The sequence below is a fragment of the Theobroma cacao genome, chromosome 9, assembly GCF_000208745.1.
Source record: "Theobroma cacao cultivar B97-61/B2 chromosome 9, Criollo_cocoa_genome_V2, whole genome shotgun sequence".
NCBI classification, from domain to species: Eukaryota; Viridiplantae; Streptophyta; class Magnoliopsida; order Malvales; family Malvaceae; genus Theobroma; species Theobroma cacao.
In genome coordinates, this window is record NC_030858.1 from 877,592 (window position 1) to 980,894 (window position 103,303).

Consider the following 103,303-nt stretch of genomic DNA (forward strand, 5'->3'; position numbering starts at 1 on the left):
GGGGGGGGGCGGGTGGTGGTGTGGTTGGGGGCTGGCAGCGGTAGAGAAGGGGTGAGGGAGGGGCAGGAGAAAACTGAAAAGGTCACCAAGACAACAGTTGCCATAGTCATCATCATAAGCGAAGCTATCAAGTGTGGAATTGAACTTCTGTGCATAACACGCATTAATTGTGGATCTATCATGGATTCTAATAGCTAGCTTATTTAGACACCAAAACTTCAACAGGATAGATCTATAGGTTAAGAAGAAAATGAGAATATGATTTAATAAAGTTCATAAAAAATAACTCTGTTTGTTAAGCTTTATTCCTCTAAGGAAACAAGATATTTACAACAAAGAATAAATTGATTAACATGTTTGTTTTATGCAATAAAAACATAATCTCACGTGCCCGACAAAATCCTCCCTTATTAGGAATGGTTTTATACAATATCTACACATGCTTTCCATATTAACTTTCGATGCTTTCAATGCGATCACAAGTCGGTCATTAAAAATTTTACTTTGCCCGTTAGAAATTGATCGCCAAACATAGCTCGTGCTTAATTAACTAAACAAAAATCAAGGATATTTATTATACCAGTTCCTCAGATTTCACAAACTTAAAGCCTGATATGGGATCCTCTTTAAGAAGAATCAAAACCGTTATGCCGCATATAGACAACAAACACGCACACGTGTACATACACACTCACTTGACTCCCGCTCGCGCGCAATTTTAAAATAAAGATATTCAAAACTTCAAACTAACAGTCAAAATAACGTTAACAGTCTAGGAAAGCAAACCCATGGTACATATCAGACATTTAGCAAATTCAAAAACATACATTTACTGATATATCTAACAGAGAGATAGATAGATAGCAAATTCAAAAACATACATGTACTGATATATCTAAGAGAGATAGAAAGATAGATAGATATAGAGAGAGATAAGAGATATAACAATAGTTAGAGTGTTAAACAATATCCATGAGCACTGATTCAAGGTTATAACAGTAATGGCAGAAGCCGAATTGAACACGTGAACAACATGCAAAACAAGAAAACTTTAGAAACAAAGGCAAAAGCAGATCAGGATGGGGGAGAAATGGAACTAACTTTAATAGCAGAAAAATAAAAAAATCACACACTCAAAGAAATGAAACCGCATGCATAATAAAAGCACATAAATCAAAAATAAAAAACTAGAGACAGAACGACTGAAGAGTAAAACGAAATTAAGGGAAAAGAATGCAAGGAGGGAAAGTAGGGCATACGTCGAGGAGATGGATAAGCTCATCAACTGACGAAGGAGGATCAACAAGCCTGTTCCCAGCCTCCATTAACTGCAGCTCCAGCTCTTTATCAGATGCCGCCATAGTTTCTCTTTCTCTGTTATGAACAAAAAATGTTTTATGTACCTAAATATACAGAAACAGATCCTTTAATATCTGAGCCTAATGCCTCGATTTCACACCATTGAAACCCTAGAAACTCACGCGAAAACCACAAATCGTGAAGACGACAAGCAGATTCAGCGAGAGAAGAAGGGGATTTACTCGATAGAGAGAAACTTAGGGTTTTCGGTTTTTTTTTTTTCTCAGAGAGAGAAAGAGAGAAAGTGATGACTGAGGTTTTTTTTTTTTGCTTTTTTCTTTTTTGTGAATAAAACTTTAGCAGAGGGAAGACTGTAAAAAATAATATTTATATAAAAAACTCATTTTTTTAGTTTTTCTTTTCTTTTCTTTTTTTTCTTTTCTCCTCACTCCTCCCCGATCAGACTCTCTTTTTTCTTTTTGTGTGTATTTAAAAGAGAATCCAGCGAGGCTGTGCTCGGATTCCCCCGTGCTTATGAATTGGAGTTAAATTGCACTCTTCAAATCCACCTTTGGATTTTCATGATGTGGGGACCACGTGGGGTATTTTGGACCGCTTGATTCAATTTTGCTGACTCACTGCCCTTTTTTTACTGGGTTGAAATTACTTTTTTGTCAAAGTCCAAATTTCTTAAAAAGAGGTTTTTTCGATAATGAAAAATTATTTTCCTTTTTCCTTTTTATGGAAAACTAATTACCACTGTACAACCAAGCCTGACACCATGTACCAAAAAATGCTTTTGCATGCTGATAAGGATTTGTAACTCCTTTTCCTTTTTAAGACTGGCCAGAGAAATTAACCAAATTTTGACACCTCCATAATAAATAAATATAGACTAAAAACTGTCAAAAATATTTACTCGTAATTTTTAAAATTATATTTTTTGAATAAATTTTTAATTTTTAGTTTACATATTTATAAGATAATAATTTTGATTAAATGATATAATAATATAGTAATTTTTAATTCTCTTCAATAACTTACATATGTAACAACTCGAATTTAAATAACGATAATTACGTAAAAAAAACAATTTTGTTCGTTAAATGTGTAACATAACTTGATATAACATGAAGAGAAATAAAAGGGGTTAATTAATGCTAATCTGACTTGTGCTAGTCAAATCAATATTTAATAATATTATTATATTTCAAATACTAAATATATAATTAATCATATTAATTATTTTAAATTATTCACTTTTTTGTAATATCTAAATTATATTACGTGATTTAATTTGTATGATAATTAAATGATCAATATTTAAAATTACATGTCACTTGAGTAATGAATAGATATGATTTTAGATTTGACTATTAGTACTGTTTTTTATAAAATTACTTTATCTCTTTTTAGGGAAAAAATATATTTGGCAATAAAAAAGGTTTGTTTCCATTTTAATTTCAAGTTAAAAAGATAATTTTGGATTTATTGTGAATTTTGGTTGATTGGATGTACATGAATGAAATCCGTGAGGTTCTCATGAATTGTATAATGTGGTTCCACGCATCAGATTATACCTCCAAAGGAAAAACAGCCCACCATATTTTTATTTTCCTTATCGATTTGCTTTTACTTTTTATTCTTTAATTTAATTTAATGACAATTTATTTATTTTATTTTTTAGAATAATTTAAAACTGATTATTCATATATTAAATCGCTTTGACACGAGATGGTATAACTTATTATTAAATTAACTTCAAATGATAATTTATTATTACTCAAATTTTTTTGCATTGGTTGAAAATAATTTAATGAGGTGCTATTTGCTTTAAATATTAATTAATTCAAAACAAGCAATTTGCCATATGTAAACACGTATCTATCTGTTACTTAAAAAATCAGATTTGAATATATGTACGTATATATCTAATTTAAAAAATCAATTTGAATTTTTTATAAAATAAATTTAAAAAACTTAATTAAATCGACTCTATAGTTTCAAAAAATCATCTTACTAGGCGCAAAAAATACACCTTTCTGTCCTTTTTTTTCTTTGTCTTATAAATTTAATACTTTATTTTTTCTATATCATAAATTAATTTTTCATAATTTTTTTTACTTATTCATATTATATATTATAAAAATTTACAATTTATCTTAATCTTCGTTTAAAGTCAAAGACGGAGAAGTAATAATTATTTCATAAATGGTGTTGTTTGGATTCTTTAATAGCTTTGCCTTTGGCCCAAGGCATTGAAGTAACCTGGGAGTTGGCAGCGATTCAACGCGACAAAACATTTGTAACGGCACATCCAGGGTGAAATGGTACGTTACTTAGCACAAGAACCGAAGCTAAAGAGTGGACCTCTTGGCTTGCTACACTGCTACACGACAAAACGTCCCCTTTCTGTTTGGGTTTTTTGTCCCCATTGGTGATAATGATCACAGGAAGAAGAAGAAGAAGAAGAAGATCTTCATCATCTATTACATTCCTACAGCTTAGAGAAGATTCGTTACAACTTTATGCAAGTTGACCAACACTCATTGCACTGCTTTTTCTTCTTTTTTTTATTACAGATAACCAGACAAAAGCATGAGAACTCTCTTATTGCTTAGCTAACATAAATGGGAACAGAGTATCAATGGTTTTATTCCAATTTTCACATCAACCCATCGTGTAGGAAGGTGTCGGTAAGTTAATCACTGTTGTCTTGATCTTCGTCATCATGTTGATGCTGTTGGTGATTCCTTGGGAACCAATGCCGCTGTCCTTCAGACCCTGCCACAATTCGATAATTGCAGTTAATGATGAAGAGTAGAGGAGGAAGTATTGTTTGCTAGCCTTGATTAACATGGAAAGCTAGCAGCAAGTAATGATATTGGATGATGGTTTATGGGGCTTTGAAAAAGATATGGTTGCTTATTATCTTCATTCAGATGATAATAACCTGGAATTTTGCACCCAATGAAAAAAGTTGATGTTTTATCTCATAAGTCTTGATATAGAAACTTCAATTGATATCCCCATGATGCAGGAAACAATCAGGAATGGTACGTGCTTTGCATCGGTTTATAAGGAATATGGAAGAAAGATCACCTGGAAAGGAAAATGATCTGGTCCCCGAGCTGGAGCCGAATTAATCTGAACTGTTCCAGTCTCCATTGCATCACTGATCAGAATTGCTTTGTTTATATCTCTAGTAAAGACACAACCCTGCAATGACACATCATCTTGAGAGACGAATTTAAAGAAGTATATATATCGATTCTCCACGAACTTGAATTGAAAGTAAATGTGTTAACGAAACGGATTAAGAATAATTAATTGTTGTACCTGCAGGCCAAAATTGCTAGCATTACAATGATGAATTCCTTCTTCAACCGAGTTTATCCGTATAACAGGCAAAACGGGACCAAATGGCTCCTCCCATGCTATTCTCATGTCAGGACGAACATTATCTAATAATAGTGGCCATATAAGGTTGCCTGCCCTCTTGTACTCTTGGCAGAATGTAGCCCCTTTCTGCTTGGCATCCATGACTAATCCTTCAATGAAGTTAGCAGATGATTCTGTAACAACTGGAGTGATGTCACAATCGTCTTCTGGTGGGCCAACGGTCAGTTTCACAACTTTAGCTTTAACTTTCTCAACAAGAGCATCAGCCACAGAATCCATGACCAACACAACCTTCACAGCTGTGCATCTTTGACCACTGAGAAATGGCAAAGGATTGTCAAATTTCCAAAACATCCATGCTAACTGTAGCTATAGCTGTTAGAGAGAAGGCAGTTGGTACAGTGAATCTGCGATTCATCCTCACCAGAAGAAACATTATATCATTGCAGGGGATGTAAAGTGTGTTGATGCATTTCTTACTGAAATTTGGAAGAATATAACAGACCACCAAAACTTTCTTAATTTGGGTGATTGTTCAGAAACCATGTCCAGAATATAGAAACAAGTACTAGGTAACACGATATGTCAGTAGATTAATCATACTCAACATAAAATCAAAATGAAAAGACTCATTGACAACCTTGCCATATTGACACAATTAGAAGTGCTAGCATTATTGAATGATTTTTCTCACCTGTAAGAAAAGCCTCCTTTCACAATGTTAGCGGCTGCCAAATCCAAATCAGCATCTTCAAGTATGATACAGGCATCCTTTCCACCCAATTCCATCTGAAGAGGGATCATGCCTGCTTTCTTTGAAATTGCGATTCCAGTGTCTCCACCAGTGAAGCTGTGTAATCATGCTTTGTTAGTGGACAAATTGACATGCAAAATAAAAGAAACTTGGATCTGTATCTTCTTTTAGCTTCCAATTTGAAAGGATGCTTAACTCTGCATAACGCAGTATCCTACCATTTAACCCAAGAATCGGAACAATGAAACAATGTAAATATGCTTATTTTGGCTTACCGTGGTTCGATGAGATCCTTACTCTAATCCCTATCAAACATGCAGTATACTATAGTTGGCAAACATTTAACCTTCAATCAGATGAAAGGCAATCAATGATATTCATGGAGGATATTATCTCAAGGGAATTAAGGTATTACCTAATACAGTTGATCCCGGGATGCATTGTAAGGAAGTCGCCAATCTCAGACCCTTTTCCAGTAACACAGCTAATTAGACCTTTTGGGAAACCAGCTAAGTGAAAGCAGTGCACCATGTGAAGTGCAGCTACAGCACCCTGCAAGAGCACTTAATTTTAAGAATCACTTGGCCTGTAAAAGCAGTTAAATGTGGGAGAAGTACGCTTGACCATTTTTTGTGCAACGAAAAGCTGATTAATTACATGAATCATCAACAGTTAAATCCGTACCTGGGTAGGAGGCTTGAGTACAAGAGAATTCCCAGCAATAAGTGCAGGACCAATTTTTGAAACAGCGAGATTGACAGGATAGTTGAAGGGTGGAATGGCTAAAATAACCCCTAGAGGTATCTGCATGTCCAAATATCCCTCTATCATTTATCGGGTACAAATCAGAAAGAAAACTGGTTTAAATTTAGGGTCCTGAAAATCAAGAGATAAACAGTGCTTCTCGCAAATGAGCTATAAGGGAGCATGAGACGAACACCGAATGATTCTCATTTTATGTCTGATGAATTTAGATTCATACAAAATCAGGCAGTCACCTTCTCAATAAATAGACCAACAAGCAACTGAAAGGTAACTGAAGCACCTTTAACGAAACAACACTTGGCCGAGATGTGGAACTTGAAAACAATGGAAGGAGATTCCAAATTATATGAACAACTATATACATTTTTTTTTTCAAAGTAAATTACCTTTGAAGTGAGGCAGTATTTGGTCCTTTCATTTCCTGGAAAACTGTCAGATACCAGAAATTTCCCTTCACCAAGTATCCTGACCCCTTCTTCAGCACAGTATGACACCAAATCCCCAGACCTTACAACCTACAAAAATAAAATATCAAGACATAATGTTTGCCCTGGAATCATGCAAATAGATGAATTTTTTTTCTTTGTACTGACTTCAGTTACTGCATCCTTTGCTGGTTTTGCAATCTCTTTGACAAGGCACTCTGCAATGGGATTCCTGTGCTCTTTCAAGATTGCAGCTGCTTTGTGAAGTAACTCTGCTCTTTTCCAGAGTGGAGTCTTTGCCCATGACTTTTGAGCTGTTTTAGCTGCATCTATCACCTTGTTTACTTCTTCTTTAGTACAAGCTGCTCCAGATCATGGGAAAAACAAATCAAGATCACTCCAAAAAAATCCCAATTGAAGATTGTAAAGATCATGCCACAACTTTAAACAAAACCAGAAGCATAGTTTAAAAAAAGTAAGAAGTGAAAGAAAAAGAACCTTGGACTTTGAATTGAGTCTCTCTAGTGGTGGGGTTGATGATAGGCACTGACTTCCCTGAACACGACTTTTTCCACTCTCCATCTGAGTAATACTTGAACTCTCCATCTCCCCCGACTAGCTCAGCAAACACCCCAGTTCCTGCCATCTTTCTTAATTAAAATTTAAGCGCTCTTCTGGTCTTGGAGCGGAATTCAGATATAAAAACAAAAGCTTTGTAAACAACGAGATGACTTTGTACCTGGGTAAATGCAACGTTAGGTGGCTTGAAATGTGCCATTCGATCGATTCTCGTTCAGTTGGCACTGTAGACAGTTTGGTCAGAAATTCAATAAAAATTCGCCATTTTTAACAGAATATGCCATAATTGATTCTTTAGTACAAATTCTGGTACACTTTGCTAGAGATGAGTAAAAGCAATCCACATCAATTATTTACTCAAACTATATACGATTTAAGTAAAATAGTTCAATCTAATTAGTCTATTTAATCAATTAGTCTAAAATATTTGGTCTAATTAATTTTTTGATCGGTTCTTAATTTTAAAATTTTTAGATTAATTCATCCAAAAAACTAAACTAATTTTTTATATAGTTATATATATAGTAATATATATAATATTTTTTATATATTAAGAAGAATTGATAGTAAAATTAATTAATAATATATTTAAAATATATTAGAGTATTATACATACGTATACAAATCATAATCATAGTAATTTAATATTAATTATATATATTTATTTATAAATCTATAGAAATATGAAATTACAAATTATATCTTTTAAATTATATAAGTTATATGTTAATATTATAATATATAATAGTAAATATCCTACATATTAATATGTTATAATTATTACACCTTAATAATGTTTCGTAATATAAAATATTATGAATATATATAATTGTATAAACATATTATATATACATGTATTTAATTTATACATAAACATTATTATAATTTATAATCAACTTTATTTATACGATTATACTTAATAACTTTATTAGTTATCATCTTAGATTTTATAACATATTCTCTATAATTAGTTATTATTTTTTTTGAAAGTCAATTAGTTATTATTTATACAAATTTTGATATAAAACATTATAACATATAAGTTATATCATTAATTTCATATATATATATATATATAATTATGGATAAAGTTTATAAGTTTTAATATTATAATTTGTAATAAAATAGTGATAAAATTTGGCCTATTGATCCAAAACCGGATCAATCAAACCAATTCCATCTATGGTCGATTTGGTCTTCTTTTATATTTGATTGATTTTAGTCGGTTTTTTAAAAATGATTAGTCCATTTGATCTTTAGGTATCGTAAACTAAACCACTCAATCCATCAATTTGTTCACCCCTACACATACCCAACTTTGCATGCTCCTTTAATTTTCTTTACTTTTTGTTTGATAATTGATTTTCCAATCCACAAGTGAGAACAATAAAGAAAAATATGTACAAAATAGTATACATTAAATTTTTTATTAAAAATGAATTTATCAAATTATTTTAATTGAATTTTTGCGATTGAAATAGTTCAATTAATTCGATTAATTTAAAAATAAACTCAACTAAATTAAAATCAAATTATATAATTAATTTTTATATTCTATAAAAAATATAAATTTAGTTCTTATATAATAATTAATATAAATTAAATCCTTTATCATTAAATATGTTAAGGTGACATTTTGATAAAAAAATATAAATTTAGCTCTTATATAATAATTTGTCACTCTAACATGCTGACATGACAATGCTGCATCAACAAGTTGAGCCATCTTCACTTGCCATGTCATTATTGTGTGTCATGTCAATGCCACATCAACATTAACGACATCACCATCCCAACATGCTGACATAGTAATGCTACGTCAATAATTCGTATCCAATGTAGCACTGCCATGTCACCCTAACATGTTGACCTGGTAATGCCGTATAAGCAAGTTGAGCCATCATCACTTGCCACGTCATCATTGTATGTCATGTTAATATCACATCAATTAGACTTGACAATTTTAGACACAATACGAGAAAATACGAGTTAAACAGGTTTTGGGTTTACCCTTAACGTGTTTCGTGTTATCGTGTTTAAACATGTATACATGACACGTTTATTAACCTATTAAACATTAATAGTTAAAGACTATTTTAACCTTATATAAATAATTGTTAATAATTATTTTATGTGTATTTTAACCTTATATATGATAATGAATTTTATGTATGTTATTTATATTAAATTTTATTATATTTGATGTTATTATTATTATTATTATTATTTTGTTATAATTATTTTTATAATTATAGATTTTAAATTTAAATAATAAATTTATATTTAATTATAAATATTTTTATTTAATCGTGCTAAACGTGTTAATCGTGTTAAACGTTTTAAACGTATTATTAATTGTGTCGTGTCGTATATTGACACGTTTAATAAACGTGTAAAACGTGTTAATCGTGTCGTTTCGTGTTACACATGTATTAAACGTATATGTGTACGTGTTTTAATTTAAGACACGAATATTAAACGTGTCGTGTTCGTGTTTAGCCTTAACGTGTTTCGTGTCTAAACGTGTCTGACACATTTAAGACACAAAAACATAAATTGCTAGGTTTAACATCAATACTGACGTTATCATCTTTAATAGTCAAATTGGATGGTGTTATGTGGAGGGACTAAATTTGAGCAACTTACACCCAATGTGGCATTACCATGTCACCTTAACATGCTGACGTGGCGGTGCTACATCAACAAGTTGAGTCATCCTTACTGGCCATGTCATCATTATGTGTCATGTCAATGTTACTTCAACACTAACATCATCATCATATTGACATGTTGACATGGTAATGCTACTTCAGCAACTTTTACCCTACATGGCACAATCATGTCACCTTAATATGCTGACGTGGCAATGCCACATTGGCAAGCTAAGCCATCCTTACTTGCCACGTCATCATTATGTGCCATGTTAACATCATATCAATATTGACGTCATCATATTTAATACTTAAATTAGATGGCGTCATGGAGAATGATTAAATTGAGATAATTCTTAAAATTAAATGATTAAATTGTTTCAATTTTGAGTATAGATATTAAATTGCACAAAATGCGTGAGTATAAGAACTTAAGTGGGTATTTTGACTATTTACCATTTATGTACTTAACATTCTTATATTATGAAAAATATTATTACCAAAATTTGTACGAAAACAATTCGAACTGATCTTAATTTTTTTCTCACCTAAAAGGATTAATTTTATTATGTATAAAAAAATTCATACAAAACCAGATGTATGTCAAAACTAGAAAGATTGTAAGCAAGACTATTAGTTTTCAATATATTTATATGTATGTGTGTTTACTTAACGTATAAGAATTTAAAATGTTATTATTGTATATATAAATCCTTTTACAAATGAATAAGAGGTGACTATATCTTAAAAAAAAAAGTGACTATATTATTGTATATAATTAAAATATTATATCATTATATGAATTATATATATATGTACACTTATTAAATATGTATTAAGTATAATAACTATATATACATATTATATATATTTTTTAATTTACTTATAAACATTTCTATAACTTATAATAAGTTTACTATATGATTATACACACTTAATGAGTTCATTAATTATTATCTTTGTTTTTATATCTATACTATATATAAAGTAGTAGGATGTTTCAATTTATTTCAATTTTTTTCAATTGAGTATTCAAATGAATGACAAGTGTCATTCAATTAGAACTCTTTTTTATTTTTTTGACCTTTCGTTTTCTATTGAAATAATTTTTTTTACACCTTATGTAAAAAATAAGTTGTTTTTGAAATTTGAAGGGTTTTTTTTTGTTTTTTTACTTTTTTTATTTGAATAAAAAATACTTAAAAACAATCATTTATAAATTTTAATGCTTAGAAGATAGATTCATTTAATATTTATCAATTATAATTTAATATTAATTTTTGTTTAATTCTCTTATTCTGCATGAACCTGAATCTATAGTATATAAATATCTCTTTTATACTTAAATATTTAAATTTAAATAAATATTCATCCAATTCATTATATAAAAGTAGGATAATTGATTAGGTCAATTAATTGATATTTGTCATTCTTAATTAAATTAATTTTTTTACACCTTATGTCAAAACTACATTGCTTTGGACATTTGAAGGTTTTTTTTTCTTTTTTACTTTTATTTATTTTAGTGAAAAATATTTGAAAACAATAATTTCTAACTTTTAATACTTATAAGATAGATTCATTTAATATTTATCAATTACAATTTAATATTATTTTTTATCTATATTCTCTTACTCTGCATCAACCTAAATTTATAGTATATAGATATTTTTTTTGTACATGAATGTTTAAATTATAATAGACATCCATCTAATTCATTGAACAAAATAAAAAGGTCAAAAAGATCTACTCATTTCTCAATATACATGGCACACAGTCATCATTGAATAAATAAATCAATTGAATTTAATAACTTTTAGCCATTCATTTTATATATAAAAAATATATAATACTAGCAATTATTAACTATTTTATATTGATATGATATTTACATTATACTGTTACCGTATATTCTACAATTGTTTATTTTAATCTATTAATAGTATAGGTTATATACATTCTCATTTCTTAATAGTTTATTATACATCTAATAAATTTTGATAGAATTATCGTCTTTTTTGGATAAATTATGTTTTAAATAAGATAACTAATTGGGTCAATTGGTTGTCATTCTCAATTGAATTAATTTTTTTTTACACCTTATGTCAAAGTTGCGTTGTTTTTTTACATTTGAAGGGTTTTTTTATTTTTATTTATTTCAGTAAAAAAAATACATGAAAACAATAATTTTTAATTTTTAATATTTAGAATATAGATTCATTTAATATTTATCATTGCAATTTAATATTATTTTTGTTTATATCCTTTTATTTTGTATGAACTTGAATACATAGTATTTAGACATATCTTTTATACATGAATGTTTAAATTCTAATAAATATTCATCAAATTAATTGAATAAAATAAAAAAGTCAAAAATATTTATTCATTTCTTAATATACATAGCACATAGTCATCATTAAACAAATAAATCAATTAAATTTGACAATCTTAGCCATTCATTTTATATATAAAAGATATATTATTATAAATTAGTAACTATTTTATATTTATAGGATTTTTATATTATATGGTTACCTTATATTGTACAATTGTTTATCTTAATCTGTTAGTAGTACATGTTATATACTCTCTCATTTCTTAATATTCTACTATTTTATAATCGTATATGTAGGTGCAAATTTTCGGTAATTGAAACCAAACCAAATAATTATTTTTAATTAATACTAGTTTATTTTTTTCTCCATGAGTAAAAACCGAACATTCATGCAGTTTACTAATACAATACTGCTTTCTCTACAAACTCTTTTAAAGGTACCAAACTGAAATCAACTCTAACATAATCAATATTTTCTGTAATCTTTTTCGTAGCATAGCTACAGGCACCATCCTAGTAATAATAATAATAATAATAATAATCATATTATGAAAATTTTTATTATTAATTGAATTAACCGATGTAATATTGTTAATCGATTAAAACTTGATGTTGAATCAATTCGATTAATTTTTCACAACATATTTGATTACTGTGGTTAAATTTTTTTTTTAATTGAATTGATCATTTTCACGTATTAATTATTTTAATATTAATAATTTAATAAAATATTCTGCAATATTTTACTAACTTGTATATATATTTCCTATAAATATGAAATTACTACTACTATTTTTTTGGTATAATTTAAGATTTGGGTTGGACAGAGCTTCATTGGGTTAGAATTTGTCACTTAAATGAACGGGAATCTTTAGCCCAAAATTTGACTAGATCCAAACCCAAATCTAGCCCAAACTTTGACTGGACCTAAAGCCAACTACATCCCTGAAAGACCCGATTTAACCCGAAGGAAACGTCGCGACTCGAGACGAAAAATTCTCAAGTCAAGACCCGATTCCACCCAACAAAAACCCTCCACATCACCATAAGTCCACGTGTCATTATTATATTGGATAATTTCATGTCACTCCAACGTGTCAAAGAAAGCTTCCCGGTCCTCTTCCCTCCCCTCCAAAAACACGATCCCCGCTACCCCAGATCCATTGAAAACCCTTCGCTAAAACCGTTAATTTTCCGTTAGATCTGAAAAAAAAAAAAAATTCCTCCACCGTGGCGCCGTCGGGGCCGCAAGCCGTCTCTCGCAGAAAACCTTCTTCGTCGTCAGAACCACCGTCGTCGTCCAGTCCAGGTGCGAGCAGAGTAGAGCAAAGACAACATTCTAGAAAGAATCTGAACGTCTATTATCCATTTTGGCAACAGAATTGGTTCATCGGATTACTTTTTGTGATGGCGATAGGATTCTTCGGTCTCGCCCTCTTCCTCTTCCTCACACTCGATTTCGATCAAGGTTCTCCTTCCACCGCCTCCGCCGCCTCCTCCTCTCAAAACGTCGAGGTTTTAATAATCTTTTTCACTTATATCTTAGATTCCTCTCTCTCTCTTTTTCTTTATATCATCTATTTTTTCTTAAATTAATTAAATAAAATGTATGGAACAGATTACCTATGGGACGATTTTAAAGCTGATGCACGAGAAAACAAAATTTAGGCTGCATTCACACGATGTGCCGTACGGGTCTGGAAGTGGACAGCAATCCGTTACCAGTTTTCCTAACGTCGATGACTCCAACAGCTACTGGGTACTCTATCTCTCTATTACCAGCTGTTTTATATTGCCTCTGATCTTTTGAAGTAGTTTCCGAGCTGAATTTGATATGCTATTGCAATCAAACTACTTGTTAACGGTTAATCTAGTGGACCAATGAACTTTTTCCAGTTAGTCGACATTTTTGGTTTGTTTCAGTCACGAGTTTAACCTGTAATAATATTGTGTCCTTCAATAAGAAGACGTATTGATATGGTTCTAGAACATGAAATTCTGCCTTTGTTTTGTTTCTACGTTTCTTCTCTTGATGGAGTCTTACAATTTTCAAAATAATTCTTGAAAGTTGAAATTGATTTTGGGAAAGTTTGTTTAATTTTTACTACTTTTTGCTGTCAAATTTTCATTTTATAGTGTTGTAAGACTATGTTTCATTATACAATTAAAATATGGGATTATGCTTTGCAGATTGTTAGGCCTATGCCGGATACATCTACTAAACAAGGAGAAACCATTCCAAGTGGGACTATAATTAGGTTGCAACACATGAGGACTAGAAAATGGCTGCATAGCCACTTGCATGCATCCCCAATATCAGGCAACCTAGAGGTTAGTATATTTTTTCCATTTGTGTCAATAGCCAGTCTTAACTTCAATTCTCAATATTTGTCAATTGCTAAGCTAATGTTCATTGATGTTTGAGGACCATGATGCTCATTTAAATCTGTCTAATGGATAGAAATAGGTTTTGAAAGCAGAGCCTGTCCTTTCTTTTCTTAAGCATATAAAGTTACTGATACAGTATTATGACCTATATGGTGTTGGGTGTAGGTTAGCTGCTTTGGAGGAGAATCAGAATCCGATACTGGCGATTATTGGAGGTGAGACCTAAATGTTCCCTTTTTTTTTTTCAAGTTTATGTTAATCTTTCTTGGCTTTCTGTTCTGCTGGTGCTTCATTATCGGATGATCATCTCCAGGCTCATTATTGAGGGAAGTGGGAAGACTTGGAAGCAAGATCAAAGGATTCGGCTTCAGCATGTTGACACTGGTGGCTACCTGCATAGTCATGACAAGAAATACGCCAGAATAGCTGGTGGACAGCAAGAGGTGAGAATGGAAATTTACAATCTCATTTATCTGAATATTAATATATGAAATACTCGCCAAGTCTACCATAATTCCATAACTAATGCTTTGTTGCTTCTCTTCTTCTAACTTTCATTCTATGGAATATATTTGTCTTTCATCATATTTTACAATACTAAGATTTGATGTTTGCCAGCTCATCATGGAATGTGAGAGCTTATTTTGATCACTTTCTAACATAACCCTCTGATTAATACACTGTTAATGGTGAAGGCGGTTAGCCAATATGTGTACTTTTCAAGTTTTGCTGGCTATGTTCAGTAAGTTAAAGCCATTTCTGCATATTTGTGTAGGTTTGTGGTGTTCGAGAAAAGCGTGCTGATAACGTATGGTTGGCAGCAGAGGGTGTGTATCTCCCCATTACTGAAAGCAAGTAATATTGATATGTTTAACTGATCGCTACTTTGTAGAAGCAGGTGCATGGGTTTTGGATTTGTAGGTGGCTGGTTCCTGTTACCATAGTAACTGTAGCTATTTTACGAAATCAAATAGTATATTTTTGCAGAACAACTTTTGTCTGCTGAATACTATATTATGCATGCTTGTGTACCTTGAGACAATACTGATTAGATGTAGCCCTTCTAATGATTAATGAGTTCTATTTTTTTCACTATAAAGCAACGTAATTACTTATGTTTGCGAGTTTTGATGAAGTGCTCACACTGAAATCATCCTCTGTCTCCTCTTTCTCTCTCTGTTGGCCGGTTGGTGAAGAGGGTGGGCGATCTTCGTGCACATTTCCTGAACACTCTCCTGAAGTTCTCATCCCTTCTTTCTGACCTCTTCTTTCTGTTTTTGCGTTGTCCGAATTGAGTCATCCCTGTCGATGATGCCAACCCCTTGGAATTGCAGATTTCACTGTACCAAGTGAATCCTGCTGTCTATAGCCTGGAATTTACAATGTTGGACGCGAATGGAAAAGGATTGATGATTGCTGTCAATCAGCATCAGGTGCGCAGCTAACCTTGGCTGCGTCATTTCAAGGTCTAGGTTGCACCACGGCAGAGAATTGCCGGGCCAATCGTTTAGACTGAAATCCTAGTTTTTATGGATTCTTTCCATAGTTTGTAGTTGTGGGCTTTGTATGATTGCCCTGTTATCACCAAAATTCACGATAAACCTACAAAATATTGTGCAAGAAATGGCATGATAATGGTCTAAGGAGCTTTGAGCTTGGTCCCCAGCAGGCTAGCTTTGAAATTGGGCCTGCCTCCAAGACTCGAACCCATGACTGAACAAAATTTTAGTTTGGAGTAGACAATGACACATCTTCACAGTTCGAGCCTACACTGCCTTGGTTCATATTAAACTTGTAAGTTGCTACTATGGTCTTGTCAGTTTCACGTCAGGTTTGATAAATGAAAACTTCGTCACATCTTTTATTGATACAAGATCCGTGATACATCTTAATTTTTTATTTTTTCTCTTTCTCGTAATCCAATTGCACATAAATTGTAACCAAATGTTTACTTTTCGGGGGGAAAAGGAAAATTGGCCCTACGAATATGTAAATCAGTCCCCATCCCATGTGTATAAAGTCTCATTTACTATAAAGTTTGTCTCCACAGATGAAATGAATATAAAAAATATTCCTTCCATCTCTCTTTTTTTTTTAAAAAAAATTTTATCATATTAAAAATATTAAATATTTATATCATATTTTTAAAAAAATTTTAATATAAAATACATCAAAATTAAAATTTTTATGAAAACAAAACCGGACAAACATAAAAGAAAAAAACATAAAAAAGGGGGAAATATGTTTTGATGGTACTATGATATTTGCTTGGTTAAGGATCAGTCCTATTGGCTATTTGGCATATGCAATAGGATCAATTCTTTTTACTTTGTCATAAATAAATAAAAAGAATATTTTGATACTACTTTTTAAAAATGTGTGCATCACTAATTACTAATGGAGCTGAGAGATGTGGTCCTCTTGGGAATAAGAAAAAGGGGGCATTGGGTATCTTCATCTGTGCCTCTTTAGTCTCTTAATTTTTGCTTTGTGGAAAAAAAATAAATTTTAGATTTTTTTTTTTCTCTCTTCTTTTTCCCCCCTCCAAAACGAACCCATGCTGAAGCTTGAAGTAAGAACATGTCATGCCCAAACAAGTTCTAGTATCATTTTCTCTTCCCTATTGTTTTGAATGCATACAAAAGAACCAAACTCCATTATTAAAAGAAAATAAGATGGAATTTTTCAAAGGAAGGATTGGAATTTTGCTAAGGGAAAAAAAGATTGTACAAAAATGAATAATTGGGGTGATAAAGTGTCCCACAAAAGGGCCAATCGCCCTCTTTTGTTTTCCACGGGCCATCAAACCAAAACATGACCCCAAAATCCCCAATAGCTAAATTACTTTTTGAGCTTTTGATTTAGCTTTGCCATTGATTAACTGTGAAAGAAAATGACCCCATTCCCTTTTGCCAACCCCCAGCTTTTTATCAAGATTCAAGGTCATGTCCATGTGATATTTCTTGGTGGAAAAATGTATACCATGAATTCCAACTAATCATTGGCTACCAAACTTGTTTTTTTTTTTTTTTGGCCTTTTGGGGTCTTATAATTAAACATCAACTTCTTTGTAATGATTTAAAGCTAAACCATCAAAGCAGACAAAACCCAGAGTTCAAATTATGTATCAAAATGTCCCATGAGTTTAGGCTTAAGAATTGGTTCCCCATGGGGACCCCTTTCATTGTTCATTCAAAATCCTTGATTCTGAACCAGTAACCATACTTAGGTGAGGTACCCAAAAAAGAAATTGATGTCCCATCCCATTTAATGCAATTCCACCCCCATAAATTTATGTTTACCAAACAATCAAGGCATTCAATCCTAGCTTCCCAATCCAGTCCACTCCCCCCAGCCACCCTGTTTAGATTTAGATATTCTGATAAACGAAACAAAAATCAGAAACAAAAACACAAAAGAAAATTGACCATGGCCACAGTTTGATGCCAAAGATTGGCCACCGACATCATGCTTCACATTGGGATGCACATGCTTGTCATGTAAATGAAAAGTTCCATAACTTTTTTCTCTTTATTTTTTTTTTTGTTTTTGTAAAGTTTTTCTTCCTTCACTAGCCCATACATGCCTGTCTGAAGTTCTAAACATTAGATTTTGTTTCTTCCACAAAGTGGTGGGGATGAATATGAATAAACAAATCAGCATGATCTACAGCTTCTTGCTAATCAGCTATAATAATGCTGTAATGACTAATTAGCAAGAGAGGAAACCAAAGGCGACCATTCATTACTTTTTAAGCAAAAAAAAAAAAAAAACATTATTTTTACCGAATGAGAGCTGTATGTCCACTTTCTAGGAAACTTATGATTCCAAAGATAAACATTAGCTAAATATGAGAATTTTTATGTTGACTCTCGTTAGAACTATGTCACTTGCCAATAGCACAGACATGTTTACGGCGGGCAAGCTGAAACCATGGCTGGAAACGTCCTGAACCTTTTCCAGACATGGGGGGTTACCGAGCTACCGGCCCCTGAATTGACCTATCAGGGTACAGTCTATACGCAACAAAATATGGTCCCTAACTCCCTATGGTTACTTCAAGCAAGAATTCATTTCAAATCCATTCCGTTCCAAGCTTGAGAGAAAGAAGCAACACAAGAATTGAGATTCTTTCTTGCTTCGAGGAGCAAAGGGCAAGGAAATTGGAAAAGAGTCCGTATTGCTTAGCAGATCATCCTTACAAATTATAAGTGGCGAGTGGAGAGCTGTAATAATAGTCTACAATCTAGCCCTGTAGGTGGGGTTCATCCTGGTGGGAAATCAAAGATTTATTTCAACATAGTTGGCTGCTTTGATCATAGCTGCCAAAGTCCCCAAGGCACAAGGGTTGACAAAAATACCAGGCCCCATGGCTCACCTCCTTCCTACTCTCTCTCTCTCTCTCTCTCTCTCAACAAAGAATCAATTATTATTTCTTACCGTTATGTATATGGGAAAGAAAAGAAAGCTGTCAGTGGTTGCTTCAAGAAGGAGAGCAAAAATAATCATTTATGTGTTTGGCTCTTTCTACTGCCTGCTTTTACTGCAACCTGACAGGTTCTTTCTTTCATTTTTCATTCTCGATAGACTTTGGACCAGTTTTGCTCATTTCATTGTTGTTTTCATGATAAACCCAACTTTGCTTGGCAATTTTGCTTTCGATCGAATAATGTTTTTACCTCCTACCTAACACTCCATGGTCCTGAAAAATTCCCCATCTCAACCTCATGTCTATCTGTTTTGAAAGGAACTAGCATGACAGTGTGGGTACTTGTGATCAATCATTGCTAATCCTATGAAACCCCTCAGCAGTGAGATATATGTTGCTCGTTTGCTGGCTATATAGATCTAAACTAGAGCTACTACCAGAGTTTTAGACCCTCGTCCTAAGGATATCAGAATTATGCTGTGCTATATTAACGATCCAACTCTTCAATGTTTAGATAAGAATGTGTATGAATATTTAATTTAATGATTGATATATATTTTTTTATTTAAAAAGCAGAATTAAAATTTCCTTTTAAGGTTTTATATATTTATTAAATAAGAGATCGAAATTATACTTTGTTATATTAACAATCTAATATTTTAAGATTTAGATTGAGATACACTCAAATATTTAATTAAATGGTTGATTCATGATTTTTTCTCTTAAAAATAAGTTCGAAATCTCTTCTTCCGTTAGATAAAAATTGGGGTATTTAGCTTCTGAAGCTAGTATTCAATTCAATCTCCTCAGCACGGGTGGAATTTTAATGAAGTACTCAGTTTCTCTCTTAACTAGTGTTACCTTACAGCTGCAATTCTCATTGACAACCATAAGAGTACAGTTGGATCAAATACTGGTTACTTCACCATTAATGATTCAATTGAACCACTCTGATTTTAGAAGATATGGGAGAAAAACTTTTACTTGGAACCCGACGGCAGTACCAAACTTCATAAATTCAAAAGCTCTTTCTCTTCTTTTGTAAAGTTTTGCTGTCAATGGACCATGAATGTTGGTGCAGATACTTTGATGTAGCTAAGTGCACCCTGAACAGTAAGCTTTGATGTTTGGAGCCAATAAATTGTCCATGTGAGAAAAGGAAAATGAACTCATAAAAATGACAGAAAAAAAAAAGGACAGAAATTGATCTGCAGTCTGCCATGAAAGATAACAGCTCTAAATTTATCATTAGCCACGTGAAAAATCACATTTTTCCATAGGATATAAATACACCAAAGCCAGACGAACAAAACTCAAAGTACAACACAACACAGGAGATGACAGGAGGTGAGTGAAGTTTACATTAGATTAAGATTGCCTCAGAAAGAAGAAAGAAGACTGTCGTACCGGGATATTTTATCTCATATCCAATGTGAATGTGGTAGTTACTGTTTAGAGATGTTTAAATTGAGTCGTGATGAACATAGGGAATAAATACACCTGGAGGGTAGAAAATGTAGATAATTTTTTAATGGCGGCCAGCAACTCAGATTCTTCTTTCCTTCTGTCACCATTTGCTTGTTAATCCTCCCTACTGATCTGTAAATAGACTAGTAGTTAAAATAATGTAATAATAGCTCAGTAAACAAGGTCAATGGCAGAGGATAATTTATACAATTGTTTAAACTAATGGAAGAAAGCAGGGTTTAACAAGTCCATGTTCCCACTAACATATGCAAAAATAGCTTGAATTTCAACTCTGTAAATCCAGAGATTCCGGGTGAAATGATCAGAGTTAGAATTTAAAAGGAGGGGATAGAGAGATTCCCAGATGGAAATTATACTGGACGGTCCTTGCTTCTGAGCCAGAAGAAAATGACCGACACCACTTTCCTAAACAGGTGAGTGTAAATAAATAAATAAATAAATGGGAATTAAAGAGTGGGGCCAAGGCTTTGGACAAAACTGTACCAGTGGTGAAAGTGACTCCTTGATTGTAGGGGAGGTAGGGACCTGAGAAGCCAAGAACAGTAATCTAAGTTACCAAAATCAACCCTGGGAATTTTCGTGTTTTGCATGCCATGCCACTGACAACCAGGCATCTCTTGGCAAAAAGATTTCGTCATTCAGACAAGTTCATGACTCTATGGTTCTTCACAGCTCAGATCGTCAAAGGTTGTTTTCTTTTTCTTTTTTAAGTTTAGTAGTACATTTTCATACCAAAGCAGATCAGAGGAGGAGGATGGGTTTGAAGTTTTTGACGGGAGCCAATAGAAGAGAGGCAAAATGGGGGTACTCAGTCATACACCAAATGAAGAAACAGTTGCTACAAAAGCTTATGATAGGACAATGATGGAATATTGACAATGGCTATATCATACATTGACAGAAGCTACAAAAATCAAAAAGCACATATGAGACTGAAAAAGAAGATTTAACTACAGACTCTCTCCTCATTCTCCATGCATGCCAATGGCAGAGGGTGTAATCCATTTTTGGGTCAAAAGGGTAAGCTCTTTGAAGTTGAGCTTGATGTGAGGGACTTGAAATGTTCTGATGGAACAAAATCTTGCGGCAAATTGGCCCTATTGACAATTCTCCTCATGTTGTTCTGCAAACTCTGTTGGACCAATTGTTTAACAGCTTTCTTCTCCTCGCTCATCATGCCTTCTTCTTCCACCAAGCACTCCTTTCCATTTGGATTTGTTGAAGAGGATGAAGACCCGCAAATAGGAGCAGACACTGCTGCACTCATGTTCCCACCAAAGTTCTCTGAAACTTGCTTCCCTTTGTCCACCCTCAAGACCTCAAGAATTCTAGAAGCTCTCTTCTGAGACAATGTACTACCCAAAAGCGTTAGTTCAAGCAATGATGAAACGATGCCAGCTTCAATCATGGCCTGTCTGTCTCCATACGATTTATGTGCCATTACCATCAAAATGTATGATGCCTTTTCCTGGCACCCTGGCGAGTCGGTCCAATTCAACACATCAACCAAAATTGGGAATGCTTCAGCGGCAATGCTAATGCCTTTTCTACCTTCCGGAGTGGATACTAGATTGCTCAAAATTGAAAGAATTCTCTCACTAACTTCCATGTCTCCCAAGCCATTCAGCAGAAAGGGTATCAAATCCGCTTCTAGAATGAAGGGAATGTTCGATGGGGAGATCGACAGATTATAAAGGGCTCGAAGAGCATCCTGTCTTGGTTGAGAACTACTTTTGTCCAAAATCTTGAGGGCGTTTACCAAGAAAGAAATAGCCCCAGAAGATCCAATGATAGGCTTATTCGAATCCAAGGCGCTCAAGCCAAGGAAATTTGCTACTATGGCATCTGAAACTGCCTGGCTTGGAGCATTTGGGGATTCAATAAGCTTTAACATCTTATGCACAGCCCCTGCTTTTACAATGGCTGCTTTGTTCCTGCAAAAGGGTTTCACAAAGAGTTAAAGAAATTAAATGTTCAGCAACCAAAAGAAGAAATTTCATGATAACAAACAAAGCTATGGCCAGAAAATGTCAGTTAAAAAGACGAAGGTGAAAAAGGGAATGAACTGGATTAACGACAAATTAAATGCATTATTCTACATATCAAGAACTGTTTGAAGAAAACAACAGGACCTGAAAACACAGAAAACGACTTGTCCAAGCAACTTCCCTTCAATCATTTCAGACAATTTTATTTTCTCTTGAAACAAACAAAACCCAACATTGGCAAGAAGCACCTCAATGGGAAAAAAAAAAAACATAATGGAGCAACAAAACAGAGCAACAACAACAATTTTACACAAGAAAAAGACTTTATACTTAACAGAAAAAGGGGGGCAAATTCAGGAAACTCACGCGTCATTTCCGATTCCTAGATTAAGCAACGCATAGAGAGCAGCGATCTGCGAATCAGAGTCTTCAAAATCAAGCATTGCAACCAACGGCGGAATCGTCCCGAGCATCGCTAAAGTCACTCTGGCTTCCGAGTCTTCTTTAGTAAGCAGCCTCACTCTACTCGCAGCTTTGGTCTTCTTTCCTTCTTCTTCCACTTGCAATTCCTTAACCACGCGCTTTAACTCCTCCAAAGCTTCCACTTTCTTCTTAGTCTCAGCATCAGTTTCCGCTTCCGCTAAGTTCAAGAGATCCGCCAGCTTCTCTGACTTACCATTGTTGTTGGGTCTTTTCAGCACCCTGTCTGGTTTTTTCGGTTCGTTGGACTCTTTTAAGACGGACTTTATTGTGGTGGTTGGAGGAGGAGGCTGAGGAGGGACGGTGTCGTTGAGCACCTCTTGCATGAGCTGGTGGCGGTGGCGGGAGCTGGCCCCGCAGCTCACCGCATCGAAGATTTTTCTTCGGAATGCAGCGCCGGAGAAGGCTGTCCATAGTCGGAAGTGATTACCGGTGGCGGTGGTAGTGGAAGGGCGGTCGAGGAAGATGGATCCGATGTCGTTTCTGTGACACTTGGCCATCCTTGTATGACAAAAAAAATCGAAATTTACATTTGCAAAAGGAAACAGAATGTAGCTTTGGGAGAAGAGGAAGAGAAAAAGAAGAGCTCCAAACCCATTTCCCTCTGTTTTATTAGCTTACTTAACCAATAATTTATTCACTCTTTTTTTTGTTGATTATTTATGGGTTCAGAGCTCAAAGATAGAGATGAAGTAGGAAGTGGGCAGAGAGAGAGAGAGAGAGAGAGAGAGAGAGAGGCGTTGAGTGAATGAATTTTAACCTTTTTTTTTCGGTTTGTTTTGATTGTTTATTTATTTATATCTACATCGGCCTGTCAGAAAGAAAATTGTTAGAAAGAAGAGAGAGAATTAAAATTAAAAGTAAAAAAAATATTCTGTAGAATTTTTGTATTAGTATTATTTTTATTCTTAAGATTTAAGATTTCTATATTCAATTTTTTTAATTTAATTGATAGTATAAGAATAAATATGTGACGTATAAAAAAATTAAATAAAATATTTTTTCATTTAATTAAAATATCTTAATTATTTAAATAACATATTTATTCAAATTTCATATCAGTAAAAAATAAAATAAAATTTTAACTTATATGTAATTTTTTTTTCATTTAATAATCAGGACTTTTTTATATTTAGTAATTATATTTTTATTTAAAAATACAAATTTTTGATAAATAATATTAAAATTTACACCATATGATCCGAATTATGGTAAATTTCTTTCTTTTGTGAGTAAAATGTCACAACATCGTACATCCATGAGAAATGTGACAAATCTTAAATTTATAAATGATATTTTTTTTTCAACAGCCTCGTGACACATTGAATGAACCACCTTTCTGTTGAATCAATTTTTCCTTTTATAACAAAAACAACAAGAACGAAGATTTTAAAGTTAAATTTTAACTTTTACTCCTAAAGTCTTTTGTGAAATACGTTTTTACTTTTTTTTTTTTAAAAAAAATTTAACCAAACATATCCTTGAAACACTTGTCCTTATATTTTTATCCATAAATAAATAAATAAATAAAAACCCATTTTAAGGACAACGATAAAGGAAAAGAATGAGGGAGAGAGAGGCTTATAAAAGAAGCCATATCTTGGTTTTCGTAGCATGGGAAAGAAGGCATGCTTCCCCCTTTTTGTACACGGGGAAACGTGCAAAGGACAATTGATAGTGTATAACGATGGTACCAACGGGCCATACCCTCTCGTTGCTGTCCTCTCATCGGTGCCGCCCAGCTCATCTCCAAGGCTCATCAAAGAAGCTTCCTGCGGGCTCCACTTTTAAAATTACCCCTGTAGAAGGGACCCACTCCCTGCGGGTAAACAGAGTCAACAGGATTTTGATGGATAGGCGGATGTAAGTTAATATAACAAGTTCGGGAACAGACAATTCTTTCAGTTGACTGCATGATTCATGCTGTGTATGGTGCATTTACATGGACATGTTCCTTTACATAATTGACATGGAAGAAAGCAAAAACCTGCCATTGAAGGTTTAAAACTCAGGTAGGTAAGCAGTTCAAACAAAATGTCTAACCGAAACCTGGAGATGACTAAAGTGAAGTTCTTTATTCCTTGTATTTACACCTGCAAAAGGCAACACTTTAGTCATTTGCAACCATGACATCTATTGGAGAATTGCTCTCCAATTTCTTAATGCATAGTCTATCTTGGGGAGGAAGGTCCTTTGCTGATGGGGAGGTGTTGGCGTCGATGATGATCGAGTCTTCCTCCTTGAAATCTCCTCTCAAGACTCCCATTGCAACTTCATTCTCTACCAGTTGCTGTATCACCCTCTTAACTGGCCTTGCTCCAAAGTTAGGGTCAAAGCCCAATGTCCCCAGAAGTTCAACAGCCTCTTTGGTGTAGTGCAAATCAATTTTCTTATGTCTGAGTCTCTCTTTTAACCGCCTCATCTGGTAAACATAGAATAATTGTAACTCAGATTATTATGAGAATAAAAGCTACCATGAATCTTCTTATGCAAATCTCTTAATTGATAAGAGTATCTATCTTAACTAAATAACTTACAACAGCACTAAAGCAAAGTTATAGTCCATTGATATTACTTTCTCTCTCTTAATTAGGGGAGAAAGACTTTTGCACTAACCGATTTCTACAGAAATAAGTTAGAGCTAAAACCAAGCCTCCAAGAAGGCTAGGCAACTTGACCTGAAGATGATTATGTACAAAACTTATGATTCATGCTAAAACATGGTGCAAAAAAATCCTCCTGCAGGGATAACTACTATGCAATGTAACTCATATGCTCTGTCTGAGGGAGATGCCCACACCCTAAAAATAAAGATCTAATCTAGTGTTCAGTCAACAAAATATAGAATCAATTTCAGATCCTAAAATAAAGATCTTCTTTAGTGTTCAATCAATAAAAATATTGAGTGCATGTTTGACTTAGCTTTTTTTTCAGCTTATCTACTTCTTAAAAGCAAAAGTCAGACCAAATATGATTTTTTGAGAAGCTCTGAAAAAAACGAGCTTTTTTTTTAAGAACAAAATTTTTAAAAAAAGAGCTTAGCTTTTTCTTCTCTTCTTTTAAAAATATAAGAAAATTTTTATTTTTGTTCCAAAAATATCCTCATTTATTAAAAATAATTACAATATTATTTTCTCAAAAAAAAGAAATACCTTCTATGATAATTTTAACAAAAAATATAACTTATAAAAAAAACTTATAAAAAAAAATTTACCAAATAACTTTAACTTAATTTTAAAAACTATTATTTTTCATAAGAGTTTCATAATAGCTTTTAAATTAGAAAAAAGCCAGGCCAAACAGGCTCTGAATCAATTTCCTATTCCAAGACTTCCACTAGTACTACATCAAGTTAACTAATAATATTGTACACTATATCAAATCAACTACTAATATTTTACCCTTAGCAGATTCCTCACTAAGAAAACATTAGGAAAAGGAAAATACCAAACACCCAGAAAAGGTATTCTATGAAGATTAATCACCTGTATCTCAGCTATTTTACTGATTTCTTTGGAGTCAAGAGGCTGGAAAACTATATACTCATCAATCCGGTTCATGAATTCCGGGCGGAAAGTCTGTCTGGCCAACTCAACAACCTGTTTTTTCATCACATCATAAACAGCATCCTTGCCACCATGTGTACTCTGAAGAGTCTCCAGAATGTAGTGAGAACCAATATTTGAAGTCATTATTACTACACAATTTGTAAAACTAACAGTCCTTCCTTGTGAATCAGTTATCCTTCCATCGTCCAACAACTGTAACAAAATATTGAATACGTCATGATGAGCTTTCTCAATTTCATCAAAGAGAACTACAGAATAGGGCCTTCGACGAACAACTTCAGTGAGTTGTCCACCCTCTTCATAACCAACATAGCCTGGCGGAGCCCCAACCAAGCGTGAGACCGCATGCTTTTCCATGTACTCACTCATGTCAATCCTGACAAGAGCATTCTCTGTATTAAAGAGGAAACCAGCCAAAGCCTTTGCAAGCTCAGTTTTGCCAACACCAGTAGGGCCCATGAACATGAAACTAGCTATTGGCCGATTTGGGTCAGACAATCCTGCCCTTGAGCGTCGGATTGCATCAGCCACTGATTTTACAGCAATATCTTGACCAACTACTCTCTTATGAAGTTCCTTTTCCAGCAAGACTAGTTTGTCCCTTTCTGACTGTTGGAGGTTTGATAACGGTATGCCAGTCCATTTACTAACAATTTCAGCAATATCAAGATCAGTAACCTCTTCACGCAGCAAGGATTTCCCAGACTTTTGGAACTCAGCAAGATTCTTTTCAGCCTCTTCTAACTGGCGTTGAAGGGACATCAAAGTTCCATATTTGAGCTCAGCAGCACGGTTTAGGTCATACTCACGCTCAGCAGCTTCCATTTCTTGGTTAACTCTATCAATCTATAAACATCAACAAGGTGAATCAGAAGATTAAGAAATATGCAGGTTATTTAACAGTGCAACGACAACATCAAGTGAAAATTACCTCTTCTTTTATTGATCGAATTCGAGTCATGAGAGCCTTCTCATGATCCCACTGTTCAGTTAATTCTTTCTGTTTCTGTTTGAGTGAGCTCAAATCACTTTCCAGCTTGCTTAACCTTTCTTTGGATGCTTTATCAGTGTCATTTTTAAGGGATAGCTTCTCCATCTCCAACTTCAGAACCGCTCTGTCTATCTCATCCAACTCTGTGGGCTTGGAAGTGATCTCCATCTTAAGCTTTGCAGCAGCTTCATCAACAAGGTCAATGGCTGAAAAGAAGTTAAATTGCAGCTGTTAAAAAGCATATTTACCCAAAACTTTTAAGGGTAATAAATAATTAACATAAAATCTATCATTGTAACAGTTATGAATTTCCCCTTTCGCTCGTTGCTTTACCTTTGTCAGGCAGAAAACGTTCTGTTATATAGCGGTCTGCAAGAACTGCTGCCGAAACAAGAGCACTGTCAGATATTTTAACACCATGATGTAGCTCATAGCGCTCACGCAAACCTCGAAGTATAGATATTGTATCTTCAACGGACGGTTGGCCACAAAAGACTTGTTGAAATCTACGCTCAAGTGCAGGATCCTTCTCAATGTATTTCCTGTACTCATTCAATGTAGTTGCTCCTATGCATCGCAGCTCACCCCTCCCAAGCATTGGCTTTAACAAATTCCCAGCATCCATTGCACCACTTGTAGCCCCTAAACAATTTAGACATAACTATCTTCAACATGTAGTTCAATGCATTAAAAACCAAACCTTGCTCAAATCAACATAAAACCTATCAAGAGGCAAAGTTCTTAAGTTTTACTACAGCACTAATCTACAATGTATTAGTTACACACTTCCACTCCATGTAGCACACATGAATTCTGAAAGGAAAACTGTGGTAAATTTACAACTACAAAATTACATATTTTATGCAAACAAAAGCTAGGTACAAACCTGCACCCACAACGGTGTGAATCTCATCAATGAATAAAATAATCTGCCCATTTGAAGCAGTAACCTCCTTCAGCACAGCTTTCAACCTTTCCTCAAAATCTCCACGAAACTTGGCACCAGCCAGTAAGGAACCCATGTCTAGGGAGATCAACTGAAGAAAACAAGGAATAATACCTTTTTAAATGAGCATTAACCATTGAACCTATTCCAATCAGAAAAGTACTACTTTAATTGAAACAGGCTCATCAGTGAAGTCCATAAATAGCTGACACAAATATAGGCCCTGTACACTCCAAGAACCGCCTGTTAAGATTCTTCCTACTACTATATCTTTACCATTTTAAAATTTGCTCTGAAGTCTCTATCTATGTCAAATGAAAAACTTCTTAGTTTCAATTCATACCTTTCGATTCAACAATGGTTCTGGAACATCTCCCCGTACAATCCTTTGAGCCAATCTGCAATAAAATTATAAAATTTTCATTATCAAAATGGTCATGCACAAAGTCTTCATGCATACCCATATAACTAAGCAATAAATGTGACTCAAAGGAAACTTACAAATTGATGCTTATTAGTACTGGCATATAAGACCAGCTCAGTAAATGCATCATTAGAATTAACAGGAAAATAGTACAGTTCTGGTTCATGCAATGCTTTATTCTTCAGCTTGCAAAACAAATGACAGGGACTAATTTTTTTTCCCATGCCTTCTGTGTTAAGTGCATTTTTTGTCAACAGGTGGTGCAAACCAGAAAAGTAGAATTCACAAAATGAACTATATGACCACTGTATATCCAAATTTTCTGTAAAAGGGGATCCGGCTGAAGCTTGAAGTAGCTATTTCGGAAATCCAATTTTAATTTAATACATGTGGTCCTCTGTCAGAAAATGCTAAATTTATGCCAAAGATGGAAAATAGCAAATCACCAAACAAGTTCCTTACTACGAAACAAAACTTTCTACTTTTCAGATTACCAAGAGAACCCAAAAAATTTGAAAAACATACCCTTCAGCAATTGCTGTTTTCCCCACACCAGGCTCACCAATTATAACAGGGTTATTTTTTGTTCGCCTTGATAATATTTGGATACAACGTCGGATTTCATCATCACGGCCAATTACAGGATCAAGTTTACCACGCCTAGCAAGCTCAGTCAAGTCATTCCCATATTTGTCAAGTGCCTCATATTTTCCTTCAGGATCTACATACATTATGGAAGTGGACAGCTAAGAAAGTGTAACCCAAGGATATAGTATGATAAGTGAATAAAAATGTAAGTTGAGTCAGCACACCAAATATGTTTCATCACTGTCTCAAATAAACTTCATAATTAAAGAATAACTTCAACATTAAAGATTTTTAAGTCTCAACTTGTATGTATAATTTGATGTATTTGTAGTTTGGGTACTGGTTTATAATTTTTCATTCCTTTAACTGCAAGCTCTAAACCAATCTAATCATAACATTCGGTTTAACCATATCTGTGAGAACTACTATGTAATTTTCCATTATACAGAATTACTTTCTTAGTCGCAGCTTATTTTTGCCATAAGATAAAGCTATAACTCAATGGCTGGTTAAACTCATACTTTGATCAGTTACTCGCTGATTTCCACGAACAGCTTTAATGGCATCCTTCAAAGCCTGCTCACTGAGCTGGAGGTTCTTGTATAACTGCTGCCCAAACCTCTTATCTGACATAAATGCCAGGACAAAATGTTCCACTGAAACAAAATTATCCCCCATTTCCTTCTTATGCTTTCTAGAATTGTCTAAAAGGGAGCTAAGATGTGATCCCATTACAGGGTTACTTGTGTCCATAACCTGCCACAAGAAAATAAATGCTCCTGGTCAAATGAATCATACACGGAGAATAAAGCATCAAAATAAATTCATGAACAAACATAACCCATGGAAATACATACTTTAGGCTGCTTCGATATAAAGTTGTCCGTAGCCTGCAGAACTGATGTATTGTCAAGCCCTGCTTTTGTGAAGATTCTTCTAGCTAACCCATCCTTTTGTTCTAAAAGGGCTTTCATTAAGTGTTCGGATTCCACCATTTGCTGTTTGCTATCCCTTGCCGCCTCAACAGCTCCAACAAGGCCCTCCCAGGCCATATCAGTGTACTCTGATTGATTGATCTGATGAGAAAATATCCAAGAACAATGATACGAGGAAATAAGTTGGCAGAATTTCATCAAATTTGGAGACTCAACACAGGATACACAAACAATCAATTAAGCCAAAGTACGATGGGGATCACTAATGCTATGATATGAGCAATTGTTAATTAAACTAAGCGCTTATTTTAAGCCAAATTATGCAGGTATTTTTTACGCATACTTTGTATACAAAACCAAACAGTTCAATTCAGTAAAGCGAAAAGCAAAACATAAACATTGATACTTAGCAATGAAAAGTTTTGACAAATGTAATATAAACCTGGGCAGGGCTAGTGGCAGAGTAGTAACGTGGTGTGGAAGAGTGGAAGCTGCGAGTGAGAGAGAAGAAGCCGCCATTGTTCTCTGCTACTCTGTCGAAATTCGGTGGCTGAAAAGGTGAAGTGAGGGAAGTGCACAAAGTAGATGCAGAGTCGGCGATGGCGCGAGCTCGAGATAGGCAGGGAGCCGACGCTTTCGCTGCTTTAATGGCTGAGAAAGCAGACCTCGTGAGCCTTCTTGAGGCCATTTTGAGTATTATAGCAGCGATGGTTGCAAATCTGTTTGGTTCTTTTTAGGGGTTTAAGAATTGAGTAGATGGACAGAGTTGGAGGGTTTTGGACGTGACTGAAGGGGAAAATAGGAAGCTTGTGGAAGAGCCGGGTGCTTTCCTTGGTACCTTCCACATTTTCAGACTGCATTTCTTAAAAAATATATATTTCTATTACATAATATCTAAAAATACTTTCAAATTATTTAAAAAATTTTAAATTAAATTTTATTTTTTATTACATCCAATTAAAGCTTTTTTATTTTGAATTAAATAAAATTTAATATTTTTATTTTAAATCAAATAAACTTAATAATTGATAATTGACTTAATTAAAATATTAAATGTCATTTTATATCAAATTAATCTAATATGATATGTTAATATATTATTATAGATGACGATGTGATATATTGACATAATAAAAACACGTGATCTTTTATACAATCCACATTAACATCAGGTGAACATAAAATAATGAATGATATGTTAATTAATGATAATTAGCTAATCAATTAGTTATAAAAATTTATTTGATTCAAAATAAAAATATATTTAAATTTTCTTTAATAATTCATAAGCTTTGTCGATCATTATATCTATGTATATATGATAAAAATGACCATCCAAATTTCCTAATTTTCAACCATACCCTCAACATAATTAATACCAATTTCTTTTCTAAGGAACAAAATTGCATCTTTCATCTTCTATAAATATAATTTAAAATTTCTTACGCATAATTTTTAGATTTAATATATTATCTAAATAATTAAATTCTTTTTTTGGTTCCGCTTTATTTACTGTGCAATTTAATTGGATTTTGAGGGCTTTATTTTTGTTGAATATCTTTGATTATTGATGAATTTAGCCATTTACTAAATGTCTTTGATTTGTCATGATAGTATAGTAGTATGTCCAATCTATGATTACCCTTTAATCATGGAAATAATCTACTAATGGACCCAAAACAAATATCATGGGAATATTTTCAAATTTGATTATTGGCAGGGCAAATGTTTGAAAATGGTTGTAATCTATAATACTATTGGCAAGTCCTGGCACCATCTTGGCTGGCCCGCATGTGGCATTGAGATTCCCGTGCCATTTTGGACAGGGTCTTAAGGAATTGAAATTAATGAGGAGAGCCGTTACTTCTTTACTTAAGGAATTGAAATTAATGAGGAGAGCCGTTACTCTTTTACTAAGTTTCAGTTTCTAATTTTCATGTACACATTTTTATTTCTCTAAAATAATGTAAGTCTTCCTAAATGAATCATATTTGAAAGTAATTGGCATGATATCAATATGCTTTGGATCAAACAAGGACAAAAGGTATAATACACGAACAAGCTCATAAATTATTTTAAAATTTTAAAATATTTTTTATTTTATTTAATTAAAATTTTATATTTTTATTTTAAATTAAATAAGTTTTTATAATTAATATTAACTAATTACAGTTACTCAAAAGATTTCCGATGGCAATAAAAATTTTGATTAAATAATAAATCACAATGCAATTATTTTGGACGTTACTTAAAAAATAAAAATGCAACACCTTTGTACCTTTGAATCACTGTTCAAAACAAAATCACTTTCCCTCATTACCATCAAACATTCACCTTTGAGGCCCCCGAACTTATCGACACAATTTAAGGTGGCTCACAAAACTTGTACAAAAGCTATTCCAAAACACTCTTTTGACGCATTGGATACCCTTGCTCAAGTAACCAATTGGTAAATGTCATATCAGTATAAACTATTGCCAGTCCAATTAAATTCTATGTTAGCATAATAAATGTCATGTCAACACATAATCATATCAAATCAACAAGGAAATGCCACATCATCTCAATCAATCTCATATAAACTTGGTTAAATGCTTGTCAACGTACTTAATAGTAAAAATTTAATGATGTTAAGATTTGAATTGAAATTAACAAATTAGAAAATTACAACTACTAAATTTACACAAATTATTATACATTGATTAAATTCACATTTTTATAAAATATAAGGACTAATTATATAATTTGACCATCAAAATAACACTTCACCCTCAAACTAGTCAGCCTATATACCTTACAAATTCTTTTCATTCTCGTCGATCTTCTTATTCAAAAACGTGTTACCCTTGCTCATCTCATCGATACCATTGACGTCATTCCCAAAGTTTGCTTCTCTACTCCTTCGCCCCGTCCGTTAATCAACCTAATTACTTGCCATGCTTTCAACATCTATTCCAAAACAAAAGATACCTTTGCTCTTGATTCAATGAGTTGTTGCGCGGGTATGGATTAATTTTTAGAATAACAATGAGATTGGTATTGATGTGAAGCGATTTGGTGAGCTTATGATGTCCTCAGAGATTGTGTTGAATTAAGGTGTGCATTAGGTATGTATGCCATTTATACTAGGCAATTTGTATTTGTAATAGGCTATAAGGAGCGATATAGTACTACATCTTTACTAACAATTCTCTTTTTATTGAAAAAAAATGTTTGGCATAACACAAAAAAAAAAAAAACATACATATGATGTTTTTGTACTATGTTATGTTTTGATATATCTTTTCTTAGTATTTGTTATTGTGAATGTTTAGATGTTCTCTCAACATGCTTGTTGCTCATTCTTGGAACAAAAGAAAGATTGGCTATTGATTTTTGTATTGCGGTCAAAGACATTGTCAAATTGAGATATAAATCTTTTCAAATATGGAAATATAATTAATCTTAAACGTATAAGATTATTTATACCATTAGCTATATTTGGAATGCCAGATTGAGAAATAAATCTGTCTTATTGGCTTAAAAAGGCATATAATCTCTTATACCATTCATATATGGAAATCCAACTCATCATAAATAAATATAATTAATTACAATTAACTATATTTCCATAATTCATTTTATTCATATAAATGGTTTGTTGTCAATGTATTAATTTTACCCAGGTCTACCTCTATTAATCTCTTTCCTATTTAGAGTATTTACCCATGTCCACCTTTATTAATCTTTTTTCTATTTAGATACCATATCTATTTCTGTTAGGAAAGAGATTAATGGAGTGGACCTCGGTAGATACTATAAATAAGAAAAATATTAATAGAGGTGGACCTGCATAAAATTAATACATAGACAACAAACCGTCTACATGAATAAAATGAATTATGAAAATATAGTTAATTATAATTAATTATATTTATTTGTGATGAGCTAGGTTTCCATTTTATGAATGATATAGGAGATTATTCACCTTTTTAAGCCAATAAGACATATTTATATCTCAATTTGTTATTCCAAATATAACTAATGCTATGAATAATTTTATCTATTTATGATCAATTAGATTTTCATCTTTAAAGAGATTTATATCTCAATTTGACAATGCATTTAACCGCAATACAAAAATCAATAGCCAATCCTTTTTTTATTCCAAGGATGAGCATCAAGCTTGTTGAAACATCTAAAAACATTCACAATAACAAATACTAAGAAAAGAAATATTAGAACATAACATAATAAAATAGCATCATATGCATGTTTTTTTTAGGTGGTGTTAAGCTAAGCATTTATTTAATAAAAAAATAATGGTTAGTAAAGATGCAGTACTATGTTGCTGCTTACAACTTATTACAAATACAATTTGCATAGTATACATGGCATACATATCTGATGCACATTTTCATTCAACATAATCCCAAAAGACATCAAAGCTCATCAAACCGTTTCACATTCAATTGTGTCAGTATGTGATTGATTTTAAGAAGAACAGTGAGAAAAGTATTTATGTGCAACGCTTTGGTGAGCTTTTGATACCTCAAAGGATTGTGTTGAAGGTGTGCATTGGATATGCCTTATATACTAGGCAATTTGTATTTGTAATAAGTTATACAGAGTAACATAGAACTGCAGCCTTACTAACCATTATCTTCTTATTAATGAAATGCTTAGCTTAACAAAAAAAAAAACATATAGTTTTATTATACTATGTTATGTTTTGATAATTTTTTCTTAGTATTTGTTAATGTGAATGTTTTTAGATGTTCTTTCAGTAAGCTTGATGCTCATCCTTGGAATACAAGAAGGATTGGCTTTTGATTTTTTATATTGGAGTCAAATGCATATCCTAACACACTGTCAACTTGAAATATAAATCTCTTCAAAAATGAAAATCTAATTAATTATAAATAAATAAGATTATTTGTAGCATTAACTATATCTTGAATGCCAAATTGAGATACCAATCTATCCTACTGGCTTAAAAAGGTAAATAATCTCTTATATCATCCATAGATAGAAACCCAACTCATCAGAAATAAACATGATTAATTATAATTAGCTATATTTCCATAATTCATTTTAATCATGTAAATTGTTTGTTGTCCATGTATTCATAGGAAAACTATTAATAGAGGTGGATATGGGTAATTATAATTAATCATATTTATTTATGATGAGCCGGGTTTCCATTTATGAATGATATAGGAGATTATTTACCTTTTTAAGCCAATAAGACAGATTTGTATCTCAATTGACATTCCAAATATAGCTAATATTATGAATAATCTTATATATTTATGATTAACTAGATTTCCATATTTAAAGAGATTTACATCTCAATTTGACAATTCCTTTAATCGCAATACAAAAATTAATCACAAATCTTTCTTTCATTCAAAGGATGAGCAACAAACATGGTGAGAGAACATCTAAACATTCACATTAACAAATACTAAGAAAAGAAATATTAGAACATAAAGCAGTATAATAACATCATATGTATGTTTTTTATTTTTTTGTGGTGTTAAGCCAAGCATTTCTTTAATAAAAAGAGAATTGTTAGTAAATATGCAGTGCTATGTTGCTCCTTACAACCTATTGCAAATACAAATTGCCTAGTATAAATGACATACATACCTAATGCACACCTTCATTGAACATAATCCTTGAGGACATCAGAAGCTCACCAAACCGCTTCACATTGGCACCCTTTCATTGTTCTTCTTAAAATCAGTCCCATACCGACGCAACAACGCATGGGATCACTAGCAAAGATATATTCGATTTGGGAAGAGATGTTGAAAGGGTGGTAAGTGATTAGGTTGAATGGCATAAGGGGTGGAAGAGTTAAGGAGTAGACTTTGGCAATGATGTTAATGGTGTTGACAAGATGAGTAAGGGTAACATGTTTTTGAAGAAGAAGAATGACGAGGATCAAAAGAATCTGTGGGTTATATAGGCAGACTAGCTCGAGGGTGTAGTGTTATTATGATGGTTAAATTAAGTAATTAGTTCCTATATTTTATAAAAAATGTGAATTTAGTCCATATATAATAATTTATGTAAATTTAGTCTTTGTAATTTTTTAGTTTATTAATTTCAATCCAAACCTTAATATCATTAAATTTTCACCATTAAATATGTTGACACACGTTTTGACCAAGCTGACATAAAATTGATTGAGATGATGTGGCATTTTCTTATTGATGTGCTGTTGATTATATGCTAACATGGCATTTATCGTGTTGACATTGCATTTATCATGTTAATGTGACATTTATTAGATTGACAACAGTTTATGTTGAAGTGACTCCTGTTGATGTGGCGAGGATATGCTAACGTGACGTGTATTACAAGTTTTATCTATTGGTAGTCATGTTAGCAAATGCCATGTCAATCTAATCAAATTCTAAGTTAGCATGATAAATGCCATGTCAGCACATAATTGACACCACATGAGTCAAAAAATGCCACATCATTTCAATCAAAGTCATTTCAGTTTAGTCAAAATACATATCAGCATACTTAACGGTGAAAATTTAATAATATTAGAGTTTGGATTGAAATTAACAAAATAGAAAATTACAAAAACTAAATTTACACAAATTATTATACATGGACTAAATTCACATTTTTTTATAAAATATAGAGATTAATTACATAATTTGACTATCATAATAACACTACACCATCGGCTAATCAATTTATTTAACGCTCAAATTATTTTCATTATCATCATTCTTCTTCTTTAAAAACATGTCACCCTTGTTCATTTTGTTGACATCATTGCCTAAGTTTGCTCACCGGCTTCTCCATGTTGTCCACCCGTTCAACCCAATCCCTTTCAGCATCTCCTTCCAAACCAATGTTATCTTTGCTAGTGATTCCATGTTTTATTGGGTCGATATGAGATTGATTTTAAGAAGAACAATGAGACTTGTATTGATGTGAAGTGGTTTGGTGAGTTTTTGATGTTCTTAGGGGATTGTGTTAAATGAAGGTGTGCATTGAAAATGCCTTGTATATTATGCAATTTGTACTTGTAATAGTTTGTAAAAAGTAACATGGTATTGTATCTTTACTAACAATTCTCATTTTATTACTAAAATGCTTGGCTTAACACACACAAAAAACAAAAATAAAAAATCATGCATATGGTGTTATTGTATTATGTTATGTTATGTTTTGATGGTTCTTTTCTTAGTATTTGTTAATATGAATTTTTTTAGATGTTAAACTTGATACTCATTCTTGGAATAAGAAAAGGATTGGCTCTTGAGCTTTTGTATTGCAATCAAACGCATATCCTAATTCATTGTCAAATTAAAATATAAATCAATTCAAAAATGAAAATCTAATTAATCATTAACCGATAAGATTATTCATAACGTTAGCTATATTTGGAATGTTAAATTAAGATACAAATCTGTTAGTGGCTTAAAAAGGTAAATAATCTCTTATATTATTCATAAATGGAAACCCAACTCATCACAAATAAATATGATTAATTATAATTAATTATATTTCCATAATTCATTTTATTCATGTATATAATTTGTTATCCATGTATTAGTTTTAACCAGGTCCACTTCTATTAATCTCTTTCCTATTTAGATACTATTCAATATTATTTAAAAATAAAAAATATTATTCAAAATTTAAATTTAAACGTGTATTTACATATATATGTTCGCGCTTATTTTTCTTTATATACGTTAGATATTTGTTCGCGCGCTTTTTGAAATTATTATAGAAAGAAATAGTTTAATAGATAAAATTTGAAACGTTTAAGTAGATAGTATATATTTGAAAATTAAAAATGATAAATTGACTTTAACTTTTTATTTATAATATATATAAAGAAAAAAAAAGGGCTTACTATCATTATAAAAAAAATTAAAGGTGCATGCTCTCTATTTTTTTTCCATATATTACTGTACAAGGGAAAAGACCATAATACCCAAATTAATCTTTTTGCCCTTAATTACCAAAAAAATCAATCAATTAATAAACCAAACCCCAACCCCACCTATTTTAGGCCCCCATACATCCAACCAGAGTGTCATTGAATCATTTACAGTCTGTAAATTTCAACTGAAAGGACAATAGTACCCTCACCAATAATCCATATTATCTTGCACTTGATGGTAATTAAGTCACTTCAGATCCCCTATAAATACCGGCGGTCCATATTTTTGCACCTGCACGGTGATTCTTGTCACTATTCTTCCTTCCCCCCCCCCAACCCAGGTCCACCGTTTTTCCACCATATCGCTGAAACTCCGGCCCTCGGCTCTCGGCTCCGGCACAATCTCAACGTACTGGAGGGGGCCTCAGATCGCATAATTCTCGGTAATTCTCTTTTGTCTACGTTGTCTCCTTGTACATTTGTTTTTGACATGTCAGTTTCTTTAGATTGAAGTACATAGGAATGTTGGAAATGAGGTTCTAACTTTAATTTCCACGAGGCTCTGACAAGTGGAGATTACGTTTTTTGCATGAATTTTTGTGTGTTTAGGAAGAATTCTTCACTCGGATATGGTTTGTTTTGTTTTGTTGGTGTATTGTTTACGTGTCTGCTTGGAAGTTCAGTTTTAGGGTTGATAATTAGGTCATTTCTTGTATGAGTTATCATTTAATTGTTAGATATAGGCATATATGTGAGTGTATGTCTTTTTTTTGGTTCTCGGAGCGAAATTTGATTGAAAATTATGAATCAGTTTAAAAAACAGGCATGAAAACCTTTAGTTTATAGTTGTTTAATGGTAGATATGTGAGTCTTTTGCTTTAACTTTAAGCGCTCAGGGTAAATTTTAACCATATTTTTTTTTTGTTGATTTTGTATGTTATCGTGATGGGATATGTTTATCAAAATTTTCAAGATTTATGTACATCTATTTCAGGATTCTGAATTAATCTATTCATTTATCTGTGTAGTTGGATGTTGTCATGATGCATGTTTTCCTTCCCTCTCCTGCCATGCTGGGTTAATTTACTGAGTCATTATCTGATTAGGTCGTTTGGAATGTCATATCACTTTCAGATTAAACGACAAGATGGTTTCATTAACTCCATTGCTTTTTTTCCATGACCTGAATGACTTTTTCTTTTTCAACAGTTTCCTTTGTCTTCCTGTAGTGCTTGCTGCAGAAAGCTCCGTCTGTTAGATTATTTTCATTTACTGTTTACTGTGCTAGCTGAAGGTGGCCGTGATGATTGAACAAGTTTGTGCAATCATGATCCATTTAGGGATATTATATATCTGTATGGTCCCTGCATTTTTGGTCCACGTGCATGCCGGTTCTATGCACTGCTTTGTTAAAAGACTTTTAATTTAACGAACAATGAGACAAGCAACGTCCACAACTGTTTTATGTTAATTTGTGGTTGTCTTTTTCCTTTTGCGCGTGAGCGTGTGTGGTCGGGGGGGGGGGGGTTGGTTATTCTTTTTATCAATTTTATCTCACTCACGTGTTTCATGTTTTAAATTTTGTGTGTGGTCAAAAATTTTTTTTTTCTAGCTGGAAGTTTTCCTATATATGGAAGCTACTTAGAGCATGCTGCTTGGATCGTGAATTGTTTATAGAAGTAGTTAAAGAAACAATGTGCTGGTCAAATCTGTGTTGGTTGAATTTATTACCAAAATTGCGTATCTTCATTATTTCACCCCACTCTGATAAAAGTTGCACTTGTGCCCCTGTGGATTTTTAACTATGTTGAAATAATTTTATCGTGTAACGTGTGGCAGGGTCTTCATATGGTTTTTCATGTTGCATGAGGACCCATTAATTTTCATCCCTGATAGCGCCACTGTGGGGGTGGCAGTCGCTAAGAGTGAAAACATCTCTCATGCATTGAAGAAGATATACAAGTTATATGTAGTTAGTTGCAGAACATCCTGTGGATATTAACACCTTCACATTGCATACATATCATAATTAAGGGGACTAGTTGTTTAGCCTTTTCTTGGCATTTCAGAGATAAATCTGAAACACCATTTTATTTTGTCAACACCATGTCTAATGGGGCCTGGTGGAATAAGGATTATCTTTTGTTTGGCAGTAGGGTCGAATGTCCATTTTTTTCCTTATGTATTTTAGTGATTGTTATTTTTATTTGTTAATCTACCTTGATGTCCTTCGGTATATACCTTGTGTAAGTGGGCTCTAATTTTGGTACTGCAAGGTTTAAAAAGTAAACTCAATAATTAATTGGTCTAGATGATTCTTTGAGTTAGTTGATATTGTAACGTATCAATAATATAAAGAGGTGAAAAGACTGCAATCTCTTCTGTAATGTTGTAATAAGGTCTAAATTGATTTTAGTGTTGCACTGATTTGTTTTCTTCTCATGAATTTTTAGTAATTCCTGTTTTTATTGTTAATTCATTTCTTAAGTTCACAAGTTATATAAGTGAACACTAGTCTTGGTACTTTAAAGTCTTTAAAATACAGATATTTTCACTTTCTTGCAGAAGATGAGTAGCTTGGTTGAGAGGCTTCGGGTTAGATCGGATCGGAAGCCAATTTATAATATGGATGAATCAGATGATGATGCTGATTTTATATCTGGAAAATCTGGTAAAACTGAGGAGAAGTTAGAAAGGATAGTCAGGACTGATGCGGTCAGTTTTCTCTTTTTCTTATGCAATAGTTGTTTTATGTTTCTGGTAAAAAATATTTCCTCTAATTAAGATGCCTATTCTTCCTTCTTGCATCACATTTAATCTTTATATAAACTTTGTGTCATGAAAAATGTTGAAGGTCAACTGCAGAGAACAATGTTGGCATTTGGTTACATTATTTAGTTTTATGTTTTTCTCTTCTTAGTTTTAGATATGGGATGTTCAAATGGTTCTTGGTAATTTAGTTATACTTTCCATTTACCATTTTTTAATGATTATAATCACAGAAAGAAAACTCATGTCAAGCCTGTGGAGAGAGTGAAAATCTCTTGAGTTGCGCAACATGTACCTATGCATACCACCTAAAGTGTTTACTTCCTCCATTAAAAGCTCCTCCACATCCTGACAACTGGAGATGCCCTGAATGTGTACGATTCAATAGTACTTTTTAATATTGTGAATGCCTCTATTGGGTAACTGTGATAGTTTACAGCTGCTGAGAATTACATTTTTGCTCTTGCAGGTTAGCCCCCTTAATGACATTGAAAAGATATTGGATTGTGAAATGCGTCCTACTGTGGCTGATAATAATGATGCTTCCAAGCTGGGTTCGAAGCAAATATTTGTGAAACAGTATCTTGTAAAGTGGAAAGGGTTATCGTATTTGCATTGCACTTGGTAATTTTCTGGTTAATCATGTTTGTGATATTTGTTTTAGAAAACATTGGCTATATACGTACTTGGCTGTGTTAGGGTACCTGAGAAGGAGTTCCAAAAAGCTTTCAAGTCCAATCCTCGTTTAAGGACTAAGGTGAACAACTTTAATCGACAAATGGGACCAAACAATAGCTCTGAAGATGATTTTGTTGCCATTAGACCTGAGTGGACTACAGTTGATCGAATCCTTGCTCGCAGGTTTTCTGTCTCTCTGTCTCTATTTTTATTTTATTATTTTTTGTTAGGGGGGTTTTAAATGACAAAACCATTAAACGAACAATACTAGGAGCTTGCACAAAAAAAAAAAAGGGTGTGATTTTATCATCTAGTAAAAGTTGGAACATGCAGACATTCAGTAATCATTTCTCACTTATGATATCTGAGTTCTTGATAGTGATATACTTTACTGTTTGTAAATCTGGAGCTGTTTGAGCTTTGATGCTGGTTCAGTAGCTGATGTATAATTGTGATATGCATACTGAATTCTTCAGGGGAGACTCCAACAATATAGAGTACCTTGTAAAGTATAAAGAACTTCCTTATGATGAATGTTATTGGGAGTTTGAATCAGACATATCTGCATTTCAACCTGAAATTGAGAGATTTAAGAACATTCAGTCCAGATCTCATAAATCTTCTGCTAGCAAGCAGAAAAGCAGCCATCGAGATGCTGTTGAGTCCAAGAAAAAATCAAAGGAATTTCAACCCTTTGAACATACTCCTGAATTTCTTTCTGGAGGTACATTCTGATTTTTTCCCCTGCAATCTGGCACTTGTCTGAGTACGCTCACGCATAATTTGGTCATTATTAATAGCTTGCAGCATTTTGTTGGAATTCCAGGCTCACTGCATCCTTACCAGCTTGAAGGGTTGAACTTCTTGCGTTATTCTTGGTCCAAACAAACACATGTAATTCTTGCTGATGAGATGGGCCTTGGTAAGTCCTGTTTGACGAGAGGGTGCTTTCTGAAGGAGTTTGAGCAGGGTTGCTAATGCTTTTTCTTTGTTTGGTTGCAGGTAAAACCATCCAGAGTATTGCAATTTTAGCATCTCTGTTTGAAGAGAACCATACTCCTCATTTGGTAGTAGCACCACTTTCAACATTACGGAACTGGGAACGGGAGTTTGCAACATGGGCTCCGAAATTGAATGTTGTATGTGCATTAAAAGTATCAAATTACTAAATTTGTTTACCAATATATGTTATTTTTATTGAGGATACACATGGTGCAGGTTATGTATGTTGGCTCTGCCCAAGCTCGTGCAATTATAAGGGAATATGAATTTTATCTTCCTAAAAGTCATAAGAAGATCAAGAAAAAGAAATCTGGTCAAATTGTTAGCGAAAGCAAGCAAGATAGGATAAAATTTGATGTCCTGTTAACATCATATGAGATGATTAACTTGGACACAGCATCGTTGAAGCCAATAAAGTGGGAGTGCATGGTAAAATCTTATTGCTCATTGAATCTGTTTGGTAGTTCTTAATTGAGGTTTTGGTATGACTTGCATCATTGTGTAGATCGTTGATGAAGGTCATCGGCTCAAGAATAAGGATTCAAAATTGTTTCTTTCGTTGAAGCAGTATACCAGTAATCATCGCACTCTTTTGACTGGAACTCCTCTTCAGGTTTGTTCTTTGTTTTTGGTATTTCATTGGAGATAGTGAAAATTATCACAAATATCATTAAAATTTCAGATATCCTTGATTTGGATGACACTGTTCCATACTTGTTTAATGAAATATGAATATGCTTCATCATCGGCAAAATTATGTTGAATTGTATTCCTTTCATCCAATGACTTGCAACATCCTTCCTTTTTGATGTCTCAAGATGAATGCCGCTTTCCAAGTTTTCATAATAAATTAAGTCTTCCATTTCTTTATTATCTTTTTTATTCTACCTAAAAAACCATTAAACTTTCATCTGAGAGAAAATTTTAAAAATTTTAAAAATTTAATGTTAAGAAATAAAGTGAAGCATCATATATCACTTCTTTTAAGAACTGATGCGAACCTATGTACTTAAAAATACGCATCCGTTGTTTTGTGTTTGTATCTGACTAAAGTGTAAGCTTGTTTAGAAATAAGATGCTCATATCTAGAAGTGCCTTAAATAACTTTGTCTTTGTTTATATTTTCCTGGGTTCAATTCTTTTCCAATAATGAAAGAAGTCTACTGAGTGAGTTCTGGTTCTGGCTGTTTTTGCTGATTCTCAACATTTTATGATTATTTCAGTTTGTCATATGTTTTTGTGTCAGAATAGTAAATTTAACTTAACTTGATTTGTATATGTTGTCTAATTTATATATATATATATATGCGCGTGTATGTGTGTGTGTGTGTGTGTCTCTCTCTCTCTCTCTCTCTCTCTCTCTGCCTATCTGTTTCTGCTGACCAGCTTACTGCTTCTTGTCTGTCCGCTCATGCCTTGCTTGGACTTGATCCCACCACCATAGCAGGATTAGAACGATATCTTCCCTTATACACACACACAGACACACACATAAATAGATACATATAATATTACAATTTATGGACTTACTCATGGGCATTTGATTGGTTTTAGAACAACCTTGATGAGCTTTTCATGCTGATGCACTTTCTTGATGCTGGAAAGGTTAGTATCATGTCAGTTCTGTGGAATATGATTTATTAATCAAAAAGGCTTGCTGGAAGATTTTATAATTTTTGAGCATTTTCTAAGGGTTTATTTTGTTCACCTACTTGCAGTTTGGAAGTTTAGAGGAGTTCCAGGAGGAATTTAAGGATATCAGTCAGGAGGAGCAGATTTCAAGACTTCATAAAATGTTGGCCCCACATCTCCTTAGAAGTATATATCTTAAACCATTCTACACAATCACATGTTTTCTGTGCTTGGTTAATTGCATACTTCTCCTTCCCTATGAACAAAATGTAGTCTTAACTACTAATGGCTTTGATTTCAATGCCCCATATCCTGTGGACAATTTTTTTGGTTGTTCAACACCAGTTGCTGTAAAGCAATGCAGGCTATCTCACTTTGGCTTTCTTTTTTCTTGTGACTAAGTGAGCTTTAGTTTTATTGGGAAAGAATATTAATATTCCTGTGGGCTTACTGAAGCTATAATTCTTGGATATATATTTTGTATAGTTTACTGGTTCAACTTGGTGCAAATTGTTGAATGCAGGGGTGAAGAAGGATGTCATGAAGGAACTTCCTCCCAAGAAGGAACTCATTTTACGTGTTGAATTAAGTAGCAAGCAGAAAGAATATTACAAGGCAATTTTGACTCGTAACTATCAACTACTTACCAAACGCTGTGGTCCACAAGTAAGTCACATGTTTTAGTAAAATAAGCAAGTCACATGTTTTAGTGAAATAAGCTTCTTCTCTCCCCCATCCTTGCTGGTGGGAAAGGTCCCCTACTGCTTAACTGCCAAATTCTTTTTTCCTGGATTAGATATCTCTAATCAATGTGGTTATGGAGTTGCGGAAGCTATGCTGTCATCCTTATATGTTGGAAGGGGTTGAACCAGATATTGAAGATGCAAATGAAGCTTACAAGTAAAATATATGTGTATTTGTCTGCTAAAATTTCTATAATTTATCGTTTTTGTTGTTATAATGAGAATTTTTTTTTATCTTGACCTACTGCTGAAACTATTATTCTGTATGCCATGAGTATATATCTGTTTTAGTCATCTACGAAATTATGTACTGATCCATTGAATGCCTCTATTTTCTGCTTCTACCTTTTCTTCATGGCTTTACAGACAGCTCTTGGAATCTTCTGGAAAATTGCAACTGTTGGACAAGATGATGGTAAAGCTTAAAGAGCAGGGGCATAGAGTTCTTATCTATTCCCAGTTCCAACACATGTTGGACTTACTGGAGGATTACTGTACTTACAAGGTGTTTATCTGATTCTCTCTTTTGTACATCCTTCTGTATTAACATGAAGTTCTTGTGCTGAAATAGATGGTTTACAGACACATGGGAAATTCTACTTATTACGTTGTTGCCCCCCTTTTTTTTTTTTTTCAGAACTGGCAGTATGAACGTATAGATGGAAAGGTTGGTGGAGCTGAGAGGCAGATTCGCATAGATCGGTTTAATGCCAAAAATTCTTCCCGGTTTTGTTTTTTGCTTTCTACTAGAGCTGGTGGCTTGGGTATAAATCTTGCAACTGCAGATACAGTTATCATTTATGACAGGTCAAACAATTACCCTCTTATATACCCTTTCCATTTTTCTTTTCCACTTTTTTTGTTTGTAGTCAGAGATTTATACAATGGGAATGTTTTCTTTCATAATAGTTGATTGGTTCAGTTTCACGCTTTATTTGGTTGAGTATGGCGAGTCTTGACTGCAGGGTAAGCTGAACTGGTCTGGGATTAGAGAATAGAAAAGCAGTAAGAAGGTGTTTTGGTAGATGACAGATTGAAAGATATTCTGCTAACATTAAAGGAAGGACTGTATTCCCCAATATAATGTAAAAGTTGGAGTAATTAAGCAAGTTGCATATTGTGTTGTGATCACTAGAGTTAATGATATAAGGACCAGAAACCTAATATTTGCTATACAATACCTAGTGGCAGCATGGAAATCTAACATTTTTTATACAATATTACTAGCTTAATAAATTATTACTAGTTTGCTTGTTTTCCCAGTCGGATTTAATGACTTCTAAGTTCTGTTTATTTGTTATTTTAAGGTTGTTATTACTAGATATTCAGATATTACATGTTCCCCTATTTTGTTTGTGGTTCCTTAAAGAGTGAAAATATATTTGTCATGCCTCTACAGTGATTGGAATCCCCATGCTGATTTACAAGCAATGGCTAGAGCTCATCGACTGGGCCAAACCAACAAGGTTAAAGTTATTCCTTGATTCATATAAGGCAAGCCTTTCTCCTTTATTTATGTTTTCATAGCAGGCCTATTATCTGTATTATAGGTGATGATTTATCGGCTCATAACTCGAGGATCCATTGAAGAAAGGATGATGCAGATGACTAAGAAGAAAATGGTTTTGGAGCATCTTGTTGTTGGGAGGCTCAAGGCTCAAAATATTAATCAGGTGTTGTAAATTTATGACATAATGGTTAATAAGAAAGATTTATAAATTAACCAAAGTTCTGTGGGATACAATGGGGATAGAATGATTAAATGGTTTAGAAGGATATAAGTTACCAGTCTTATAAATTGAGTGTATTTATATATTATTATGTTGGAATAAACTGGGGTTTATAAGCAAAGTTTGAAGAATCCTAAACAAATGGATTGCTTAATTTCACCGGAGAACAACAACATGAGGTTAAAACTCAGTATGAAAGGAGATTGTCATTTGAGCAATCCCAACCAATAAATTCTTTAAATTCATTTTCCTTGTCTCGTTTTGCTAATTGCCTGTGCAGTGTCCATAAACCATTACAGTGTGTTGTGACTTCTTGAAATTCCAATCCTTTGTGCATTTTCTATTTCTCATACTTATTCTATTCAATGGAAGTCTGAGTTGTTTGGTGTCTACTGGGCGGGGATGTTGGGTTAGAGCAGGTTTTTATTTTCAGATCTTGCTTCCTCTCCAAAAAGAAGGAAATACTATCATGTAGCTAAAAATGTAATTAAGAAACTTCTGGTTCTTATTTACTTTAGGAGGAGTTGGATGACATCATTAGATATGGCTCAAAGGAACTATTTGCTGATGAGAACGATGAAGCAGGAAAGTCCCGCCAAATTCATTATGATGATGCTGCTATTGATAGGTAAACTATTTTTCTCTCTTGTTGCTATGATTTGATTGATGTATGGCCACTGCAGCTCAAAAGTTTAATTCTTGTGTTTTTTTCCTTTGATAGATTACTTGATCGTGAGCAAGTTGGCGATGAAGTGGCTTCAGTGGATGATGAAGAGGAGGATGGATTTTTGAAGGCCTTCAAGGTTTTGTCTATCTTTATATCTTAACTTGTTTTAATTTAGCCATTACTAAATAATCAGTAGCATATATGGTAAAGTTCTCTATTTGGCAGTGCCATTGTGCTTGACCAAGAAAGTGAATAATCTAATGAAGGGTCAGACTTGCTCAAAACCTTATTCCAATTCAGGCATCATACCTACCAATGTTTTAAATGTCATTCATTGAATGGACAGAAAATGGATTCTCTATTCCAAATACATCCAAACCAGATGTACATCCAATTGTTATTACCAATCTATGTGCAAATACAAAAAAATGGATACATAGGCTTGACATATATATGACTTGATACATGTTGCTAATTGAATTGTTTCTGAAATTCTCATCATTAAAATTCCAAATCTAGCACGTCTAAATTAAATATTTTTTTGGAAGACAGTTTCATCTGGGTGCCTCCCTATTTTGAGTGCCAAAATTTAGTAGTTGCTTAGTCTGGCTTGCACGGCGCTTCGTTTAGCAGAATACCTTAGAAAATAGCCAGTACTGATAGTCAATTGGGTTCTTGAGGGTGTTTTGTATGGATTTGGGTCATGAGAGTTGCCTCTTAATTGTCTAAGATAGTTTGCTTTGATGGGGCATTCTTTCACTTGGAAGTATATTTAGTACCCCTAGGGAACATAGTCTGTGCCATATCCAGAAGGCTTTTTATTCCTCCATGGGTCCACTTATGTTAGGACAACCATCTGTCAAAAATTGCGTTACTTACAGTGCTTGCCTGTAATTAAGAAATTAAATGTAGGGCAAGAGCAATAGAGTGTTGAAAGTCAGTTGAATGAATTGCTGGCTTACTGAAACCTGTTCCAATGGCAAAATAGGAGCTGACGTATGCATTGGATCCTTTTTTGGTATTTGCACACAGATTTGTAATAACAATCGGATGTAGATCTGGTTTGGATGTATTTGGAATGGAGAATCCATTTTTTTTCCATTCAATGAATGACATTTAAAACATTGGTAGGTATGATAGTAGTTGCACAGTCTGCCTTGCATGGCACTTCATTTAGCAGAATACCTTGACTAGAAAATATTCAGTACTGATAGTAGATTGGGCACTTGAGAGCGTTTTGTATGGATTTGGGTCGTGAGAGTTGCCACTTAATTGTCTAAGATAACTTACTTTGATGGGGCATTCTTTCATTTGGAAGTATATTTAATACCCCTAGGGAACAGAGTCTGTGCTGTATCCAGAAGGCTTTTTATTCCTCCATGGGTCCACTATTGTTAGGACAACCATCTGTCAAAAATTCCGTTACAGTGCCTGCTGTAATTAAGAAATTAAACGAAGGTCAAGAGCAATAGAGTGTTGAAAGTCAGTTGAATGAATTACTGGCTTACTGAAACCTGTTCCAATGGCAAAATAGGAGCTGACGTATGCATTGGATCTTGTTTTGGTATTTGCACGTAGATTGGTAATAACAATTGGATGAACATCCGGTTTGGATGTATTTGGAATGGAGAATCCATTTTTTTTCCATTCAATGAATGACATTTAAAACATTGGTAGGTATGATGCCTGAAATGGAATAAGGTTTTGAGCAAGTCTGACCTGTCATTAGATGATTATTGACTTTCTTGGTCAAGCATGATGGGACTGCCAAATAGAGAGCTTTACTATATATGCTACTGATTATATATTGTTGGTGTTGCAAGTTTGCTGAATCATACGCATTCACTGTATTTTAGTACTTTCTGGCTATAATTTGCTGTCTTTTGGTCTCTCACAGAAAAGAACTACTGTTATTTGCTGCAGGTAGCTAATTTTGAATATATAGAGGAAGCAGAAACTGTTGCAGAGGAAGAAGTTCAAAAAGAGGCCATGGAAAACAAAAATACCGTGAACAATTCTGAAAGAACAAGTTATTGGGAAGAGTTGTTACGAGACAGATACGAAGTTCATAAAAATGAGGAGTACAATTCTCTGGGAAAAGGAAAGAGAAGCCGAAAGCAGGTATTTTATTATCACTGTTATGTCAAAATTTGGTCATGTCAGATATTGGGTTTTTTAAGATGCCTCTGGAGTTCAATGACTTATCTCCACCCTGCTTATTGATTGTGCTGGTTCCTAATGTTGTGCTGGTACTTATGATTTCCTAGTCTTATCTTAGGAAGATTTATCTTCTATTCTTTTTCCTAAAGAATGTAACTTCTGCTCTCTGAATTTCAGATGGTATCTGTTGAAGAAGATGACCTTGCGGGTCTGGAAGATGTAAGCTCAGATAATGAAGATGATAACTTTGAAGCTGAATTGACTGATGGTGATACAACTTCATCTGGAAATCAATCTGGGAGAAAGCCTTACAGGAAGAGAGTTCGTGGTACGTTTTGCCTGCCCTCAAGGTGTTAATCCTTCAGTGGAAAGAATATATTAATCATGTATTGATCATTTTTCCAATTTCTAACAAATTTTGTAGTGGATAGTACGGAGCCAATTCCTTTAATGGAAGGTGAAGGAAAGTCTTTCAGGGTGCTTGGTTTCAATCAGAGTCAGAGGGCTGCATTTGTTCAGATATTGATGAGGTCAATCCTTCTGTTATAATGTTTCGGGTGCTATTTGATGGATGTTAATTTCTTCTCTCTCTCTCTCTCTCTCTCTCCTCTCTCTNTCTCTCTCTCTCTCTCTCTCTCTCTCTTATATATATATATATATATATATATATATATCTATATCTATATGTCAATTACTATCCTTTTACTTTGGACAGTTTTGATTGCAAGAATATGAAGCTTTGATGGGTTTAATATTCTGAGTCTCATCACGGTGTTTTGATTGTTTTTAATTTATTTCACTCTCCAGATTTGGGGTTGGGGACTATGACTTTAAGGAGTTTGTACCTCGCTTAAAGCAGAAGACATATGAAGAAATAAAAGAGTATGCAAAGTGACTTTTTCTTTTTATTTGTTAATTTCTTGCCAGATTTGTGTGTATTGTAGATGTTTGAACATGTGACAGTGAAGTCTTAGCTAGTATTTTACAGGTGGTGACATTTTTGTTCATTTTCTATCGTGTTGGAATGGTCTGTGCATATATGTCTGGAGTTTGTAGAAAATGCAGCTGTGTAGTTTTTAACTTTCTATCAGTTGGGTGTGCTATAGAATTGGTTGTTGTCAGAATTCATGCTAACATGCATTCACTTCAAGCCTTTTTGATCTCCTCTTCTAATGATTGGTTACAACACTTTTTATCAATGTTAATTTCCTTTATTGCAATTTGCTTGTTCAAATCTTATTCTCTAGCTATGTTTCTTTTATTGCATGTGTGAGAGCATGATAGCCCAAAATAGCATTTATAGTCCTTTTTTCCAATCTTATTTTCAGTTATGGTGTTCTCTTTTTGAGCCATATCGTAGAAGATATGAACGACTCTCCGACATTTGCAGGTTATTCATCAATGCTGCATGGAAATTTTTATTAGTTTTCTTTACCTTCAATTTTTCGATTCTTCCCTTGGTGTTTGACATGTGATCTACAATATATAATGTTTGGTTGTAGATGGTGTTCCGAAAGAAGGTCTCAGAATTCAAGATGTACTAGTTAGGATAGCTACCCTGCTTTTAATAGGTCAAAAGGTGAGCATGCCAATTTGGATTCCCTGAGTTCGAGTCTTTCAATTTTTGTTTTAATAAATTTCAAATGTGACACATCATGTTTCTTGGAGTAATGTTGATTTTTTATGCATGATGTAAATCTTTGAATGTTCTTATGCATTTTGAAGGATGCTTAAGATTTTAGGCAACTAAAAAAATGAGGAAAATGTAAAAGTGATTTTAATTAAATCATGATCGAAAAAATACTGTATACTTGAAATTAATGGCAAAGAAATACCCTGTTATTTATCCTTATCTTTGCACTTTTTGAGATTGACCTATTGAATATATTGTCTTGTTTCAATATTTGAAATAACAGGTGAAGTCTGCATCAGAAAACCCTGGTACCTCCCTTTTTACTGATGATATACTAACGCGCTATCCAACTCTAAGGGGTGGAAAATCTTGGAATGAGGAACATGATTTGTTGTTACTGCGTGCTGTTCTAAAGTATGTATCACTGAATTTCTTCGACATACACTGCATGGTTACACTTATACTTCTGATATGTTTGCATTTTTGTAGTTAACATTGAAATATTAGTGATTTGGGTGATGAAAAAACTAATGTTTGACAGTTAATATTTCTCAAAGATCTTTTAAGTGTTGAGGTGCATTGTTGGTGCACCATGCTTTTTGTAATAAAACATGGTGTGCCGATAAATTTGTGGCCAGTTTTTTGTACTCTTGAAGTCTAGTGTATTTGGGGGCTCTTATGCCTGTGATGCTATTCAAATTATACACCAAGAGTGCATGCTTGCAACATCTAACTCCAACCTAGTTGACCATCGATGGATGTGATCCACCCTTGTAAGCTCTCTACCTGGTTGACTGCTTTGTATGCGGTACTTTTATAGTGAAGTCTTAGATGTAAAAAAGAATCAAAGCATGTGCTGCATACATTAAGTTCAGATCTCTCTAAATCCGTGTAATAGGTTACTGTGGGACCTACATTTGTTCTGTTAGTGTGTTGGTGCCCAGTCTGTTATCTTCCTATGCTACTTGCTGCTGCCTGTTGATATTGTACTTTTGATGTATGGAGGTCATGAAGGACATATGTCCAACTTATGGAGTGAGATAGATAATTTGCATAAAATTTCAAGTTTTATGCACAATATGGTCTGGTCTTGCTTTATCTACCATAATGCAATCTTACGCTGTTATGCGTCACAATTTGACTTAGGCATTATGTTAATACTTGGTCACTTATTGTTTTACTTATTTGATTATTAGGCATGGGTATGGAAGATGGCAGGCTATAGTTGATGACAAAGACTTGAGGATTCAGGAGATCATTTGTCAAGAGTTGAATCTTCCCTTTTTAAACTTTCCTGTTCCTGGGCAAGCTGGTTCTCAAGTGCAAAATGGTGCTAATACAACCAATTTAGAAGCAACAGGAAACCAGACTCAAGGAAATGTCTCTGGGAATGATGTAGGAGGTGAGGTAGCCCAGGGAGTGACTGATGCTGTGAACCAAGCACAACTATACCCGGACCCTGCTGCTATGTATCAGTTTAGAGATTTGCAGAGAAGGCAGGTTGAATATATCAAGAAAAGGGTGCTTCTCTTGGAAAAGGGGATGAACGCAGAGTATCAGAAAGAATATGAGGTAAGTCTAATTACTGCTAACAGAAATTGCGATGTTGGCTAAGGGTGTTGTTCTGTTGCATGATAAATGGCATTGGCTGAGATATAATACCTGGTTAGAAGTTCTGGCCTAAGCAATTCTTAAAGTTTGGCTTATAGTGCACTCTTTCTTTTTGACTTAGTTTTAATTAGAGGGGAGAAAATTGCGTCGTATCACATGTAAGGAAAAATAGAAAAACAGGTTAGCTTTTTCTGTTTTATGGGGAAGGTGGGGTTGGTTTGGATGGGGTAATTGCCCTCATCCAGCATTAATCACACCTTTTTTTTTCACTTGAAGAACCTGAGTGCTGACACATTCAGAATTTTATTTGGTGCTTTGACATATGTTCTTATGATAATATGAGGCTTGGCATAAGTTGGGATTTTTACTCCAAATCGTTACCCCATTTGTTTTAATCATTTTCCTCATCGCTGTTGAACTGATTTGAATTTTTGAAGTTGTTTTTCTTTGAACAACATGATGAAAAGAACTGTTAGTTATTTCTTATGGGGTTTTTGGGATATGAATTCTATATTTGGAGCTTTGAATTCTGAAGGTGGGATCTTGGCAGCATTCGAAATGAAATGGAAATTAAACCTAGGCATGTCATTTCTCAGGTACATCAGTAATAGGTAGTGGTTAGTTGTGCAATTTTGCCAATGGAGTGTGTTCTGGTAGATTATAGTTTGACTTCTTGAAGCATCACTACTGCTGTCTACATTTAAATTCATTATGCAAGTCACTTTGGCCTGTGTTCTTATGTTGTGAAGTTTTTAATAGTTATTACTATTTTGTAGACAATCCATTTGGTCCAGTTCAATAATTGGCTGTGCAGTTATAAACTATCTTTATAAGTAGCTTTCTGTACTGTGACCTCTATGTTCCGTGTTAAATCTGTCATAAACTTGCATATTGTCCATTGCTAAAGCTGGATTTAAGCTGTTGAATGAACAATGAAATTAAATGAAGCTTACAGATGCTTGCAGACTTACTGTTTGCTCACATCCTTAATTGTGCTCTTAGGATGAATTAAAAGCTAATGAAATGACAAGTGAAGAGCCAGAGAATGGACAAAACGTTGCAGACATGCCAAATGCAAGCTCAACAGAGATCCCTTTCCAAGTGATTGACCACTTAATTCCAATAGAAGTAATTGGTAAGTTGTAATTCCTTGAAGCATAAAATTGATTGAGAATAGTCATTACCTATTTACAGTTTATCAGGCATCATTGTCATATCCAAGACAGGTTAAATTCATAACAGGAAAGAGACAAAATTTTCCTTTTAACGGATTACCAGACACAGAATCATCTGTACTCTGAATAAGAACAATAGGATAGAGAATGCACAGGAGTGGGAGTGTACACCACACCCCCCCCCCCAGGCCCCCACCCTCCTCCCAAAAAATAAAAAAAATAAAAAAAATGGATAAAAGATAGAGATAACTGGTCCTCTATGATCCCCCTTTAACCTCTAAATGTTTTCTGTGTTGGTTAAAGAGTTACTCTGAATGGTTTTAATATCTTTTAGTGTTCCCCAGTTTGCTTTGGTGATGACTAAAAAAATCCTTGTGCAGCATCAGAACAAATTTCAGCAGCTGCTTGCAATGATGATGCAGATCGATTGGAACTGCCGCTGCATTTTAATAAGGTACATCATTGTGTTTGATGGGACTGGGCTGGAATATATACGATCAAGTGGATAGGATGTTATTGCAGTCTTTGTTGAGACAGCATTCATTCTAGAAAATGGAAATTGTAGCAAGTGAGATCAAGGGCCATCTTTTGATTAACAGGTTTGGTGAATTTTCCTATTTGTTGCAGATGTGCAAGATATTGGAGGGCAATGCTCTTGAAGCTGTGTGTAGCGTCAATTTGAAGAACAAATTCAGTCCACTGGAAGAAATTTGTGAGGACATATCTCGGATTCTGTCACCCACACAGCACTATCCTCATACTTCAAAGCCGCCTGTACTTGGCACACAGAGCACTGTTGCAGCAGGGTCCCGTCCACCACCTAATCAACATGCGGCCATTGTGACAGGTATTGAGATGGAGGACTCACCAAAGGGAACTAAACGAAAGAAACCTGCTACCGTAGAGGAAATCGACTTAGATTCCGGCCCAGGTCTAATGAAAAAAGTGAGTAAATCGTCAGGTAATGTTTCTCCTTCAAAAGATTCATCCCTGATTGACTTAAAAATGTTTGCCACAGGCTACCGGAGCTGATGCTGTGATGGTAGAAACAGAGAATGCAGACGGTGGCGCAACTGATGCTATGGCTAGTGGAACTGCAAGGGGAAAAAGCTCCGAGAAATCCGGACCAGGGGTCATTGTTTTAGATGATTGAAATGCATAGAGGTGATTTATTGAGGCTGCCCCAAGCCTAAACTTTCAATGATTACCTTGTAATAAATCCTTTTAAGGCATATTTTCCATAGGATATCTGCGGTATTAATCCGTTTAAAACATTTAAGAACTTGCTTCAGTTTCAAAAACTCTAGTTTGTTTTCTCAACTATAATTTGCTTCTCTTTTATTTATCTCATAAGTCTCACCGTCCTCCATGAAAATGTTAAATAAAAGGATGCAAATTCATGTCATTTGGTTAGTATTATAAGATTGTTTGATAAGAATAAAACACAATCACACAAAATCCCACATTCCCTGCTGCCTATTACAACCTTTATCTAGTCTTTAGAGATATAAAACAGACGAGTGGGGCCGTGTGATTTCCAATCAATCGACATCCTACCATGGAAAAGATTGCAAATGTTTGGGCTTCTGATCTGAGCCCTTCCCTACTTAATCCAGCATGTTGGCTGGTTTTGCAGGTCTTCCAAGTCTCACTTAGAGAGGCAAATTATATATTGTAATAGAAATAACAAACCAATGGCTTCTTTTGCTCAGGCAAAAGCTTTTGCCTTTTGCATGTTGACCTTCCAAGGGATCATATTCATTGGTCATTCTTTCTTTTCATTAATCTTTCTAGCAAACCAAAGAAGAAAATATTTTGTGATGCATCCTTAATGTTTGAATTATAAATTGTATGTATTTATTTCAAAGTATCCGTATAAACGTTTAATTTACTCCCTTGATGAAACGGTGTGTATTATTTTTTTCTTTCTTTCATTTTACTACTTGTTTATAAAGCACATAGATGGTATTTGAATATTATTATATGTAGGCATGCATGCATATAAAGCTGGGAGCACTCAGTGCAAAAGAATACATTCCTTTGAATCTATATAGTGGTGGATATATATAGAGAAATGAAACAGGCTCTGCCAAAAGGAAGCATTGTTTCTGTATAAACAAATTCCAATTGTAAAGCAAAAAGGGTGGATGAGAGAAGATGAAGAAAAGGAAGAGAAAAAAAAGGAAGGGAGGGGAAGAAACCTGGAATTCAGGCAACTGTTGGGAGAGTGGAGACAAGAGAGAGACAAGTCTGGGGCTTCTTGTTCACGCATGCCTTGCCTACATACAGCAACCTTTCAACCCCAACCTCTCACTCTCATAAGGGAGTCTCAGACATGCCAACCTGTTCTTCCAACAAGGCTAAACCAAGCTCTTTCTCTCCCTCCAATCAACAACTCTGCTTTTCTCTTAAGCAGAATAAAAATACACCTTCGCAAGTGACCAAGAAAAGGGTCACTGAATGTGGGGAATCCCCTGCTGGATTTTGCTCTTTCCTCTTCAAGCTAAATGGTAAATGGGTTATTTGCATAATGATTCACATATGATTATATGTACAGGTGAACGGTGATAAACCACTCAACATTATTAGCTTTGAATGTATGTATCCATAGCATAGATTTTCTTTGTAACCTGTTTTTCATACTTAAAAAGTACAAGAACAACATGGCAGGAAATTTACTAAAACTTGTTTCCTTTCCACCATCGTAGGCTTAAACTTACAAAGGAATAGCAAATGAAAATTCTAATAGAAAACCCAAACCTGATGATGATTCTTTCTAGGTTCCAAAAGGGTCTATCCCATAGACATTAGGGTCCATCATTTGATGTTCTTATGAGGGTTTGAAGCATAGACAGGTAGTAGGTCACGGTCAAATCCCTTGGCAGTGCGAGCCAGGTAATACAGTCGGCGCGTTTGCCAGAATTCTTTTCATAATAACACACCCAAAAAAAAAAGAAAAACAGTACCATGCAAAGCATCCGTCCCATAAAACATCATAAACAAATCTATAAAGAGACATAGGTTGGCTCCTAGGAATCTAAGCTCTTCTCTTTATATATGCACACGCCATGCTCTTTTGTTTCTCACAGCAAAAAAGAGAGCAAAACTGCAAGGAAACATCCATGGCAACTAAACGTCGTGAGAATTATCCGATTGTTCGGGTGACCAAGACAGTTTCCGTACTCCCAAAATCCTTGCATCCACAGCAAGTTCTCCGACTTTCCAATTTGGACAGGCAGTGCCCAATGCTCATGTACATGGTTTTCTTTTACAAATCCTCTTCTGCTTACCAGAGCCTGTCGCTGGACTCAGTTTTTAGTAGCTTGAAATCTGGGTTGGAAGAGACGCTGTCGATTTGGTATCCTGCTGCAGGTAGGTTGAGTTTGAATCCGAATGATGGCAAGCTTGATCTTTGGTGCAACAACAATGGTGCAGTTCTAGTTGAGGCAGTTACAGACGCTAAGATCATTGACCTTGGAGATCTTTCTCAATACAACGAGTTCTTCGAGTGTTTGTCTTACAAACCTGTTTTTCATGGGAACTTCTCGGATATGCCTTTACTTGTTGCTCAGGTGAGAACCACCATTTTGAGCTTTAAGAACAAATCATCTGACACAAGCCCTTGTTATTTTTGTTCTTTTTAGTTATTCCCATGTCAATATGTCTTTCCTGTCACCCTTCTAATATTTATAGGTTTCATCTATCAGACTATAAACATCAACCAATGACTTCTTCAATGCTTCCAATTTTGCTTCTCCTAAAGTCCTTGCGAAGAAGTACATAGATCACAAGCAGCCAGGCCTAGCCTTTTCTTCTTATATATGCCTTAGAGTTGCTCCTTTTATTTTTGGTATTGGATGCAACTTCTGCTTAACTCTCTACAAAATATTACGTACTGCTAAAATGATCCCAAACTCGACGTATTATCACAATCACATATTGAAGTTGACACCCTTTTCGGGCACTGTAACATGGACTACGAAATGAAAAGAAAGCAGCAAACTGAACAATTTTATTGTGTGATGTACGTAGGTGACCAGGTTCGGCTGTGGAGGCTATTCGATTGGTATTGGTGCGAGCCACTCGTTGTTTGATGGACCAGCAACCTATGATTTTCTCCGTGCATGGGCTTCCAATTCTGCTATTTTGAAAGAAAAGAGAGGCACCGAGCTTTCCAAACCGGTGCATCAGAGGGGGACACTGTTGGTGAGTAATCAGGGGCGTACCAAATTGCCTGTAAGTGGGAGCACGGCGACAAGGGCTGCAGCCATAGATCATCTATATCAGTTGATAAAACAGGCTATTGCTGGTCAAAAAAATTGTGGTTCCGATATGAAGTTTGGAACCGGGAACCTTCCTGATATGGGGAACTCAAATCTTGTTCTCAAGACATTCCACCTCAGTGATGCAATGATAGAAAGCTTAAAAAGAAAGGTCTTTGGTGGGAGGAGGGGTAGCGCTTCATGTTCATCCTTTGAACTGCTTGCAGCTCACTTATGGAAGGTAAATTGATTTCTTAACTAGCTATTAATTTCAATTTCCAACTGATGGAATCGATCATCAAAAGGGTAAGTGGACAAAATTTTCACATAACAATCCGCCATGAAAGACTTTATACAGAAGAAACTAGGATTAGCACCAAATCAAGAAGGATTTTATGTTTTGATAAAAGAATCTAATACCATCTAGGCGGTAGGCACAAAACTTCGGGTTTTGTTTCAGAAATCATTACACAAACCATAATTTGAAAATTCAAGTTTCCAGGAAAGTGCCAACTGGAACATTTGCTAGAAGTTATAAATATCCAGCATGTTGCAGGCGCTGTCGTAGATAAGAAACTGATGTAGACTTCTCATGAAGATGATCACAGGTTATTTCTACAGGTTATATGTGCAGATATATTAACGATTAGTGTTTTCTTTTTCTCACTCCAGGCAAGGACAAATGCTTTAGGAGTAAGAAAGGGAGCGATGGTTTGCTTGCAATTTGCTGTGGACATAAGGAACAAGATGGTGCCGCCACTGCCAAAAGGTTTCAGTGGTAACGCCTATGTATTAGCATCCGTTGCCTTGACGGCTGAAGAACTGGAGGAAGCAAGCCATGAAGCCATTGTGGGGAAGATAAAGGAAGCCAAGAATTCGATCAGCAACGACTACGTGAATGCGTATAACCAGGCATTAGATGGACCTCAAAGCACTCTCCCTCCAATGAATGAGCTAACCCTTGTCTCTGATTGGACAAGGATGCCATTCCACAGGATTGATTTTTTACATGGAGAAGCAGCCTATGCATCTCCTTTGGCCTCTCCAATCCCTCAAGTCGCATATTTCATGCAGAATCCCACTGATTCGAGAGGCATTGATGTGAGGATTGGTTTAATTCCTCAAACCCTGAATGCTTTCTCTCATTACTTCCTCACCAATTTGCAATAAGTTCCCACACCCTCTAGCTTTAATTTCATCTATAATTTTTCTTTGTTAAAAGCTGGAATTGGGTAAAGGGTGGTAACATAGGATTACCACTACATTAGGGAATGATATTTCAAATACTATGGGTCAGAATTTCTTATACTACATAATATATGAGATGAAAATGTTGTTTGATAAGAATAAGCTTGACTCGTTTCTTCTGTCATCAGCAAATTAGGCTAAGCTTTCCTTGAAGAAGCAAAGCCGGCCCCCTTTTTAGTTTGTAGTGTGGGGTCCTGATGAATCCAAACCTAATCTTAAATTATGAAACATTGCCAGTACAAAACCGAAAGTATAGGGTGTACTAATACAAGGCAAACTTAATAAAATTCCATGATGGACAGTTGGGCCAATAAGCAATAAGTATTTATTCATTATACAATATAATTAGACAGGCCCTGGCTGGAGAAGTTGATCTTCTCAATTGAACTAGAAAAACTGAGCTAAAATTTTACAAGAATAAAAACTGCTAGTTGCCAGGAATAGACAAGAAAAGAACAGGAAGAAGAGGTCGATAAAGGCAGAAATGAGATGAAGGATAGATATGTTATTGGTTACATGAGGCAAAACTATCAAGAAGAGCAATGCTTGTAGTGCAGATCCTTCTTTTGCTGTTAGTAGCTACACCCTACTCTCAGATGCATGTCCTGTGGGAATAACCATTGCATCCAAAATCGCCATCCGCTAGTTTCCTTGTGTCTGGGCCCTGCATCATAGACAAAGATACCCACTGTCACAATTATAGTTAAATGGTAAGAATTGTAAATCCATGTACAACATGGTTATTGTTATTGATGCACCAAAATTCAAAGGCAAACAAGAGATAGATTATTTACTAAAAGTTAGTAAACCACCAAATTCTTTAGGCTCCATCAATTTTATAGAAATCTTGATAAAAGAGAAAATAAGAGAATTTATCAGGAAATTTTCAATCCAAGAATCCTACACTATAACATGATTGGTGGGATAAAATAGAACAGTTACAACATGACAGGCATTAGAGAAACTATAAATCTAATGGCAGAGAAATTGAAAAAATCTTCATATTGCAGGAGAAAGAATGTAGCATGTGTGAGTTTAATTAGGACCTGTTAAAACTTCTCAAACTTACCTCTAAGTTGTTTAAGACCATGAAAGATTGATCTAAGTCCACACAAGTAATGTCAAAATTATTGACTCTCTTTCCAGTCAGATCAATAACCAGGATGTACTGACCTAGAATCTATTTGGTGTAGACTTAATGTACTTTACCCACGTGGCATACTGGTAAAAGAATTCTTAGGATGTTGGGGGGTGGGGGGGGGGGGGGGTTGGGGCGGTAGGAGTGGGCTGATAAGAGTAGCGAATGACAGTGTCATATTCTGGCTCACTTGGTGAAAGGTTGGACAATGTTTTATTTAAAGAGATATCCCGGGAGTGAAAACTGTGTATTAGCCATAAGAAACATGAAGTCAACATAAGCTTCCCCATCACAGTAGCAACAAAATTCCCCCCTTCAAGCAGAAGTTCCAAATGATTTTGAGCATCCTTAACAATAATTTCAAACAAGCCTCTAAATCAATACTTTCTGAATAATGTAAAATATCTGCAGCCATAAAATATTAACCACATGGTAATAGACAACCTATTCAAGTCATGTTTGGTTGCCTTTTGGTTTGCGTGTCCTATGCAATTGAAATGAAATTTTATAGGCTTGAATACATGCAAGCTCTGTACTAGAGCATGTGACCTTGCAAAAGTCAATATCTACATCTCAAGTTAAATGACAGAAGCTTATTTGCAAACAGAGGATTGCTTCTGAACTAAAAAGAAAAGATCAACTCTCTGTTAAAGAAATACATTATTAGAAGAGACCATTTGTACTTATTCACCCTAACCTAACTCTCTAGGCTAAATGAATGCTAATGAGTCCTTATGCCAATTCACTGAATTGGTAAAGCATGCTTTGGCATGTCATTCAATAATTGTTTCATAGGAGATAAATAACTTGCACTAAACTTGTCAAAAGGTAGCCAGCCATATGTCTGATCTACAAATCACTTGTTTATTTGCTTAAAAATTTCTCCTTTCAAGCATGCATCCATATCCTTGAATACCTTTAGTAGGCTGTTTAGTTTGATGGCTGAAACTAAGAAATATAATTGCATATCAACTAAAGAAGAAACTACTACTAAGCAAGATATGAGCAATCTTACCTCTTTCATCATTGCACTTGCCAAATCTTCCAAGGAGCCAACGTTGTAACCTCCCTGTGGCCTTGGTTGGAAATACCCTTCCTTTTGAATAACTGCTGGCTCCATAGCTGAGTTAAAACCTTCACTACGCTTGAGGGATATGGGATCAACAAAGTTTGATGGTGCAATTGAATCCAAGTCCATATTTCTGTGAAAATTTGGGTTATTTTGGTCCAAGCACTGGCCCAAAGGAACCATAGCACCATTAACAGGGATTGAAGAGTTTATTGAACAGCACATAACATTTGAATGGTAAGGGGCATTCCATTCTGGAGGAGCACTTCTAATTATTTGCCCTGCATTACAGCTGGTAGGGGAAGCTTGGCATTGTAAATCTGCTTTTGAACACTGCAATTGATTGGAAGCAGTAGCTATGGAAGTAAAATCAGATAAAGTATTCCCATTTTGGAAGCCCATTGTAGAAACACTGTCTCTCAAATTACTAGGATGCAAAGTGGTCTGTTGAGAGCTTCCTTCTAACATTAAGGAGTTGCTTGTAACACCAAGAAGTGGATTATTGGAGCATCCAGATATTCTTGCATCCATTAAACTGCCAGAAACAGGGAAAACTGTAGTATTAGCGGCAGTGGGCAGCTCTCCAATGTGGCTAACACCCTTGTTATTTTGTAGTTGATCAAGTTCCAATGACATTGGCATCCCTTGTAGTGTGTTAGCATTATGGTTGCCAGGAATCACGAAAGATTGCAACTTGCTCTGATCATTACTGGTATTGCCCGAGTTTTGCACATGACCTAATTGAATCATTCCTGGAGAAGGAAGGCCACGCATACCTAACCCAGCAGGTGTGTTCAATCTTCCAAGCACACCACTAGGTGGGAAAGATCTTAAGGCTGCATTGTGAAGCTGATCAGATCCTGCTAAGGTATGGAAAGTCCCAAGTCCATTCAGAGGCCCCATACGCAAATAGTTAGAATCTGCACTGCCTAAGGCTGCCGCCATATTCGCTTGCTGGTTTGCCACACAGCTGATTCTTTTCAGGTAAAGCCTATATTTCTGCAACCACAAAAATAAGACAGTTAACTACCTGATACGATAGGATCATAGTAACTTTGGCAGGAAAGTTCAGAATTAATGCCTGGAGATGGCTGGCAACATTTTCTCTGGTAAGCTTTTCAACATTCATCAATTCTAGGATCTTTTTAGGTACAGCCTCTGCTTTACAACCACATGAAAAGTTAACATGGAAGCTTCATGCATAAGTAGATTCATGTATGAAACAGAACAGTTTAAAGAAAAAGCAAGAGACCAAGAATTGAATTTCCAGCAATAGAAATATTTTTTATACCAAGAACTGATTGGTGAAAGATCATAAAACTTAATGTCAATAGTAGAAATTGATAATGCTGGAATTCAACAGGTGAAAAATTATCTCAAATTATCAGAATCTTCCTGATAATAAGAGTTAGTACACATTAAAATGAGGGTAGACAAGTGAGTCAACAAAACAAATAATAGTAATAGTTATGGCCATATATGTTAGCCAGAGATGAGAAGTTGAGAACATACTGTCAATGCCCAACTGATTAACAGCCGCAACAAATTTGCGATGCAACTCCACTGACCAAACAACACGAGGCTTCTTTTGGGTTGATGGATCCTCATTATCATGCCCATTCTCATCATGCTCCTCATCCTCATCTTCATTTTGGTCCTTCCGCTTTTTGTTGAGCTTCCCATTCTGATCAACACCTCCCATCCCTGCAGCCCCACCATTGTCAATATGAGGCTTGTCTTGGCTGCCAGAATTATCCCCGTCTTTCCTGTCAAATTTCTTTCTCCTGACTACATGTTGCCAGATATTTTGTAGTTCCTCTATTCGAACAGGTTTCAGCAAATAATCACAAGCACCATGAGTAATCCCTTTCATCACAAGCTTGGTATCACCATTTGCAGACAACACTGGAGGCATTTATCATATCATTAGTTAAAAAATAAGATCCAATTGTTCTACATCTTTAACATAAAGGAAAAAAAAAAGCAAGCTCCTGAAGTATCAGCTTTAGTCGACTTTGAATTGGGTAATGTCAAATTAATGAAATGTGATCCAAAATCCAAATTTTCTGAAATTTTTTCCATTTTGGCATGGGAAAACGAAATTGATGAAAGCTGTGAAGATGCCCAAAATTGAAAATCCGTCAGTATCTGGAATTTATGATAAACAGTTTGTCTCTAATTTTAAAACTTAATAAATATGTAAAAATAATTTAAAAAATAAGCCAAAAAAGCAAAAAGCAATGAGTATTAGATTACTAGCTTACTTATGACAGGCAGGTCCATCTCAAGCCCCACATGCTCAAGTAACTTAAAACCATCCATGTCGGGCATATGAACATCGCTGATAACCAAGTCAAACTTGTTCTTGTTTTCTCTCAACAACTTCAATGCTGTGATGGCCTGACTTGTTGTGGTAACTGCAAAATACAGAACTTTCACAGTAAATGAACCATCTTTTTTAACACAGATTCAAAATCCACAGATACAATTAACAGAATCAATAAGAATAATAGCAAATTAAACGATTGAACTAGGATTCTTAGGAAAAGAATCTAAAATGGCAAAATTATCAAAGGCATGATTTATTGACGATTAAATAAAATGAACAATCACCAAATCATGAACAAAATCTCATTTAACAGAAGAAGAATACACGAATCTAAGAACCATCTGCAAAATCGAAGAGATATCGAAAAATAATATCTTTCTTAAGATTTTCACAATGTAAATGCGATGAAGTGAAATCCCCAAAGTTCACAAAGATTTCACCTTGATGGAAACCAACTAACACCAATAACCAAAACATCTATAAAAACTCAACAGAAAATCACAAAACCGAAAACCCATTTCTATAAACTCACACAAAAGCAGAGGTTTAAGAGAGAACAAAAGAACAACGAACCATTGTACTGGCATCGACGAAGCAGAGTCTCGAGCAGTAAAAGGCATGTCGGGTCATCGTCAACAGCCAAAACTCGCATTCCAATTGGAAACTGATCCTTTGGTTCACTGATTGCGCGCTCTACTGTCATTTTTTACAGAATTTTTTTTTTTTTGCTTTTTTGCCAGATTAGACACTCTGTTTCTTGGTTTAGAACAAAACCCAGAAACTATAATGACCGAAACTTGAGGCAGAATGAGAGAGACAAATTTAGATTGTAATAAGGGGTGAATTTAGAGGGAGGGAGAGAGAAAGAGAGAGAGAAAGGGGGAGAGCAAGTGATTAAGGAACGTGATTGATAAGTACAGAATATGAAGAAAAGATTTTGTCTTTAATATTTAAAAGACGGTAAACTCTGTTTTAATCTCTGTTTGTTATTTTAACTTACAGAGAAAGAAAGGGAAGAACAAAAGAATATAGAATCTAAGCCAAGTATGGCAATTGACAGTGAGAGCTTCTGGATTCACAAGTAGGACTTTTTACTGAAATTGATTTGTTTTTACCATTATCTGACTGAATAATTTTTGCCCTATGGAGTTTTTTACTTTATATTAAACACTGTTTTACTGGTTTCCCATGCTTTGCTTGAGTTTCAAGAAAAAAGGAAAAACAGAGCCCAAAAAGGGGGGATTGAAGAAATAGAAGGAAAAGAAAACAAGAAAATTTCTTGTTTTGCTTTATTTCCCATATTCTCCTTGTTATTGTTTAATTTTGTGGAAATTTCCATAACAAATTGAGGACATTTTTCATATTTATTTGCTTATTTGAGTCCAAGATTATGATTTTCTTTCCTATTTAATTGTTGTCAAATATAACTTTTGGATTCTATTAACTTAGCTATTGCTATTCATCATTGCTTGATTTACCTAGAAAAGGAAAACAAATGGGAATTATGAATTATCCTTAATTAGTATTTAAGTAATATAATTACAATTTTATTTTATTTTTTCTTTTTTCACAAAAGAAAATAAAATGTTCCAACAGAAAAAGACTTTTGGTTTGGTTTCTGGTGATTGGGACCACAATGGCAGGAAGTGATAGACAAGAGAAAGCATGCTACTTTGTAACCAAAAAAAAGTAATTGATTTCTTTCAATTTGGCCCTCTTGCCAAAGTATAAAGCTGTTCTTTTTTCTTTATTTTTTAACTTTTTCTTATATAATCCAAATTGTTAATCTAATAATTTACTCCCTTTTTCAGTTTTGCCTTTCTTTTAAGGCCTTAAAGTCTTTTAATTTTAGGGCCTAAAAAGCCTAAAAACACATACCTCTTTTCCTTGGTGAGTGGTAACACTGTCACAAATGAGTCAAAAGCAGTCAAATTTTGGGAGAAAGTTCATATTGGAAAAACTTGTCTACTCATGCAACATAACCATATTTGGACATGAAACCATTTTACAAACAATTTCTTCATCCATGGAAAATTTTGGGAAAAGTTTGCTTCTTTTCTTTTCCCTTTTATCTTGGGTTAATGGACAGATTACCTTATTAATGCAAACCAATTTAAGGTTGTCTTTGTTTAACATTTCATCCAAATCATAGTCTTGTTTCGTTTTGTTTACATTATAAGTTCTGATATGTAACTTAATTTGGCACAAACCTTATAAAAAGGAAATTAAACCACCTTGGCTTTCTTAGAGGAGACAAAGGAAAAATATTGATTGCCTCCTTTTCCAAGTGTACTCTCTTTATCAAAAGATCGAAACTTATTGGTAGTAATTTTATTACAACGACTCTCATAAAAGTTTTTAAGTATTTATTAATATTATCAATTACGATGAAAATCATATGTGTAAATGTACACGCACGCATGCATATAAAGAAAAGACGTGAGAATTAGAGATTAAAAGCAAACAACTTTTTGGAAGTTTGGTGGAGAAAGTGAAATAATGACTAAATGAGATCCACTTAATAAGATGAAAAAACTAGCAAATCAGTTCTTGCATGAATGCCCACTATTTCATGTGTGCCATTTTAGTGGGGATGACTATGGCATAATGTGGGTTCCAGACTGGAAGAGAAATGCCATAGTCATTGGGTGTTGGTGATGTGATGGATTTTTTCTATGTTATGAGGGGGGGAGAGGGGTTATCTCTTTAGCCTTTAGGAATTGATTGAACTACCTTTTAATCCAAACCAGGCAATCACAATTATAATTATATATCTTAATTAATCTTCCATCATCCTTTTTTTATCTCTTTCGTTTTTGTTTATGTTCCTTTGGCTAATCTATAAAGTTTGGTAGAATGACTCCAAGGTCCAGACAAGGACTGTTCCACTAATCAAACAACCAGATTAGATTCTAAATGTGTTGTGTGATTATATCTTGTCTGAACTTGGAAATCATCTAATAATTGATATCCTGGCCAGCACATACCAGAAAAGCTTTGGATCATGAAAAACCATTCTAGTTTTGGTTAACTGCACCTGGCCCTCTCCCCTTCTGCAGCAACAGATCCATTGAAAATTCTGATTCTGCTTACTTTGTTTTCTTTTTGGGCATTGATCATTGATGATAAGTTATAGATTTAAAGAAAATTCAAGTTTAAGTACTAAACAAACTATAATCAAGTTCCCTTAGAGGGTTGGTAAGAGATTAAAATTTTCCCTTGGGAGTTGCTTCCATCCACATCTTGGAGGATCCTACAACTAATGATCCTGATGAGTTTGTTTATGATTATCCAAAGCACCATTGCTTGACTATCGCATCAAAATATTCAAATAGGTTCCCACTTTTTGAATGATAGCAGCAAGCCTGTGTTTCTCTTATCTCTCTCTCTATCTGCAACAAATTAAACTATAAAAATAGTACATTACTATACCATAATATATGTACATCTAGAAGATTCATGTTGGGTGCAAAATCTTTGAGATTCTTGCTTTGTGAGGTCATATGAGTTTTTTTTTTTTTTTTCCTTTGGCATGATTTGAAGTAAGGAAGGGTACAGGGGGGAAGAACAGCTTACCTTTTAACTTGATAAAATGGTTTTAATGTATGCTCAAGTTTCGCCCATATTGTCTCCCACAAGGGATATATGCCCACAATATTAAAACATGTTGAGTGGCTTCCTGCAATCTTCTTTTTCATTATTATATTTTGGTTGAATCTTGTGCCAAAACATGGCTGCCTCTTTTTTTTTTATTGCCAGATATGGGAGTGGGAAGAGGAGAAATGGGACACTTGCACCAGCAACAGTAGTCAAGAGATGTTAGGCCAATTCCAATCTGGGCTAGTGAATTGCCTTTGTAAAACAAAAAATTGAAACTGCAATTGCTAATCAGCATGGACTAGGAGTCCAAGTTGGAATGAACCCCATACATGTAAATTTAGCTATTCCCAGTACAAATCCAGGTTCTTGGACTTGAAACATTTGGGTACATTAAAACCACCCCAAGCAACCAGGAAGTTGATTGCAAATCTGCAACTTCATGTTTGCTAGAATTAGCCACTGGTCAATACACTCACAAGCAAAGCTGCAAAGGAGTAGACATCGAGTTTTGATTTGCAACTTCATGCAAGCAAGAAATATGTGCTTATTCCATCTCTATTCCGTGCACATACAATAACGAAGGTCTCTTTCGTAGCAGTACTTCCCATTACTTGGTAAGTCCTCATGCCATGAAACTTGTATGGCGCTTTCAGTTTGGCTATCGTGCTTTACGGTTTATACTATTTCCAACGAGTGGCTTCTGTTTTCTTGCGCACAAAGAAATGGCTAAAACATTAGTAAGGTTACCAATCAACCTACTATGGTATCATTTTCATCCTTTTCTTTCTTTTAATAAACGTGTTTCTCTTAGTCATTACTCATCATCTATTTAAACATTTTTTCACTTTGGCTTTCCCCACTCATCATCCTACAAGCTGAATACAAAGGCCGTTTTGCTGAGTATTTCTCAATGAAATCGATTTGCTGCAAGTTTTATCCCCACTGAATCGAATGAGGTATCATTATGATTTGCATTAGAACTTTTTAGCTTATCTAACGTTCATTTCATGCACGAATGCTAATTAACCCACACGTTCTCCTATTGTTCTTGTACTCAGAACCCACGTATTTCATTTATCATTGAGAAAGGGGATTCCCATTTTAGTCTTTAAATTGGGATGTATCTTTCTTTCTCAATGTAACAGGATATCACAAGTTTTCTGATTTCTAGAGGTTACTATGCGTTGAATCTTTTAACTGTAATGTCACGCTAGATTTACAATTGAGTTCACTACAAAAGACTTGAACAGGCATTGAAATACACACTTTTCAAAAATATAAAAAGATTCTATAATTAATCAAGTTTGTGATGATTTTGCTAATTAAATATTTTGGGAAATCATTAATCAAAGAGGAAAAGGAGAAACAATTCTTCTTTCTTTTTTTAATCAAATGTAAAGCTCCTTGAATACATGAAGGAAGATTAATTGGGAAGTTTGCTAATAAATGAGATCCTCCAACAGTCATGGTGAATAATAATTGAATGAATCTAGAGAACTTCACACATGGTGGCCTTCACTTTCAGTGATGAAGAAGCAACATGACATTGCTCAATGTTGAAAATGAATATTATTACAAAGAAATTTATGATTAAATGGAAGAAGAAAAAAAAGTCAATACTGTTCCCCAGATAGTCAAGTTACCAAAACTCCCATGCCTTTGAAGCTGCGAAATGCCAACAAATAGAATGAACGCAAGTTAGTCAAACACATTTTATAACAAATACCAAAAAGAGACCAATCCTTGCAATCAAGTCGTGGGTTCTTGCCTTGTCTTGAGAGCGCCCAATCCTTATCATAACCAAGAGCCCAAAAGAAATATCCAGCCAAGCCCTTAAACACTGCAAATCGAACTTTCCTCTTGATGGACCGAACATCATCGTACCCAATCCAGGAGTCTCCCGTATAAGAGTAATATGAGACAGTCGTCGAATCGCACTTAACAGTAGCATTGTTTATATTGTTAAACATAAGAATGGCGTTATAATTAAAGAACCCATCTTCATCTCCGGGCCCGACACCTGTTGCTGGTGCCCCAACCCCATTGACATTTGGATCCTGGAGCTTCCATGTATGCCCATATGATGCCAGCCCCATGACCAACTTTTGGGGAGGCACCCCAGCTTGAATCCATGAACCAATTCCATAGCTACTGCTGATATTGCTATTGGGATCATACAGTTTTGAATGCATCCCAGTGAAGTGATCCCATTTCCCATGATAATCAAAACACATTGGACTAGCCCAATCTAGATATTTGGCCATGGCATGAGCTGGATAAGATCGGGGCAAGCCGTAATTGGTGAATTCGGAGGAGTAATACACGGCAGACGTCAAAAGCAAACGTGGTTTTCCGCTTGTTTTGGCTTCAGTTTTAAGTTCTTTTCTCCATTCCTTGAGCAACAAAGCAAGGTTTGCCATGTCGTCGACGGTTGCAGGGAACTCCCAGTCCAAGTCAACCCCATCACACTTGTACGCTCGAGCTACTTCGATGGTGGAATTAATGAAAACCCCACGTGTTTCTTTGGCACTTGCCATTCGAGCAAATACATCCGGGTCGTTCCCGCCTCCTCCTATGGAAAGTATAGTCCTGACGGGTGGTGTTTTGGCACTTAACCCATCCATGAATTCGGGTAGCTTTTGTTGGTCCGAAGGGGTTATGTTGAGCTTGAAAGTGTTAGGTTCGGGTAGCAGAAAGGCGTAATAAATATGGGTGAAATATGATGTGTCAATGGAGGACACTGGGAAGTCTTCGAATGATGGCCAGTAAGCAGCTTTGATCCCTCGGGGAATTGGGGAAGCTGCAGGCACAGCAGGGTAAGAAGAGGGACTCGGAGTTGGACCTGGAAGGTAGGAAGGTGTAGAGGGTCCTGGTGCGTAAACAGGAACTGGACTATACGGTGGGGGAGGTGGAGAAAAATCTGGGGCTGGCCCAGAATGATTCGCGGGTATTGCTAGAGAAACATTGACAAATGTGCAAAACATGACAAGAAACAAAAAAGTTACAGGTTTCAGGCTAGCCATGATTGAAGATTTGAGCTAGGATTTGACCCTGAGTGCACGAATATAAAAGGATGCATATGAACTATGGAAATATCGAGATGCTACATATTGTTGCATTGCTGTTGGGTTTGGAGGGTTCTGTTTGTACTTTCTTGAAATGGTGGAACAAAATTCATTGGAGGAAGTGATCGGGGGAAGACATGGAAAGCCAACATAGGTTTTTATGAGCTTTGAACCACACACACACACAACTTTAAAATATAAAAGCCAGAACCTAAACGGCACTATTAGCATGTCTTCTCCTTTTCAATGGAACTTGTCTTCTTGAAAAAAGACAAGACCCTAAAAATAAATTAAACTGTTTGCTTTTTGTGTTAGGTATTTGTACTCTTTTTTCCCCCTTCGATCTGCACAGCATTGCTTTCATCGAAAGTCCACCTCGATGAACTCAAGTTGCGGCCACTAACTCTGACCATATGAACACAAATTGGAAAAGTGAGCCAATCAATGCATAGTTTAGTGTTCCATGACACTGGCAATACTTTGAATTTTATGAGGTTTTCATTGAGCCACAAAGGAATAAATTTTCTCCTCAACGTGCATGAATACAAATTCCAAAGGAAAAGCTCTTACCCCTTTGTTTTTTGTGGCCTAGAAAGCAAAGGATATCTTCCTCTTCCTTTTTATGATATTCCCAAATCTCATTGCTATGATCCTATGTCCAATTATCAGTTTACATGAAGTTATTGACAACTGACTAGTTAAAGGGGAAGCCAATCTGCTAAACTTCTTAGCTACTTGAATTAGACATGGACTTTGTTTGTCAAGAAATTTGGGCCCAACTCATGAGGATCTGAGTTGACCCTAAGTAGTAATTATTAGATTGGGAATCTATTTGTATATAAATTGGGCCGAGCAAAAGTAGTTTTTTTTTAATTTATAAATATATATTTGATACATTATCGATAATTAAAATGTTATTATTTTAAAATTTGTAAATATATTTATTTTTAAAAAATTTAAATTTAAATTTTTATATATTTATAAATTAATATTTTAAAATTAAATGAGTGGAAAACTGTTATACAGGGACAGTACGTGTCAAATAGAAATTCTGTTTCAGTTTCAATGAATGACCCTTTTGAAAAAGGAACCCCACTTGCTGCTTGTTGTGTCTCTCATGGCTGCCAATGGGCAATAATTTAGCTTCATTGTTATGTCATATACACAAGCTTTTCTAGCAGCACAAAGCATGATGTTTCCAGCTGAACCATGCATATCCACAACGGTACAAAAATCTTGCACCAAAACCCAGCATGAAATCAGTTGCAAATTCTCTGTCAAAAGCCTTGTTTTCCACTAAAAAGAAAACACAGCCAGTCATGTTTATATATTCCCTTGTCCTAAAGTGATTTGGCTTCTCTTGGGTTCAAATCCACTACTTTCTTGACCATAACAGGTCCTGTAATACATGAATTCCCTATACCTTAATCAAAGGGATGAAAATGGAGATGACATAACAGGAAGACGGGTCATGGATTTGAGTGAGTCGAAGAAGAAGGAGAAGGATATGTGTCATGTTTGGTCCTCCTTTTGAAGTATAGTTGATGATCAGCTTAGATATTTGATGTGGAAGTGATGCTTTTTTTTAGGTTTCTCAAATGTAAGACCTAAAAAGCCAGACAGAGAGATCTCAAAAAGAGATCCGGTTCAAATTGATTAGACAAGTAATTTGCCTATAAAAATCATGTGGGTTGTTTGTATTACATAAGCCAATTTGAAAGTGAAATGCCCCAAATCCACTCATGCCCCCATTTTCTTTTCCCTGTCAAGCCAGACCCCATGTGGGGTTTGAGGACTGGATGATGATTTAGTTGGCCTAAAACGACATTTTGCATTGCTCATAATAATTGTATTAAGTAAAAGCTAAAGATTATGCTTATCTCCAGGGGTTAATCTTTGGGATTTGTTCATGTTAAACTAATGATAATACTACATAAGATGGCACTATCACACCTTGAGGGCTCCACATCAGCTTCACCATTTCCTTGTCGGCCATTTGTCACTTGGCCCCTACCATTTGCAACACATACGACAAATTAAGCTACATTCTCGACATGCAAGATGACCTAGGTGGCGAATTTCTATTTCGACTTGACGTGCCTCACTCGGTGTTGTTCTTTTTTTTTTTTTTTTATAATTTTATGTTACGTGTTTAGTAAATATTTTACTTTATCATCATTTTTATTGTTAAGCTATTTATTTTTACTGTTAAAATTTGAATTAATGATAAAAAAATTAAATATATAACATAAAATTATGAAAAAAAATCAAATAAATCCATTTTACACATGTCATTCTTTTGTGGCCTTTTGACATTTTATGGTTTAAAAAAAAAAAGGATGTTTCTTCTATATACCATATGTATATAAAAGTGGTGGTGGCTTTTGATGTGGTAATTAGAAATAATTTCACCCATGCAAAATGCAAAATGTAATACAAAGTTCCCAAATTGCTACTACTAAAATTGGAAGGCGATGTTAACGTGTATGCTATATCTTGAATTGGACTTTCCTCTGTGAGAAATTATTAACCACTTGTACTCTTAAGGAGTTGATTATGAGACCCTCTTTCACCCTCTGTTAGATAGTAAATTAACTTAGTTTGATAACTTTTTATTCAACAGCAGCACTTAGAAACTCGATTGGTTCTTCCGTTACTATATATCTTGCATAATTTCTCATGTCAACTCTTCTAAATCATCATACATACATTGATACATATATTAACACTAGTCATTATGCAAACTTAGTGGCAGCTGCAAACAATCACAGATTAAACAGCAATCATACAGAACTTAGTATTTGGGGGGGAAAATGAACTGAAAACACGCAAGAGTAAATCATATCCACCCAGATAATCTAAGTTGATGATGTCAGGAGGATGGTGATCCCCAGCCAAGGCCCCAATCAGCTTTCCATCAAATCACGAGCAACATTTTCCATACGTAGGCACTTGCCGTTTGCGCGTTTAGTTTACGATGATAATAGAGATGTAGTAGTGAGGGAAATTGGAGTGGGGGCAAAAGATCCAAGAGATCAGAAAAAGTTAAAGCCCCACCAAAGGTGTAGAGGGTGCACGCTCAAAGTAACTGGCATGGGGACATGGGTGCCCCCTGCTTGATGGAGTTGGAAGTACTTGTGGGAGAGAGTTTGTGTCGTCTACAATACAGGAGGTCAGATTGTCTCCACCCCCATGATTGGGGCACTTTTGGCACTCTCAAAGCATAATATTAGCACAAAAATAAAAAGAACTGCAGCATGACCCTGGTTGTGTTGCGGGGAAAGATCAGCACCACTTCTTTTTTTTTTTTTTTTTCACATTTGGTACCTGAAATATGTGTAACCCTGGGAGAGCTGTAGCAGTCAAAGAAGGAATAATGTAGCTAATGAGATATAAGAAGGAAGGAACTAGATTGTTATGTAATGGATAGAAACAAAAGTACATATGGTGGAGTTCCAATTAAAGCTTGTGTGTGAGAGAAAGAAACCTACCAATCTTTCTTTTCTTTTCTTTTTTTTTTATAAAGGGAAAGTACTGTAGGGTATGTAGTGCAATCCTTATTCATTCCATATATAGCATAATATAGCACACAAAAGCATTTGGTTATTCCCCCTTCAACAAAAAGGGATTTTTATTCTTTTATGCTATCAGCAAAACAAGTTTGAGACTCAAAAAGGAAGAAAAATTCTCTCCTTTTCCTTATGGGATCTCTGAGGAAAGAGCCTAGTCCCTCTGAGAGTTCGTGCATCATTTCTGCACCAGATGAAGTCAAAGATCGAGATCAACAAGAGGCGAGGCCGAGTAATCTCCAACTAGATCTAAAGCTAACTACCACGAGTGATTGTGGTGATCACAGGTTCAATCAAGAACTCAATCTTATCGATTCCTTGAAGACAGCAGGTTCATCTGACAGCAGTACCGCACCAGAAACTCCCCAACCTACAGATGCTGAGCAGCGGGTTTTCTCGTGCAACTATTGCCAAAGAAAATTCTACAGTTCACAGGCTCTTGGAGGACACCAAAATGCCCACAAGAGGGAGAGGACTCTGGCAAAAAGAGGACAAAGGATGGGAGCTCATATAGCAGCCTCAGCCACAGCTTTTGGACATCCTTATTTTCACCACAATCATTATTCTAGCTTGGCTTCTCTTCCACTACACGGTGCGTATAATAGATCTTTGGGAATTCAGGTGCATTCAATGATCCATAAACCTTCTCATATCTCTTCATCAACTGGCTTTGGAAGTGTGTATGGGCACCATAGTTGGTCCAGGCCTCCCATAGACCAACAACCAGCAATAGGGAAGTTATTAACGGAGAATCCCCATGTAATCCCAACAGGACCGACCTCTCGAGCAAGTGTGGGTAGGTTCAACATAACGAGGTCGATGATGGGTTCTCCAGCTGATGATGAGGTGATTGGTAATTGTTGGTGGTCAGGTGGTGGTAGTCTGAAGACTAAGCAGGAAGATCAGATGCAGAAGGTTGACCTATCCCTCAAGCTCTAATTGATTATATCATTTCTAAGAACGTATATTTTTTTGCTCTGATTAAGATTTTGTTTACCCTTAATTTCTTTGGAAGTAATTTTTATGTATATTTGATCATAGAGAGAAGTTTTGGACTTTGTTTCTTCAATGGTACTTGGAACTGTTTATCTGTTTCTCCCATTCTCCTTTTTTCTTCTTTGCTCAACATGTCTCAAATACTTGGAAACTTGGAAGTTTGTATTGGTTTTTTGGGAGGGAATTTTCCCAATCAAGGTAAGAGGTAGAGCAAGAAATTTTCAGGGTTTTCCTCATTCAAGCAACAAAAGCTTTTGAGTCCCAGGCCAGTCTTCAAATTGACAGATTAACTACAAGAATTTACTTCATGAAGCCTTGTTGGATTCCCATAATCCAATAGATTCACTTTCTAGTAAGTATCTACCAATAACATGATATCTTGCAATAATGACATTTGAGAATTTAGAAGATCCCATATTGTTCATGTTCAATTACATACTTTTCTATTAAAAAAAACTTTATGTATTTGTCAACTCAATATCATACTTGTCCAAGAGCCAAAAAAAAAGCTGAATAACATCTTGAACTCAATTTAATCTGTTTTGTGCATATATATTGTGTCAATTGCAGGTTTAGATCTTCTGATTAGTTGATTTCAGCAACAGTGGGTATGATTTTGTTCTTTGTGAAGGAGTGTGTACTGTGTCACTTTCACCAACTGATCCTCCAATCTAAGAAAGATTTGGTTTTTTGATAATAAAATGCTAAAAATGGGTCTAGCTTCATAGCTTGCATCACCACATAACTTTTACTTTCTTTTTTTCTGGAATATTTATATTTTATTCATCCACCTTGCTTTGTTGGTTTGAAGCAAGATGACCTGATGGCTCAGTTTTAACTATTCATCGACATTTAACCTTCAGACCTTGGCTTGCTTGGGTTAGAAATCTTAGACATCAAATTGGGCTCAAGTTTTGAACTTTTTTCCCAAACCTTGGGTGACCAGCATTGTGGGAACTGGGCTTAAATCTAGACTAAGGGTGAGAATCAACAGTTCTGAGCAAATCAGACAAACCTCCAACGAAATTATTGGCCCATTGTAGAACTTGGGTTGTTCCTGGTATGTCCATCACAACTTTCCCAACATTACCAAAACAGAGTTATGCATATATACAAGAAAAAAATAACCTTATTCTTGTCTTGCTTTCTTTCTCAAGGACCCCAAATCCATCTTCACAAATTTTCTGATCAAGTAAGTGTTCCTGTCAATGATTAGAATCCTTTCTGGACAATAACTCTCCATTTCTGAAGAGGAAAGAGAAAGAAAAAGAAAGGAAAACCCCTTTGTGGACAACACTTCAGTTGTTTCCTATATGATGTTTACCCTTGCCATCCCCAAAATGGAGAGTGGATTAGAGCAAGAAGATAATGACAACAACCATAAAAGAAATAAACCCCCATGTCTAACGCCCTTAACCCGTTGCTTGTTCGCTACCTAGTAGATGCCTTATCACCAAGCTATAAAAAGTTCTGAAAAAGAATTTGTATAGATCATTAATTCATTTGCGTTACCTTTAGAAGCACAACATTAACATTATAAATGCAGAAATGAAACAAGGCAGCATTACTTTAAAAAGAATGAAATTCATCAACTAAAGCAAAATCGAAAGCACATGTCACAAAGCCAAGTCAGTATCAATTGCACAACACTTTGAGAATTCATGAACAAATTTTGGAAGTTTGTCAAATATAGAGCATAATTCCCATGACAAAATGAACCATAAATGCATATAAAACATACCAGAATGCTATTATTATACAATCCTTTCCCCAAAGTATATTAGACATGGAAACTACATTCCAGCTTATCCTATTTCGTCCGTTAATAACAGTAAAAAAGCACTGGAATTTGAGCTGCCATACTCAAATATCATCTTCATATATCTCACTTACCCGTGATACAAAAATGTCAGATGCAAGTGCGGTGTACAGTGTACTATATAAGCTCAACTTTTGCATAGCTTATTATTCTTGTTTTTTAGGTCCATAACTCTAGCTCAAACTTGCTTCAAAAGGAAAAGGAAAATGGGTAATATTGCCAAACAGCAAGGCTACTATTTCAGTCAAATGAAAGCAATGCCAGCAAAAATACAGCCCCTAAAAGCAAATTAGACAGCTGTTATAACTTAACACACTGAAAAAATTATTGAAGAAATAAAAAAAGGAAACACAAGAAACCAAAAATGCTGAATCATCAGTAGAGAAGTATATGGGGCACGTTACAGGCAGGAAACAAAAGGTGTGACTGACAACTACCCTAGTGCCATCCACTAAACTAGACAAATAACTAATTGCAACCCAAGTCCAATGTGTATGTGAATCCAAATTTCAGCTAAAGCTCTATCTTCAGTCACAAGAGAAATATAATAGTTGGGATAGTGGAGCTATGTAAAGATACATTATCAACTATTCAGCTAAAGATTCAAATCCTATTCAGACTACTCAGGGCTGACCAAGAGACAAGCTCTACAAATCATGCAGGAATCATTCAGAAACAAGTGGAGCGAAATCTAGTTACTTCATGCAACATATATAGCAGAAAAGGTTCAATATAGTAATATGGTAAGTCAGTAACAATGAGTTGAAGCAAAAACTTCCCAAGAAAATCAATACAAGCTTGTTGAGAGCTACAAATAATTGCTTTCTCTCAAGACAATAAATGCCAGAACCTTGTTGAGAGCTGCTAAAATGAACAAATTTCAAGACATAATAGCTCACTTATGTTGTATAAATCAGAAGAATGCATGGAGCATACCTGGCAGAATCACCACTGTAATTTCTTAAGATTTTAAAGTGAGGAGTTTCCAATTAAGAAAAGCAAAGAAGAATGAGCAATTGATTTTGTCTTAAAGCAACACATCACTTAATAGAACTACAGTATACTACATTGAGCATTGTAAGCTGTGCAACACCAAGATAGAGTCAATGGAGGTAGCAATACTTTAGTTAATGGTACTAAGATAGGCTGAGGCTACCAAACCATATGCTTGCATCCATCATATAGAGATTTCAACTATTAATGTCTAAGCTTCCTGCTAGCAGGGAAGGATGGAGCAATAGATCGATAGGAAAGGTCAAGATGCAAATGTCCATGCAGAAATTGAGGCTATTGGAGCATATCTTTCTTTTCCTTCTTTTTTTTTTTCCCAGAGGAAAAGGTTTTATATACTTGAGTTAGTTTTATTCTAAAGTTGATGTCTTTTCAGTAATTCCTTCCAATATAATGCTTTGATAGGCATACAACATAGAAGTGATAATAGCAGATACCATAAGTTACTTAAGGAATATTATGAGACAACATCATTATAGTTAAATGGCAAGGCTTGCTACAGCACCGCACATACAGGTTGTTGACCACTTTCAGACCCTAAAATTTGGTTAAAACATATCAAAACTCTAAAATGAGAGTCTTAAAATACATAGAATCCTCAGAAACTTCTCATTACTAGCACCACTACAGATTTTTCACGAAGAGAATACTTACCTTCACGAATTCATCAGCTAAGTTAGAGCAAGACAACAAAACTGATAGCAGTCAAATGCCACAATATGGTCGATCAATTCGGATTTTATGTTCCACATTAGATGGCCACAAAGCAAAGAGGAATCTAAACCAAAAATATCATGAACCTAGTATTGAAAATTTCTAATTAGCGAGATCAAAAATTTAAAAACAAAACTCATTCTATTTCTCCACAATGGATTTGACATTTCCCAACCATTGGATAAGTTCAATCCTATCCTTGTTCATCATATACTCATGCAGGAAAACACAAAGTTCATTATTTACCCCCCTCGCTTCTAAGTAATCATAAAGCATCTTTTTAAGTTTCCCATCCATTTTCCTGAAACAACAAGAAAAACATAAAATAAAACTCATAATCAAGTTTGCCAATCAACCCTGAAAATTGCATTAAACAACAACTCGTATGCTGTGCCTCATAACATACCTGAAATCAGGTCCCATGTAAGGGTTAGTCACAATCCTATCGCGATTTAGCAAGTAAACTCTCTGAATCTCTAACCGGCCAGGCCAAGCTGAGCACAAAAATTCCAATTCAGGACAACCTTGACCCTTGGAAATATCAACAAGCAAGCTAATGTGAAGGAGCACATCTTCCCCGGAGCTATCTTCCCCAGGTTTAGGAACAAACACACACCCGTCAAACATAGTTACTTCAATTTTAATTTCCTCATTGTCTCCATGTTTTCCCCTCATTGTCACCCACTTCTCTCCCGGTCGGTCTTCGACCATAAATGAATTGAAACTCGTAGCAGGCTACACAAATAATGAAAGAAAAAAAATAAACTTTGGGAATAAAAAACTTTTGAGAAAAAAATATTTAAGCCCAAATTCTTCTTTCTATTGATTCTGTTAGCACCTGATGGGGCGGGGCGTAGTCGTGCTGGTACTCGATCTCGTTGCTTAGGATTCTGAGGATGTTCGCTTTGAAAGGCGATTTGTGGACTGTGCCGGTCGCGTATGGTTCGTATTGGAGAAGTGAAGATGCCGTTGCGATTCGTGATCCGCTGCCATTAGTCAGGGGTATTGAGGCAGAGAGAATTGTTCTTCGAGCTGTTCGAATGAAGCCAGCCATTTTTGCTTTTTCCCCTGCTGCTTACTTCAATTTTCGTCCTTCAGAAATTGCACCAAAGAAGAGAAAAAAAAACAGAATAGGCGGGGTTTTCCTGTTCACTTTTTATTATTATCATTATCTAAAGTATAATGAATCCTACCTACATATCTTCCCTATACTTGACATCTGTCCTTGGTATTTCAACATATTTGGAGGGCGTTTTTGACTTCCTCACCTAGCTTCTTCCGTCCATGTTGTTAAAAAAGAGTTGAAACGGGAGAGGAGGAGAGCTTGGATCAACCAGAATTTTTTTCTTGGTATTTATTTGTCACACTTGGATTTGTCATTTTTTAATTCTAAGGAACATTGTTGAGTTTTCACTCCCATTTCGTTTTTTTTTCTTTTTCTCTTTTTGTTCTTTTGCCTTCCACAACTGTCGCTTATGGCATTTTTGTTCTCTTTCCCACTTCATGATTCTAAGCTACATAAGCTCTTTACCCTCAACACCTGTATTTGGAATTTCATGTGATATAATGAATCCTACCTACATATCTTCCCTATACTTGACATCTGTCCTTGGTATTTCAACATATTTGGAGGGCGTTTTTGACTTCCTCACCTAGCTTCTTCCGTCCATGTTGTTAAAAAAGAGTTGAAACGGGAGAGGAGGAGAGCTTGGATCAACCAGAATTTTTTTCTTGGTATTTATTTGTCACACTTGGATTTGTCATTTTTTAATTCTAAGGAACATTGTTGAGTTTTCACTCCCATTTCGTTTTTTTTTCTTTTTCTTTTTTGTTTCTTTTNACATAGTTGGCCTATTTTTGCCTAAGCCAGTTTTCACTCATGGCCAGTTATATGTTGCTCTTTCAAGAGCAACAAGTAGAGAAGGATTAAAAATATTAATCCAATCTGAAAATGATTCTAATATAGGAACTACTAAAAATATTGTTTATAAAGAAATTCTACATGCTTTACATTAGACATATTCCATTCTTTCTTGATATTATTATATTTTGCGGTATCCTATTCTATCCTATTTATAATATAAATGTTTCTATTGATTAACTTGATGCATATTATGAATTATTGTATCATACAAGATTTTTGTGAATTATAGTAGATATTAATTGAATCTTCTTCCATTACTATTCCCAACATCTAACACTAGATGTTTTTCTTCATTTTACAAAATTTTTGCTATTATATGGTAATACTTTTGTTTATATTTATTTTCCATCAATATATCTAAAATCATGATAATTTTTTTACTGCCAAAATTATCTAAACTTATTATTCCATGCTTTCACAGGAAATCATGTCATATCAACCTCTGTCTGAATTACAAATTGGAAAAGAAGGAGGTACAATTCAAATTTGTGTTGCACGCATTTGGCACAGCATCAACTACAAACAGGCAAATGACATTATCAGCCTTGATTTCCTTGCCACCGATGATAAGGTTCGTTAACTTTTGATAAGGTTGTGATCTTAAAATAGTAATGCTCCAAATCTTATCAAACAATTAATAATCTTCTTTGCATCCAGGGCAATGCAATTCAAGCTATCATCCATAAAATACATATGAAAGAATTTGAATCCATCCTAAAAGAAGGACATGTTTACTGCATCTCTGATTTCAAGGTGTCTAAACCAAAAAAAAGCTACAATGTAATTTCAGCTCCTTCTGCGATCACAATCACTTCAAAAACGAAGATTGTCAAGGCATCATCATCTGCTTTATCATTTCAACGCCACTACTTTCAGTTTTTCGAATTTGAACATCTGCCACATAGATATAAGATCAACGAAACTCTCACCGGTATGTTTAAATCATTATTCTTCAGAATGCAACATTTTTTTTATTGCACCATACCTTGTAAATATAAGCATACTGTATAACTGTTTGTTTTAATTAGTTCATTATCACATTTTCCTCTTAGTAATTCTATATATAATGTCAATAATTCATTTATTGTTAAATGTAGATATCATCGGTCTGATCATTTCAATGAGCAAAGTTATTGCCATATATGTCAGCAACAAATCAACTAAAGTTCCTAAACGGAACTTGCAATTGCAGAACATCAAGTTTGCTACATCGAACTATACTTTCTTAACAAATATTACGTTTCTATAAATGATTAATATAAGTTGACTATTATATTCCTTTTGTTTCTATCTAGAGGCACAATAATTAACGCAACCCTCTGGGGAGATCTTGCATATTGTGTTGATGATGATATTATAGGACTAAAAAGCAAACCAATCATTATTTTGGCTGCTATGACAGTTGGAGAATACCAAGGTAAATGAATTAAATCTTCAACCATTATGCTATCTTCAATCATTATAATGTTTGACATGAACATACTCATAATTTAATCCATTCTATACATAAATTTTTAGGACAACCATCTGTTGCTTCATGCTCTGCATCCAAAATTTATGTTGACTTAAATATTCCAATTGTGGCAGACATGAAAGCTAGGTAAACATTGAATAAAAATTATGATCTATCATACTTTTTTTTTTTCATTTTGTTATTGTTTCTTTAACCACCATGCATTAGTATTGAATTTATTATTTATTGCTTTCATGTTCAATTCACACTCAAATTCGATGAAAAAAATGCACCAGTATTACTGCTTGATGTCCGCCAACGACCACAAATACCACCTGATCAACAAGAAAATCATAATCGTGTGACGATTAAGCAATTGCTGCAAATTGATCACTCCAAAACACAAGTAAGAATATCTTCCAATAATTAATTATGAAAACAAAAATCATATTCATTCTATTTGTCATCATCACTTATTTTTTTTTTTGAACATCTCATTACAGATAGAGACATACACTTGCATTGCAAAAATCAAAGAATTTGATTGCACAGAAGGATGGTATTACATCGGTTGCAAAATATGCATGAAAACATGCAACAAATAAGTGATACTTTTTGGTGTCCAGATGCAAAACATGGAGAACAACTGCCTCATTTATGGTACATTTATCATCATAAATCATAATAGTCATTCACAGAACTTGATTTTTCATCACTCCTATCATTCTTTAACAAAATCATCTTTTCTTTCTTCCAAATTAGCTACAAATTAATCATCACTGTTGAAGACAATACTGGAAACGCAACATTTGTGGTATTTGGTGATGATGGTGAAAAAGTCGTTGGTGCATCAATTCCTAAACTTGCATTACTAAACCACTTAGACAAATATATCCTTCCTGAACCAATCACCAAACTCATTGATCAAGAAAAGCTATTTAGCATAAGCTTGGTCACAAAATCATTGAACACTGGAAATCTTACCTTCAGAATCAATAGTTGCAAAGCTGTTAATGAAGCCCATAAACCAACAATGATGCTTGGACAATCATCTACCTGTGAATCTACTTTACATTTGAATAAAAAAAAGAGCAACCTTGAAGTCCAAGAATGCCCTCCTTCCTCACCAAAAAACCAAATACAGCAAGACCTTTTTCCTGAAGAATCTCCAATCAAAAAAGTCAAATTGAGGTAATAAACAACTACTTTACATTTTCATATATTATTTTAGATTTCTGTATTTAATAATATACATCTAACATGTCTTCTCAGTGACAATATTGCTGTTATGATTATATTTTCCTTCATATTAAATATTATCTTAAACTAACCATCTCTTATTTAATATTTGTTACAGTGCTGAACAGAAACAAGATAAACATGGCTGAAAATCTATAATCACTGCTGTAACATAAGTTTTTGTTGCTTTATAAACACCATCTTACTTCTCTGATGTTGTCCAAAAATTGACGCTGCATATTTTGAAAGAATTTGTACTGATCAAACTTTGTCCTTTTTTTGGACAACAAAATGTTCAGTTGTTCATCACTGAACATAAAACAACTTTTATATATTTTGTAATGTATGATATTATTATAGTAAACTTCATAATCATATGTGTAATACCCAATGTTACCACGAATACATTAGAAACAGCAAAAGCTGCTCTTGAACAACTCTTTTATCATATAATAACAATGATATATGTTGCTCATCTAATACTTCCAAGTACAGTACCAAGAATGCGAAGAATTGAATGTGGAATTGTCACTAGAATTCTTCCAAGTGATTATGGCTTCATCGAAGTAACAGGCAAATTTAGACTAGCAGCTGCAAAATGATTCTTCATGAAAGGATTGCTCACATAAACAAAAACTACCTGGTTTGCGATTACAAGAACATTGAACAGCATGTAGATCATGTTGCACAGAACAAGCTGTCAATAAAATATGACTGCTACCTTGCCAACCAATTAAATAAGAAGCTCTAAGTAACATTAGCTGTTGACATAGGCACGAACCCAGAGAATACCAGAGAATCATTTCTTAGTAAATTGAAGCAAAATCAATCGTATTTCTTAGCAAATTCAAGCAATACCTAACTTAGCATAGATTCATTTATTATCAATTAATAACACCCGCGATATAACGCGGGTCAATAACTAGTTATTATTATTTTAGACTTAAATAATAAAAACTTTTAAATTATATTTATTTATGTAATTATTTTTTTATTTTATCTGTCATTAATTTCACTAGGATACCGTAACAGAACATCATACCATCATAGAAGTCGGATCTTAATTAAACCGTTTTACTAAAACATTTGACGGTAAAAAGTAAATTAAAATAACTTAATCTATGTTTAGTGTTATGGATTACTTATTTATAATGTTTTTGATACTAACACTGATCTTGATATTATGAATACAAGCATTTAATTATAACGAAGAATTGATATTCGTTTAAATTAATGTCAATTATATTTTTTGTTCACGAACTTGTTTGGATATATAAAAAAACTAGAGACTTAACTGCATAAATAATGTACTTTTTAAACTTTATTTTTATTAAGGAATAAATGATTGACTATGAATTCAAGTAGCAAGAACAAAATAACTCTTTATACCAGAAGGAAAAAAAAAAGGAACAAAAATCTATAGTCTGGTATAACTGAGGCTAACTGGGATGGTTGGGAAATTATATCTGAAGTTGATCAGTAGCATCAGGCAACCAAACCTTGCCCATGTCCCTGTTTCTTTAGTTTGATTGATGATGATATTGGCTAATAGCTACTGCTTTCAGACAAAGATAATTTCCTGGTTTGAGCAGACTAGCCTTCTTTTCTTAATTCTGGTGAAGGAACATAGACTTTTATGCAAGTTTTTGAAGTGTTTAAGCTACAAGAGATCACTGAAGTTGCAATCAGATGAAGCATGCCGTCGCCACATCTCCTGTGTTAGCCAATTTCCAGGACAGAAAAAATGCAAACATCCGAATACCTCAGAGCTAAGGAACTGACCCCTTTTTTCAATAATGAATCAATGCAGGGCAAGCAGCTGTTTTCTAACACTGTTTTCCACATGAAACATATATGACAGGTTTTCGGGATGAAATAAGATTCTTTGGACATGGACAAGGAGCAAAATACAGGATCTTTCACATCGAAATGTGGAAGCGACGTATCGCCCTCGTGGTTCTGCTTAATGTTTGTAGGCCAATGCATGGCATGTTGGACCCAGATTATCTGGACCTAGGTCGCTCTTCAGTTTGTGATAAACAGGCTCTGATTTTTGCCTACCTCTAGCGGACCAGCCTACCCTTACGTGGTGGTAAGCAAATCGATTGTAAAACATATTTGGTATCATCCACTTGGTTTAAAGGTTTTTGTGGACGAAAATCGAAGACTTGGCAGATTTAGGCCCATGTAACCCCTCTAACTCCACGAATCTTAACTTAAGCTTTCCGATGAAGAGAAAAAGGATAGGGCACTTGGGCTACAGAAATTCGAATAGCAACCCAACTTCTCTTAGCCTTTTCAAATTTCGTAAACAGTCTGTTGTCACTTGACGTGACATTCTTTTACATGTAATCTAGCAATATTTTCATCGTCAACGATCACATTATCCAACTTCGCTTTTGAAATATTTGACATGAATCGAATTTAGGTTATCACTTCATCACGAATCATTACTTTTCTTCTCAAAAAGATGATTAATAGTACCTGCAACGTCTAAGCTTATGCTACCTTATCTGATTCACTGGGGGGGGGGGGGGGTTCACCTTGACCATCCCCGGCAGCATGCTGGTTGAATGCTAGTGGGCTTTTGCATTCCTAGGCTGGATCACCCCTCCCTCATATCCTAATGTAATTATTGCACACCCACGGGGGCTACAATAATTTCTCTTTTGTCTCGTACACCATCATGATGCATGATGATTCCCGCTGCATCACGAATTTTGCACTGTTTAAGCACGTTCCGTTCCTTTCCTTTGATCCCTACAAATTTTCCTTGGAAACAAACAAAACGCTTTTACTGATTTGAGATTTCTTTACTGCTGATTCCTATTTACGCTTTTTCTTTTTGGTTAATGTTGTCATTAATGGGTAGTTGTTATCTTTTATCAATAAGGAAAATGAAATGTTCAAAGGAATTAATGCATATTTACTCAATTTTCTTTGATTTTATATTATAGATAATTAAAAAATAATTATAAATTTTGTGTATCAAATATATTAATGAAAAATTAAATTTTAAAAGAAAATTATGTTTCATTTACACTAAAGAAGGGGAGAAAATTGACGACAATAATGATAAAATGTACTAGACATTAAATACTAACTATTTCAATTGTTAATTGAGTGGGATTTTTCTTCTATCATTTTCCAAGATAAAACACATGCAAATTCATTCATTTTTCACCATTGTCATGTCCCTTTCTAACAATCCGAAAACGAAACACAAATATAAAGAACATAGTTACATAAGTCATTTTTCTTTTTTCCTTTTCATTTCAATTTATTCATTCCTTATGGGATAGAAACATTTTTATTTATTTTCTGTTAATTTTAAGATATTCGGATTCGAACTTGATTAAAAAATCTAATAATCATTCCTTACTCAAAATAAATTAATAATATTTTATTAAAACTCTATTAAGATTCAAATTTAATAATAATAAAAACAAATCTAATTATTTTTATATATTTTATTAGTCAAAGTTAAATTTATAAATTTTACAATTAGATACTTTATAAATTAAATAAATGATCTGTTAATTGTAATAAATATAAAAAATTATTATCTCAAATTCAAATAAGGAATACCTTAATGTTATTACAAATTTATCATTTTCAAAATATTTTAATCTTATTTGATTAGATAAATATATATATATATCCGTTGGTGTAGTAACCAACCGTAGGACTAGAAAGAAAGAAATGGGTTAAGTGGCAAGTTCGGAAATATTTTAAAACTTGAAGCCCGCATGTGCAGGGAACATGTAACCTGTGGCATGAGAGACAAATGGCCCGTGGAAAGCTGACGATGGGGGCTGTGCGACAGCCGGTGGATCCTAGGTTCTGCCAGTTTGTACGTGTTTCAACTGCCAGCCCTTTAATTTATTCATCAAAAATATTTGGGCAGAGAATCAAAAAAGAAGTCTCCATCCCCTCTCTGCCCCCCTTCTATTCTGCCAATTTCTCGAATCCCACACCCTCGGCTTGCAATAAATATATATATATATATATATATATATTTAATATTACTCCTTTTAATTTATTAATGATAGGGTAATTAATATATCCAAATCTAACATAAACTTTAAAAAAATACTCAAATAAGCTCTTAAACTATTCAACAAAATTCAAANATTTAATTAAGTTTCATATTTTTATTTTGAATCAAATAAATATTTATGATTAATAATTAATTAATTATTATTAATAAAAATATTACTTGTCATTTTATCATTATATGACACTGACATAATATTAACATAAAGAGTGAAAAATGTCACATAATCATATTATCATATAAAATTAACATATTATATCATCATCAATTATGATATGTTAACATAAAACATCATACTCAATTATAATATTTTAACATGTCACATCAATACTACACGATATAAAATAATAAATGACATTTTCAATAAGTCAATCATTAATCATAAGGATTTATTTAATTCAAACTAAAATGTTCAAGGATTTATTTGACTTAATATAAAAAATATAAAAATTTAATTGAACATAATAAAAGTATAAAAACTTATTTTATTTTTTTGAAATAATGTAAGGGTTTTTTTGTATATTATGTCCAAAAAAATTCACACGCCATGCTAGCCTAAAAATTTATTATGCATAGTGTGTCTAATAATTTACATATATAAAAATAATTTACTATAAAATCAATGTATATAAAATTTCAAATTCAAATCCAACCATTCTTTACCATCCCTTACCTCCATGTGTATCTAAAAGTTTTGAAAGTTTTTTTAATTGAATTATCAACAAACAATAAGAAGAGTAATACAAAACTTGTAAATGTCATTTTAAAATCGTAAATTTAAAGCTTAATATAATTTATATGTTATATAATCTATGATTAATGTGATAATTTGAGTTTTTTTTTCATACACATAAAATAGTAATACGTTGAAAGGTTCAATTTTATCATTAGATTAAGTTCAAATTGTTCACAGTTGATACTTATTATATTATAAATAGTAAAAATTTAATGATGTTTTCATTTTAACCTAGAAATTTTAGATTTAAATTACGAGATTAGAGTAGGGTATACAATAAATGAGAGAGAATTATTTTTGTGTGTGTAATATATAAAAAAATTAATAATTTTAATCCTTTATTAATATTTAATAATAAAATACCAAAGCAATATGCAAAAAAAAGCAGAAAGGAATGGCAGATGGAGTAATTTACGATAACTGTCGGGGGCCCATGTGTTACTTTTCCTTGAATTTGAAGCTAATCCAATCATAAAAAAATTCGTTAGAAATAATATATCTATATATATAAAAAAAAAGAAAAAAGAGAGCTCACGTCCACGAGGAGAGGAAGGCGAATTAAGCTGACGGTGCGCTCGCTTTCGGCTCTCTTTTCCCTCGGTACAGCCCCAAGTTACGGATTCTTCTTCCTTCTATTACTATATTTTCAACCGAAAAAGGAAAAAAAAAAAAGATACGAAGGAAGTATTTGATTTCCCACTTTACCCCTGCTGTTTCTCTTAATTTTCTCTAACGTCCGTCCCCGGAAGCTCAGTCATCTTTTTCTTCTTGTGTGCCGATCTGCGGTAATTCAGAAGAATTCAAGTGAGCACAAAGAATGCTTTGTAGAATGGTGCTAATGCCCCGAAAGAAGAAAGTCGGGTCGGTTCCGGTTTACTTGAATGTATATGACTTGACGCCAATCAATGGTTACGCTTATTGGTTTGGCCTTGGGATCTATCATTCTGGGGTTCAAGGTTAGTTTTTCATTTTATTTTTCCTGCTTTTTTTTCGTTTAAATTTTGGTAAAGTTTCTTTTTTTTGTTTGGTTGCTGAGAAAGTAACAGAAAAAAGAAAGAGAAAGAAACAATGAGTTTTTTTTTCTTTTTTAGGCAATGTTTTCTATTTAATTCGTACTTTTTTTTTTTCAAAGGGTTATATTCGTTTGCAATATGTATATATGGCCTGATTGTTTAGTTGATAAGGTAACTTTTTGCTAACTTTTTTGTAATTTTCTCAATGAATTTTTGTTTGCTTGATTTAGCTTAGGTTCCAAAGCTAAAAATTGAAGAATGTTATGCTTTGTTTTAAATCGTTTATGGTTTTGTTTTCCATTACTTTTGACCAACCAGAATAAAAGAGTAAAATTTGAAAATATATAAAAGAAATTGTTCAATGTGTTTCTGATTATTGGCAACAAAACAGAAGTTAGGTCCCTTGAAACAATGGATTTTGGTAGATATTAGCATTTATATCTATGAAGTTAGTAATTGCTTTGTTTTTTGTTTTTTTTTTTTCTAAAAGTAGGTTTTGAGGTATTTCTCTGGTTGATTCTTGCTATACAGTTCATGGAGTTGAATATGGTTTCGGAGCGCATGAGCATTCGACAACGGGAATTTTTGAAGTGGAACCGAGGCAGTGTCCTGGTTTCACGTTTAGGAAATCTATTTTGATTGGAAGGACGGATTTAGGTCCAAAAGACGTCCGTGCTTTTATGGAGAAACTTGCTAGAGAGTACTCTGGAAACACATACCATCTTATCACTAAGAACTGCAACCATTTTTGCAATGATGTGTGTATCCAATTGACAGGGAAGCCAATTCCACGCTGGGTTAATCGTCTTGCTAGATTGGGTAAGAAGTCGACTGTCTCCTGTGTCGTTATTTTTCTTCCTTGTCAAATTTAATTCATAGATGATATGATTGGTTGTGGAGATTATTTGTATATGTTGAAGGGAAAGTGGTAAACCATTTTGTGTTTGCTTTGTTCAGCATGTTTTCTAATTTGAAAGTATTTGCATGCACAGAGGCAATTGCTAAAATCATTCATCATAAAGTAACTTTTTGGTGTTTGACATTAAGAAAGTAATGCTATTAATAAAAATCAAGAACCAAAAGATTAAGAGTGTTTTGCTAGAAAGAGGCGTTCAAGACAAGGAAGGGGAGGTATCAGCTTCCACCATACCCAGTGACTAAACTCCTGTACTGCTAGCTTTATTGGAATAATGTTGTCGGCCTGCTGCATGAGCACCATTCAGGAATGCCATGCTCCGATCATAATTGCTACCACCACCTACATGCACAAGCTTCCAAGTTTGAAATGACAACCATATAGTCACCTGCTCTGTCAGGCACAGCTAATAATTCTCTTGCATATTAGCAGCACAACTGCCATGGCCAGCTAATTGTCACTCACATTTTTACAATTTTCATAATGATATTCTGGTTGATGGCACTATAATATAACACTTGCTAGTTTCAATTTCTTGATATAGAAATATTTGTCACATAGTAACTGATACCCTGAAATTTACTGAGCTGTTATATTCCACACTTGATCTTGTCTTTGCTGGGAAAATTGAAATGTTTGTTGGGGAATATTATGTTGGTCATAAGTTAGTAGCGTAACTTGGATGCTCTGGGTTCATCCAGCATCTCTCTTTCAATGAAAATGAAATTATAGACTGAGGACATGGGTGGAATCCTGACCTACCATGTGAAGTGATTTTGTTTCTTACAAGGGAGGTAGGAATGCTGAATAATAGTTTCATTGACATTGCTGCAGGCCCAATTAACACTGCTTTTATTTTCTAAGCTTTCTAAAGACTATACTCCCCACCTCCTCCGGGCTTGATGTACATTCTAGTAGGAACCAAAGAGAGCAATAATTTATGATCGCCTGCCTTAGTTCTAGATGATTTTATAGGTTCATTCAGTGCAAACTAATGATGGTCTTGTTTGTGATGAATGTATAGGTTTCCTTTGCAACTGTGTTCTCCCAGCAGGGTTGAATGAGACAAAGGTTCGCCAAGTTAGAACAGAAGGTAAGGTTCAAGAGGTAGCGAAGAAGAAGTTGAGAAGCCAATCAAGTAGGTTTATATCTTCTTCTAATCCTCTACCACCTTCATTGACGTCTTGTCCTCCAGGCTCTGCAATGAGTAGTAGACAAAGGCGATGCATTCCTTCATCATCATCTTTGATTCATACTTCTTCAACCTCAAGTTTGAGCTTGAAGCTTTGAGAAAGTTGGACTTATGGTACAGTTTAAGGTTACTAAAGTTTGGAAGTCAAGAGTAGATGAGGTTAACAACTGCAAATCTTCTCTCCTACCCCCTGTTTTCACTTGGTTTAGCTGACCTTTTTTTGATGGGTGTCGAAACAGCCGCTTGGAAATCATGCAGCGTTTCTGTTTTCTGTAATATGCATTCCTTTTTTCAGTTGAATGAAAATATCTATGGTTTTTCACACTTTTGCTCTCTACTAGCAGACTGATATTCTCAAGTGTATGTCAAAATCATGTTCAGTTAGAAACTGTTAGACGTTTGGTAATAGAGCGAACCATTTGTGCAAATCTTAGGACCTGTGAAATGGTACACGGCTAACGTTCTATGTGAATGATTATGGCCCTGCCTTGAACTAGTTAGGTGTGGCGGGGGCCTTGGTCGCTTTTATTATCATGAATTCGATGAAGGTGCGTTGTCTACATTGGGTAAAAGCAGTTCTGAGTGGTCCCTTGCTCCATGCAAACAGGTTTTCATGTCGGCTTTGGGTCGGAAAAGCTTTCTGTACACTAGTCTTTGGCAGTTACAATAATGGAAGAGAGTGATGCCTGAGGGGAAAGTGGGTGTACTTCCTTTTCTAACCATTTCTTAGCTTGAAAACCAGCCAAACGGCCCAAACCATTTACCATGCTGTAGATGTTACAATTATTGATTCCAATGAATATGGGCATCCTCCAATTCCCACTTAAAAGGTTTCCTTCAAAATCCTAGATATCACGGTCCAAGAGAATTTCAATTTTCAAAATTTAAGGTTGAAGTCTCAATATGTGACACTAGTCACTGGATGGAACATTGTGGGAAAAAAAAGTCCCCAGGGAATCAAAATTTTCCTCTTGACTGGTTAATTGCCTTCTTGTCTGTTTGATCAAGAAGGCAGCAATTAAGGCTGGGATCATAAATTAGCCCATCCACATGAAGCAAGAAATCATTTTAAGGAAAGCTTTCTAATCATGGTTGTTAAAGATGGTACAGTTCAACAATTTCTCTCACTTGATCCAGCCCATCTTCTTTTCTTCTTTGAACAAGTGAGGATCAACCCACTGATTTCATGGCTGAAGCAAATTCAATGTAAAAAAACCCATTTTTTAGACATATTTTATCTTGAATCTTATTAATTAGTAAACCATTTTAATTTTTTATATACTTAATCAAAATTTTAAAACAGTATCTGAATTTGTATCCTAATGCCTAAGGTATTATCCATTAAAATTTTCATTTAATTAATCTAATCTTTCTTCGACAAGAAATCAAGACAGCCCTCTTTCCTCCAACTTTATTTGACGAAAATTTCAGATTGAATTACTCACCTATTTTTAATTTTTATTTTTATTCTGGAAAGAACACAGCAATGCATGTCGGCTTAAGCAAATCCTAATACATCAAAAATCCCCACAAAAGCAAGTATAGAGTCATATTTGCCGGCTGTAACTTATAAATCTGAACAGATCATTTTCTTCTTTAAAAACCCTGCCAATAAGCAAGAGCCCCCTGCCCTCTTTCCCAGGGATTTTACTGGTTCCACGTTTCAAAGTCTATGCAGCAAGACAAACACAAATCAATCTTGATGAACACTTGAAAGCTACATATAATAAATCATTAATTTAAGATCATGTGTATCAGCCAACTTTATTTTCCTTTGACTAATCTCATGATGATGCATTGTTTCTTTCTCCATTTTTTTTTTTTATCAATCTTTGGTTCCTGATTACGTAGTTTCTGTAGTGCTTTCTCCCCGAGTGGTTTTCTTCTAGCATTAGAAGTTAGATTTTGAGTCGAACTTTCAACTACCGTGCCATGGTTATGGTTGGTACATGGTGGATCGCTCAGCTTGGTAAGTTGCAATAGGATGATGATGTAGATGGCAGACATTTTGATGGCTATCCTAATTGCATACGTGGCCAGGTTGGACCTGGATAAAATTATGCATGATAATCTTTTCGTGATTACTTGCATAAATTAATTAAAATAAACCGTTATGCACGTGAAATAATAAATTTTAAGATTGATAAATTAGTCTTCTAACATTGGTGTTAATTTCAGTAAATATCACTATTTGAAAGATAAGTTGTAAATTTTACATTGACTGTATACTAAAGTGTGATTGGTTATCTAAATGTTCACATCATCAAATTGTCTTTTGCAGGATTAAAATGAACAATACTTTACAAGTTAGTGTGAATGGTAACATGAGTTTATATTTGATATGTTATGTATAGTTTGATCAAGGAGTTTCCGCCATTGATGTGTTATTACAAGGTTCAAATTTGTCCTATGTTGTGCTTTGTGTGTGTTTCTTACATTTGATGATCAAATTGGGGGTTGTCAAGTGATTGGAGTTGAAGTTCAGTTTGGTTCACCCGTCAAGAGCAAAAGCCAATTGAGGCTTGCAAGACGAGAGGAAAGAGGCTGTCTACCTTTAACGTATTGTTTTATCCTGCTTTCCTACTTTAAGCAGTAAACCCATTTTTTAAATTTTGCAAAGGGTATGCGGATGCCAGTTAACGCCAGCCTATCCATTTTACAAACAAGAGTTGGCAGACTGCTTGCATTCATATTCCTTTCTTTTTTCCCTAAAACAGGCAGATCTATGGGTTTCCAACCTGAAGCTGCGGGCTCAAATCCACTGGAATTCTGAGTCCCACATACATGGAAGTCCACAGTAGAAAACAGCTTCAATTTTTGGAATCAAACTAAGGCTGAAGAGCAGCTTTGGAAGTTGAGTTGGGAACCTGAACCACCATGTTGTTGCTGATGTTCCAAGAGTTGGCAAGTGACAAACAAAAACATTAGAAGAAACCAAACCAAAAGGCAATGTTTATTACTAGAAAAATGTCAGGATGTTCCCAATGATTGTTTTTGCAGATGTGGTACTGTCCAACCAAGGTCAAGGTAGGCATTGCCTTCAAACCAGAAAGGGGTATAAACAAATATTATTAGGAGTGCCAAATCAACCAACCCAAAGCAGAAAACTTTCACACCAGATCCTGAAAGTATGAGACAAGTGACAGCCTAACAAAAGTTCGTTCCTTTTTCCATTTACAACTGAAACCGCAGACAATTTGGGGATGAACTAGTGCCTAACTCCGAGTCCCGACCAGAAAATCTTTGTACAATCTCATCTCCTTGAACAAAGACCATTAAAAAGAAAAGAAAAATCCCATTTTTTTAAGGTGAAAATCTATGTCAGATTTTCACGAGACTGATTGGGGTTTCCACAAACAAAGGCAGCAGCAGAGGAAAACCAGTCATGTGGTCAGACAGTCAAACCCCGACAAAATTTGGCCCATTTCTCACTACCTTCGGTGCCCGTTCTGGATCAAAATTTAAGGTATTGCTATGTTCCTGAAAACACTTCTCAAAATTTAAGGTAACCGACCGACGAAGTAACTTTCAGGTTTCAGAGATCCAAGACCAGGTCAACCTTGTTGAAAGGGTTTGATTGGCTGGTGATGGGATTTAAAACCTTGGAAAAAAGATATTTACACACATCCAAGAAAGCTCACCAGAAACAAAGGGAGACCCACCCTCACATGCATCTTGTCCTATGTTTGGAAACTTGGAAATTTCCCATTACAACTACTGTTCCAATCAGAATCAGACAGCTAAAGCCAGGCATGGAAGTAAAATGAGTGGAAAAGGGGAAAAGGTGTTACAGCGATTAAAGAAAGGAACAAAATGGTGCACAAGAAAAAAAATAAAGCAAGATTAAGGAAGAATTGCTTCTGCTCATTAAATCGCTATGGCATTTTAATTACAACCAAGGGCTCGAACAGGAGTATATATCGAATTTACTACTACAAAGTTTGAAAGAAACGATTACAATGATTTCCATATAAACTATAAAATACTCAAGAAAATAAAGAGATAGAAACTGGGAAATTTTGGATCTTTCTGAGAGCAAAGGGGAAATGGTTAGATCTATCTATGTATACATCTATCTCTCTCTCTATAATTTCTTTCGCCTATTGTAACTTTCTTATTGTACTATGTCCAAGAACAAATGGGTTAGTGAGAATATTTAGAATAGCGACATTATCAACAAAATATGGGAGAATTGTAATGGAGAGCATGACAGGGAAAATTTTCACTTTTTCCAGGCATAGACAAGCAAAGAGAAGCCAGTAGGAGCACTTAACTCAGTCTCCTCCACGCTTGCCCACTCCATCACGGAAGAGCTGCCCCCTGAAGAAGCTGAAGACATCGATATTGAGGAAGAGGATGAGCTTCTAGCAGTCCTCAACAAGCTTTTCCTCATCTTTTTCCACTCTATTCCATTCAATGGTAAACTACATGAATTTTGTTGCCACAGAACGACCTCGTTCTTCTCGTTGAAAGGACTCACTACTTCTGCATCGGCCTGCTGATGCTCTTCTTCAAGAATTTCAGAGCCTTCATTCTCAAACTTGAACACGAAAACTGCATGCCCATTGTTCAAATCCTGATCAAACAACCAGTTGTACACGTCCCATGAGACTTGTATCGAGACCCCATCTACTTCAATCCTCTCATTTCCTCTAAATTTCCATTTAAGTCGCTTTATTTGCAAAACCCTTTTGTTATCAACGCTAAAACACAGCTTCGCATCCTCATTTACCCTGCAATCAATGGAAATTTCCCTGCTTTTGCCTCCGAATCTGGCTTTTGTGTTGTACACTTTGCTGCCAAACACGTGTTCTCTTCTCAAAACAAGAGCTTGGCTTCTCCTAGGCTTCTGAGCTCTCGTTCTGGCATAAGCGGCTTTGGTAGAATCACCGACAAGAAGCGTCATTTCCCCATCAACAACAACAGCAATATAGAATCCAGAGTCAGGTTCAGGCCCGGATCCGAACTTGGCCCTGGAAAGGTCCCAGAAGACTTGGACGTTAGGGACTGTGGCGCTGCTGAGTTTTTTATATCCCTGTTTCTTCCAAAAGATAAACGGCTTGATATGGAGATGAAAATGGAGGGTGGAGAAAGAAAGGGAGTTAGGGAGAGAGAGAGGAGAAGAGAAAGTGTAGTGAGAGGACGGGTGCAGATGGAGGTGGAGAGAGTGGCCGAGGAACGTGCGAGACCAGGTGAGCGAAAAAAGCCCAAGATTTGTCTGGTAGAGAGTTGTAGAGAGGTTCGTTTTACCTGAAGTTTGCGGCGGCCGAGGCGGAGGCGGAGGCGGCGGTATGTGGTTGTTGTTTGCGGCGGTGGAAGGGCGAAAGCATGACGGGAAGGAGGAAGAGTGGTGGTGGTGGTGGCGTTGGAGGGACATCCTTTGTTGGTTTGGGATTGGTTTGTTTGAGGTTTCAAGGGTTTTTTGGAGGCTTTAAAAAGATGGGGTCCTTTTAAGGGGTTGAGACAAAGATTAAGACAAGACAAAAGAGGGAGACTTTCCTACCTGAAAAATTTACCTAGACTTCAATTTCTTTTTCAAAATAAATAAAAAATAATTAATACGATTAGAAGAGAAAAAAAACTCTAATAACTAAGAAAAACAATTACTTATGAGATTGTTTAATTAAAATAATAATTATAATAATAACAACAATAACAAAGAAGAGACCTAAAAAAAGGTAATGACTTTTGGCTCTTTTGAGCAAACTTTTCCTTAACAATTGCATCTTGATTTACTCTTTAAAAGTTATTGGTATTTTTAGGTCAAAAATGGTAAGTAATTTACAATTAACAAAGTTGACTAAAAGAATGTTAACTATTTCTTGAGGTTTGACCAAGGTGAAACCAAATTTTGATGCTTTTTGAATGGATTTTATTATTTAAACCAAAACCATTTCCCTCTGTTTTTTTTTTTATTATTTAAAAAGTATGGTAGATGCTCATCCATGGAACATGAGCCTAATTATTATACTATTATTCAAATAAAACATCTAATTTTGTATTCTAAATGTTTGGTGGAAGTTTTGGTTATCAATAATGAACAACATAATCTAAAAATTATATGAAATCTTATCGTAATTAGTAATATTTATAAATTACAGATATATTCCCAGTTAGTGAAGTACCCGCCTTTATGTATCTGTTTCCATAATCAAATATTTGTAAATACATTAATTGCTGCTCTCTTCCAATCCTAAATTGTTTATCACTCTTTAATTTTCATGAAAAATAATTAAGATAAATTCTTTTTATTTTGATATCTAATTCATCGAAAGTGTTTGTCATATCGTCAAATGTACGTTAAAATGTGTGAATTTATTTTATTTTATTTTTTGGATTTAACCCTGTGATGGTTGGAAATGGAGACTCATTCAATTTAACTGTTATGCAGACAAGAAACTGTGTAAAATTCGTGTGAAAATGAAATTTTCACAGTTGGAAAGGAAATTTCCCCAGGTGAACTTGTAGTAAGGGGTTGTTTATCACGTGCACAATCCTTGTGTAAAAATTAATGACTGGATAAGAACAGGCAAAGTTTGAACTTTTCTCTTTTTTTTTTTTTTTCAAACTAATTAGGTTGAATTTCAATATGTTTGAAACCTTAATTTTCATTATCAAAAGCATGTGAAAATCCAGTGAAATTGTAGGCTAAATTTGCTCCTGAATTTAATTGGATTGTATAATATACTTGTATCATTATTTTATCAGATTTAACCGTATCGCATACATTTTTTATAATATTTTAAATAAAATGCAGCTGTACAGATTACATACATTAATAATACTTATACTAATTATTTTATAACAGTATTTTTAAAGTTTTCGCTGTATAAAAATATATCTTACATCAAATAAATATAATTAAAATCTAAATTTATCTTATTATATACTTAAAATATTTTTAATTTTGTTCAATTTTTATTGCTATATTGTCCTTTTTTATAGCTAAAAAAACATGTTTCTATCATGCACTTTTTTTTTTTTGAAAATGGTATGCTTTGATCTTGTCCAATACTTGGAAAACTAAATAAAATTCAAGCTCCCTGGATGGGAAAAGGGAACAAAGCTCATAATTCCAATGGATGCATGAAGCCAAATTAGTGGACATTGCCCTTTCCACTGTTTATACCAATTATGCTTACTTAATTGCTCTTGAATTTTTGAAATCTTTTTTGTCAAAATTCATGAATTTGTCTACTTGGGCCTGCTTTCAGGCTCTTTTTATTATTATTGGTTAATTAAATTATTACATGCTGGAAATTTTAATGACAAGTTTTTGTGGGGGAGAAAATTTTTGGAGGGGTCATGAATGATTTTGCCATTAAGTATCATTACTCTGAGGGTCCAAAATGATCCTTGTATATCTCGTTGAAATTAATAGTTGGATATGTATAATTATTACTTGAAATATATATATATACATATATATACATATAATTTAATAGATAACTATATATATATTTGTCGAAAAAAGAATTGGAAAGAGACTGAGAGCAGGCAGAAATTTTGAAAGGGTTATCATAGAATTAGCAAAATTAGGTTCAATTCTCTTAATGTTTGGAACCTAACATGTGTTGTGGTGCAGGAAATTGAAACCAAGATGACTTCAAGCAAACATCCCTAACTGTTTGATTTAAGTGCTTGCTACCCTGACTGCTCTTTCCATATTCAACAAGGGATTGACAGTAAACCATCCGATTGTTCTCCATTCAGACAACATCTGATAAGTAATGTAGGGTCGTTGAAAGTTTGAGGATTAGAAGAAACCCATGGTCGGCAAGCTAACGAGCAGCCATGTCCCAGGACCTCATCTCCTTTACCACACAACTCATCCGTGAAGAAGCTGGCATTGTCTCCTCAGTTCAGTTCAGTGTCCCATTCCTATATTTGCTTTAAATTGAGACAGCTGGTACCTCGATGTACTTGCAATTTCGTTGGGCCATTTTGCTTTTTGTTATGTATATGTTTCTCCATTGTACTCCTTCTCGGACCAGGATACATTCCACGGTCTAATTGGTGGGAGTTGACGAAGTTTCTAGGAAAATGTTTCAAGCCCTCTTTGATTTGATGGAAACTAAAATAAAATGTTAAGGGTTTGGTTAATCAACTGGGCCACTGTTTAAGAGCGTTACATTGTTGATCAATATTCAATTTAGTTAAGTAATATTGTGTTGTACCAATTATCTCGAAACAGCGAATAATACGAATAGAAATAAAATATTCATAATATAACGATGAATAAGATATATTTTATGAAATTAATCGATAGAGATCCATTGGTGACGAGCTGTGGCTAAATGCATGCTATCTTGAAACAATGTGGATGTAAACTGTTGCTGTTTGAGAGAAGAGACAGTAAGTAAAAGAAAGCAAGTAGAAGCAACGAGGAAGAAGTAGTTGTAATTGACAAGTCAAGAGGTCAAAAGTGTGTGGGGAGGGGAAGATGTTCGACTTCCATGTTAGACCGTGTCATACAATTCAGCTGATCATATATCAAGGAAGATATATATATATATATATATATATATATATATATATAGTATATATCTTAAATCATTGTTTTCGTTAATACTAAAATTAAATTGAATAACGTACATTTCACATGTAAACCAAAATGTTTTTATATAGAATCAGATTCTACAGAATACTTTGCTCTAATTTGATTAAATCTAAAGATCAAACTATGTGTGCTGTCTAAAATTCGCATATATATGTTGTGCAAAATCAAGCAGCATGATGTTAACAACAATTAAATAATCAGAATTTATTTATCTTTTAGTATAGTAAGTGAAACAAAGTGGATCAGATAAACATCATCATCTCATTGTTTTCGACATATTAATTAATCAGAGATTGAATTTTTTTAAAAAAATTTAATTTAAATTTGGTAAGGGTTACTTGAGCTTGAGGTTTACGTCTTCGGCCCAGGATTAAGTCCGTCACCTTCTTTTGTCAAGGATGTCCTTTTTTTCGGTTTAAACTAATTGATGAGGTCAGCATGCACGTGGTNTATATATATATATATATATATATATATATATATATATATAATCAGAAGTCAACAGTTTGCTTTTGCTTAATTTGTGTAATTAATGTTCTTTTATTATTATTATTTATTTATTTTTAAGGTATGATTTAAAGAATAAACAAAATTTAACTGATTAATGATTCTTATTTTACTAATTAAAATGAACAACTATTTTGACTAGTCTTTTAAAGTTTAAGTAGGGTAATAATAGCATTTCGCAACATATTCTTTCTGAATAAAAAAATTTTTATTTTCACTTGATGTATGGTTTAATGTTTTTCTTTTTCATAATTTTATATCATATGTCTAATTTTATGTTATCAATAAAAAAATTTAACTTTGAAATCCTAAACCCTAAACATAATAGCAGCAAATCTAATAATAAAAATAACATTAAAATAAAAATTTACTGAACATGTGACTTAAAATTATAAAAAGATATTAAACGAAGTACCACGTAATTAATAAAAAATCTATTTAATATGATCTTTGAACAAGTTGACTTATTATTATTAATGATCCAATTAATTGATCATTCACCATATATATATCAAACAAATTTGCTTGCTTCCAGAGTGTTGGAACTTGAATCCTGGACGGAGCGTGGCTAACTCGTTAGAAAATTTGACCAGATCTACATAAACACAAACTAGTACAGTTGCAATTCAACTTGTGAAAGTTGTACCGTATGCAATGTAATTTGAACTGTAGAAGACGGCTTGTCAAAGTAAATTGTCACGAAAAGAAAGAGAGAAGTTGACCCATTTCTTTGATTGGAAGACTCCAAGGACTGATCTAATACGCGCTTTTAACAATGTACTGGGAGTTTGAATCTGAATATTATTTGTTTGAACCTCCTTTTTCTACCTACCCTTTAAGCAACGAGCAGGGGGAGAGAGAGAGACCCAAAGATTCATCTGAATTATGGATCTAACACAATGGAAAACCTGTCCTTTCTTTTTGATGTTTATGATTTCACAGATTAATCTTGAAATGACCTTTTGGTCTTTGCAAGAGCTATCTATACTGCTAATTAACTGCCTAGGCAGAGAGCAAGAGATACATTCAGCTCAGTAGGTGGTGAGTAAAAGAAGAAGGGATCCGCAGCATGTGCAAATGTATCCAAAACTTCAAGCTAACTGTTTTACCTAAATAATATTCCCCAAACTCTTTCCTGCCACCAGCTACACTACCAAACAGATGCCTTCCCCATGCCTCACTTATTAATTAAATCAAGCTAACCACAGCTTAATTAATTAGGGTATTTGTCAGTCTTTTCTAGAAGAACAAAAAAAATTGGGGTTGTTGAGTGCGTTGTGTCTTTGTTTAAGTGAGTGTGCAAAGCTGTTGTTGGAGGGTTGATTAATGGCAACTTCCCTCTGGATTGAAAGCTAGTAAAATTTGGGTTCCTTTTATGGTTTTATTTCTACTGTTTACCTTTAAAGAATGTATGAATTTCCCTCAAATTTTAAAGAAGGATAAGCAGCCAAAGTCCATGCATTAGTTCCACAAATGGGGAAAAGGCTGAGAAATTTCCGAGTGCATGGTGCCAGTCTATAAAATTTCTTGAGAATATATATTAATGGAGTTTACCCTTTTTTATTTTATAAGTAACTAATAGTTATAAACCTTGTTTGTGAGTATTCTTGCATGTGTTAACAAAATAAATAACAATCACCAAAGATTTACATGTTTTGGAGGTTGAAATGCACCCAAAAACATGGCTTCCTTTATCTTTGTCTACTTGCTCAAAGCCAAACTGTGATTTCTGTTTGTGTTTTCCAGGTTTTGGTGCAAGATCAAAAGCATGTGATGGTGAATAAAGCAAAGAAATGCAAAAAAGAAACAAAAGGGGAAGTGGGGGGAAGGCGCCTTCCATGTGAAGTCTGGTTCAGACACTGATAAGGCTGAGCCCAACTTTCACATCTGGAAGTGGGTTTGAAGAGATAAGCCTGATTCCTGACGTAAAGCTGTGAGCCCTTATCTCTGTCCCGATTGAAATCTAGGCCACACAACTTTCCTTAGATGGCCCATTTCAAGGGACGACTGGTTTAGTTTTTTTCTGCTAAATATTCTTCTGTGTTTTGAGGCTCGGGTGGGGCACATGAAGTGATTTCTACTAGGCCTAAGGCCAACCATCCCAGCCTAGGCTTTGAACCTTTTTCTTTTCTCTTTTATTTGACCTCAGAAAAAGGCCTAACTTTTCAGGATCACTTCGCTATGCAAAAATAAGACCGATACCAACCTTTTCCTTGTGCTTGGTATGAGCTATGAGAGATCAAGAGAGAGATTAAAAAAGGGTCTTTCATTGTTGGCAACCGCAATTCTTCTATTATGACATAATGGTAGTACAAGAGGGGTCTAAACTAAGCCCAGATGATGTCTTTGGCTCAATAGTAATTAACCAGTGTTTAAAGAGTTAACCCCATTAACTAGTTAGCCATCAGCCAAGAACTCGAACATCCCATTTTTCCTCAAGTAAAAGCGACTTGCAGAATATGTCTGGTCAGTCTTTAATGTGCTGAAAGAGACAAACTAGCTTTAAACATGGATTTAAACAGAATACCATAATTAATGTTGTTAATGGTTCATTAAGGAAATTGTTCACGAGGACAAAAGGCAATGGGAGCTGTAAGGAAAGTCATGGTTTCGTGTCATGGAAACCCAACAAAAACCTTTGTCAAGCTCTAAATAACCCTTTGCTGCTGGTCTGATAGTGGGGCGGCAAGTGAATCAGCAAAAGGAATGTACACACCCCCACCCACCCTCCCCCCCCCCCCACA

The 103,303-nt window shown here is 34.5% G+C and overlaps 14 protein-coding genes across 16 annotated transcripts in view; 6 read left to right on the top strand and 8 right to left on the bottom strand.

Moving 5' to 3' along the window:
* The window catches only part of LOC18587716 (protein IWS1 homolog), a 9,612-nt gene extending 7,868 nt beyond the window's left edge, over positions 1-1,744 (bottom strand). Inside the window, exon 1 of the mRNA XM_007011672.2 lies at positions 1,260-1,744. Within this exon, the coding sequence (XP_007011734.2) occupies positions 1,260-1,361 (102 nt within the window). The 5' untranslated portion in view covers positions 1,362-1,744. The remainder of the gene's footprint in view (positions 1-1,259) is intronic.
* Positions 3,757-7,441, bottom strand: LOC18587717 (NADP-dependent glyceraldehyde-3-phosphate dehydrogenase). The gene is made up of 10 exons (XM_007011675.2): positions 7,385-7,441; positions 7,144-7,291; positions 6,814-7,007; positions 6,607-6,735; positions 6,140-6,259; positions 5,871-6,007; positions 5,396-5,551; positions 4,639-5,017; positions 4,402-4,518; positions 3,757-4,083 (listed from the first exon to the last, which is right to left on the bottom strand). The coding sequence occupies exons 1-10, from the start codon at positions 7,421-7,423 to the stop codon at positions 3,970-3,972; spliced, it is 1,533 nt and encodes a 510-aa protein (XP_007011737.2). The 5' UTR covers positions 7,424-7,441; the 3' UTR covers positions 3,757-3,969.
* LOC18587718 (stromal cell-derived factor 2-like protein) lies at positions 13,269-15,700 on the top strand. The gene is made up of 6 exons (XM_007011678.2): positions 13,269-13,728; positions 13,832-13,972; positions 14,404-14,544; positions 14,767-14,816; positions 14,915-15,044; positions 15,377-15,700. Exons 1-6 carry the CDS (start codon positions 13,621-13,623, stop codon positions 15,458-15,460), a joined length of 654 nt encoding a protein of 217 aa, XP_007011740.1. The 5' UTR covers positions 13,269-13,620; the 3' UTR covers positions 15,461-15,700.
* Positions 21,306-23,731, bottom strand: LOC18587719 (U-box domain-containing protein 6). The gene is made up of 2 exons (XM_018128425.1): positions 22,873-23,731; positions 21,306-22,452 (listed from the first exon to the last, which is right to left on the bottom strand). The coding sequence occupies exons 1-2, from the start codon at positions 23,484-23,486 to the stop codon at positions 21,531-21,533; spliced, it is 1,536 nt and encodes a 511-aa protein (XP_017983914.1). The 5' UTR covers positions 23,487-23,731; the 3' UTR covers positions 21,306-21,530.
* Positions 24,874-31,284, bottom strand: LOC18587720 (chaperone protein ClpB4, mitochondrial). Its single transcript, XM_007011682.2, has 10 exons — positions 30,882-31,284; positions 30,362-30,580; positions 30,026-30,260; positions 29,442-29,637; positions 28,836-28,890; positions 28,433-28,583; positions 27,880-28,188; positions 27,487-27,752; positions 26,472-27,401; positions 24,874-25,408 (listed from the first exon to the last, which is right to left on the bottom strand). The coding sequence occupies exons 1-10, from the start codon at positions 31,125-31,127 to the stop codon at positions 25,097-25,099; spliced, it is 2,919 nt and encodes a 972-aa protein (XP_007011744.2). The 5' UTR covers positions 31,128-31,284; the 3' UTR covers positions 24,874-25,096.
* Positions 38,666-55,547, top strand: LOC18587721 (CHD3-type chromatin-remodeling factor PICKLE). The gene is made up of 32 exons (XM_018127321.1): positions 38,666-38,785; positions 40,908-41,057; positions 41,345-41,485; positions 41,581-41,735; positions 41,811-41,972; positions 42,266-42,513; positions 42,616-42,711; positions 42,792-42,928; positions 43,008-43,220; positions 43,297-43,404; positions 44,346-44,396; positions 44,510-44,609; positions 44,947-45,089; positions 45,220-45,323; positions 45,533-45,671; positions 45,804-45,973; positions 46,566-46,632; positions 46,717-46,839; positions 47,415-47,524; positions 47,618-47,699; positions 49,487-49,684; positions 49,901-50,051; positions 50,148-50,253; positions 50,531-50,605; positions 51,052-51,113; positions 51,226-51,302; positions 51,640-51,770; positions 52,553-52,928; positions 53,970-54,102; positions 54,523-54,596; positions 54,770-55,087; positions 55,161-55,547. The coding sequence occupies exons 2-32, from the start codon at positions 40,911-40,913 to the stop codon at positions 55,293-55,295; spliced, it is 4,332 nt and encodes a 1,443-aa protein (XP_017982810.1). The 5' UTR covers positions 38,666-38,785; positions 40,908-40,910; the 3' UTR covers positions 55,296-55,547.
* Positions 57,157-59,715, top strand: LOC18587722 (brassinosteroid-related acyltransferase 1). The gene is made up of 3 exons (XM_007011687.2): positions 57,157-57,714; positions 58,175-58,645; positions 59,077-59,715. Exons 1-3 carry the CDS (start codon positions 57,211-57,213, stop codon positions 59,572-59,574), a joined length of 1,473 nt encoding a protein of 490 aa, XP_007011749.2. The 5' UTR covers positions 57,157-57,210; the 3' UTR covers positions 59,575-59,715.
* Positions 59,955-65,121, bottom strand: LOC18587723 (two-component response regulator ARR12). Of its 2 annotated transcripts, none has more exons than XM_018128253.1 (6): positions 64,762-65,121; positions 64,124-64,276; positions 63,372-63,764; positions 62,941-63,020; positions 61,806-62,858; positions 59,955-60,316 (listed from the first exon to the last, which is right to left on the bottom strand). In XM_018128253.1, exons 1-6 carry the CDS (start codon positions 64,889-64,891, stop codon positions 60,245-60,247), a joined length of 1,881 nt encoding a protein of 626 aa, XP_017983742.1. In that variant the 5' UTR covers positions 64,892-65,121; the 3' UTR covers positions 59,955-60,244. The 2 variants fall into 2 exon arrangements, with proteins under 2 accessions (XP_017983742.1, XP_007011750.2); XM_007011688.2 differs by having other exon boundaries at positions 62,941-63,017; positions 64,762-64,891.
* LOC18587724 (chitinase-like protein 3) lies at positions 69,238-71,038 on the bottom strand. The gene is made up of 2 exons (XM_018126711.1): positions 69,557-71,038; positions 69,238-69,453 (listed from the first exon to the last, which is right to left on the bottom strand). Exons 1-2 carry the CDS (start codon positions 70,809-70,811, stop codon positions 69,428-69,430), a joined length of 1,281 nt encoding a protein of 426 aa, XP_017982200.1. The 5' UTR covers positions 70,812-71,038; the 3' UTR covers positions 69,238-69,427.
* Positions 73,873-75,516, top strand: LOC18587725 (zinc finger protein 3). The gene has a single exon (XM_007011690.2). It carries the CDS (start codon positions 74,555-74,557, stop codon positions 75,359-75,361), a length of 807 nt encoding a protein of 268 aa, XP_007011752.2. The 5' UTR covers positions 73,873-74,554; the 3' UTR covers positions 75,362-75,516.
* Positions 75,589-80,132, bottom strand: LOC18587726 (uncharacterized protein At2g39795, mitochondrial). Of its 2 annotated transcripts, none has more exons than XM_018128418.1 (3): positions 79,801-80,132; positions 79,369-79,697; positions 75,589-76,888 (listed from the first exon to the last, which is right to left on the bottom strand). In XM_018128418.1, exons 1-3 carry the CDS (start codon positions 80,014-80,016, stop codon positions 76,831-76,833), a joined length of 603 nt encoding a protein of 200 aa, XP_017983907.1. In that variant the 5' UTR covers positions 80,017-80,132; the 3' UTR covers positions 75,589-76,830. The 2 variants fall into 2 exon arrangements, with proteins under 2 accessions (XP_017983907.1, XP_007011753.2); XM_007011691.2 differs by lacking the exon at positions 75,589-76,888 and adding an exon at positions 78,696-79,263.
* LOC108663206 lies at positions 82,177-82,944 on the top strand. The gene is made up of 4 exons (XM_018126762.1): positions 82,177-82,303; positions 82,405-82,486; positions 82,613-82,745; positions 82,843-82,944. The coding sequence occupies exons 1-4, from the start codon at positions 82,282-82,284 to the stop codon at positions 82,942-82,944; spliced, it is 339 nt and encodes a 112-aa protein (XP_017982251.1). The 5' UTR covers positions 82,177-82,281.
* Positions 88,880-91,816, top strand: LOC18587728 (deSI-like protein At4g17486). The gene is made up of 3 exons (XM_018128446.1): positions 88,880-89,327; positions 89,916-90,203; positions 91,325-91,816. Exons 1-3 carry the CDS (start codon positions 89,189-89,191, stop codon positions 91,588-91,590), a joined length of 693 nt encoding a protein of 230 aa, XP_017983935.1. The 5' UTR covers positions 88,880-89,188; the 3' UTR covers positions 91,591-91,816.
* LOC18587729 lies at positions 95,336-96,934 on the bottom strand. Its single transcript, XM_007011694.2, has one exon. It carries the CDS (start codon positions 96,867-96,869, stop codon positions 95,715-95,717), a length of 1,155 nt encoding a protein of 384 aa, XP_007011756.2. The 5' UTR covers positions 96,870-96,934; the 3' UTR covers positions 95,336-95,714.

What these genes read in the sequence shown, in the direction of transcription:
- LOC18587720 (XM_007011682.2), bottom strand. Translation starts at nt 31,127, where the DNA reads ATGGCCTCAAGAAGGCTCACGAGGTCTGCTTTCTCAGCCATTAAAGCA. An exon ending in CTGCCACTAGCCCTGCCCAG is followed by an intron (nt 30,581 to 30,881) that starts GTTTATATTACA and finishes TTTTCTCATCAG; the next exon opens with ATCAATCAATCAGAGTACAC. An exon ending in TCACACCGTTGTGGGTGCAG is followed by an intron (nt 28,189 to 28,432) that starts GTTTGTACCTAG and finishes TAAATTGTTTAG; the next exon opens with GGGCTACAAGTGGTGCAATG.
- LOC18587729 (XM_007011694.2), bottom strand. Translation starts at nt 96,869, where the DNA reads ATGTCCCTCCAACGCCACCACCACCACCACTCTTCCTCCTTCCCGTCA.
- LOC18587723 (XM_018128253.1), bottom strand. Translation starts at nt 64,891, where the DNA reads ATGACAGTAGAGCGCGCAATCAGTGAACCAAAGGATCAGTTTCCAATT. An exon ending in TCGTCGATGCCAGTACAATG is followed by an intron (nt 64,277 to 64,761) that starts GTTCGTTGTTCT and finishes TGTATTTTGCAG; the next exon opens with TTACCACAACAAGTCAGGCC. An exon ending in CAAGTGCAATGATGAAAGAG is followed by an intron (nt 60,317 to 61,805) that starts GTAAGATTGCTC and finishes TCTATGATGCAG; the next exon opens with GGCCCAGACACAAGGAAACT.
- LOC108663206 (XM_018126762.1), top strand. Translation starts at nt 82,282, where the DNA reads ATGACAGTTGGAGAATACCAAG. An exon ending in GACAGTTGGAGAATACCAAG is followed by an intron (nt 82,304 to 82,404) that starts GTAAATGAATTA and finishes ATAAATTTTTAG; the next exon opens with GACAACCATCTGTTGCTTCA. An exon ending in GTGGCAGACATGAAAGCTAG is followed by an intron (nt 82,487 to 82,612) that starts GTAAACATTGAA and finishes ATTCACACTCAA; the next exon opens with ATTCGATGAAAAAAATGCAC.
- LOC18587728 (XM_018128446.1), top strand. Translation starts at nt 89,189, where the DNA reads ATGCTTTGTAGAATGGTGCTAATGCCCCGAAAGAAGAAAGTCGGGTCG. An exon ending in CTATCATTCTGGGGTTCAAG is followed by an intron (nt 89,328 to 89,915) that starts GTTAGTTTTTCA and finishes CTTGCTATACAG; the next exon opens with TTCATGGAGTTGAATATGGT. An exon ending in TAATCGTCTTGCTAGATTGG is followed by an intron (nt 90,204 to 91,324) that starts GTAAGAAGTCGA and finishes ATGAATGTATAG; the next exon opens with GTTTCCTTTGCAACTGTGTT.
- LOC18587721 (XM_018127321.1), top strand. Translation starts at nt 40,911, where the DNA reads ATGAGTAGCTTGGTTGAGAGGCTTCGGGTTAGATCGGATCGGAAGCCA. An exon ending in GGCCCCACATCTCCTTAGAA is followed by an intron (nt 44,610 to 44,946) that starts GTATATATCTTA and finishes TGTTGAATGCAG; the next exon opens with GGGTGAAGAAGGATGTCATG. An exon ending in GAAAGAGAAGCCGAAAGCAG is followed by an intron (nt 49,685 to 49,900) that starts GTATTTTATTAT and finishes TCTGAATTTCAG; the next exon opens with ATGGTATCTGTTGAAGAAGA.
- LOC18587719 (XM_018128425.1), bottom strand. Translation starts at nt 23,486, where the DNA reads ATGGCCAAGTGTCACAGAAACGACATCGGATCCATCTTCCTCGACCGC. An exon ending in CTAGGAATCGGAAATGACGC is followed by an intron (nt 22,453 to 22,872) that starts GTGAGTTTCCTG and finishes ACCCTTTTGCAG; the next exon opens with GAACAAAGCAGCCATTGTAA.
- LOC18587722 (XM_007011687.2), top strand. Translation starts at nt 57,211, where the DNA reads ATGCTCTTTTGTTTCTCACAGCAAAAAAGAGAGCAAAACTGCAAGGAA. An exon ending in TGCCTTTACTTGTTGCTCAG is followed by an intron (nt 57,715 to 58,174) that starts GTGAGAACCACC and finishes TGATGTACGTAG; the next exon opens with GTGACCAGGTTCGGCTGTGG. An exon ending in TTGCAGCTCACTTATGGAAG is followed by an intron (nt 58,646 to 59,076) that starts GTAAATTGATTT and finishes TTCTCACTCCAG; the next exon opens with GCAAGGACAAATGCTTTAGG.
- LOC18587718 (XM_007011678.2), top strand. Translation starts at nt 13,621, where the DNA reads ATGGCGATAGGATTCTTCGGTCTCGCCCTCTTCCTCTTCCTCACACTC. An exon ending in ATGACTCCAACAGCTACTGG is followed by an intron (nt 13,973 to 14,403) that starts GTACTCTATCTC and finishes TATGCTTTGCAG; the next exon opens with ATTGTTAGGCCTATGCCGGA. An exon ending in CAATATCAGGCAACCTAGAG is followed by an intron (nt 14,545 to 14,766) that starts GTTAGTATATTT and finishes TGTTGGGTGTAG; the next exon opens with GTTAGCTGCTTTGGAGGAGA.
- LOC18587726 (XM_007011691.2), bottom strand. Translation starts at nt 80,016, where the DNA reads ATGGCTGGCTTCATTCGAACAGCTCGAAGAACAATTCTCTCTGCCTCA. An exon ending in ACTACGCCCCGCCCCATCAG is followed by an intron (nt 79,698 to 79,800) that starts GTGCTAACAGAA and finishes TTATTTGTGTAG; the next exon opens with CCTGCTACGAGTTTCAATTC. An exon ending in TACATGGGACCTGATTTCAG is followed by an intron (nt 79,264 to 79,368) that starts GTATGTTATGAG and finishes TTGTTGTTTCAG; the next exon opens with GAAAATGGATGGGAAACTTA.
- LOC18587724 (XM_018126711.1), bottom strand. Translation starts at nt 70,811, where the DNA reads ATGGCTAGCCTGAAACCTGTAACTTTTTTGTTTCTTGTCATGTTTTGC. An exon ending in TTGGGCGCTCTCAAGACAAG is followed by an intron (nt 69,454 to 69,556) that starts GCAAGAACCCAC and finishes GGCATTTCGCAG; the next exon opens with CTTCAAAGGCATGGGAGTTT.
- LOC18587725 (XM_007011690.2), top strand. Translation starts at nt 74,555, where the DNA reads ATGGGATCTCTGAGGAAAGAGCCTAGTCCCTCTGAGAGTTCGTGCATC.
- LOC18587717 (XM_007011675.2), bottom strand. Translation starts at nt 7,423, where the DNA reads ATGGCACATTTCAAGCCACCTAACGTTGCATTTACCCAG. An exon ending in CAAAGGATGCAGTAACTGAA is followed by an intron (nt 6,736 to 6,813) that starts GTCAGTACAAAG and finishes TTATTTTTGTAG; the next exon opens with GTTGTAAGGTCTGGGGATTT. An exon ending in CAGATCATTTTCCTTTCCAG is followed by an intron (nt 4,084 to 4,401) that starts GTGATCTTTCTT and finishes GAATTGTGGCAG; the next exon opens with GGTCTGAAGGACAGCGGCAT.